Raw genomic sequence first — 112781 nt, forward strand, 5'->3', positions numbered from 1 at the left:
TTACAGCTGAAGAAACTAAGAACACTAATCCTCAGAGGATTCAGTTACTTGTAGAAAAATATTTTTTGTTCTGCACACTTGAATTAAACTTATTGCATCAAAGCAACTAAAAAATGTGTGCAAACGAGGAATCCGTTATTGTGTTCCACAGTAAGGAGGACCAAGAAGATCAAAGGAAAGAGGGTTGAATGTGAGAACTAACACAAAGCCCTAAGAACTTCAAGGTTTTATTGATGTGACATCTTCTGTTTGAAGAAAAATGAAATTTACATGATCAAAAACTTGCACAGATTTTCATAAACTGCAAAAACATTTATAAAACAATGAACCACAGCAGTATTAATGCCCTACAGATTTATTTAAAAATTTTAAAGTGTGTAGAAGGAGAGAAACAGGGCACTTTTAAATAAATTTAGGAGGAAGGGGCAAGTTGAAAACAAATCCTGATTTTTGTATATCAGTTGCAAAGTATTGTTAACCTTGTTAGCATATACAGCTGCAAGTGAATGTTTGTTTTTAAATGGTGTGGGTAGCTTTGCACTGAGCCAACTCTTCAAAAGTGAGGAAACAGTTGCTATGTCTCAATTTAAATAATGAAACTGCTGTTCTGTAACAGAATCAGTGGCATAATGAACAGAGCCTTGTAGAAGAGGGACCATCTGAAAATTGCAAGTGCAACATTAGACCAGTTCAAAGCATGATTCCAAACTTAACATAGCCTGGAAAAACTAGCTCCATCTCAAAACATTCGTTTGAGGTAAGGACTCATGCTATCGCTGTCCCACCACTCACTGAGTATGCATTTTCCATGTGCTCTTGAGTAAGATACCTGTGGCTAATAGAATTGTGGCCAGCAGTGGTTGTATGTGGCAACAGCTAGAGGAACAGACCTGCTGCTTTTCAATGTACTTTGAACTTCTGTTACTGAAATTCTACAATCCACTGTGAGCACTTTCATTTCCCCCACACAGGTGCAAAAACAGCAACCTTGATCCTATTTCATATGCAGAAATCAACCCAAAAGGCAAGTAATAAACGCATACATCATTCCATTCAATTATTCAGCAGTTTTGCAGACATACTGGAAAAAAACTAGCATTTGATATAAAAATTGTCTATGGAACAGTCTAACTTCATTTTTCCCCATGGATCATAATTCCACATGTGCGCCTAGACCTGTAGAAAAGAAAAAACATAGGATGAAAATCACATTTCCAGGTTGGGTTTGAGCTGTGTTTGCTTGTGTGAAACTGGCTTTACAAGCCCCAGGATTGTTCTCTCAGAACAGAATTACACAAATGAATCCCTTATGAATTGAAAGGATAGTCTGTACACAGTAATCCTGTTGACCTTTGTACTGAATTACATTTTTCTTCAATTGTTTAAAAATTAAGAGGTAGGCCCAAATTTATGAACCTTCACCCAGACTTAAGCCCTGTGCTTACATTAACGAACCCCCACCAAACACTTCTCTTCATATATGCTCTTGTTTTTTGTGGTCAAAGTGATGCTCAAATTTTAAATCTGCTCTCAAGTACATATTTGCAAAGTGCTAATGATAACTTGAAATGTACTGTATAAACTATATATTACTGCTATTCAAAATACATTCCAAAGCAAGTACAAGACGTATTGCAGATTGGCTTCACAAATTTAGTTAAAATGAAGAGAGATGAAGGCCTTTTTGACAGTGTTGAAAATGGTTTAGTCCTGCCTACATGAGCACTTAAGCCATTGTCTACACTGTGCAAGTGCACCTATTGCTGAAAACTGAGAATATGCCATGGTAGACGGAAGTCTGCGTTCAGCCAAACATCCCTCATAGTAAGGATGATTATTCAACTTCTGAAAAAATCCCATTCTGTTCAGTTCACAGAACTGAGAGGCACTTTGTTTAGCCTGGATTATGTTAAGGCATTTGTCAAGGAATGGGCCAATAAACTTCTCTTCTCATCTACAATGGACTCTTCCACTAAACCCAAATAAAAAGATAGTCACGCCAGCATGTGATGGCATAGTTATCTTTTGCATGGTCTGAGGTAATACATTTGTATTAGAATGGTCAAGCATGAACTATTTTTCAACACCTGGGAAGAAATTCACCAGAATACCCTCACAAACTATGTATTGGCACTGGGAGGGCAGCAAACTTTTAGTTTCAATAAACGCCATTTTTTTAAATGGGACACTCTACAATTTACCTTTTCTGTTTTGCAGTTTCATCCCATCTGTTGTAGTAAGGGTTCCTGATTCTTTCTCTTTCTGGAAATGACTGTATAGCTGTTTAATTTCTTGATCATAGTCCTGCCACTCTGGGACAATGCGCACAGCTGCCTGAAGCTTGGGCTCTTTGGTCATTGGATTATTACACTGCAAATGAAACAATTCATTTTTGAGACAGAGACCTTTGCATACATGCAGAAAAGATAAGTCTGTGTTCACTCAGGTATTTTCAAGCTTCAGATTTGTCTGACCTTAAAAGAAAACTGAATATGGGGAACACTGCCTACTGAACTAGAGTAGTTTTAATTCCATCATCATCAACGACCAACTGAAAGGAAAGCCGCTCTTGCTGCAGTATGTCTCACAGTTACTGGAGAGAGTACAGGCTAAAGTCTATTTCCCAACTCATGCTAAAATTGCTGCTGTGGTTAGCCATGAAATCAGTACAGGAAGAAGGGGAAAATCAATGCTTGCAAAATGCAAAAAGACAAAACTGCTAGTCAGTATGACATGGAGAATCTATGTAAGGTACATATATGGCCCTCATCACCATAGTATTTGACAGCCTGGCACAACACCCCTGGGAAGTGCTACTATCTCCATCTTCTGGGGTCAGTTCGTCATGCAAGCTATCTGCCATCTTCGCCTGTTCAAGACAGCACTATAATCCACCTGTTTGCCCTCTATAATGCAATCCATTACTTCCCTGGCTTTTTTTGGGGTCTCTTTCTTACCAGCCTCTCCCACCATAGCTTCATTAATCTTCGGCCTGTGTCTGAAGTAGTGCTTCCTGGATTTTGTCAGTCGCATCACAGACTGACTTCTAGCCTAATGGTTTCATTTCAAAATCTGTCCCTTTGTGTAACTCTTTAGTGCTCAGATACCCATAGGACCTCCCTAAAAGGCTGTTATGGCCAAGGAGGAGCTCCCAACATCTATAAAATGTCTAGAAATGGCCTGTGTCTGTTAGCCTCCCGCAGTCAAACTTCCCATTGCTTGCTTTCATGTGGCAGAGGTGTTTTTACCAAAAGATGGTGTGATAAATGAAAGGGGGGGAGGTAGCTCCCTTTTATGGACACTTAGCCAGCCAGTTAGCTATAAAGTCCCTTTTAGTGGCTGTTCTCTACTTGCTTTACCTATAAAGGATTAACAAGCCCATAGGTAAAAGGAAAGGGAGTGGGCACCTGACCAAAAGGACCATTGGGAGGGCTAGAACTTTTTTAAATTGGGGAAAAACTTCCTTTATCTGTGTGTTGTGGCTGTCCGGGAAAGAGGGGAACAGGGAGCAGTTATGCTCTGAGAAGCTTTAAGCCAGGTATGATCATAGATCATACACAGAACTACTTATTTGGAATCCCCAAATGTGTGAGTAGATCAGGAATGTTTAGAAAGATGCAATTAGGTTTATTTCTGTTTATTTCTTATGGCTAGTGGACTCCTCTGTGCTAACCCCACATACTTTTGTTTGCTTGTAACCTTTAAGTGAACCCCCAAGAAAGCTATTTTGGGTGCTTAATTTTTGGAATTACTCTTTTACAATCTAGCAAAAGCCTAAATTCCAGATGTATTTTCTTTTTTGTTTTAATAAAACGTACTTGTTTTAAGAACAGGATTGGATTTTTGGTGTCTGAAGAGGTTTGTGCATGCTGTTATTTTAGCTGATGGCAACAGCTGATTTCCTTTGTGGTTTTTTTCTCAGCTCTTCCCCAGAGGGCGGGGCTGAGGGTACCCCACAGGAAGGAATTCCCAAGTGTGCCTTTCTGGTTTCAAAAAGGGGTTTTGCATTTGGGTGATGGCAACGTTTACCTTGGGAGTATACAAGCCTGGAGTGACAAGTATTAATTTTTAAAAATCCTTGTGGGCCCCCACCTTTTGCACCCGAAGTGCCAGAGTGGGGAATGAGCCTTGACAGGTGAGTATCTGGCACCTTTTAAAAATAACCAGACAGCTCAGGGGGGGTGAAACTCTTCAGTCTGGGTGGGCAGCCTACCAAGGAGAAGGAAAACTCTGACCCACCTGCAATCCTCAGGTTAAATTTAGCCTGGCCCAACAGGTCTATGGAAAGAAGGTGGGAAGAGAGAGGGCATGTACTCAGTTCAACTGGGGAAAGGCCCCTCTCCCTGCTGTGTGTGACTCAGGGATGCAACCAATACATTTTGGTGAAAGGTGAATACATCAGCCCAAGTGATTTCTACTTTTTGGTCAGTTACCAAATGTCAGTTACTAATAGCTCTGTTTCACAACAATGCGCCAATGTATAAACTGATTTAAATCTACTTATGAGCCATCATGGCCTTACCAGATCAATAGTTTTTGCTCTCTTCTTTGAAGAATCATCACACCACGTCTCACACCAAAGCCACTCCTGGGGTAGTGATTTAATGGGCACCTGATGGATCATGTTGTTGGGCAAATCCTGTTTGAAGGACAACATTTATTAGCAGTATCTACAACAGTGAGAGGAAAAAATCATTTACCTTTAGAACTCCCAAGAGATGCCCTCTGAGAAATCCTAATCTGTAGAGCAAATTTTTTTTTATACCCAAGTAGAAAACCAGGGGTTTTCTAGTGAGTGAAAGATGAATTATAATGTTACCTAAACAAAAATCTATAAAAGTTAGATTATCTGGAGAAAACCAGAACCCCAGACTGTTTCAACAAACAAACAGTTACCAGTTTTAGAGTTCAGTATTCAAAAATTAAATTTCAGTTCACTTATTGTTTTGTGAAGTCAGCATATGTGAGGTTTTAACTCCATTTGATAACGGGATATGAATCCAGCTATCAAATGCTCATTGTCGCACTAAACTAGCTCAAATGGCTATTTTCTTAAGAGAGATTAACAAGAGATTCCTCTTGGTACTTGTACAGTTGTTTAGAAGACAGAGGAATGGTCCCATGGCACTATGACAGCAAAAATACTCTGTCCAACAGTCCCACTGACTAGTAACACTAATGGAAACATTGGTAATCTACACACAAGATTATTCTAATACAGTAACTCCTCGCTTAACGTTGTAGTTATGTTCCTGAAAAATGCTACTTTAAGCGAAAAGATGTTAAGCAAATCCAATTTCTCCATAAGAATTAATGTAAATGGCAGGGGGGTGTTAGGTTCCAGGGATATTTTATTCATCTGATAAAAGATATATACATACATATATATAATACACACACACACACACACACACAGTATAAGTTTTAAACAAACAATTGTATACTGTACACAGCAATGATGATTGTGAAGGTTGGTTGAGGTATTGAAGTCAGAGGGTGGAAGAAAGTGAGATATTTCTCAGGGAATGCGTTACTGCTAAATGATGAACTAGCACTCAGCTGAGCCCTCAAGGGTTAACATACTGTTGTTAATACAACGAGGAATCCTTGTGGCACCTTAGAGACTAACCAATTTATTTGGGCATAAGTTTTCATGGGCTAAAACCCACTTCATCAAATGCATGGAGTGAAAAATACAGTAAGGAGTATATATATATATTATAGCACATGAAAAGATGGGAGTTGCCTTACCAAGTGGGTGGTCAGTGCTAACGAGGCCAGGTCAATCAAGGTGGATGTCACCCATTCCCAACTTGACAAGAAGGTGTGAGTAACAACAGAGGGATGTTGTTAATGTAGCCTCACACCCTACAAGGCAGCAGGAATGGAGGGAAGGGAGACACCATGGCAGAGAGAGACAGAGACACATACCGTGTGAGAGAGAGACACGTTGCCCCTTTAAGTATGCTGACTCCACTCTAAGTACATTGCCTTTTTAGGTAGATCAGCAAGTTGAGACAGCAGCTGCTGCCAGCAAGCTCCCTCCATCCTGAGACCTGTCATGTCCACTCTCTGCTCTGTGGAAATGGGGTAAAGTAGCAGGGGACAGGAGGGGGGGGTAGGGGACACCCTGATATTAGCAGCTCCAAGGCAGAGGGCAGGAACAGCACACAGCAGCATGAGGAGGGACAGCTGAATTGCCAGCAATTGATAGCCTGCTGGACAGCTGCCGCACAGGGAACTTAGGGGAGTGGGGAGCTGATGGGGGGGCTGCTGGTCCACCCTGGTCCCAAGCCCCTGGCAGCTAGCTCCAATGGGCTGCTCTTTCTGCAAGCAGTGGACAAAGCAAGTGGTTGCCAAACGTTATAAGGGATCATTGCACAACTTTGAACAAGCATGTGCTCTAATTAATCAGCAAGGTAACACTGTTAACAGGGATGACTTTAAGTGAGGAGTTACTGTATTGTATAAAGCTCAGATGCATAAAGTCAATGCATTAATATACATACAGTTTAGCACATGGCACATTATAAATAAAGAAGAGTATTTGAAGATACATAAAGCTTTCTTTGGCCTATAACTAGGAAAACCAAGGTCGGACTGGACAGCTCAAGAAATTGGTAATGGGTTAGAGAGACTTTCACCTCCACAACCCTAATTCCAATCTGGTCAATGCTAGTAGTACACTCATTACGATCTAAAAACTTTTCATTGTCTTATAAAATATTAACTGAATTGGTGGTCTCAGGACACTTCCTAAGAGAAAGATGTCCATACCAAAGAAGCCTCCATAACACTTGGTATTGCCTTGTTGACTATCAACTGAGAGGCCAAGGAGTGAACAGACACTGAGATTTAGTTGTCAGACCCAGAGATGTGTCTTAAACTGAGAGCCACCTGGAGGCAGTGAGGAAACTTGAATTGTGTGATTGATTGTTTTTTTTTATAATGGAGGACTTCGGTGGGAAACCAAAGTTTTAAGAATCAACGCAGTCTCTGAAGTAGTAAAGCACTCAATACAGAATGACTACAGTGTTCCTCTTGGGGACTCTTTCATAATGCCATTTCATATCATTTTTTTGAAACCTTAGTAAAATCTCTACCAAATTTTGAAAAGCTAATAGTTAATGAAAATAATATTAAAGATTAAACACAACTGAGAAGAAGAAAAACACATGTAAAGCTAAAATAGTATTCTGCCTTGAACTCACCCCATGTCCAACTTCTATAGAACTCAGAAGCCAATGTACTGCATATGCTGCAGCATAATGGTAACACTCATTATTGCTGTTGAAAGTTGTCACTGTCTGACAAAGCCAAGGAAAGGTGTGGGATTCATTCAAGGCTTCAGAACAACATTGGCTTAAAACTACCATGTGTTAGGCAGTTAAGAAATAAAGCAAGCAAATGTCAACTCTGAATTAAGCATCAGATTACAGTGCAATCTTTAAACAGAGCTGCCTTAAGAAGAAAACATACGTGACCTTGATAGGAATTAAAGATAAGAGAGTCTTAAGTATCTGAAAGCTACCATCTAACTGAAAAAATTAAAAATCAAAGTACACACACCTGATCAAGGTTGGAAAGACTGTTAGGATCTTGACTCAGACCTTGATATTGTCCTCTTAGCCGGTCTCCAGCAGCTATCTTCCTAAACTTTTTCAGATCCACAACATATAGAGCACTAAACACAAATAACACAGTTGTTAATAACATGAAGCCTGACTGATGTATCCATTTACAAAATTCAAAAACAATGTAATCTTGGACCCTCCCAGACAAACTAGGTTGTGATGGATAAATTCAAAGATTCTTCAAAAACAGTATCTTAGTATTGCTGTCTCATTATCCATTTTTTCATTACCTTCAAAATTTAACCCAGATACATCTACTGGCAACTAACATCAGTTCAGTTAATCTGTAAAAGCTACAGCAAATGCTCTAGCCTAATACGTCAAGTGGAAATTCAGAGGCTGCCCAAGCTTACATGATGGAGCCCAGAAAAAGAAAGCATTGAGCAAACCCTCCAAACATATAGCAGACACAGATTTCATTGCATACACATGCACTTCAACCAAAGTTTGCCGGCAACAGTGGCAAGTGGTGTTTCACCTTTTCCACAAGTTGTTTTTTTTAATCCAAACAAGAGCCCTACAATCTATCTGGTAAAACTGAATCCTTCAGTACCTGATGTGATATTTTCTTCCAGCCAAGTGACTTGCCCAGTATCCTGACTTCCAGAACCTGTAGCCATCCATCTCTCTACGGCTTTCACAGAATGGAGTATAGCCATATGGTGCACCTTCCAAATTGAAGTCTCTTAACTCTTTGAGGTCTGTGCGCACAATCTAGCAAAGAGGAATGGAAATGTATTTTATTTAGCATGGACACAGACACTTCGAAAAGCTAGCATAGGGGGTTATTTTTGAGGTGTGGGTTAGGACTCCACAGTTGAAGTTGAATAAGCATTTACAGAAAAGGTTACTTATTACTGGTGCAGTCTACATTGTACTAGTGGACCAAGATAAAGTCCCTGCCCAAGCAAATCAGAATAGGATAATGCTCATTATCATTCTTCAAGTAACAGCGATATAAAGAATCCAAAATAGACTGTTATTAGAGTTATAAGCTATTAAAGGAGAATCTGATATCTAGGTCATGGTACCTACAAATAACTTAACTTAGGATAAGTCTACACTGCACTTAAAACCTGTGTCTGGCCCATGCCAGCTGACTCAGGCTCAGGCTGGAGCCTGGGCTGTCAGACCCAGAGAGATGGGATAGATCTAGTACATGGGCTCCAGCATGAGCCCAAACATCTACACTGCAATTGAACAGCCCCTTAAGCCCAAGCCTGAGTCAGCTGGCACAGGCCAGCTGCAAGTGTCTAATTGCAGTGTATACATACCCAGAGCCATCACTCTATATCTGACCTCTCAGTCCTCATCCTCAAAGGAAACCTGTACAACATTTTTAATAGATGAGTCTGGGAATTTAAAATCATAAGTTTGCTAAAAAAACAAGACTTAAAAAAGACACTGGTTTTGTGGTTTATTACAACAATTTGTACTACACCCTGCAGCCTGTTAACCCTCCATTTTCCTACAACTGCAGAGGCCTTAATTGCCCACTTTAAGTGATGCAAACTCCTGATGCTTAATCTGTTCCACCTTGTATCTAGTCTGCAGGGCCAGCTCTGGCTTTTTTGCCGCCCCAAGCGGGAAAAAAAGGGGGGGGGGCAGCCGAAGTGGCAAAGCAGGGGAAAAAACCCAACACTTTGCAGCCGGAGTGACAAAGGGGGTGTGTGTGTGTGAATAAAACAAAAAACAGCATGGCTGGAATGGCAAAGCTGGGGGGGGAGAAGACACAGCGTGGCTGGAGAGGCAAAACGGGGGGTGGGGGGGAAATAAAACAAAAAAGTTGTGGCTGGCAAAGTGGGGGGAAAAAACAAAAAAAATACCGCTACAGGGCAGCCAGAGCCAGGGAGCAGGGGGACTCCCTGTGTTGCAGAATGCACGCCTGGTCTAGTGGAGGGGAGGGGGAGGGAGCAGGGGGGAGAGAGAGAAGGGGGCGGCCAACGCTTCAGCGGGCCCGACCACTGCGCTCCCTGCCGGGAGGGCTCCGTGCCTCTCCAGTCGGTGGGGAGGGAAGGACACGGGCTGCCCTGCCACATTTGCTGCAGGGCGCTCCCTTCCTCTGCGCTGCCGCCCCCTACAGGGCAACCAGAGCAGGGGAAAAAAAAAAAGCGGCCGTGCCACCTTAGATTCGGGCAGAATGCTGCCCCGTAGAATCTGCCACCCCAAGTACGAGCTTGCTTGGCTGGTGCCTGGATCCAGCCCTGCTGGTTTGGCCACTCTGGTTACCTTCTCCAGACATAAGAAAGCTTGTCCCTTCCACCAACAGAAGTTGGTCCAATAAAAGGTATTACTTTGCCCACCTTGTCTCTTGACAAAGATAGACCCCTGGGGTGCTGTGATGGCTGCTTATCTTGCTAACAGGATTTGTGCTGTCCTCTTCTATTTGTTATATCCACATTTTCTAACTTTTGAGTGCTTTACTTTTCAACCTTCATAATGTTCTTTTAGCATAGGTGTTTTTGTATTTAACTCCATTTACTACATGTATGCTGACCTCGTAATTCCAGCCAATGACCCCAAAGCCATCAGGTAGCTTACCTGATCAGCATCCACAAACAGGAATTTATCAACCACCAGTGGGAACAACACATCCAGAAAAAGGATCTTGTAACCCCAGATAATGCGCTGTTTCTCTGTTTGCTGGTGAAGCCATCGGGGCCATTTGTATTGGACAAGCTCATACTGGAAATTGTATTTCTCTGCCATGTATGGAATGAACTCCTGGGGAGGGAAAAATTATTTGTCTTGACTGCATTTCTGGGTTTGTCCCATTATAGCGATACCAGGCAGAAGCAAAGACAATTTTAAAAAAGAAGAAAAGGTCCAAGAGACTTTGCAGCCTTTGGGTAAAGCACAATTTTTTTTTCTAGATGGGTTTTTTGTTCTAAGCAAATGTAAATGTAACTGCAAACAAACTGACTGCATAAAGTGGTCCCAACTTTGTGTGACAGTCACACCTCAGAAATGTAACTGTCAGAATGTGGTCTTTGAAATCCATCTAAACATCCTGGGATCCCTTCAGTCCCCACAGTTATGACACTGATCCAGGTGTGAAGGGTTTGATTTACAGGAAGAGATTACGTGAGTTTAATATGAAATACTGGAATAAACCTAAAAGGGAAAAAGGTAAGATAAACATCAGGAAAAGATTCCCAACAGCAAGATCCACTTGGCTGTGCAAGTTTCCCCAAGTGAAGTGGGAGAAGTCCTAACTCTTGAACAATTAATGTAAGCCCTGAAAAATGCTAATAAGTGTACATTAGAGAATAATCCTGGATCAGCAGATAACTGGGACTAGAGAACCTAAGAAATTTTCCGCTGCTAGCCCCCTCTAATTAATTTGATAATTGCAATCAAGTACTTCAGGGACTGCTGTATTTTAACATAAACCCAATACTCAAACAATATAATGGCACAAATTCGTGCCCAGTTTTTAATACCATTCAAGTCCAATAAATGATTTCGGTGACTAACTTTGGCTTTGCATTCCTCCCAAGATGTCACAATGCATCCCCTGAAAATATGTATTAGAAAAGAAAAAGTAACCAGAAGGTTTAATGATACTAAAATGATCCTAATTTAGGGAAAAGATGCTGGTTAAACCAAGATTGTTACTTGTCCAACAAATCCATGATGTGGAGTCTACACTGAGTGGGAAATAATCTATCTACTGCTGGCCACAGGTAGCATTTTACTTCCGCCCTGGAACAAGGGGGGAATGAGAGGCAGCACAGACTGTGAAGTCACGGCATCTAGCCCTTAGTTGATTTCTCTTTGTATAAACAGACTCTTCATTTACAATGAACTGTCAAACCAGATCAGACCCATGGCCCACCAAGGCCAGTGTTATGTCTGACAGTACCCAATGCCAGATAAATTGGAGGAAAGCATAAAACCGCTTTAGTAGACAGTCATGCATTAACATGCCCACAGATTATGTTTTTTCCTAGGCATTAAAGGTCGTCTCATCTCCTGAAGTATCAGGGTTGATGTGTCATATGTGTATATAGCCCATCTTATTCATATACATGTGTAATCCTTTTTTGAATCCTACTAAGCACTCTGCCTCTATAAATCGTTGCCATAGGTTAATTGTATTATGTAAAAAAAATTTCCATACTTTAGGTTTTTATTTGCTGCCTTCTGATTCCCCTTGTTCTTGGTTTAGTATGTGTGCACAACTGGCCTCCTTTATAGCCCTGTTGATTTTATATACATCTTTCATACCACCTATTCTCCTCTCAAAAATTAAAGGTCCTAATATTTTTAGTGTTTCTTCATATGGAACTTTTTCCATGCCTCTAATCATTGGCACTGCCTATCTCTGGGCTTTGTCTCTTTCTGCTCTGTCCTTACTCCCCTCCCTCCTACCTCACAGCTCATGCACAGCTTCCTCATGCAATTTAAAAAGAAGCCTCTATTTAACAGCCACACCTTTATCATGAACATTGCCATGCAAACCACAGGGAAAAGCAGTTCAAACTTAACAGAAGCAAAGGAATCCAAACAAAGATATGAAGAATTCTCTTACTCCAATTTGCAACTGTGTGCAACTCCTTCCTTATATACCCCCTTACAATGTTAACCCACTGTCAAACTGATCTTCACTTACAAAACCTTAATCAGAAGAATACGACTGCAACTATACTTCTTGTTTGTCAAAAGAAAGAAATATCAATAGATTATGCATAGCTTTTCATGTTGATTAGTATGAGACTCATCTACCTGTTCAAAGAACAGATATGTAAAAAAATGAGGTAAGAAGATGACAAATGTAATAACCTTTAGAAAAGATTTTCACTTTTATCTGTGAAAAATAAAAAGTAAAAGATTTAGTAACAAACCTTGAACATAGGTGACAAATAGTTCTTCAAGAACCAGAATTTCACTGGAGTCTTAGTGTGTTTCAGCACAGATAACATCATTATACTGTTAAAAGCAAAAAACAACAACATTTTTGTACATTTTCATCAACAGGAAAGACTCCCCCAATTGTAAAGACCACAGCGTTATCGCTAAGACAAAGTTCGTACAGCCCAGCTCCGCAGAAAGCTCTCAGCGTAACGGTTAGATTACAGATGGCTATTTTCCTACATTATTCTAGTGAATGCAGTTTGTGCCAGATTACTGACCTTTATGCACCAAAAAGAAAATATACAGCTGCAGCCTATTAAAATCAGCTTAAACACCTAAGAACACAATTTTTTTAAAAATACTGAGTAATTTATGCATGAATATACAAAGTGGGTCATTCTTTTATCCAATATACAGTAAATCAGATATTAGGACAGTGATCAACTACCCTGTTATCTATTAGATAAAGGCTTAAATCTATTTTAGCTATTTGTAGAGAGCAAAATAGCGTAAGTGTAGCCTGGCGAGCACCCCGCTCCAGAGAAAAAGGGGTTAAAACCAGCTCTGGGAAAGGGCTGCCCCAAGGAGCCAATCGGGGGCAGCCAGGTAGCCAATCCAGGCCCAGTAGGGCTGGTATAAAGAGGGCTGTGAGCTAGGAGGCAGGCAGTCTCACTCCAGTCTTGATGTGGGAAGGACTGGGCTGCCTGGGAGCACAGGCTACCTTCAATAGAGCAATGCTAGGGAAGAGGTAGGCTAAGCTGGGGAGCCCAGGCCTGGCAACCTCCCAGGCTGAGGCCTGACAGGAAGGCCTAAGGAGGTACTGAGGTCCAACTCCCTAGCAAATGATAAGTGGCCATTGCAGACTGCAGTTTGCCCCTGAGTAAAGGGGCTAGATGAGGACTGGCCGTGGGTCACTGAGGCAAGGTGGGCTCAGGGGAGTGGAGTTCCCTGGGTGAGAGGCAGCACCCCAAGATAAGGGCCACTGTGGTCCAGGAGGGACATGGGGCCTACAGGTGGGGGAGATAAAGGGACTGCAGAGGGGTAGGTAACAGAAGGCAAGACACCGGCCCATGGAGGGCACTCCAGGGCTGAGAGAGCTAATTCCTGGATGGTCAGAAGGAGGTGCCGTGCCGGTGAGTCGGCAGACCTACTACAGTAAGAATAAAAATAAAAAAGTCATAGAATAAGTATCTTGTGCTTTTAAAATCAACTTTTTCTCTCTGCCTTAAGGTTTGTTCTATGAATATTGGTTTATAGCAGTGGGAAACCTACAATGATACTGCATCTCAGTGACAACTACTTAACAAAGCTTGCCTTAACAGTTCATTTCCTGTAAACTGCATAAACAGAAACATTTATAAAATACACTAAAGTTTCCAGTTGCTTTAAATCTAATGGGAGTTTTACCACTGGATTTCACTTTTTTCAGTATTACCCTTAACATTAAGTAAGGCCTATGCCAAGTGAAATAGCCAGTGTTTAACAACTCTGCACCAAACTATTCATATGTAACATATCAGAGAGGTAGCCATGTTAGTCTGGATCTGTAAAAAGCGACAGAATCCTGTGGCACCTTATAGACTAACAGACGTATTGGAGCATAAGCTTTTGTGGGTGAATACCCACTTCGTCAGACGTAAGGTAATTTATGTAACATAAATTGTCAGATTATTTAAAATGAGATTTGTAGCTTCCAACTACTTTAAGTAGATAGCAATAGCAGTACATCTACCAACTGAGAAACAAAAATTACAGACTCTATACTAACCGGAGGAATCTTTCATACAGGTGTCCTGAAGCCACAGAGAATATATTAATCACATCATCTTTATCCTGTTTCATTTCGTCATTCTTCTGCCCACCTGTAAATCCCCTAAAATCAGGAAAAATATAGTCCTCATTAGAATACTTATACCTGTCTACAATGTCATGTAGAAAACAGCTTTCCCCCAAGCCAAATCTCTCACTTCCCAGTCTGGCAGGGGTCGAACGTGCTGCAGACACAATGTGCTCAGACCTGGGAGGGAAGGCATGCTTGGTGTTGTCAGCTGATTTATATTATTGATGGGCTCTGAAAAGAGTCCTGTTAATGAAACCTCTTCAGCCTTAAGGGGGCTGCCTGTGATGTAGGGCCTTTACAAAATGTACAATGATCCAGTGCACCAAGAAAGGCATTCTCTAACCTTTCATAGAAGGGAGAAGGAGAACACACACCTCTACTTCAATATAACACTGTCCTTGGGAGCCAAAAAATCTTACCGTGTTATAGGTGAAACCATGTTATATCAAACTTGCTTTGATCCACCAGAGTGCACAGCCCTGCGCCCCCCCCCCCCCAGCACTGCTTTACCACGTTATATCTGAATTCGTGTTATATCGGGTCGCGTTATATTGAGGTAGAGGTGTAGTTACAAAGCAATGCCCATCTTGTTCTGCACAGCTGAATAAAGTGGACTCTCAGGAATTACTGATAGCGTAGTTTTAAAAATTAAACCCTCAAACCCAGTACCATTTATAACAGAATGGCTATAGATTATTGGTACTTTAGGTCCCTCATTAAAATACCAGACAATCTTTCAGTTTCTAGACACTTGCGTGATTTTAGTGAACAGAGAACTGTTTTTACCACTTAAGAGACTCCCAAAATCCAGACTCATTCTCACTAGTTCCATCACTTAGTAAATCTTCATTCATCATGTCTAGTTTCTTCTGAACCTGCAAATGTATAACACTGCGTTAGCCAACAAATTTTATTAATAGCTGAGAAAATAGCTACAAGAAACTAAGCAGTCATCATCACTCTATGTTTTTGTTTATCCGTTTAAATAATGTCCATCTACATACAACTTAGGCCACATGCAGATACTTCTCAGAAGGGACAATAACTCAATTTTCACTAGTGAATTTTAACACAAAATCCAAACTAGTTCCAGAGGCCTTACGACTTTTGAGTTTAGAAGGCTAAAACTTATCAAAATGCATTTTTGTCCTCATCTTCGATGACGGAAACTGGAGAAAAAATTAACACTACTCTCTATATTGGCCAAAAGGAGTCAGCTAAGACATTAGGAGTGCAGCACCAGAGCTAAGCAACTTAATCACAGCAGATTTAATAGGCAAGAAGACCATATCGAAAAACCAGAGCCAAACAGAAATGCAAAATAGAAATTCTGGGAGGAAGAGAGGAGAAGGTTGTGCTGCAACCATCACCACCAATGGATTAATCTGGTTTCATTTTGTAGCTACACTTCCATCTGCTGTGTGCCCTCTGAGGGAGAGACAGTATCAGATAAGCACAGGTCTTTAATAATGTATGATAGCCAGTGGGTAAAAACATATTCATAATGGTAGTTACACTACTGGCTGGCTGGCTGGCTATTTATTTGTTACATAATCATTACTAGGAGTGGAGGAGAAAGCATATTAAACATGATTAAGGGATATATTTTTAAGATTTTGCACTCAGTTGAGACAGTAAAAAGTGAGCACAATTGAGTTGCTAATTTGCATGCAAATTAGAGCAACCATATGTCAAATCCCTCATTCTGCACATATAATCACTAATTACATGCACGACACACTAAATATATTTACGCCCTTTTTTATCAAGTGCTACTATAATACTGCTAGCACCGCACAGATACTCTTCCAAACTTAGCACCTCATTGATAAAATTCTCTTCCAATTTACATTCACACGATTGCTTCCTTTTCAATTTTATAATTCAACTCACTTTTCTTATATAATTGATATTGTGCTCTTGTATATTAATATTATTCTGCTGAGTGCTGGAAGTGAACAGTGTTTTATAAATAATTAAACTATTTATTATTACTATTTATAACCCAGGAGATAGGATAAATGGACCCCATGAATGAGATCGCACCCCTCCCACCGCCCAATGTACTGTTGGCATAAGACTTGAGAGGGACCTTCATACCAACAATGCAAACATCAAATAGGTAATATGTTCCAAGAGATAGGCTAGAGACTGGCTGTATGGAGACCTGGATTTTAATCTAAACTCTGCAATTCACCTGCCCTTCAATTTACACAATCACTTCCCCTCTCTCTGCCTCTGTTTCCCCTCTGTAAAACTGGGATAACGATACTTATACTTCTATGTAAAGTGCTTTAAGGTCTACAAATGAAATGCCTTGTTAGTGACCTGATCCACAGCCCACTGAAATCAATGGGAGTTGTCCTATTTACTTCAGTGAGTTTCTTCCATTGATTTCAATAGGCTTTGGATCAGGCCATATAAGACCTACGTATTGTTATAAACAGCTTAGTAACAGTATAGTGCCATCCCTCTCCCCCGAAAGTGCATACATCATCTAAGTATCTTGAGGCTTCCGTTTTATTTTGCGCACACTGCCTCTGGTGTAAGTTTATAGGAGGGATGATTAGTTCTTAAAAAACAAAACAAAACACCTTGTTCACTGCCATTGTCCATATCCTCAAACCAACCACCCTACTTCCAGAGGAGCTCTTGCAGTACAGTTTTCAAACTCACCTTCACTTTAATAATTTTGCTCTTGAAGTTGTTAAGAACAACAGTAACTTCATTGGCATCAGGTGGAGAATCTGTACCATCATGGCTAAAAATAATTAAAAAAAATTTAGCTTTGTAACCATCATCTCAGAACAGGGGCCATTTTGTTTCCTACTTCTTCTTCTTCATGAGCACTTTTCATAAAGATCTTTTTCATAACAGCCTTGTTCCCTCCCTGATTAAATCTTAACACCATAAAACATACAAACCTATCCAATAAATACAAAAGTGAACATACTCATACAAGATCACAAAGGGGATTTATTTGATTTAATCTCGTGGAACAAATAGTGCGTCTGGCAGGGCATGCAATTTTCATCTAACAATTAGTTGCTATTTGTAAAGGAACTGTTAGATCCATAGACACCAATATTGTGTGTGTCAAGTTCAAAATGTTCACAGGATCAAAACCAAAAAGATATCATATAGTTTCACCTGTAGATTCTATAGATGTCCTCAGACCTCCCCTTTCTGAGTTTCAAAACCCAAGCCCCAGGATTAGCTTTTAATTGGAAGTAGCCCTGTAAAGGAAAAAGGTGACATGCTGTTTTAACTGAAAACAGAAACTACTTTTGCTATTTTTTCCTAGCAGTATACAGTTCGACCATTTTAGATTTGTATATATTTGCTCATAAATCAGCTGATTAAAACGTCTTTAATCTTCAAAACACAGATAAGAACAGGAAAGGTTCTACCATTTCCAATGAAATTTCCCATTTCAAAGTAAGCAATACCCATGGAACAGGCAGAGTTTTTTCAAGTGGTTACTGTCGGAGCAGAAGCCAAACACAGACTTTCAGCCTGTTTTTCTGAAGAGATGACCCAGAATGTCTAACTTGTGGGCTTCCCTCAATGGGAGGAGAAAAAAAAAAAAATCTTTCAAGCCACCACCAGCTAACCACTGTAATGATCCATAAAAGATCCAGCTTCAGTACATGTTTGATTCATTCTGATGTTACACTGTTTGGGACTTTAACTAATGTTCTTTGAAGAGTCACTGCTAAAGCAGGAAGATTTAACATCCTACTCTTGGTGCAACACACCACTCTGGTACAACTTAAAAAAAAATACTATGCAGAACACATACATAAAAGTATGTTATTGCAACATCAAGTTTTAGATTTTAATTGCAGAAGAATCAGAAAATTAATTGTTAAGGTGACAAAATCTGATGAGGGTCTAAATATTTGTGCTGATGCCTCATATAAGCGCATGTTCTTTCATTCTGCCACCAAATGTGTAATTATGATTGCACAGTCAAAGAGATGCATGTGCAAGTATTTGGAGAAAGCGCACCACAGTCCAAGTTTCTGAAGTTAAGGAAAATGATGCAGTGTGCATGCTTAGTAGACCATTTCCAAATCCCTTCAGATTCAGTTGTTCAGAGACCAAACTTATAAGAAGGAAAAGACAGCAAAGTGAGGTAAGTCTATATCCATTAAAAAACAAACAAATGCAGCATGTAGTTCCCCGCCCCCCCCACATGGCTAATTAACAACTGTTTTACAAAAATCTGAGCCACTCCCCACCTGTGGGCATGCACAATCACAATACCCACTGCTCATCTTACAGCAACATTCTGGATGTTGTCAGCTAAAGAGGTGAGATTTGTGCAACACAGAAAGATCAACTGTGAAAATCTCGCTCCTTATTAATTCTTTCATCAGGCCTATATTCACCTTAGTAGACACTGAGGCTATTTCTACACTACCGCATATGTTAATATAAATCATGTCGCTCAGGGGTGTGAATAAGCCACCCCTGTGAGTGACATAAGTTACCTAAGTTGCGGTGTGGACAGCGCTATCGGTGGGAAAGCTGCTCCTGACAACACAGCTTGTTGGGGATGGATTAATGAAGACAATGGGAGAGCTATCCCTCATCCCTTTAGAGCTGCTACACTAGAGAGCTTGCAGCTGCACCACTGTAAGCTCTCTAGTGTAGCCATAGCCTCAGGGAATTACAGAAAAGACTTACAGTCTGGGAGCATATGTAATGCTGTGGACAAGTTAATGACAGGAAGCAAAGGGAGTGTCAGCTGATTTGTAAAAATAATAATAATAATAATAATAATAATAATAATCCTAATTTCAACGTGTCACCCTCTATGGTGTGGTATCGGAGGAACTCGCTGTCCCTCAGCTCCCAGCTTCAGGTCCTCCAGTTTATGAAAATTTTGGTAATACAGTGACATCGGAAATGTGTCAAGTTGGGTATCATATCAGGTTGGGTTTGTTTTTCCCACAAACACAGTGGTACCAAACATGACAAACCTATAACAATTATGTAGAAGTGTATTTGAGAAAACAGGGGGTTTTTTTAATCAATTTTTTAAAATAATATTTTTACACAGCAATGTCAAATATTCAGCCCTCGCAAATTTAAATTGTGGCCCTCAAGTGACAGTACTGTTTTGTCACTTCATGCTCAGAACATATTACCCGATTCATTTTTTTTTTAATGTTACAGATTACAATAAATAGAAGGAGTGTGGCAAAAAAACAGTTCAGTGGTATTGAGTATCAGCTTTGTTTATTATGCTGAAAGAATGGTGATGAGGCACCGGCTAGGATGTCAGCATCCAGCTAGAAGGTATCCAGCTGGAATCCATATCCAAACGGGATGTATATAGCTACATAACATAATTAAGTACAATCTCGCAGTAATTTATTACAAAATCCTTGTGTTTACTTTTGTCTTGATCATTTTTAGGCATCAGTGGGAAGACAAAGAGAGTGTCACCGTGGAAGACCCGGTTAAACATAATGCTTGGTGGCACCTTACATACTCTAGGGAGTGCACCCATAAACTGTATTTAGCAAGGTTGGAAAGGAAGTACTTCAAGCATCAGGAAAAAGTTGAAGAAGGTGGACCAAGTGACAGCTGTGGGCAAGGCTCACCTTACACTAGGTCCCATGGCATGCGTTTCAAGAAGAACCCCTGCTTTTTCTGCAGTAAGCCCGAAGGCATCCATCAAGCAGTTTCAACATGTGAGAAGTCATAATGAAGCTGTTGCCTTGCACTGATCAGTGGAATTTCTTTGTAGTTCCCAAGAGGAGGCTGACACTAAAATTATCCTGCATACTATCTACCCCAGAGAGAGGTGCTAATAAAGTCCAGGTTTGCATACAGGACACTAAAGTTCCAGTGCTCCTCTGAGATGCCATTCCAAACTTTTTTGCAATATTCTGTTTTTGTGCCTGCTGCTGGGCAACAGAATCACTGTATATCCCTCAGAGATGTGTTCCTACCACTAGGATCATTAAAAGCCACCACATTTCTAGGTTTCCACGCCCTCTCAGGGTCTGACACTACTGGAAGATTGGCTGGAAAGACCAGATTGTCTTTCTGGAAGGCACTGGATTTAGTCTCTGAAGACCACTCTCCTAGGAATCATAGAATATCAGGGTTGGAAGGGACCTCAGGAGGTCATCTAGTCCAACCCCCTGCTCAAAGCAGGACCAATCCCCAACTAAATCATCCCAAACAGGGCTTTGTCAAGCCTGACCTTAAAAACCTCTAAGGAAGGAGATTCTACCACCTCCCTAGGTAACCCATTCCAGTGCTTCACCACCCTCCAAGTGAAAAAGTTTTTCCCTAATATCTAACCTAAACCTCCCCCACTGCAACTTGAGATCATTACTCCTTGTCCTGTCATCTGCTACCACTGAGAACAGTCTAGATCCATCCTCTTTGGAACCCCCTTTCAGGTAGTTGAAAGCAGCTATCAAATCCCCCCTCATTCTTCTCTTCTGCAGACTAAATAATCCCATTTTCTGCAACCTCTCCTCATAAGCCATGTGCTCCAGCCCCCTAATCATTTTTGTTGCCCTCCACTGGACTCTTTCCTATTTTCCCACATCCTTCTTGTAGTGTGGGGCTCAAAACTGGACACAGTACTCCAGATGAGGCCTCACCAATGCCAAATAGAGGGGAATGATTGTCACGGAGTGTGGAGGGACACAAGGCCCTGCACCGCTAGCTTCCTGCGATTCACCATGACTCTCAGCCAGCCAGTAAAGCGGAAGGTTTATTTAGACAACAGGAACACAGTCCAAGACAGGTCTTGCAAACACGGACAATAGGATCCTCCCCAATTAGGTCCATCTTGGGGTCCCAGGGGCGCCACAGACCCACTGGGGGATCAGAGCCCCATCTGCGCTTCCCTCCATTACACCAGCCACCTCCAGAAACCCTCTCTCCCCCAGCCCTTGTTCAGTTTCCTGGGCAGAAGTGTCACCTGGCCTCTAATCCCTTCCTGGGTTCTCATGTGACATGCTCAGGTATCTTCCCTCTAGGCCCGTCTCCCATCCCCCAGTGCAGACCGTCCTTCCACGCCAACCCTCCCCACTCAGCATTCACAGACCACATTAAGAACAGTCCCAGTTCATCACAATGATCACGTCCCTCAATCTGCTGGCTATGCTCCTACTTATACAGCCCAAAATGCTGTTAGCCTTCTTCGCAACAATGGCACACTGTTGACTCATATCCAGCTTCTCGTCCACTATAACCCCTAGGTCCTTTTCTGCAGAACTGCTGCCTAGCCACTCGGTCCCTAGTCTGTAGCAGTGCATGGAATTCTTCTGTCCTAAGTGCAGGACTCTGCACTTGTCCTTGTAAAACCTCATCAGATTTCTTTTGGTCCAATCCTCTAATTTGTCTAGGTCCCTGTGTATCCTATCCCTACCCTCCAGCATATCTACCACTCCTCCCAGTTTAGTGTCATCTGCAAACTTGCTGAGGGTGCAATCCACGCCATCCTCCAGATCATTAATGAACATATTGAACAAAACCGGCCCCAGAAACAACCCTTGTGGGACTCCGCTTGATTCTGGCTTGCTCTGAAGGCGCTTGAAACAGCTGAGGTCGTTACTGGTGAGGTCACAAATGCACTGGAAGCATTCATATGTTGAGTTTACCATTTGAAGACCAACATTATGCTACTTACAGAGCTATGTTGATGGATGTTTTCCAAGAACCATACAAATGGAGAAAAACTGCCACCGACAAGGGGTACGTTTATACCTGCTATCAAGAGGGCAAATTATCAATCAGTGAATGGCTCTGGGATGATCGATCACATCCAAAACTACGCTTCCCTTATCACACCAGTGATACGTGAAATATCACACACTCCCAAATCAATCCTTCAGTTAAACAAATACTGGTGTATAAAGATCGGGTGCTCACCAGCCTGCAAACGTGTGGCCAGCAGCCTGCCTGGAGAAGTGCAAGTGTCTAGCAATGTTGTCCTAGACAGAGATGACACTGATGATGACTTAGATGAATAAATTTTCAGTCCTACATGTCAAGGGTAACATCCATAGGATGTCTATTTTTATGTAAGCAATGCATCCCTGTGTTGAAGTATAATTTTTAAGTTGTTTTAATTTTTAAGGTGTTAATGTTTAATTGTTAAGTATAATTTTTCTTGCATATATAGCTACATAACTGTTCTAGGTTTCTCCTCTTAGATACATTGTATTCATAGGTATCAGGCAAGAGTTCTTTCTTCCAACTTGACCCATTTCCGGTGATCTTGTATTGCCAATTTCCACCAACCAGAGGACCTGGATCTGGAAGTGGGGGGGGGGGGAGGGAAGGGCAGAGAGAGACACACCCACTCTGCAGAGGGTGACATCATTGAAATTATGATTCTATAGATTTTTACAGAACAAATGACATCTCTTCCCTTTCTATCACTCACTTGCCCACAGAATAAGATTTTACTACCTTGAACTCCCAGACTATAAAGGAGTGTACTATATTTCCTGTTTTTAAAATGGGAGAATAAACTGAGACAACTGTCAAGAAGGAACTACTTCCACTCCTGGGAACCATTTTAGCAAAGCTATGGAGGTCTGCTGACCTAAGACATTATGAGGGAATCCTAAAAAATGGATGGCTTCAAAGACCTCTCTGGACAAGGCTCAAGTTGGTGTTGAACATAGCCAGGACAGCATGATTAACTATCAACAAGGTCAATTTCAGATCAGCTCTCACTCCCCAGGTAGCCAATGGAAATAATAAAATCAGGTGAACAATCACGTTACTGTACTCTGAACAGAATGTGATGAAGAAGCCATGCTAGGAAGGAATTAAAATGACAGCTTCATGGGTGTGAGGATGCGAGTTGCTATTACAAGGTTATTTTGGAGACAAGGGCCAGCCTACACAAATTACACAACTGATTGGTTTTTCATGGGAAGAGTTTGTTCAACATGACGTCAATATGCTTAAGATGGCACACACCTGCAAGAGTCCTCTCAATAAGCTGGGATATGGAGGGACCAAGAGCATCATGATAACAACAACTGACAGCCCTCTCCAAAAGCAACACTTCTGCCTTGATGGTGTTAGGAATAAAGTGCTCTGACACATCTCACCAGCAACCTAATCCAACCATTCTTCCATAACTGCAACCAAACTTGCAAGATCCATTAGGGTGCAAGCAATATTCACATGTATTGTCAACATATTAAAAGGCAATCTGTACCTATTAATGATCTTGCCAATAGGCTTTGCATATATCATGAGCAACATAGAGGATAGAACCTTGAGGAACGTAGTTTGTTGCCTGTATGAAACCAGTCACTTACTAAATTGGCCATCACAATGGTATCAACAATGACAGGATTGGCTGAAGTTCCCAGTGTGAACTGGAGTCCTCGAGGTGGCTGTCCTGTAGTGATGTCATAACAGTGTCCTTCCAGAAGCAGATACTCCAATTCATATTCTGCAGCTACTCTATTATCCACCTGCCCAAAAAAAAAAAAAAAGAGCCATTGCTGCCATTTAGAAATAACTCAAACCAGTTATTCTGACTACATTTCCTAGTGGCTGGATTATGCTCTAAAATCTTTAACTCATTTTCTTATCGTTCAATTTTTGTTTTTAAATAAAAAAACTTTTTTATTTTGGTTCAGGGGATGGTGTTTTGGGTGGATAGTTATTAATTGGTATTAAAGTAATTCCTAAAGGCCCCAAAGGAGACCAGGACCCCACTGAGCTGGGCACTGTATTTATGCATAGTATGAGACAGTCCCTACCCTGAAGAACAAGACAAGAGAAAGGGTGGGAGAACAGAAGCATTTAGGGTTTGTCTACACTACCGTGCGGGGTCAATCTAAGATACACAACTCCAGCTATGTGAATAGCGTAGCTGAAGTCAACGTACTTAGATCTACTTACCGCAGTGTTTTAACTGCGGTAAATCAACACCTGACACTCTTCTGCTGACTCCGCTTGCGCTCCTCATTCTGGCAGGTAGTGTAGACAAGCCCTTAAAAATGGAGAATTTAGGCAGAGAGAGTTCAAGTGACCTGCCTGATGTCACACAGAAAGTCTGTGACAGGGCTAGAAGTGGAACCCAGATTTGCTGAGTTCTGTCCAGTCCAAGACCATCCTTCATTCCCAATTAATTTAAAACAAACAATAATTTAATCTTTATATACATAGACATATTTTCACAATGCCCACAGTATGCTAAGTGCTGTCTGAAAGAGACTGATGCAATCGGCTGCAAATAATGCAGGACAAATCTGCAGAGCAAAATTACCCACCCAGAGTTCTCAAGGCACCTCAATCCTAATCCTCTGCTATCTTGGTCTTAGACCTTCTCCTGAGGAGACCATCAATTGTGAAGAATGTTATGATATTTTGTGAGATGGTCCAACCTCCCTTTCTGCTCCAGAATGCTCAGTTTAATTGTTACTTTCAGTGATCTGCATCTCAGAGATCTCACACACAAAAACACTGCCAGTATTGTTTAATGATTTGGGATGATGATTAGATTAGATGATAGATGTCTCAGATACATTCAGAATCTTTCCATGTGTTCAGGCACAGAAAAGTAAAATACAATTGGTAAAAATAAATTTAGAGGTTTAAAATTTTTAGTATTGTCCCTTTCGTTGCCAATTTATAATTTAATTGTTTAAAACAATAAATTAACAGTGATACAAATACAGTTTGCTTTACAATTAGTACAGGATCATTGATGCTAGAGCCAACCATTGGCCTATGTAATGCATTGTACTGCATCTGGCACTGGGCTTTACCAGATACATTAGAGGGAGACAAAAATAAAGGTGACTTGGTAATAGGTTATAAAGATTTTCAGTCTGAATGTAATCTAGATTGGCAGTGGCCAAAAGTTATTACCAACTGTTGGCTTTTGAGTGGCCTATCTGAAGTTAGGGAGGAGTGATAGTTCAGTGGTTTGAGCACTGACCTACTAAACCCAGGGTTGTGAGTTCAATCCTTGAGAGAGCCATCATTTAGGGAGTTGGGGCAAAAATCTATCTGGGGACTAGTCCTGCTTTGGAGCAGGGGGTTGGACTAGATGATATCCTGAGGTCCCTGATATTCTATTCTAAGTGATTTTGGTGGTCTTGCTCCACTTTGCAGTGGACAGAAGTCCATATCACAAGAGCCACCCTCTCAGTTAGCACTACTATTACAATCTTAGCAGACAAAGCCAAGGACTGAATGGTTCTGGAGACTGAACTACCCTCTCACCTCTAGAGGTGGTTCCTCCAGGTCAGGGTTGAGGCACATTGGTGGGGAAGCTTGCACTGCCACTGCCCATGCCAAACCTGTTCTGTGGATAAATAGAGGACTTCAGCCTCCAGGGCACTCAATCTGGCATCTTGCACATACACTAGATACACACACAATTATTTTTTAAAATAAAATCTAATTGTTTCTCGTCACCAGTGCAATGGCTTAATCCAAGGGAGGGAAAATGGTACTTTCAGACTTACTCAGGCTTATCAGCTTGCACTCTGAAGCAAGAAAGAGATGTTCACCTTACATCACTTCGCAATTTCCTAAGCTTAGTGTAGGTGAGTGTGGTATACCTCATAATGCAGGTAATAAGAGGCAAACACTAGTATCTATGACCTGATTAGCTAATGTCAGTTATTAGACTAGCAAGTCAGAAAGTTGTGACTGTCAACAGTACTTGGTTTATTCACTCCATGCTGTAAAGCTTTTCTAAATGCCAACCAGTGACAGTACAGACAGATATACTTCCTTTATTTTACTATCAGCATTCTTGGATTAAACATGGAGTCCTCTTGATTTCACTTCTTTCCTTTTTTCTTTTTATTTCCCCCCCCTCCAGATTTTTCTGATAGCATATAAAATTTTAAAGGATCACCATCAAATTGAAAAATCCCCCTTCCATCTGAAAATAGTGGACCTATTATTATGACAACTAACTCCTCAGGTTACTATAAAGGAAAGATAAGAGAACATTTATTTTCCAGTTTCTTTTGTATTTTCTCAGTTTACCTATTTGGTGGTGGTGCATGCTCAACCCCAGCCCCTAAAAGTGGGTATCTACCAGTAAAAGTGACAGCAGAACTGAAAATGAACAGGGAGCAAACAGCAGGACAAGTGTGTGTTCAGAGAGAAAAGGAAGGGAGGTGGTGGGTGGGCCTGACCATTGCGGTGATAGTCTCAGGCCTACACAAAAAATCCCTTTAAACAAACAGGAGTTGAAAAACCCTTAAATTCTGAACAAATTATTTTTTTAAAAATTCAAGACACTACATGGAGCATTATCAGAAAAACTCATTCATTATATATATAAAAAACATTAAAAAAAAAGGATGGGGTCACATAATACCATTTCTTCTTTTCTAGTTCAGTACCATTTCTATGAAATGCTGTACACATGTGATGCAGTTTTTTCTGTGGAACCTGCAGTAAGCCTGGAATGGGTAAATGTGGCATTCCCCTCATCTGTCTAGAGCATTGCATTGTTTTGAGCTTCCAAATTCCAAAAGATGAGCCCCAGAAAAATCATATACAAGCACACTAAACAAATAGGAAATACTGAAGTCTCTTACCTCCTCTAAATAAATGTTATCAAGGTCATATGGAGTTCTGACAGACTCCACCATCCAGCTCTCAGGGGTGTTTAGGTTCAGAGTGAACAGTGGAGTCTGAGGCATATCCAAGAATTTGGCAATTGGACCAGGAGCAAAGTTGTCGTCTGCTGTGAAAGAAATCTCGGGCTCCAAAACGTAGCGATAAAAGCTGAAATTTCAAAAGGAAAATCCTAAAATATTTGTCTGCCATGTTTCATGCCTTTTAACTTTCACTGACAGTCATCTTTCCAAAGGATAGTCTCAGAGCCTCTGAAAGCCCATTACTGGACCTTTGTTCCCTTCTATATGTATGGGCTCTTTGCTTAAGAGATCACACTTAACATAGGTCAAATTTCATCTTGACTAATTAAATATTTTACTTTACCAGAAGGATCTAGACTCTCATTAAATTCTGAAGTGTCTTATTGAATAGCTACAATATCTTAATATTGCATTTGAACCACTATAGTTAAAGTCATAGCAGGGATTCCAGAGACTGAAGTGAGCAAATATGCTAAGACATACTGATTTTGATAAAGTTGTCATGGGGGAGGGAGGGGAGAGAGACTCTCATTCTACAGGCTAGTGGTTAGGACAGTGGGATACGAGAAATCCATGTTCAGGTCCCTGCTCTGTTCAATTCAGAGCGGTCAAAACTCTGCTCTGAATCAGGCAGAGCAGGGAACTGAATCTGGATCTCCCACATCCCATGCCAGTGCCGTACCCACCAGTTTCTAGACACAGGCAGACAGATATACACACCCCCTTCCTGAACTGAAAAGCTCATGTTTCGATCCCAAAGAGGACATTTCAGCACAACTCTGGTTTTGCAAAAACATTCAAAAGGGTTAGTTTTTATTCCATTGTGGAACGAAAACAAATTTTGAAACCTCCAAAGATGCCATGAAACAGAACTGTTGCCTTCAGGGGCCTTTTCTGACTTCAGAATTGCATGTTTATCTCCTGTAAATGATCCCCACAAATGTTTTAATGCTGTTGTTTACACTAAGGTGTTTTCCCCCAACATGGTATTTCTTACCTTTTCAGAGGCATGTCAGAAAGTTTGGACTGGCAGTTCATAAAAACTCTTAGATTCATGTTTATCAGTTGGTTCAAAACCTAAAAATATGAGAGAGACATATACCTTAAAATTCCTACTAGAGAGATGAGTACTGTTTTTGCAGATTAGGCCTTAGTGAGCATTTAACAATCTCCCTTCTCACCCTGCTTTCCACAAATTTTATTTGACTGAATTGGTGAAGGGAATTAGTTACCTGCTGTACCATGATTTTAAATAGGACTTTGGGGATATTCTAAGTAGTTGACGAGATGCGGACAGATTCTCCCTCAAAAATATTGTCTGTGGAACTGAACTTGTATAAAATGATCCAATAAAAAATTATTTGAGAGTGGCCTTACCCAGGGCTGGATTAACTCTCCTGTAAGCTCGGGGCTATTAGATTTTGTGGGGCCCCTATATACAAGTCTTTTTCCTAATTTAAAACAAAATCATCACAATTATGGCATCGAGGCTATTAATGCTATACTAAACTTGCCTTTTAAATTAACATAAAGTTGTTCTATGGTTAAATTTCAGTCTTAAAACATGCAGAATATAGTTAATTCAAAATAGCCTACTTCTTATCTTAGGGCAGCTGTTATATTAGTCTATTTCTGGGAGGAAGTTTGGGTGCAAGAGGGGGCTCCAGGCTGAGGCAGAGTGTTGGGGTGCAAGTGAGGGCTCTGGGAGGGAGTCTGGTGCAGGAGGCGATTCTGACCTAGGGCAGGGGCTTGGGGTGCAGGACAGGGTGCGAGGTGCAAGCTTCGTCCAGGAGGCGCTTACCACAGGTGGCTCCTGGCCAGCAGCACAGAAGGGCTCAGGCTCCCAGAAGTTGCTGGCTGCTGGCACGTCTCTGCATGCCCCTGGTGGGAGGGGCACAGTGTGTCTCCGCGCACTGCCCATGCCTCCAAGTGCCGCCCCCACAGCTCCCATTGGCTGGCTGCAGGGACAGTGCTGGGGGTAGGAGCAGCATGCTTAGCTGTCCCCCGCCAGGTGCCGCAGAGACATGCCAGCCGCTGGCCGTTTCCGGGATCGGTGTGGGGCCACAGAAGGCAGGCAGCCTGCCTGAGCCATGCTGCACCACTGGACTTTTAGTGGCCCAGAGATTGCAATCGACTGGCTGAGGCTCTAGGATCAACCAGCTGATCGCGATCAACAGGTTGGTGACCAGTGAATTGTATATAATTAGGGATTTATTTTTGCGGGGCCCCCCTTAGCCTGAGGCCCTGGACTGCAGTCCCTAAACCCCCTGCGTTTATCCAGCCCTGGCCTTACCATGCCTTTTTAATTATTTATTACATAGTATACCATAATTAGCATTTCACTGACATGCTGAAGTTAGTTATCTGATATAGTCTATCTGAATGAATCTCTCACAAATGTGAGATAAGAGTCTAATTTTATCCATGTCAAAACAGAAAAATACTGCAAAATATGGAGTCATCTAGGACTACATCTACACTAGTCTTCTTCTGGCGTAGCTATGTCAATCAGGGGCGTAAAGAGGGGTAATCCCTGAGTGACATAACTGTGCCAGCAGAAGACTGTAGTGCAGACACAGCTATTCAGGCAAAGCTGCACTTTTACCAGTGTAGTTGGTTTTGTTCATGGAGGATGGTTTTACTGTACCCATATAAAGCTCATCTTTGCCAGTCCACACTAGGGAGCACTTTGTATACCAGTATTGCTATATTAGTAGTGTAGACATAGCCTAAGGCAGGGGTCAGCAACCTGTGGCACGTGTACCAAGTGTGGCACGGAGCTGATATTTAGTGGCACTCTGCTGCCAGCAGAGGTCCCGGCCGCTGCCCCACTCAGCCTGCTGCTGGCCTGGATGGACGGAACCCCAAGCCAGCAGCAGGCTGAGCAGGGCTGGCAGCTGGGACCCTGCCTGGCGGGGGCCGGTGGACGGAACCGCAGACCGGCAGTGGGCTAAGCGGCTCAGCCCGGTGCCAGTCTGGGGTTCTGTCCACCGGCCCTTGCCAGCCAGGGTCCTGGCTGCTGGCCCCGCTCAGCCCGCTGCCAGTCTGGGGTTCCGTCCGCCGGCCCCTGTAAATGTAAAGTGTATTACTGGCACGCAAAACCTTAAATTACAGTAAATAAATGAAGACTTAGCACACCATTTTTCAAAGGTTGCCGACCCCTGGCCTAAGGCCTGGTCTACACTACAGAGTTTTGCCAGCATTGTTATTCATAGATTCAGAGATTCTAGGGCTGGAAGGAACCTTGAAAGGACATCGAGTCCAGTGCCCTGCCCTCATGGCAGGACCAAATATTGTTACATTGCCTAGGTGTGAGTCAAACTCTCTAGCTGACATAGCTATACTGACAAAAACCTCAGTGTAGATGAAACTGTGGTGACAGAAGAGTGCCTCTATCAGTTTAGCTAATGTTGTTTGGGCAACTGGTTTACTAAGCTAGCAAAACTCCTATGCTACATTGCCACTAGGCTCTGTAATATGGACATGCCCTAAGTTTTCGATGGTAGGCTTTCATGTGAAGATTGGTTTTAAAATATTAAAGAAATATCCTGGTGATCTAATTATTACCCCGTGTATTTTATTTCAACAATTCTATGCTTTGTATTTCTAGAGAACCTTCCAATCCATGAATTCAAAGCACTTTAATTTTGTAAAGTCCAGAGCCCTTCTGAGAAATTAATCATAACTCAAATAAACTAAGCCCCCCCTCTAGGGTGACCAGAGGTCCTGATTTTATAGGGACAGTCCTGATTTTTGGGTCTTTTTCTTATATAGGCTTCTATTACCCCCCACCCCGTCCCGATTTTTCACATTTGCTATCTGGTCACCTTACCCCCCATCCTCTCAGCCTTTCTTTCCAGTTTAACTAATAATCCCGCTACCTTGATTTTCAACTGTATTTATTTCATTTTGTCAAACGCAAGATGGGATTTCAAATAAGTAATAATTTTACTAACAAGAGATGTCAAGGAGTATCAGATGTTACATTCCAACATGCCTAACAAACACTATGCACCTCACATAATTGAAGAAGCTTTTCTCATACCAAGAACCTAATCTTGTCTCTCTCATGATACCCGTAAATTTCTCTAATGCTTTTTTACTGTACTGTAGGCCATTACGATTCCTAGCCACCATCCATTTAAGGGGAAAGAAACAATCCATAACTACAGAACAAACTATATTATAAAAAAGTTTTAAACTATTTTACTGTCTTTTAACTGTTGATTAATGCATTACAATGCTTTATATATACCATAAGTAATGGAGCAAGTCTTTGAGCATCTCTGGTCGCTGGATCAACAATAGCCACCACATCAAAGTAGGTCTCTCCCTCCTTTGGTCTCAATTTAACTGCACTAAACAAAAAGAAAAGAGGACAAAATCAAGAATTAAAAAAGCCATTTTAAACAAACAGATTTATGGATAAACAACAAACTCCTCTGCTTTTAGAATCCCAAATAATGTGGGCGGAAAACCCAGAAAATTCCTAATTCAGGAAGGTGCTTAATGGGACTACTCACACATACTTAAGTATACGGGTTTCAGAGTGGTAGCCATGTTAGTCTGTATCAGCAAAAACAACAAGTCGTCCTTGTGGTACCTTAGAGACTAACAAATTTAGTTATGCACGTACTTAAAATACATTCCTGAACTGGGGCCAAAGAGCCTAAATATCTGTACGTTGGATGGTGATGTATTAATTTTGATGGAATAAATTGGCCCAAAGAATCAAAGGTGTTAACATGACTGTCATGGTCCAACATTAAAACAATTTTAAATAAGGTTTGGGGTTTGGTATACAGAGACCTGATCCTGCTTAGTCCCATGACAAATACACCATTAAAAGTTTTTTAACCTTTAATAAAGATACAGAAGAGAAGGAAAAAACAGTTAGTCTACATTTCAAATACTTTTAAGTGAGCCTTCTGTCTTAACAATATCCCTTCTTCCCTTTCCCTCTAGTTGCAGAGTCTTCAGAAGGAAAAGCCTTTGTTTGACCATTTCTTAGACGGTACTAAAGATGGTAGTAAGTGTCCCTTTTGGGGGAAAGAGAAAAATTTAGCTAAAATAGGGTGGAGCTATTGTTTTTGCTGTTGCTATTGAAATCCTGGAACAATCTACCAAGGGTTGTGGAGGAATCTCCATCACTGACAATTTTCAAATAAAGACTGGATGTTTTTCTAAAAAGATCTGCTCTAAGAATAATTCTGGGGAAGCTCTCTGGGGCCTGTGTTATACAGAAGGTCAGATTAGATTATCACAATGGTCCTTTCTGGCCTTAGAATCTATGAAGAAGTCTGATCCCTTTTCCTAGATGACAAAAAACAAACATACAGGAGAGTGAAAGACAGAAAATGCAGACTCTATCGCTGGTGTTGACTTTCACTTGCAACTGCACTGCTGGAAAAGCACGTGGTCTTATTAGCCACTCTGAGACTGGGCAAACTTGTAGCTGCATTGGGCTGTTTAGGGCATTGCTTTAAACTGCCTCTTTGGCCACACAGTTTTACGATAGTGTTATAAAATATACTATCTTATGAGGAAGAAAAAGACACCGAGGTGGATTTTTTTATATATATATATTTTTTTTAGAGGTGGAAGGTGAAGGGAAGAAAGCAGGAACCAACATCTCAGAGCTGGTGGAGGTGACAATGTCATCTGGGTACCTTTCTTTGGCCCGGTCTGGTCAGGACATCTCTCCGGATCAAGATGACAAAGGCCCAATGGTGTTATGGTAGATCCCAGGACACAACAGGGGTGGCAGCCAGGATGGTAATGCTTGTTCCTCCCAGTCCACCCATCTCCCAGCCAGCAATTGTCAGAGAAGCTTCTGTTCATTTTTTTTTTAATCTTTTCTTTTAAGGGCCCCAAAAGAGAGTGATGAGCAGAATGGCCCAAACACTCATCATTTTTCCACCAGTTAGGTCTAGTTTCTGACTCAGCAATTTATGCCCACTGATTTCTGGCTCCACTCTTTTCTTGTTTACGAAGCATGATCTTAACACAGTCCTTGAGTTATATCCACACGCTTCTTTGTTTGTACTAATTCAGTCTGTCTCCCTCTTGCACCTTTTCTCTTCAATATTTATTGCTACAGATTGTGACATTTTATGAACTTTTATTCACTTTGTATAACTGAGCTTACAATTAGGGCAAATTTGTAAGCCCAATTATTATAACAGTGACTCAGTAGATAAGCGCACTAGCCATTTGCTCTTGCACTCAAACAATTTCTCCTTAAATGTTTTATTTTATTATGTTTTGTGAAACACAAAACTTCTCTGAAATATTACTGTGCCCGAGACTATTTTATTGCTATACCTATGTAGCAACAGAAAAATAAATCTGCATGGGATTTGCCATGATGATCATAATGACGATTCAAAGTTTAACGAGATATAGCGCTAATATACATCAAAGACAAGGAAGAAGAAATACATAGGTCAACAAATGTACTCTGAATTTAACATTGGCCCGATACCTGTATCTGTCTTCAAAAAATTGATATTCAATCCTTGCCTCTCCTTTTGGCTGAGCAGACAGAAGAGCATCCACCTTCATTACCAAGTCACTTGCACTGGAAGAGAGAAGGGTTTCAAGTACTTTGAAATATTTATGTATTTCTCCCAGTATTACTGAAGATTATATAAAAATAAGAGGCCCAGGTTCTAATCTCAGATGCATGGACTATATGTTTAACTCCTCTCAAAAACAACCCCTTCATTGTTAATGTATATGTGCAGTAGTGCAATTTTTGAGACAACAGTGTGAAAACAGATGGTGCAAACTTCTGAAATTAACCCAGAGTATAGGAGCTATTATCCTCCTTTCTCCCGTCACCCAAAGATCCCATGATTTCTCTGAGGTAACTCCGAAGATTTTTCTGAAGATCTAAGCACTCATAAGGCATGATCACCAGTGGACTCTCTCTGGAAAAAAAACCACTCCATTATGTACAAGAGGGGTTAATTGTTGAGCAATGCAAATCAGACTGCATTAGTAGTGACTGAATATGCTGCCTCCAGAGCTCTTCCTGCCTCTGCCAGACCAGTAAGAGATTAATTGAACCCAGCTCTCATAACTTTGCAGAGCACTCTTCCTGGGCAGCTCCAGAAGTTTTTTTTAAAAACTACAATTCTCTTTAGAGCACTGGTAAGCAATTCCATGCATCGAGCAAATTTGAATGCAACATGGTGCCATAGTTAACAAAGAAATTCACTGTTGACAATTACTTCCCTTTTATTATTCCCTGAATACTTAATCTAGTATTTTAAGTATCATTTATATTTTCCAGATTAAAGAAGAACACCTTTTGTAAACTCCAATTCTGTGACAACATAATAAATCTGAAGACTGAAACACTAAATAAAAAAAATTGGGTTGCATGGTATAGCAGTGCTAACTAGTGATGCCGTAATTAAGAATCTGTCAGCTTTTTCCATAATTAACTCCTAGTCTCATGGGTTTATAGTGACAATTGTGCAAGCCTTTCATAACAAAACTATATATCTGATGAAATCTGCTAAATTCTGGCATCTTTTCTAATCCAGAGCTCAGTCCAAAGCTGGGCCTGCATATGCTAGAAACTTGGCTCAGCTGTGCCCAAAATTCAGCACAAGTTCAAACTATGTCCTCCTTCCCTTCCCGTCCCTCCAGCCCCTTTCATGGAGCAGGCCTTAAGCATTCTCCCTTCCCTTCTACTGACTATGGGTATAAATGGCTCTATGGCACTGTTAATACTCACTCTATAGAACTGTGGTGTGCAAGGTCTCAGCACAATAGTGAATGTCTTTACACTTAAAAATCTGTTTGACTATGTTAAAAAATGCACACTGCTGGCTTTTAAAAGGTAGCAGGAGGTCACAGTAAAGCAAGGGTGAGTTTTGCAGGCTGTATAACCTAAATGAATGGGATACTCAAGAGATCCTACAAATTCAAACTGTAAATAGATGGCAGTGTACAGGAATCAGTGTCTTTTGGAAACTTGTATATGTTCCTTAGAACTTGAACATGGCTAGATTTTTAAAATACATTTTGCTGAACCCATAATAAGGATCTGTGTGTCTCTCCACCCTTTTGCCTCCTCAATTCATTTTTTCCTCCTGTGTCCCACCATGAAATGCTGATAAATTAAGAATGAAGTTTTAAAATAAGCTTATATGCTTATATAGTCACTGTAATTGACACAGAAATGTATTTTGGATCTATAATACTCAAATAAATATTTAAGGCTAATCAGCTAAACCCCAATATGGCCACAAAACAAATTCTTTGCAGCATCATGATAGCATGTTCTCTTTTCCATTTTCTTCCTCTTTCTCTGTTTGTAAGTAAGTATAGTAGTGATCCAACATCTGCATATACTGTAAAACCCAAGCACCCAGAAGCCCGTGGGTTAAAACACTTTCAAATCTAATCTTATATGGCCACCCCTCTCCGCACCCCCCAAAAAACCAAAAACAAATAAGTGTTGCCAGCCATTAGCATTATGTTGATGTGTGTAGAAATGTAAGAGATTTCATTCTAAACATAGGCCACAGTAGGGAGCAGCAACCATATTTTTCCCCATTTTAAAGGTTATTTTTCTCTTAATACATGGAGCTGTTCTGTAGTCAGGGTGAGCTAAAGCAGGGTTTTAACTGTACCTGGCTTGAAAGAAGAGTGAGTGCAGAGAGCACCTCTGTCTTTTCTTTTTTGGGGTGCCACCCTTATTCCTCTTCACATTTCTTCCCATTCTGCATGACTGTTGCTATACTAGCCCCTTTCCTCCAACTAAGAGACCACAGCCTGAACCCCATGACTAACAGAACAATGTTCTGCATCCATGCCATTAAGCTTGCTGTACAGAGGATTATTTTAATGATATAGACCAGTAGTTTTCAACTTTTTTCATATGCAGTCCCGTAAAAAAATTTAAATGAAGGTGCGTCCCCCTTTGAAAATCTTAGGCATAGTCTGCAAACCCCCAGAGTTCACTGGACCACAAGCTGAAAACCACTGATACAGACAGCATGTCTCTTGGTTTTCCAGTCACTTCAATAATTTATTTCTGGAGGAGAGTGTGTTGGCCCCGAAGGCCATCAAAGCTGATTCAACTCAATACAGCAACTTAAAATGTCTTTTTCCCCTTATTCCCTCTAAATATTTTATTATTGGCAAGATGAATACATGACTGTTTGTTTATAGTCTAGTGTGCACTTTATACAAAAGGAGACAACAATCTGCTTCCTTTCCCCTCTTCCCATTACAGAAGGCCATGTTACTGACTTGAGCCCTGCTTTAAACCAGTCCACTTAGTTCCTGTTCCTATTTACTTACAGATCTTCCTCTACTCCCAGCTGCTGAATATGGGATTTGATTTTCTGTCCTGATGTCTTTAGTATAATATTCTCTAGCAGGTGAAAATCATCCTGATTGAACAGCTCATTGTCTTCTAATGGGCCAATAATCTACAAAGAAAATGGAGTCAGACTTATTAAGTAAGTACTGTGCTGAAACAAAAGTCAAAGACATTTTAAAGACACATACTTTGGGCCCAATCCTGCAGGTGCCAAGTGCCCTTGAGTCATATTAATATCAATGGGAGTTGAAGATACTAATCACCTCTGAGAGGGTGCTCAGCAATGTGGAGGATCAGTCCTGTCGCTATATAAAATATATACTTTCTCAGCATCCACCGAGTACTTGGAGACTGAGATGCATCGTATTATGTAGATCAGACTCTTGAGAGTGCGATGGAATTCCAGACCAGAATCCCGCTGCTCAGCAAACATTATCAAATGCTCCAAAACATCTGTTAGTCTATAAGATGCCACAGGACTCTTTGCTGCTTTTACAGATCCAGACTAACATGGTTACCCCTCTGATACTTGACACTATCAAATCATATTTCTCAAACATCAGATATATTAGAGTTGCCCAGTGAATTCTTAATGACAGAAATAAAACACAATGTATGACTACATGACAGGGAATGTACAGAAACTTCTCACTTAATGTTGTAGTTATGTTCCTGAAAAATGCAGCTTTATGCGAAACGATGTTAAGCAAATCAAATTTCCCCATAAGAATTAATGTAAATGTGGGGGGGAGGGGTATTAGGTTCCAGGGATTTTTTTTTTTTTGCCAGACAAAGGACATTATATACATATACAGTATAAATTTTAAACAATTTTAAACGAACAGTTTAATATTGTACACAGCAATGAATGATTGTGAAGCTTGGTTGAGGTGGTGCAGTAAGAGGATGGAATATTTCCCAGGGAATGCCTTGCTGCTAAATGATGAACTAGCACTCAGCTGAGCCCTCAAGGGTTAATACGCTGTTGTTAAAGTAGCCTCACACTCTACAAGGCAGCATGGACTGAGTCAGGAGGGAGGAAACCCAATAGATGCAGGCCAGTAGCTGCAAACACTTCCCTGCAAAAACTGAACATGATGATGAGCCCACACTATCCAGCTGGGGCACACCACTCCCTCCTCCTGACAGCACATGCACAGGTGCTGACTTTCCAAAGCACTGGGGGGTGCATGCATAAGTGATAGAGAGAAACCTGCATTGCCCCTTTAAGTATGCTGACTCCATTTCAAGTATGTTGCCCTTTTAAGTAGATCAGACAGGAAGCACCAGCTTCCAGCAAGCTCCGTCCATTCCATCCCTGAGCCCTGTCCCCCTCCTCCACTTTGCGGGGTGGGGGTACGGAGTGGGGCACAGGAGCAGGGGACATCCTGATATCAGCAAATCTCTTTCCCTCCCCCAGCAAGCAGGAAGCTCCAGGGAGCAGTTCCAAGGCAGAGGGCAGGGCAGGAGCAGCACAGTAGTGGGGGGAGGGCCATCTGAACTGCTGCTGGGCAGCTGCCAAGCCACATACCTTACAGGGAATTTAGGGGAGCTGATGGGGGGACTGCTGGTCCTGCCTTGTTCTAATCCCCTCAAGGAGGGGTTGCTTTTCCAGATAATCCTGCAAACAGTGGACAAAGCAGGCAGCTGCCAAATGACGTTATAAGAGAGCATTGCACAACTTTAAACGAGTCTGTTCCCTAATAGATCAGCCACATAACCACCAGACAACGTTAAGAGAGGAGTTACTGTAGTTAGCACTGAAAAGAAAACAATGCTCAGTGGCACCTGTTTTGGGTTTGTTGTTATAGTTGTTTGAAGTCAGGAGAAAAAATAAAGTAAATTACTGTGGACAAAAGGGTTTCATTGTTTGGAGTGGAATTTTACAGTGAAATGATTTAAAAAGTTGAATAGCGGAAGGTGCTGGATGTGGAGCTCTGGGCACTGACAGTAGCAACACAACTTTGTCTCACTGCCTAATGAATCTGCCTCAGCCTTGAATTGGAATTAGTCTCTCTTAGGTAAGAGGCCCTTGTGCTTCAAGTTGTGCTAGTCACAACTTACATTTTTGTTACCTGGACATTTGTCCAGTTGAAACTGTATTGAGAGTAGCCACTATTTTCACACACAACAAAGAGCCATCAGATGGTAACAACCTTTGGCCACAGTCAACCTGGGCTGGATTTGAACCGGTGACCTAAAGAAGGAAGAGTCTGCATCTCATTCCTAGATCCCCATTGTCACTCAAGCCTTCCTTATTTGCTACATATTGAATATGCCTTTCTCCCCCTCTGGGAAGTGACCTCACCCTTCCATTGCTGATCACTGCCCTCTGTCCTTTCTGCAACTTAAGAACATCCCTGCAGTACATGGCATGAGACAGTATAAAATCCACTTTGGGGGATTCAAAGGCCTCTTTAAAAGTGTTGACATCCATACCCTGAAAGAAAAAAAGAAAACATATTCTCACTCAAATGAGAATCATAATAGAGACTCTGCATAAATGCCCTGTGATAGATGGACACTACTTGTTAAACTGTCTTACCAAGTTTTTACAAACCTCTTCACAGTTTGCTACACCTAGCCCACAAATCCTCTCTCTCTTTATTCCCTTTCTCCCATTCTCTGTTTGATTTAGACTTTAGACTTTAGGGTCAGAAGGGACCAATATGATCATCTAGTCTGACCTCCTGCACAAAGCAGGCCATAGAATCCTACCCATCCACTTCTATAACAAACCCCTAACCTATGTCTGAGTTATTGAAGTCTTCAAATTGTGGTTTGAAGACCTGAAGCTGCAGAGAATTCACCAGCAAGTGACCCATGCTCCACACTGCAGAGGAAGGCGAAAAACCTCCAGGGCCTCTGCCAATCTGCCCCGGAGGAAAATTCCTTCCCGACCCCAAATATGGCGATCAGCTAAACCCTGAGCATGTGGGCAAGACTCACCAGCCAGTTGATCCCTGGCCTCTTTCTGTCCTTTTCAAACAATCAATCTCACAACTTTTGATGTGAAAGCCTTATTGTCTGCCATTCCTCCTACTTGGAATAGTCATAATGAGTTTCTTTATTCTTAATGACTTGGTATCACTTTTTCAAGTTTAATTTGAAAACATTTTCTCCTTTTCCTGTACTTATTAAAGTGACACCATCAAACTGAAACACAGCTAATTTCGAAAAGTAACTCAGCAATAGTTTCAGGTACTATCCTGCCTGGAAGCCCCATTGCTAATTTTGCAGTTTCAGAATCACATTTTCTTATTCTTCTAATATTATCTCTCCCCATTTGTTGTTTGAAGAATTCATATGCACAGAAAATGGAAGCTGAATACACACAACAGGTTAACAAACGCAACAAGTAATTAAATTCAACAACAGTGGGCCTGTCATTCCTCAGTCCTTTTTGACCTTATAATAGGAGGGTTTAATTTTAACTATTGTTTTTTGTCTTGAATGTAATGATCTAAAGCATTTTTGGACACAATTTTTAAAAAAGAAAATCTAAATAGTGTTTTACTAGACTTGCATGGGAAAAGGTATTTTTTTAAAAATCAAGACCTCACTGGGTTTCAAAGCCATAAAAATAAAGTAAATAATCCTCTCTCTCAATTGTGAAACCACACTGAGTTTGGTGAAATTAATCCGCTAGGATAAGAATTAGAATTTTTGCGTGAGCATATTGCATCAAGAGTTACAACCTGCATTTACCCTACGAAATTCATCAGAAGAGCTAGCAAAGCATCCCACCACCGGTAAAAGCCATCACAAGTACTTACACCAACAGCAAATTCTGTGATGTCAGCTCCTGCCTCCAGTGCCTTTGCTGTCTCTTCTTTAGCCATTTTAGTGATGAAGTTCTTGGCGTTGTTTGACGTTTGTGTCTGTAAAGCTGCCCATATGGCTCTGGTGATGACTGTGTTCTTGCTGGTTGGATCTTCACTAGGGTTATTAATCATGCTAATTCGGACATGATTACTGGATTTCTGTGTTTTAATAAAGTGCTTGTTAGAATGCATTTAGAATTCTAGTCTGTTTTTAGATAAGTGGGATAAATCCATTATAATAAAAAGAAAAAGGAAACTGCTCTATATAGCCTAATGGGAAATATTGATTCCAAATCAGGTAGTCAGCAGCTCAAGGCTAACAGGACTAATGATAATGAGTGACTTTGAACTAACTTATTTATTATCTGGATAGCACCAGCATGCTTAGAATATTAGAGACAAGTACAAAGCCAAGATTCTTGCCACAAAGCGCTTACAATCCAAATACTAAATAAATCCCAAAGCACTGTGCAAAACAATTGCCATGTATATTGTGTGTCTGCTTTGTACTACTGCCTTGCTTTATACTGAAGTGTAGCCACTGCAGGAATGAAACCTGGCAATACTACATGACTATTTTGGACAAAAACATGAAAAAAATATATTTTCCACTCTTAAAGGATAATTTAGGTAGGTAGAATGAAATTACTAAAGCTGACATATACCCAGGATAAACAGGAGTTAACACTCTACTTTTACAACAAGCACTACAGGGTATTAATGAGCCCCAGGGGTCAAGACCTTAAAGCTGGCATATCAGGTAGAACCGCCCCTGCACCCCTGACACCCTTGTGTGGCACTGGTTTAAATACTGAGAGGGAACAGCACCCCCTATTCAATATCAACATCATTTCCCACAGCATCTGCTTTCTTTTAGAGAGTAATGATCCGGCTTGAGCATGACAAGATCTGACAAAATCCTAGCTTTTGGTGGCATGGCTGCAGAAATTCAAAGTACTTGCCAGACACTTGCAACTTATTTAGAAGCCAGAAAAATTAAACTTGCTAAAGAAAGAAAATTGGCCATGCTGTTTTATTAAGTGACACACAACTATGTAATATTAAATACAAAATCTAAGTTAATACAGAAACGGTATTGAGAGAGTAAGTGAACAGTAGTCAAGAAATTCTAAAGCATGATTCCCACCACAACTATAATAATTCTCCCCTCCTTGATTCCTGTTTGTATTCAATTACTATGTAGGGGTAACTAGAACCCTTACTGAAACTGGCAACGTGTCTGACTTAGTTAAAATTGTAAGTTTCTTAATATTTATGTTAAAGTGCTCAATTGTCACAATGCAGGAGCTGATTCTTTTTCTCACTCTTGAAAAAGAAAATTCAGTGACTTGCAGGGCAAGGTGTAAGGCTCTGCTGTTTACTCAGGCTTTTGCCTGAGGAGGGAATTGAAGAGAGACATTAAAATAGCACTCTGAACAGAGTTCTTATTTCTCAAGTGTGTTTTTTGTGGAGGGTACAGGTTAATGTCCCAGAGATTGAAAGGGACAAAGAAAAGAGAAAAAAAGAAAGTAATTACACAATACTGATGTTTATTTGAACGTGTAATTAATTTTGTGAGCAGGTACTGCATTGAAATACATCAGAATTATTTTGTCCAAAACACTGGATGAGAAAAATTCCTATGTTACAATCAGTGCAGATGAGAGAGACAAAGCAGAGGTTATGGTACAATGCTCACATGTATGCCCAAGTTAAAACACAACAGTGTCATTCTAATATTAGGTCTGTCAGCCTGAACTGTGTCTATTATTATTTGCATTAGGATAAGTGCCTACAGGCCACAATTGAGATTGGGTGCCCCATTGTGCTAGGCCCCATACAAAAACATATAGTAAGAGAGTGTCTCTACCACCAAAAAGCTCACAATATAGATAGAGAAGACAGAAAGAAGGTGGAAGGGAAATGTTGCAACAGCGAAGAGAAGTGAGTCCCAGTCCAGTGCTCTAGCCACTGAACCACACTGCCTCTCCTTTTAAATTGAAATGCTACCACCTACCTGATGTTTGATAGCATCATATAACAATTGTCTCCCAGAAGGTTTATCAAAATCTCCAACAATCCAAAAAGTAACTGGTCTAACAAAAGAATCATCTGTAGAAGAATAAAAATGCAACACTTGGGGGAAAAAGGCAGCTTCTGAATATTATCACATTGGCATTATAGCAAAAGCAAAAGCAAAGGGCCACAAGGAAAGATGCAGATGAAGTTAAACAGTGATACTTATATGTATCATGAAAAGTGGTATTACTATTAGATTAGGATTGATTTTCCTACTTAACAGATTGGAGGGACATGCATTATTATGCTTCTAAACTGAATTATTATTTTACTATTTGGTAAATTTAAAAATTATAAAGGAACCTACGAACCTGCAAGTAACCTATAATTCCTCACTAGGGTACAAACATGCTTTTTTCACCCTTCTTTAAGCGGTAGCTTACAGAATCAGTTTTGGACAAAGAGATATTATAAAGGAATAAAAACACATGCATCAGACAGTTTTTCGATTACCAGCAAGTTCTAGGCCAGCATTATACAGATATCAGAGTTTCCAAAGAACCTAAGCATATTAAAGTAATAACCCAAGAAAGAGAAAGTGCTAAAGTTTGAGTTACCATATATCTCCTTGGAGGACATTCCTGGACACAAGTAAAAAGGAAAGAGTGGAAGAAAAAGAAAATGTCATTATTAATTTCTATAACAAACTCTACAAGTAAAAAGGAGCTAGCTGTACGGCATAGTATATGCAGGGATCATGTTAATAAACCGCTAAAATTGAGATTAAATGAGCAAGCATTGTTTGCCAGTAACACTACATAAAGACTGGGTTTTGTTTTGTTTAAATGAGTGCAAAATATTATATCCAACAGAGACCCTACAACAGAATTGGAAGAAGGCACTGGAGCCAAAACTATTTTTGCAAGAAGCAGCATATTATGATCTAGATGTGGCCAGCTATTGCTTTTATGTCTCACTTAGGGTATGTCTACACAGCAGATGTAAGAGAATTCCCAGCTCAGTTGGACATACACGTGCTAGCTCTGCTCAAGTTAGAAGGCTAAAAATAGCAGTCTGAAAATGGGAGGCAGTTCAGTCTCACTGCCTGAGTATGCATCCAGGTCAGGTGGGATTGTACTCGTCGCTAGTCTGAGCCACCACCCATGCCCCCACTGCTATGCTGATGTTTGTAACAAGCCAACTCAAGCAGAGCTAGCACTTTCCTGTCTACCTGAACTGGGAATCACCCTCATAGCTGCTGTGTAGACAGCCTTAGCATGAGTTCAGTACCACTGCAGAGGGAAGAATACCAACTGGTGAGTGAGCAAAACCTAGGCTTTTTCACTATTTAGAAAAAGAAACATGCCACGTTATTCCATGTAATCAGATACTAGCTATCCAGTATCCTGAATAACTTCAGAGTCAGCAAGCCAAAAGCTGTAAATTAAGCAGGGGCAGCTCAAAAACAACATGCCTCCATAAGCAGGAGGAGTCCAGTTAGGTGCTGAGATCAGCAGACAACAGAAAAGTGGATACTAGGTGAAACTAAACATATCTAAAGAAATTTTAGCTGTGAAGGGGCAACTGATCCCCCAGCTAGTTAGTAAATATTCATGCTGCCATCCACTTTCCACGGAAATATCTGCTTCTGTGCTGACCTAGACTGTACACTACAATAGAAAAGGTACTTTCAAATGAGAGTTTGGAGATGTACTGTCTATTTTAAGTGCTACAAAGAAAAATAAGGAACAGCTCTAATTTGCTGCACATGAACAAATGGCTAAGCAGAGGACAGGGAGCACTGGAAACATTTACAGCAGTATAGGAAGGAGGCAATGCCTGGGGACAACGTCAGGAGAAACTCGAAAGAGTCACTTAAAGAATAACATGAGTAGTCTCAAAGATAGGAAGGAAAAAGAAAAAGAAAAAATCAAGTACTGGTGAGTCAGGAAGTTTAAATAGACAAGATGGGAACATATTCAGGACTGATTGAGTATGAACTTTTCAAGTCAGGGATCATATCTGTTTGTGTGTGTTTGTACATCATGTAACACAATGAGGTCCTAATCTTGACAGGGGCTTTTGAGTACAACTGTAAGATAAGTAATACAATATTTGACCATGCAGTTCATGCACAAAGTGCAAGAATTGCAAGATCAGACCAGATTAATGGTCAGTCTGATTACTGAGTAATTATGCAAACTTCTGAAGCTCAAGCAAGTATTGTTTAGCTTAGGTCACAAAGCAGAGGGTTCTGATCCCTTATACATTTTTATCTTAGGCAATGTAACTGCAGATTATCTTTTTTCATAAGGACATATGATCCTTTTCTATATTCATCTAGGCTCTTTGATTCAAAAATATCACATGGCAGTGAGATCCACTGGTTAATTGCCCTTCTAATGAGAGGAATGTTTTCACTTGGAATACCATGTTCAGTTCTGGTCAGCACATCTTCAAAATCTGACTTTAGTAGAGATAAGCATGCTCAGCACTTTGCAGGATTGGGCCTATGTTAGCATAAGTACACCAGAAATACCGTGCTGCTGTAAGAATAGTTTGGTGGTAGGAGACAATCAATCATAGATAAGGCTAAATTTTAGTCACGGTATTTTTCGTAAAACTCATGGACAGGTCATGGGAAGTAAATAAAAATGCATGGCCTGTGACGTACGTGTGTGTGTATGCATGCGTGTGTGTGTCTCTCTCTCTCTTGGGTGCTAGCCTGGGGGGCACTGCGGGTGCTCAGGGGCAGCCCGGGAACAGGCAGTGGCGCACGGCCTGGGACCCACGCTGGTGTGTGGGGGCCGGTGTTGGTGGGACTGGCAGACTCCCTACCTAGCTCCTTGTCTCACCAGAAGCGGAGACATCCCCTTCCCTCAGCTCCTGGGTGAAGGCATGGCCAGGCAACTCTGCACACTGCCTCTGCCTGCAGGAACCGCCCCTGTAGCTCCCACTGGCCATGGTTCCTGGCCAATGGGAGCTGCGGTGCCGGCGCTCAGGGTGAAAGCAGCATGCAGAGTTGCCTGGCCATGCTTCCACCTAGGAGCTGAGGGAGGAGGATGTCACCACTTCTGGGGAGCCCCCCGAGGTGAGCACTGCCCAGAGCCCTCACCTCATTCCGTGCCCCAACCGACATCCAAACTCCTGCTGCTGCAGGGGAGGAAGGGGAGGAGGAGGAGGAGGAGGTGGCACAGTGGCCTGAGACTGCCCCCTGGTATGACTGGCCAAGGGGCTGCCTGAGCCACTCAGGTGGCCCCCGGGCCAGGTGCACCAGCCGCTGCAGAAGTCACAGAGATCACAGAAAGTCACTGAATCCGTGACTTCCATGACAAACTTACAGCCTTAATCATAGAAAGTTACAGGTGGGTTCAGGAGGGACAGGAGAGAAAGACCCAGGGAAAAAGGAGGGTAAGTAGTTCTTTATATCTGAGAAGGATGTTAGTGACTGCTTCTCTTTGCCAAAGAGCTCAGTTACTATGGTGGCAAGGCCATACAGGAACCTAGAGAAACTGATGGACTCTAACAGAATCCACTAATTCACTGCCTAATCTTCTCCGAATCTGCACTCTGCCTTACTACTCCCACTTCATCTTTTACAGTCTCTTGGCTTTGCACCTATTGTGCTGCTACCGATGCCTGACAGTCTCCCATTTCCTGCCAACCCTCAACCTCTTTCTGCCTTCAGACCAGTTCTTACAAAAGGCTTTCCTTTGATGTCCTCCTCACCAGTTTTCTCCTTATTCTTCCTTCCCTGAAAAGATCCTCTCTTCAAATAAGATTGTTGTTCTGCCCTTAAGTGCTTGCAGTCTGTTTGTAAAGCTCTGACTAAGTAGAGTGTGTTATTAAAATTTACATCGCTGTACTGCGCCAGAGGTCCCAATTAGGATCAAGACTTAGTTGTATTAGGAGCTGCACAAACACAGAAGTAGATTTAAGTTTATATTTTATCATGATTATTACCTTTCTTTGTTAAGTAGGTCATACTATTGGCTACAGCAGCTGTTTTATCTTTGGAATTCAAGAAAGTAAATCTAGCATAATCATCCACAAAAAAGTTATCTGCAGGAAAAAGAGAAAATATTATAGGTGCAGAAACTGACGATACCATTAGAAGAAATATATCAACAACATTCACTGATATCTAAGCCACCCATTACCCTAATAGCTTGACGCTGGTTTTGTGTTTGATTTCTGCTGTTTATGGCTAATATATCAATGAATGTTACTGTTACAAGACACACCAAAACCAACGTATCATTTTCACGATGCAAAGTTCAACTGAAATCAGTAGTGCAAGGTCCCATTCAATTCAACTGCATCTCTGTTTAAAGAAATAGGTATTTAAATTCATTGCGTTACTACTCTCCAAACCATTCAAGTAAGATCACATATGTGTATCTGTAACTGTATTATTCTTCTAAGTAGTCTTTCTGCGTGGAGTGTAACTGCTTAATATTTTAATCATGCAAAGTTTCACTGAAATCTGTACCATAGCAAATCCTAAGTATTTCATCAATTTCTGTTCAAGTGGGGTTTAAGGACAGAGCAGCACTGACTGATGTGTCTCACACAGTACAGCTCTATTAGTCTTGGCTTTTGCTAGTGCTGTTAATGTCTCAGTTTCATGAGTCACTAAATTCCCCTAAAAAAGGTAGAAGCAAAAAAATAGAAAATGCATAACTACTATGAAAAATCTGACAGATATAAATGTTTATGCTGTTACTGGGCACAGCCTGACTCTCTTAGCACTAAGTGGGCTGGAATCTCTCCTCTTATACTATTGATGATAATACATTTTGACACTGTGTTCCACTGGGAAATTCCAATTCTTGTAAATGAATATTTATACAGATCGGGTTTATTGAGCTGAAAGTGTCCCTTACTCGTGGCAGTTAGATCTAGGTACTCTCGGTCAGACATCAAGATCCTTGAGTTGATTCTTGGAACAACATTAGGCTGGTTCATGATATATTCAACCACATCTTGATCACTGGACAATTCACCCTGAAGGAAAGAAGGAAGAAAAGCTGCTGCATAAGATACTGTTTTTACAAACATATTTTTATTAAACTGCTTGAAAACAAAGTAATCATGTGAATCAAGGTGGCTGGTGATCTTGCTTATAAGATTTTTTTTCTTTTTTTTTAGGGCGCTTGCTTGACTTCAGCTTTCAGAAAGCTAGGTCTCCCCTTGAAATCCCAGTTTAGAAACATCACATACCAAGTACACAGCTCTCTGGAACAGGCTGGTGGTTTCTAGGATTTTTTGCATTGTTATGGTTTCTAGGTCATCAGGATCCAGCTGCTCTTTTTGAAAAGGCATTCCATTAAACAGCACAATAGGTAGAGGTCCCACACCCGTCTGCTCATAGTACCCTCTGCCTTCCTGATATAAAAGGAAAGAACAAACATAAGTATATTATCTCATTACTGCATAGAAGAATTATGGCCTTCACTGTAACATACTCTAACTCCGCTGAAATCTATTCTGAACATTCTCCCAAATAGGGTAACATAAGCTTTACAACATATTCTGTATATATAATATTCAATCCAGAAAACATACGTTTATAATACCTCTTATATGGAAAACTCTTATCTAGCAATCAGAAGTTCAAAACAAAAAAAGATTAAGAGTACTGCTTTATATTATCAAAGAATAAAACAACTTGACAACCACTTGTTCCTTAAACCAGTACCAGGAATTTATGATTTATTGTGCATGTGAGTAGAAAAGGCACAATTTTAAAAGCTACGTATAAATGGTTACATATCTGCATTTGAGCCAAAATCTCATGTAGAATTAATGACAAGAAGAGAATGCACACTATGAAGTCCAAGTATAAATTAGTTCAACAGTGATGGCACATATGACATAATGCAAAGCCTTTTAAAAAACACTGTTCTTCACAATTCTATGAAAACACATTAGCGGGTATTTATTGTTACGACAAGTCTCTCCATTGCATGTAACCATCTTATGGTCCATTTTTATTATATTCAGTAATCTAAAAGCTAATTCAGTACTGTGAACTTAGAACCCCTCAATGCCAACTGGCAAGGCAGTTCTAAGAATATCTTGATCCTGATGTGTACATTCTGGTTCACAAATGAATATCACGTGTGGTCTTAAATGAAAGCCGGGGTCATGCTGGGCATTAATATTATTGTGAAACATATGTACAGATACTATGTAAGGAGCTATGCATATACATTGAAAATATGTGACTAAAGTCTGTATCAAGGTAGAGATGACAGGTTTTTGCCAAAAATATGGGGGCGGAATACTCACCTCTCTGTCAACATGTAAATTAAGCATTGTAAGATAACATAATAGAAACTCAATTTACATACAAAGTCAATGGAGGGATGTGAAATCAACAGAGAGGCAGCAGAGTGGACAATAATCTAGAAGGGGTTACCCTGACAGTGGGTTACAGACAAACTTTGGGAGATATAAAGTGAAGGCAAGGAAGACACGCCTTTATCCTGCACTTATGAAGTAATCAGAAGTGTGATTACATTCATAGATTCATAGACTCTAGGACTGGAAGGGACCTCGAGAGGTCATCGAGTCCAGTCCCCTGCCCTCATGGCAGGACCAAATATTGTCTAGACAATCCCTAATAGACATTTATCTAACCTACTCTTAAATATCTCCAAAGATGGAGATTCCACAACTTCCCTAGGCAATCTATTCCAGTGTTTAACTACACTGACAGTTAGAAACTTTTTCCTAATGTCCAACCTAAATCTCCCTTGCTGCAGTTTAAGCCCATTGCTTCTTGTTCTATCATTGGAGGCTAAGGTGAACAAGTTTTCTCCCTCCTCCTGATGACACCCTTTTAGATACCTGAAAACTGCTATCATGTCCCCTCTCAGTCTTCTCCTTTCCAAACTAAACAAACCCAATTCCTTCAGCCTTCCTTCATAGGTCATGTTCTCAAGACCTTTAATCATTCTTGTTGCTCTTCTCTGGACCCTCTCCAATTTCTCCACATCTTTCTTGAAATGCAGTGCCCAGAACTGGACACAATACTCCAGTTGAGGCCTGACCAGCGCAGAGTAAAGCGGAAGAATGACTTCTTGTGTCTTGTTTACAACACACCTGTTAATGCATCCCAGAATCACGTTTGCTTTTTTTGCAACCGTATCACACTGTTGACTCATATTAAGCTTGTGGTCTACTATGACCCCTAGATCTCTTTCTGCCATACTCCTTCCTAGACAGTCTCCTCCCATTCTGTATGTGTGAAACTGATTGTTCCTTCCTAAGTGGAGCACTTTGCATTTATCTTTATTGAACTTCATCCTGTTTACCTCAGACCATTTCTCCAATTTGTCCAGATCATTTTGAATTTTGACCCTGTCCTCCAAAGCAGTTGCAATCCCTCCCGGTTTGGTATCGTCCGCAAACTTAATAAGCGTACTTTCTATGCCAACATCTAAATTGTTGATGAAGATATTGAACAGAACCGGTCCCAAAACAGACCCCTGCGGAACTCCACTTGTTATACCTTTCCAGCAGGATTGGGAGCCATTAACAACTACTCTCTGAGTACGGTTATCCAGCCAGTTATGCACCCACCTTATAGTAGCCCCATCTAAATTGTACTTTCCTAGTTTATCTATAAGAATATCATGCGAGACCGTATCAAATGCCTTACTAAAGTCTAGGTATATCACATCCACTGCTTCTCCTTATCCACAAGGCTCGTTATCCTATCAAAGAATGCTATCAGATTAGTTTGACATGATTTGTTCTTTACAAATCCATGCTGGCTATTCCCTGTCACCTTACCACCTTCCAAGTGTTTGCAGATGATTTCTTTAATTACCTGCTCCATTATCTTCCCTGGCACAGAAGTTAAACTAACTGGTCTGTAGTTTCCTGGGTTGTTTTTATTTCCCTTTTTATAGATGGGCACTATATTTGCCCCCTTCCAGTCTTCTGGAATCTCCCCCGTCTCCCATGATTTCCCAAAGATAATAGCTAGAGGCTCAGATACCTATTCTAGGATGCATTTCATCAGGCCCGGGTGACTTGCAGGCATCTAACTTTTCTAAGTGATTTTTTACTTGCTCTTTTTTTATTTTATCTTCTAAACCTACCCTCTTCCTGTAAGCATTCACTATATTAGACATTCCTTCAGACTTCTCAGTGAAGACTGAAACAAAGAAGTCATTAAGCATTTCTGCCATTTCCAAGTCTCCCGTTACTGTTTCCCCCTCCTCACTGAGCAGTGGGCCTACCCTGTCCTTGGTCTTCCTCTTGCTTCTAATGTATTGATAAAAAGTCTTCTTGTTTCCCTTTATTCCCATAACTAGTTTGAGTTCATTTTGTGCCTTTGCCTTTCTAATCTTGCCTCTGCATTCCTGTGTTATTTGCCTATATTCATCCTTTGTAATCTGACCTAGTTTCCATTTTTTATATGACGCCTTTTTATTTTGTAGGTCACGCAAGATCTCGTGGTTAAGCCAAGGTGGTCTTTTGCCACATTTTCTATCTTTCCTAACCATCGGAATAGCTTGCTTTTGGGCCCTTAATAGTGTCCCTTTGAAAAACTGCCAACTCTCCTCAGTTGTTTTTCCCCTCAGTCTTGATTCCCATGGGACCTTACCTATCAGCTCTCTGAGCTTACCAAAATCTGCCTTCCTGAAATCCATTGTCTCTATTCTGCTGTACTCCCTTCTACCCTTCCTTAGAATTGCAAACTCTATGATTTCATGATCACTTTCACCCAAGCTTCCTTCTACTTTCAAATTCTCAACAAGTTCCTCCCTATTTGTTAAAATCAAGTCTAGAACAGCTTCCCCCCTAGTAGCTTTTTCAACTTTCTGAAATAAAAAGTTGTCTGCAATGCAGTCCAGGAACTTATTGGAGAGTCTGTGCCCCGCAGTGTTATTTTCCCAACATATATCTGGATAGTTGAAGTCCCCCATCACCACCAAATCTTGGGCTTTGGATGATTTTGTTAGTTGTTTGAAAAAAGCCTCATCCACCTCTTCCACCTGATTAGGTGGCCTGTAGTAGACTCCCAGCACGACATCATCCGTGTTTTTTACTCCTTTTAGCCTAACCCAGAGACTCTCAACACTTCCGTCTCCTATGTCCATCTCCACCTCAGTCCAAGTATGTACATTTTTAATATATTAGGCAACACCTCCTCCCTTTTTCCCCGTCTATCCTTCCTGAGCAAACTATACCCATCCACACGAACATTCCAGTCGTGTGTATTATCCCACCAAGTTTCAGTAATGCCGACAATGTCATAGTTGTATTTATTTATTAGCACTTCCCAGTTCTTCCTGCTTATTACCCATACTTCTTGCATTTGTATATAGGCATCTAAGATACTGGTTTGATCTTGCCTCCCAGGTTTGCCCTGACCCTCCTTCCTCACTGCCATTATAGCCCGTGCTCCCTCCTGTTTCCAACCCATCTCCCAGGTCTTGTTCCCCACTTACCTGTGGGGTTTGCTCACCTGTCCCCGTCGAACCTAGTTTAAAGCCCTCCTTACTAGGTTAGCATTCATTAAAGCAGGATCATAACCTGCCCTGGCTGAAATGTTGTGAAGGACATTTGGGGTGAGATAATCTTCTTTAGACAGTAGGTTAACCTGTTAAGTTAGTCTCTAGAAATCATGTTATGATTTTATTTTATATGTAACCCTTTTGTTTCTATTGTCCTTTCTCTGGTATCCTGAACCTTTGATAATAAACATATGTGATTTTCACTATAAATATATCTCAGTGTTGAGCTGAATCATTCAAGTTGGTGTGTACACTGTTCCCTTAAGGACAGCAGACCCAGTATTACTGTGAGTGTCTAGTGGATAAGAGGCTAGACACTTCAGGGGAATAGTTCTAAAGGGCTTGGGGACTGGGATGCACCTACTGTTAGCCTCCAAGGCAAAGTAAAGGCTGGCATAGCCCAGAAGAGATTGTTTGGGTGGCTAACAGGCTGGTGGTGTTAGGGGGCTGACACCCAGTTAGGTATAAGCAAGCATCCCTCTTACTGGAGCAAAATTAGTAACAAGATGACACTCAGTCCTGGGTACTCTGAGAACTGTCATGAGCTGTCACTGTCACCCTCCCAAAATAGGATCTTCTCTATGCAATACCCTCAGCATTACCAGATAGAGCCGATATTTACAAAAACCATTTTAGCGTTTCATCCCTTTTTAACAGGCTAATCAAGGTTAAAAGTTAGGACATCATATCCTTCGAGCAGATCTCGCAACTTTTAAGATTTGGCCACAATCTCTAGTATCAGGTAAAATCACTCGTAAGGATCCCTTCAGTATTTTCTCTCTCTCTCAACAAACCTTTCAGGCTCTAATGCTTTTGTACATAAAAGGGCTTTGTCTGAACATCCAAGTCCAGTAATTAAGTATCTTATGGCAGGGGAGGAAGTTCAATGGGTCAGGAGCACCTAGTCCAGTAGGGATACAAGAGCAGCCTGGTTTCATGCCCTAACCTGATTTAGCATCATCTCTGCACTCAAATTTCAGACAGCAACTTGGCAGGGCCTTCCTTTCCTTTACCATCTTCCCCCTCAATACTTCCACTTTAAGCCTCAGAACTTTCAAAGCACCATTCCAACCTGCCAAAAGAGGCATCCCAAATATGGAGATTAGCTGACACCATGTACTTGTTTTAGGGCAATCTTCCCAGCATGCAGCATGAATTAGTTGGGGTGAGCCATCAGAGCATGTTACAGGATGGGACAGGGGAAGAAATCTACCCACATTCCAGAATATAGGTTGAAGCAGCCTCCATGGTCCCAGTGTTCCCTGTCTGGGTAGAGGAAGAAAGCCTAGAGGATCTACATATCAGCAGAGCATCTCATTCTCACCCCAATTTCCAGAGTGACTGCACACAGGGAGGCCCCACCAGACCTGGGTTCCTCGGCATGCCAGGTCCCTCCTCAAATCTTGCCCCTCTACAGTGAAATAGCACAGTTTGATTGCCGAAAGGCTCTCTGCCTCAGCACAAGGCGGGGTGGGATTTGCCCTGTCAATATACTGGCTGAAATAATATTCAGTAAATGATATATTAAACAGTGAACTACCAGGATAACAATACTTTAATCTCTCAAAATTCTTACCTTCCTGTTTTGATCATAAACAGAATCAATCCCCAGAATGCTGTTCATTTCTACATAAGGATACTGCTTCTCGAGAACGCTAACCACATGTTCAACCTGCAGCTGATCTCCAGTTTTTACTTTGTTATATATCTGAGGAGGGGAGGCAAATTCAGATTTATAGCCATGACTGATTTTTCCCTCTCTTTTCCAACATAACATATCCGCTATATTCCAACTTCTAATATAGAACATTTATGGCAACTTAGTTATTATGTGTGATAACAGTCTATATACAAATACAAGCCAAATGATAAACATTGCCAGTCTTGAAAATTAGCCTGCTATGCCTCAGTATAAAAGAGCTCTTATGCTGAGAAGACTATTGCTATATTCTCTAACCTCAATATTGACCAGAATGGCAAACATTTCTTGTGATTCAAATGTTTTCAGAAAGATGTGCGGCAAAGCAAATCTCAAATTAAACAAATCAAAAGGGTTGCATGTTTTTCTGCAGAATAGTCCCTGGATTTTTGCTTACAGCCATGATCTAGGAGGCTGACATTCCCCTTGTGAATTAGGAACATCTTTATTTCACTTTTTTTAACATGCCAGATATTATTTCTTTGATTTCCAACTAATCAATAGTATATCAAAACAAATCGGAGGAAGAACAAAGCAAAGTTTTCAAGCCACTAGCAATTTAACTGAATTAAAAAATTGTGCCTCTTGTAACCATTTTAAGTTAAAATGATTGCACACTGTAAGCTGCAAGTGAAAATGAGTTTGCTTTTCTCATCCTAATACTCATCACAAAATTATCTGGCAGGATTGGCAGTCTCTACTAAAGACAAGTCCAGAACTACAATAGTAAGTGACAAAGCAGGCTAGGACTGAAATGCGTGGGCAGAATTAGGGAATGAGAGGTAAGGTGACACAGAAAACTTACACAGTGCTGTCAATTCTATTTGATCCTTGTTTTCATTATCAAAAGTTTTACCAACAAAATTTTAAAAGAGAAAAAGTGTTTGAAGTGCACTTCATCAGATACTAGAGATTCAGAGTTGCAGAAGTAATATAAATTTCTCTTATTACCTATTTTCCCATTAACACAGAGTATCTCTCATACATCAGATATTAAACATGCATTTATGAACACTTACAGATATAAGAGTCTGGAAGGCATAATTATTATCCACTTCTTGCGCAACATAATTAAATGCTCTAAGAAGGGCAACCCCAGCATCTTGTAGCCCATCAACGTCTTCTGAGTCATTAACCACGAAGACTAGACCAATCCTGTAAAGAAAACAATCCCAAAAAACATGAGCCTGTTATGCAAATAAAATCTTAGTGAAAATTTTATTTGCATAACAAATAATGCAGAATAGCCAATGATTATAAAGATCTTAAGCAGGAGTTCTTGCTAGGTATGTTAATAAGCAGATTTGAATAACTCTGGTTCATGGTCTCTACAAAACATTCCTTAGGGTTCACCCACTCAAATCCCTTCATGTCTTTTGAGACTGAGTTAATCATGTGTTGATCATTTTGCCCTCCTTTTTCCTACTGTTTCTTGCTTTCTCCATTTTCTTTTGTTCTGTTGGAGGGATTGGGCCACTTTTAACTGTTGAAAGTTTATACAACATCCCACATGGCTAATAATGAACACTTTGTAGTAATCATGAAAGCCACAAAACCTAAACTAATGCCCTCCCATAAAAATGTAGCATTACCTCAGTGGGATGTGGTTGCTGAAGAACATCTCCGCCACGTTAAGCAATTCTGCTGTACTCTCATGGGAAGGATCCACTATAAGAACCTTTGGGCAATTACAAAATAAAGGTTTTTACATGAGTTTGTTCCATTAAAAGCCCAGAACAGTGGTTCATGGTTAAGAGGACAGGTTTATTCATGTTTCACTGCAAAGGTATTATTGACATTTTACCCACCGTGGCAAGGGCTTGTCTACACTGGCAATTAACAGTGCTGCAACTTTCTGGCTCAAAACATGCCCCTGAGCGCAGCAAGTTGCAGCACTGTAAAGTGCCAGTGTAAACAGTGCCCCAGCGCTGGGAGCTACGCCCCTCACTGAAGTGGTTTTTAGAGCACTGCGTCACGACCACACAAAGCATGTGTGGCAGCGCTTTAGCATTGCCAGTGTAGACTAGCCCTAAGTGATTTCCCTAGGGTCACAAAGGAAGTTTATGGTAGAGCGGGGACCTGAAAGTGATTTTCCTGAGTGCCAGCCCAGTGTCATCCTCCAAGGTGTTCCAGATGAGTTTAACCTTTCACATGTGGCAAACTGATATTCCAATGACAAGGTCAAGAAACTTCAGTAGCCATCATCAAATATTAGCAGGTCATGAAACTGGCACTCACAGAACTTCACACTCACCCCATCAATAGAAAAGCATTGTTACGGTAATTAATAGATTTTCAGATCAGAAGGGATCATTATGATCATCTAGTCTAACTTCATGCATAATATACGCACTAGAATTTCACCCAGTGATTCTTGCATCTAATCTATAATTTTTGGCTGAGTTTGAGCTTCTCTCTTAGAAAAACACCCAGCCTCAGTTTAAAATGTTCAAGTCATTTCACCACCACCGAGAATTCGCCACACTTGTATGAAAGTAGTTCCAGTGCTTAAATTTCCCTCACTATTAAAAATGTGCATCTTATTTCTAGTCAGGTTATTACTTACAAAGTTGTGGAAGTTTTTTCTGATTTGTCTGATTACTCCAGGAAAGGTGGGGCGCAGCAGTTCCTGCACACTGGAAGGCCAGGAATTGTACCTGCTATCAACTTCAAGGTTGTTGATCCACTAAGAAAAAATAAATAATTGCTTGTTAAACTAATATAACTTGCAATTAGTTAAAGTGAGACATTTGAAATAACAGAAAAGGAAGATTGCGTTTAAGCATTCTAGTTTAATAAAACACCAATTGAATTTGATCTGTTAGAAGTTACATTATGAATCTGTTTTCCCCTCTGTTGCCATGTCTTCTATCATGCACAATTTCAGATTTTCACTCCTCTTAGCATTTCCATTTTTTCCTCTATAATGATGCAAGGCCTCATCCCAAAGACACGACAATGGGATGAACACAAATGTGAAAGAAAAAGCAATAAAAGTCCAGCCTGAGGGAAAGTAACAACAGAGAAGTGTTAAATGTTTTCGATCTATAGTTAATATTGCTCCATAGTGCTGCACAAAGCTGTGAATAGTATTTAGTATTTTAATGCTTTCTGATTCTAAAGACTACCTAATCAAAGGCTGGAAAGTCTTTACTACACGATGGTGTGTAACTCATTTCTCAGGTATTAAAATGAAGCTGTATCAACCCTGTGATTTTTGGGAGGCAGGTTTTTGAACAATCCATTTCTCATCACACTACTTTGTGATGCACAATCTATCTTTTTTCTAGTTTTTGTGGCTTGGTTGGTCTCCCATTTAAGTTCCTGCAACAAAAATCTTACTAAATATCCAGTGCCTCTAGTATTTCCCTTCACCTGTTTCTTATGCCTCTGTTCAATAACAGGAGCACCATCTTAAGAGTTATACAGCATTTCTTAGCTGGCCAGTCTCTGATACAACATTTATAGCTGGCCAGTCTCCCTCCACCAAATTTACATTTTCTTAGACAATCCAGTAATGTGAAGAAGCTAAGCACAGTACTCTCCAAGGAATTCCAAATAGTGTTTGTTTCCAAGAAGTTTGCTCTTTTATTGCTGAACATGGTCGAGATGTTACAGATCACAGAGTAATTAAATGCAGTTTAGACCACTTAATTTATTCAGGGGCTTGAAAGGGTTATAGATCTTTACAGCAGTAAACTGAAATTAATGTTAAATCACAAGGAATGCAACCAGCAATGACGCTATCCACCCAGAAAGAGAGGAAAGCTGTCTAAAATCATTCTCATCTTTCTGTCTAAAATCATTCTCATCAAATTTCTTACAACCTGAGGTAACCCTCAGAAATGAAATAAAATATTAACATCAGACAGTTGTCAACAGCAAGAAGAGCCAGGCTCACTATTTCATCATCTCATTTCTGCCCAGGAGTATTTTTTTAAACAATGCAGAGAGCCTGCTTTAGGCTGATCCACATATTCAGCAAAAAAAATTAAAATTACATATTTATACAGGGACAGCCCTGAGGTAAAGGTCAGGACACCCCAAATTTCTCAGCTAGGAGGCCAGAGTTAAGGGTAGGGACAAGAGGCACTGGGAATTGTAAGACTTCCTGGAAACATCTTAGAACACAAGAGAAGAGGAAATCAGGAACTGGCTGCTTGGAGCCAGAGCTGTCCCTTGGGTAGGGCGAATCGGGGTGACAACTCCAGGTCCCGTGCTTTGGTGGGGCCCCCCCGGGCCAGTGCGATTGTTCAGCACTGTCTGTCCTGGAAGAGATGAATCCCTCACTTCCGCCCCAGGCTTTGCGCTTTGAGGAGCCATGCAAGCCAGTGCAATTGGCCAGCGCGGTCAGTCACGGAAGAGATGAATCTGTCACTTCCACCCCAGGCCCTGCACCCCTCTAAGGATGGCCCTGCTTGGAGCAGCTGGAGAACTGCATAGCCATGCTGAAAGAAGCCACCTTCCCATCAAGGGGATTCTTCTAGAAACCATACATATAGTCTGTCCTAACCCTGAAAACAGTGGGAAATCAGTCTAGTTGTTTATAGCAGAAAGACAACTGTGCTCCTTCATGACCCTTCTGTTCTTAGTCACTGTGAATTCTAACTTGGTGAGCAAGAGAAGTACCATCTCACTGTTATGTTTCTGAAATACTGTCTTTAAAGATACTAAAGTTCACCTTTTAGATTGAAGAGGTAAGTCTTGGACTCCAACTTTGTCCTTATACTTAAACAATTGTATTACAGTATCTTGCTGGCAATCTAGATGCTTTTTCCAAAGTAAAGAATTCTCTTCTATATTGCTTTGCCATGTAACAGGTAAACATTTTTTCCAAAAAAAAATCATAAAATTTTCTTTTGCTCCTTTCTCCTGAAGGCCAAGTGTGTTCCTAATTTGATTCTCTAATTGCTATATCTAGTTAGAAAGCAATTTATTTTAAATTAAAGCAGTAGGTGATTCCATGCTGGATCCAATCTTTATTTTGCACAAGTCTGACTGGTCCAATCTTCTCATGCGCTTGTTTGCTTGTTTTTTTTTCCCCAGATTCACTAATTAGATTTTATTCAGTTGAATTTACTGTCCATAGAAATAACAACAAAGCTGGAGAACTGCACATAAAAAGGAGCATTGTATAATCTCTATTTATATCCTCCAACTAAGATGTCAAAGACAGTCCTGCTTTCAATTGTGCTGCTGTAGGCAAGTCTGATCAGAAGCTAGCTATCTTCTCAGTTACATGAGCTGTTTTTCAGGCATGAAAGTATTGCACTGGATTATTTGGGTTTAATTTCCCCCCACTTGCTATGCTCTACTGGATACCTTTTATTTTGTAGTTATAATTTCTTCCACAAGGCACAGTCACGAAGCCTCTGTCTATAGCTAACCCTGCAGCACTTCATCATCTCATCCTGCCCTATCCCCAGTATCTTATTCAAACCCTTTTTCCACACACACCCCTCTCATTCAAGGGCCTCCATAACCTCACTCCCACCTAATCTCTGCTATTACTTCCTCTCTTATCTTATCTCCTCAATCTCATTCTCCTTATTGCTCCCTTAATCTCATTTTCCCTTCTCAACTACGTTTTTCTTCATTTTGGGCTCTACAAGTTAAAGAGCTGCATACCACTTGTCTGCCCACACTCTCTCTCCCTTTAAACCCAATTCTTGAACACATGAATCCCTTCCCATATTAACTTTCTTACCAATTATGCTTTCTCACCTATCTACACTCCATTATTAGGTAACACGAGCTGCATACCTACAGTCTGTATCCTAAAGAGTTTACTATCTAATATATTTTGCCACATGTTGTCAATTAAATTGTAAATTCTTTGCAGTGCAGACTCTTATTCTGCATTCTATGAAGTTCTAGCTATTCATATAAATAAGACACATAGCACTTGTATGATATGCTAAAAAGGTCTATTGAAGTGCAACTAAAAGCCCCAGGCTCAAATATCATTTTTGCTGGACAGCCTGGCTCATAAGAAAATATACTCACTGAAATAGCAGGGCTTCTGATATCCACAGCATAGTCTGAATCTGATGGCTGGATGTTTAGCTTTAGAACATTATGCAAGGAAAGGCCCTCAATTCCTAAACTGTGAAGTCCCTCCATAACACGAGCTTCATTGCGCAACACGTCAAACAAGCTAGAAGGAATACAAATCATTCAATATCACACACGTATTAAGATACAACTATTGATTTGTTCTAGCCTAAACATTACCAGATTATATTAAGGTACAATCATCATTATAAGAGTCTACAAATATTTACATTAGCATCTCAGTAATTTCGAATTGCCTCAAGAGGATTTTCTCCCAGAAAAATTATTTAACTCCAGTGTTAAATAGCACTAGGAACACACACACACACACACACACACACTCAGACTGCCCCAATATGGCAGTTTTCAGATGGACATTTTTTTCAGGGATTTAACCTTTAAGAACTAATATTTCGCTCTTCTCTTAAGATGAGAGAGTGTGTGTGTGTGTGTGTGTGAGAGAGGGAGAGAGAGTGTGACAGATGCCTGATTGATAGCACTGTAGCCCAAAATTGTTTCAAAGAACAGGCTAAAGCAATGGGCAGCAGTAGAGTGACCACACAGAAAATGTGAAAAATCAGGACAGGAGGTGGGGGGTAGTAGGTGCCTATATAAGATAAAGTCCCAAATATCGGGACTGTCCCTATAAAATCAGGACATCTGGTCACCCTAGACAGCAGCAGGGAAGGGTTGCCCTTGAGCTGATTAAGATAAATTTTGCGTAGCTTAGCCTTTCTGCTGAAACTGCCAACAAGGATGTCAACTGTAATGTGGATGTTAGGAAATGAACTGTGATTATACTTTACTAACAACCAGCCATTAGAAGGGAATACTTTGTCACTAATGACCTGCACTAGCTTTAAAATACTAGCTAATGGCTGATTAAGAAATAATAAATTAACTAGAAAACTAGTGACGAGGTATCAACTATATGCAAAAGGAACTGTGCTCAGAGAATAATTTGTCTTTTGCTCACGCCCTGGTGTCAAGTATTGCAATATACAGAGAATTCAGCTAGAAATCTTGGGAAAACGGAAAAATCTTGGAAAACTTCAGTATATTCTCAGCAGGGTGCACCAGTGATGGTACAACAACTTTAACTCCATATTTCACTTGTTGAAGGGATAAGTATGACCTACCTTTATCATTATTGTATTTTAAAAAAATAATAATTTACATTTAGTCTTTAACTCTGCTGAATTTACAAGAAATATACACGTCTCCATAAACAAGCTTAATATCTATATACACATGCAGTAACACTTTAAAGATTCTAAACCAGAACAGTTTTTTAAAGAAATTATACACGTTCATACCTAAATATGTCCTGTGTGTCTAGATCAATGTGCAGTCCATTAATGAAAAAGGCGGAATCACCAGATTGTAATCCTAATGTTCCTTTGAAGTACTAAAGGGAAGTGTAACGAAGTCATTAGACAAATGCTACAAACTAAGTAAAAATCAATGTTAAACATAAAAAAACATACATAGCATTGATTCTGTAGTGTTTCAAATCTATTAATGTCCCTGCATTTATATATTAACTCCACTAAATTCACCATATTAGTTCTCCATAGCAGCTTTTGGGTATTTCTACACTATGGGATTATTCCGATTTTAAAGAAAACGGTTTTTGGAAACAGACTGTATAAAGTTGAGTGCACACAGCCACACTAAGCACATTAATTCGGCGGTGTGCGTCCATATACCAAGGCTAGCGCCGATTTCCGGAGCGTTGCACTGTGGGTAGCTATCCCATAGTTCCCGCAGTATCCCCCACGCATTGGAATTCCAGGTTGCATGATGAGGCAAAAACAGTATTGCAGGAGATTCTGGGTAAATGTCGTCACTCAATCCTCCCTCCGTGAAAGCAACGGCAGATAATCATTTCGCGCCCTTTTCCCTGGATTGCCCGGGCAGACACCATAGCACGACAACCATGGAGCCCGTTCAGCCTTTTTTCACTGTCACCGTATGTCTACTGGATGTTGCTAACAGATACGGTACTGCAGCGCTACACAGCAGCATCCCCTTGCCTTTTGCAAGTTAGCAAAGATGGTTACCAGCCAGTCTGCTGCTTTGCAAGTTGACAATGACAGTTACCAGTTATACTGTACCGTCTGCTGCTATCATGGGTGCTCCTGGCCGGCCTCAGTGAGGTCGGCCGGGCGTGCATGGACAAAAATGGGAATGAGTCCCCAGGTCGTTCCCTCCTTTAAGTTTTGTCTAAAGGAAGAGTCAGTCCTGCCTAGAATATCAGGCAAGCCTACTAAAGAACCAGAGGGGCAAACGGCTGCTTCAGGTCAGATCCCCAGACATCCCACAGAAATGATGAGCTGCATGCCATTGTAGGGGATGCCCCTGCAACAACGCCACTCGTTGCTTCCCTCCTCCCCCACCCAGCCCTCCTGGGCTACCGTGGCAGTTATCTCCCCATTTGTGTGATGAAGTTATAAAGAACGCATGAATTTGAAACAACACTGACTTTATTGCCTCTGCAAGCAGAGATCAAAGGGGGGAGGGGAGGGCAGCCTCTAGCTGCTATGATATTCCAGGCAGGACTGAATCTCCATTAGACAAAGCTTAAAGAAGGCGATGACATATACCCTGAACCATCCGTGACAATGTTTTTGACCCTTCAGGCTTTGGGAACTCAGCCAAGAATTCAAACGGTTTTCGGAGAGTGCAGGAACTGTGAGATAGCTACAGTTGTCAGTCGCCTCTCCCTCCGTGAGCATCCATTTCATTCTTTGGCTTTCTGGTGCGCTTGTCTCAGCTCCTTAAGTTTCAGCACTGTGTTGAGTCCCTATTGTGGCCTCTGTCCATCATAGCCTTGGAGATTTTTTTCAAATGTTTTGGCATTTCGTCTATTGGAACAGAGATCTGATAGAACAGATTCATCTCCCCATACAGAGATCAGATTCAGTGTCTCCCGTATGGTCCATGCTGGAGCTCTTTTTTGATTCTGGGACTGCATGGTCACCTGTGCTGATCAGCGCTCTATGCTGGACAAACAGAAAATGAAATTCAAAAGTTTGCAGGGCTTTTTCTGTCCACCTGGCCAGTGCATCCGAGTTCAGATTGCTGTCCAGAGCAGTCACAACGGTGCACTGTGGGATAGGCCCCGGAGGCCAATACCATCGAATTGCAGCCACACTAACCCTAATTTGAAATAGCAATACCGATTTCAGCGCTACTCCCCTCGTTGGGGAGGAGTACAGATATCGATATTACGAGCCCTTTATATTGAAATAAAGGGCTTCTTTGTATGGATGGGTGCAGCGTTAATTCGGTTTAATGCTGCTAAATTTGAAATAAATTTGTAGTGTAGACCAGGCCTAAGGGTGACTTTGAATACAGCATACATGGTTTAAGTTAAATCAACTACACATAGCTTGGAGGAGAAATAGTTATGGGAGAACATGACAGCCACTTACAAGTATTTGATAGGTCGGAATGTGTTATGTAAAAGGGTAAACAACACTTCCTCATTCACTCCATCATATCCCCACTTAGTTGTCTCTTCTTAAATGAAAGATGTTCTTAATCTCTCCTCATATGGAAGCTGTTCCACACCCCTAATCATTTTGCTGCCCTTTTCTGCCCTTTTTTCAATTCTAATATATCTTTTTGAGATGGGGCAACCAGAACTGCATATAGTATTAAAGATGTGGGCATGCCAGGGATTTATATGGTAGCATTATGATATTTTCTGTCTTTTTATCTATCCCTTTCCTAAATGATTCCTAACATCGTTTGCTTTTTTGATTGGTGGTGCACATTGAGCTGATGTTTTCAGAGAGCTATCCACAATGACACCAAGATCTTTCTTGAGTGGTAACAGCTAGTATAGACCCCATCATTTTGTATGTATAGCTGGGTTTATATATTCCAATGTGCACTACTTTGCATTTATCAACACTGAATTTCATCTGCCATTTTGTAACTCTTTGCAATCAGCTGTGAACTTTACTATCTTGAGTAAGTTCATATTGTCTGCAAACTTTGCCACCTCCTTTTCCAGATCATTTATGAATATGGCGAAAAACACTAGCCTCAGTACAAATCCTTGGGGAACTCTGCTATTTAGCTCTTTCCACTGTGAAAACTGACCATTTATTCCTACACTTTGTTTCCTTTTTTTTTAAACCATTACAAATCTCTGAGAGGACTTTCCCTCTTATCCCAGGACTGCTTACTTTGCTTAAAAGCCTTTGGTGAGGAACCTCATGAAAGGCCTTCTGAAAGTCCACGTACACTATATCCACTGGTTCACACTTGTCCACATGCTAGTTGATTCCTTAAAAAATTCTAATGGATTGGTGAGGCATGATTTCCCTTTACAAAAGCTGTGTTGACTCTTCCCCAACATATCACATTCATTTATGTATCTGATAATTCTGTTCTTTACTAAAGTTTCAAATAATTTGCCTGGTACTGAAATTAGGCTTACCAGGCTATAACTGTCAGAATCACCTCTGGAGACTTTTTAAAAAATTGGCATCTCATTAGCTATCCTCCAGTCATCTGGTACAAAGGCTGATTTAAGTGGTTACATACCATAATGGGAATATGCAGAAGGCTTAAGTAAGCTTCCTGGCAACTCTGTACTGCCAGAGTGGCTCAAAGCAGCTGGAATGTACTGAGTAACTGGGTCTATAAATCTGAGCAGTTGCTGCTCATATTTTAATTCTAGAAATAGCCATCTACAAGCCTGTATTCTTCCTACAAACATGGAGCTAGCATGAAATTCAGATCTTACACAGAAAGATACTATCGCTTTGTTTTTATTTGATTACTGCTTCAAACCTGTATCTTCTACTCTATCTGAACAGTCATAACGGGTACATTTTCAGTGTATTGTACAACTCCTGCCACTGTTAATTGGTGCGGTTTGCCTAATTCCCAATGCACTGCATCAGAGCCACTTACCTATTATTTTCTTACATCAAACACTGGCACACTGGAGCCTATTTAGAAGTGCAGATGACAAAACACATACACAAGACCATACACTGGTATTAAACTACTGGCAAATGAACAAAAACTACAAACTCCTGTTCAGCCTCAAAATAATCATATCAATAATCAAGCAATCATTTACTGCACTGAGGCCCAAAATCTCCTTCTCCGCTCAGTAACAAAAGTGAAAGTCAAGAGTTGCACAGGCACATAAAGTGCTTCTGCATAAATGAGATCAGGAGGTACTTCCCTATCCAGAAATGATGTTTCTAATTGTCAGTTCAACCTGGGGATTTGACAATCAGGCAGAGTCCTTGTTGCCTTTTATATCATTTCCCAACAAAGCTCTATTAAAGGCTCCCTATTTTCTACTCCCTAAATCCTATCTTTCCTAAAGGCCACACTTCACCAACAACTCAAACATCTTTTGAATATAATCCAGAAATATGCCTAAGCAATTTTTGTATCTAAACTTCTGATGGCTTATCTTCAACTGTTCTTTACATCTTGGGAGAAACTCAGATGATTACCAAAACATATAAAGCCAGAAACTCAGCCTCAACTTCCATTCAAATGAGACCTACTTCCTTAAAAAAATCTCACAATTAACCAGGATGACTTATTGACCAAGGGCACTGACAAGGGGATACAGAGCTTTCCCTTGCTGTCACTTTGGTCAAATCCAATTCAGGTCAATGGTGACTGAAAGTAGTATATGTGTTCAAGGGTATACATGAGTTAATTAGTTAATTGTTTCAGTCCTGTTCCTAGTGGACAATCAATCACCACAAAAGTCACTACCAAAATTGACACTTGTTGGCAGTCTTAGTAGAGAGGCTAAGGACTGAAGTGGCATGGAGACCAAGTTACCACTGCTCCCGTGGATGTAATCCCTAGTTTATAGAATAACATTGAGACACTTCACCGGAGCACTGTAGGAAAGTTTGCTTGTGCTATATCAATTCCAGGAATGAAAAGAGCACTTCTTTCTACAGAGCTGTCAACTCAGCACCTCTATCAAACTTAAATTAATTTTACAAAGACAAACAAGTACAGTTAGAAGATCTTCTGAGTTCAGATTATTGTATTCTTAAATCATGGACTTAATATCCTTAATGTACATGAGGATTAAATGACAAGCATTGACAAGCAGACACTCTTCACCATTGGGAACACCTCTTATGGATCTGTGTAGAAAAGAGCCTGATACCATCTTGGACATCCCACAATCTTGCTCTCTCTTTATTTTAAGGCATCCTGGCCAAATATTTTCATACATGGGTAAGCAAAGTTAGGCTTCTTCATTCATATTTGAAATGCCAGACACTTTTATTCTGTACCCTAATATAGATTTAGGAACCTATGTACTCAAGTACAAAAATTTTGGCTTCTACTTCCCAGCACCAAAAAATAAAAAGTTGACATTTTTTAAAGGTTATTTCAAAGCTTAAAGCTATGTGAAGTGTATGAATGTACTGAATAATTTTCTATAAGCATTACCTTTTGGTTTTCTTCAATTTCTGTCCTAAGTTCCGAGGAAACAACTGTTTTCGTTATTGCTCTAAGGAAACAAAACATCATATGTGATGGATGCTGCCAGTCCTCTTTCCCACATCCCCCATCTTGTGACCCCACTTTGCATTCTTTGTCTGAAATATATCTGTAAGCTCCTCAGGGCAGGAATCTGGTATTATCTGCAACAGGAAGCACTTAACACATATTTGGGCACCATTAAAGTAATAAGAAGACAGACCAAGTAACAGCTTTCAGAACTCACTCTTCTATCCAATGCTATCCTGACACCCTTACCCCAGGCAGCAACTACCACTTAAAAGACTAAACTCCAACTCTGGAATGTACCAAGCCTTAAATTCAACACAGGAAGTCATAGTAAAGTGAGTGCTACCACCATTTCTCTACTCCAGCATTTTAAATTTTAATTGGTGAATAGGGACCTTCTCTAGTATAAACTCATTTGTACACAAGAAGAACTTGTAAGAGGCAATTAAGGATTATTTTAGCGTAGCAACTTTAAGCTTCATAGTGTGGTAATTAAGAGTCAGAACACTGCACACCTGATCCTTGCCAGAAAGCCATAGGTGCTGGAACTAGGGGTGCGGGTGGGGGAGGAGGGTGTGGTACAGCACCCTCTGGCATGAAGTAGTTTCCATCACATACAAGGTTTACAGTTTGGTTCAATGTCTCTCAGCACCTCCACTATAAAAATTGTTCTGGCTCCCCTGCTTTCAGCAGAACAGCAAAGATTTCATCAACGGAATCCAAGAACCTGTGAAACTTTTCATATTAAAAACACAGACTCAAAACAATGGTGGAGTCAGCCAACATTTAATGGCTAAGTTAAAAGGCAGTTCGTGAATGTCAATACAAAGCTAAGGATATATAGCAGATGTGTACATGTACGTAATTGAATGTCTGAAAATCTCCCTTTCTGACATGGTTTGGATTTTGCTAGTTCTCAGACTGTTATCTCTTTAGTATCTACCTCTATGTCAGTACAGGGACCAACATGATGAGGCCCCAATTCTGATCAAAGTTTATGAGCACTACCATAACACAAATATTAGATTACATACAAAAAGCTATATTAAAAGAACGTTAAAATTGAAAAATCAAATACGCAAAAGTTGGGAAATGTAACTTTTATTCAGCTTCCTTGTGAGTATGCAATAGTCTTGACCACATTATATGGGAAGCCTGTGACAGGGCCAGGAATAGAATCCAGTTCTCTGGGATCCCAATCCAATGCCTTAAACACAAAAGAACATGAATTCCCTTCTTGCAGCCCTCTGCCTCATTCCTTGCCCATTCTGTGAATGGAACAAATAGCATATGAGAATATAATCAAGTCTGCACCATGTGCATACAGGGAGACTGAATTAAGACATACCTCTACCTCAGGAGCCAAAATATGTGCTGGGGGGAGGGGAAGAGGGTATGAGACTTTGTTCAGTAATACTTGCTGTGAAGTGCACAAAATTATTAACACCAGACAATGGAAGAGACAAGACTAGAACACATGGCCTCCTTATGGTGCCCAGCATACCTCCCACTACATCAAAGGGGCAGCAGTAGCTGCTGTATCATTCCTGCCATCCAAATTAGAAAAGTTTTCAAAATAAATCCTTCTCCAAATTAGCCAGGGAAACCAAGCTAGCAACATTGTTTAAACACATTTCCAATCACAGCCATGGATGTTGTCTGTCTCCAGATTTTCATGGAACTGTATAATTGACAAGAACTGAGCAAACACCCATCCTCTGACACCACGTGTGCCTCCTTAACCACCCTGCCAATTACCAAGGCACCTCTCCTGGACCATAATGCGAATTGGTGTAAAAAAAATAAATCTAATGTGCATTTGAGGACCACAAGTGAGATCACAATATGAAAAAGGCTTGAAGAGCACAGAAATCATGCAGGTAACAGTGTTAGCGTTCCAGTGATTAACTCCAGCTTCTACTGAAGGACAACTTCGTACACTCATCTAACTTCATGCTAAAGATCTTTACTAGGGACATGCTCTCACATGTAAGACTTGTACTTGTTTACTTTCAGCTACAGTGAGCCTCAAGAAACATTTAACAGGCCTACTTCAGCTTTAATCATGTTGAAGAGAGGAGAAAATATGGTTAGGAAAGTTGTTATATTCTGCACTGAATTACCTGGCCTTTGTAGGAAAGTTCTGACTGAGGTCTTTCATGACCATCAAAGCATCCACAGTGGGAGCAGCCAGGATGCGAGCAGCGGTTTGAAAACTTAGATCTAAAAATGAGAATAGTTAAGTCAAGGATCGTAAACTAAACATAGTAATGCATTTAGTGGAAAACCAACTTAATTCATACAATTGCCATCTTCACGTCACACAAGGACTTGGGATACAAACATTTCAGAGGATGATCTGTTACGTGTGGAAATCTTCAAAGCTTAAATTTTCTGTCTGTCCCTATTAGGTGCTCACTTTGGTCTTCTTTCTGATCTATAGCCTTTAGTAGCCAACCTTGTGTAAATGGTTTCCTGAAACTGAAAGCCTGTATTGTCTCTGCAGACAGCGCCAAGAATTCTAGTTCACCACAGATATGAGGAGCCTTGGCTGGCTCTGGCTAAATAAATCTACTTTGGGGTCTAGGTGCTTGCTTCATGGATATAGGACCCCTACAAAAAGGCCTTACAATGACATGATTTAAGTAGATATTTAATTGAATATTTCTCATTATCATTTTGCTGTAACTTTCTGAAATAGTTAATGATTTCAGTTCTTCTCCAGGAGCATTAGTAGAGCAGGTTCTGTGCAACTAGAATATTGTACATGCAATAGCCATAACTATTTCTTTTTCAGGGGCCGTCAGCATCCCTCTCACAGGGCTGTTTAACAAACTACAACTATTCTTGGGACTGAAACACAGAGCAGAATATGGAAAGCTTTTGAAATATGGATTGAACAATGAAAAGTTCACTCGATGTCTTTTGCAGGAACTCTAAATTAGTTTATATTTTGCGGCAGCAGAAGAAAGGAAAAATGGTGACTATAAAGAAAAAAAACTGAGTTGAAAAGCCCGGGAAACATTTATGCTACGATAACAAGGTGTTTGCATTTGGCTGCATTGGTGGTATTTTTATTTATTTTTCTCTTTTTTAAACTTAAAACTATTGACTTGGTAACTTTTACAATATGACAGCACCATAAATATACAGGATTTCTGCTGACCACAATGAAAACTGAGAGCAGTGCTAAGAAACTGGCAGGATTGGAGTCCTACATTCACTCCTTCCTATGAGTTATCTATATTCCTCCATAGAAAAGAGACTATAATGGGAATTGAGGGTACTTCATTCACATCACATAGGAATGAGCCCTTAGGCCCCAATCCTGCAAACACTATGGACATACTTAATTCTACCTATGGGAGTAGTCCCATTGTAGACAGTAGGATTACTTACATTAGTAAAGTTAAATAAATGCCTAAGCAGTGGCAGCATCAGGGCCTTCAAGGGTCAAGTTGTCCAAGGTGAAGGCAAAGAAACATAGGTGCTGGAACTAGAGGTGCTGCCACATCCTCTGGCTTGAAAGGGTTTCCATCATATACAGGGTTTACAGTTTGGCTCTCAGCACCCCTACTATAAAAATTGTTCCAGCACCCCTGCCTCAGGATCAACATCATCTTGAGTTTAGTCCTTCAGTGGCTTGGAGAAAACAGAACCTTCTGAGGTAGGTTGGGGCCATGACAAAACATATAATTCAATTTTTCTCACTTTCTTTTCTATACTTTGCAGGTACTATAAGCTGGCACCCTACACTTTCAGAAGATATGCCAGGGTACTGAACATCAAGAGTGTTTGAGTACCAACAATGTAGTCATTGTGTAGAAGGAAAACTTTATGGATCCCTTGGTTCAGTGGTCTCCAACCTCTTCTGGGTGGCGAGCTCCGGACGACGACCCACCGAGGACCATGGCTGGTGGACAAGCATCCACCGAAATGCCGCTGAGAAGCAGCAACGTCAAGAGGCATCGGCGCCGAAATGCCACTGAAAATCAGCGGCATTTCGGCAGTGACGCCTCTTGGCGACTCCGCTTTTCAGCGGCATTTCAACGGATGCTTGTCTGCCAGCCAGTACGCAGGCGCACATAGATGCCCCGGCGGGCGCCATGCTGCCCGCGGACACCACGTTTGGGACCACTGCCTTAGTTGGTATGGAAACTTACTAAAACTATTTCTATTACTACTTCCCAAGAAGGTTTAGATTGAAAGCTACTGGACAGTCTAGGAATTTAGTTAAGGTCTCCCTTGAGAATACCCTCCTATAAGCAAATATCACTTTCAAGGAGAGACCATGCAAGGGACATATTTCTACCTAAATTTAATTTCAGTACAACTAGGAAGAAGCTTTTCCACATATAAAATTACCTTGTAACTGCCATACTTTTAAAGGTGCCATTTCATTGGTACTTTCAATAAGATGCTTTCTAAGCTCCTTCAGTTCTTCCTTCAAGTCAGGATGCAACTGCCTGAAAGAAAAAAAAAACAGACCTTCCTTAGTGCCAGATCAGCAAAACTGTAGTTAATCCAAAGAAATTAGCACACCAAAAATGTCTGCATCTGCTATTACACATAGTTTCTGCTCTCTTATGGCCTTTAGGCTATTTAAGTGCATTGCTAAAATTCTTCAACTTTAACTGCCTACATAGGTTTGGGGTTTATTTAGTTATTTTTGCAAAAACAAAGAAAGTGCTGTGCCATGCTACAACAGATTTTTACCAAAAGAATGTCTTACCTTAGCTTTCCAAAGAGAAATCCTTGCACTTCATCAATAGGGTCATTTTCACCTATCATTGTAGCATTCACCTCCATACCTATAAATACAAAGCAACTATACTATTATAGCACTATTCAGATGGTAGTTTCTTACATATATTCTTTGGTTAGTTTTACATAATAGCAGTAAAAAGTGATGATGAATACTTACTTTGAGATCTACAAATGAGTGATGTGTACTTTACAAAAAGTGGCTAAACAGTGTCATCTCCATATTTTACAGACGGGGCAAACGTGGACAACTGAGGAGTGACAGCCCATGGTCATAGGGCAAGTCACTGTGAATACTGGAAATAGAAGCCAGTTCTTGTGACACCCAGCCCCATGATCAGTTCACTGGACCACAGCTGCCATGCCTATCTAGCAAACATTAAAAAATTAAACCAGCTAAAAACAGGATGCTGTATTTGCCACCAAATACAAGAAACAGAGGTGCAGAAGTGAATCTGAAAATTATACTCCTCTTCCCAAGGGATGTTAAGAACTCCAATGGAGAGCACAGCCTTTGTGTTAACTGTAGAGATGACTCAGCAATAGTAGGAAGAAAAGAGGGGTTGGATCAAAAAAGGAAAAATAGAGGAATAGTGGAATTCGCTAGGGTAGGAAGATTTTTCAGTGTAACATAGATATGTCAACGTTACAACATACTCTATTATTTATTATTAATGAAAAATAATGTGTATATATTGACTAACGCAAAAGGATCTTCCCATCGACTCAGTTTTATCCAGAATGAGGGCGTTTTCTTACAAAGAAAGAAAGAAAGAAAGAGTTTCCCTCCTGTGTGGTTGTGAAAACAGCTTCTATTCCATAAACCAATACACAAAGTCTTGCTGAAGTTGTAATGATACATTAATGAAATAACTCACACATTAATGCAATAATAATAAAAGCTTCCTAATTTGAAATTAATCGGATGCTCCAATATGCAAATTATTCTCAAAATGATAATTAACGAGAAATTTAGGCTAAAAAAAGGCATTTGAATAAAGTCTCCTCAATCTCGAATAATGTGAGGGATAATTTTTGTACACTGCAAAGCATTTTACTGTAAGAGTCTCACAGAGAATATTGACAAAGTAAAGAGTAACGAACACCAGAGTTACCAACTGACCCATCAACCACATACTTCATTTGGAACCAAAAGTACACAATCAGGCAGCAGCAGAGACCAAACAAAAGAAGATGACGGTGGGAGTATGGCAAATATAGCAGAGTCCTGTGTTAAATGTAAACTACTCAAAAAGTAAAGGGGAAGCTTAAAAGAAGATGTGACAAGGTAGGGAAACTGATTCTGTGTTTATTTCATTTAAATTAAGCTGGCTAAAAGCAGCATTTTTCTTCTGCGTAGTGAAGTTTTAAAGTTGTATTATGTCAATGTTCAGTTGTAAACATTGGAAAGAACAACCATAATGTTTTGTTCACAGTTATGAACATTTCAGAGTTAAGAACAACCTCCATTCTTGAGGTGTTCGTTAAGACTATGGTTCTACTGTATTTAGAAAAAGGTCACCCTGCACACTCTAAAACATCTTGCATGAAGTGTAAGTTTTGTTCTACTCAATAATGATCTACATTTACTTTGGATGAAAGGAAATGTATTTAAATACACTATGGGTACGTCTACACTACGGGATTATTCCGATTTTACATAAACCGGTTTTATAAAACAGATTGTATAAAGTTGAGTGCATGCGTCCACACTAAGCACATTAATTTGGCGGTGTGCGTCCATGGTCCGAGGCTAACGTCGATTTCTGGAGTGTTGCACTGTGGGTAGCTATCCATAACTATCCCATAGTTCCCGCAGTCTCCCTCGCCTCTTAGAATTCTGGGTTGAGAGCCCAGTGGCTGATGGGGCAAAAATCATTGTCGTGCATGTTCTGGGTAAATGTCGTCAGTCATTCCTTCCTCCGGGAAAGCAATGGCAGACAATCATTTCACGCCCTTTTTCCCTGGATTGCCCTGGCAGACGCCATAGCACGGCAACTATGGAGCCCGTTCGGCTTCTTTTTTTTTTTTTTTTTTTTTTTTTTTTTTTTTTTAACAGTCACCGTATGTGTACTTGATGCCACGGACAGAGGCGATACTCCAACGCTACACAGCAGCATTAATTTGCTTTTGCATGAAAGCAGAGATGGTTACCAGTCGTTCTGTACCGTCTGCTGCCAGTGTAATTTGGCAATGAGATGACGGTTATATCCTTCTGTGCTGTCTGCTGCTATCATGGGTGCCCCTGGCTGAGATCGGCCGGGGGCGCAAAAGCAAAACTGGGAATGACTCCCCGAGTCAATCTCTCCTTTATGGTTTCTAAAAAAAAGTGAGTCAGTCCTGCCTAGAATATGGGGCAAATGTACTAGAGAAGCAGTGTATCAGAGAGTACAGCTCCTCTGTGTCAGATCCTGCAGAAATGATGAGCTACATGCCATTCACGGGGGGTGCCCCTGCAACAACCCCACCCATTGCTTCCCTCCTCCCCCAACCTTCCTGGGCTACCATGGCAGTGTCCCCCACATTTGTATCATGAAGTAATAAAGAATGCAGGAATAAGAAACACTGAGTTTTTAGTGACATAAAATGAGGGGGAGGCAGCCTCCTGGTGCTATGATAGTCCAGGCAGGACATTAAGCAGTGTGGGGGAGAGCAGCCCAGCATCCCACTGCTATGATAGTCCAGGCAGCACAGAATCTCTTCTTTTCACATGAAAGGGAGGGGGCTGATTGAAGCTCAGCCCCCAGTTGCTATGATGAAGACAGTTACCAGCCGTTCTGTACCATCTACTGGGAATGACCGGGAGTCATTCCTATTTTCACCCAGGCGCCCCTGGCCAGCCTCACCTAAAGCCAGCCAGGAGCACTCACGGGTTGATAAGAAGGATGGTTACCAGTTCTACTGCACCGTCTGCCACCGGGGAAGGGAGACAAGCGTATACTTCTCTTCACTGCTGCAGCATCGCATCTACCAGCAGCATTTAGTAGACATAGGGTGACACTGAAAGAAGTCAAGAAATGATTTCTTTCCCTTTTCTTTCACGTGGGGAGTAAATTGACGAGCTATTCCCTAAACCACGCCGGACAATGTGTTTGAACCTACAGGCATTGGGAGCTCAGCCAAGAATGCAAATACTTTTCGGAGACTGCTGGGGACTGTGGGATAGCTGGAGTCCTCAGTACCCCCTCCCTCCCTCCATGAGCGTCCATTTGAGTCTCTGGCTTCCCGTTATGCTTGTCACGCAGCACTGTGTAGCCTGTAGATTTTTTTTTTCAAACGCTTTGGCATTTCGTCTTCTGTAACGGAGCTGTGATAGAACAGATTTGTCTCCCCATACAGCAATCAGATTCAGTATCTCCCGTACGGTCCATGCTGGAGCTCTTTTTGGATTTGGGACTGCATTGCCACCTGTGCTGATCAGAGCTCCACGCTGGGCAAACAGTAAATGAAAATCAAAATTTCGCGGGGCTTTTCCTGTTTACCTGGCCACTGCATCCGAGCTGAGATTGCTGTCTAGAGCAGTCACAGTGGTGCACTGTGGGATACCGCTCGGAGGCCAATACCGGCGATTTGCGGCCACACTAACCCTAATCCGATATGGTAATACTGATTTTAGCGCTACTCCTCTCGTCGGGGAGGAGTACAGAAACCGATTTAAAGAGCCCTTTATATCGATATAAAGGGCCTCGTAGTGTGGAAGGGTACAGCGTTAAATCGGTTTAACGCTGCTAAAATCGGTTTAAACGAGTAGTGTAGACCAGGCCTATGGCTACTGCTATCTTTCTACTGAGTTTACCACCTGTAGCGGGGTAGTTACCCATTCCTGCCCTCTAGGGCTTGAAACAGCCCAGGAGAGGGCTGTGGCTGGGGCAAGAAGCCTGAGCTGATTGGGGAAAATAGGCTCAGCTGTGGCAATGCCCCAATCAGTCCCAGCTGGCCCCTATAAGAGGCTGTGAGCCAGAAGCCCAGTCAGTCTCTGTCTGCTTGTAGAGGGAGAAGGGCCTGGCTGCAGGGACTTAAGCAAGACACCCAGATTGGGAGCAGGGCTGGGGAAGGGCCAGAGGAGCTGGGAGCTCCAGCCTGGAAAGCCCCAGGCTGCAGGCCTGACTATAGGCCAAACAGGTGTAGGGTTGCAATGGGGCAGTCCATGGGCAGGCAGAGGCAGCAGGTCTGAACCTCTTTGCCTGTGATGAGTGGCTTATATTGCAGTCTGCCCCAGTGAACAGGGGCTAGATGCAGACTGGACAGTAGCCAAGACTGAGGTGAAGTGGGGATAGTGGGTGGGGGTTCCCCTGGGAAGGGGAGACCCAGAACTGTAGGTGGACTGCCAGGGGGCAGCACCCAGTTAAAGGGGCACCGGGTTCCTGGGAGGGATAGGGAAGCCAGCAGTGGTGGTGAGACACTGGCCTGAAGAGGGTGCTCTGGAGGCTGGATGCTAATTCCTGAGGACAACCAGCAGGAGCTGCTGCCAGGTGAGTCTGCGCCCGGTTACACTGCCATATAGGCTGAAACAGTATCATAGTTAGTTTATATGTGATCAAGTCAATGTTAATATTTTAAAACAGATTAGAAGAGCAGGACTTGCTTTTGATAGAAGCTATTTCTTTTTAAAAATCCAGAAGTATATGATGTCTGCTAAATGGACACAAAGAAAAAATTGTTAAATGCATGTAAAATACATATATACCCATGAACTCAACTAATATGCAGTTTAGCCAGTCTGTATCAGATTTCCAGAAATGGGGATTGCCCCTATTCTTGCTCCAGAGATGGTAGGAGGGGGAAAACTAATTTTAAATATTTTAGTCTCCATCTCCCTGTATGGCTTGGAACGCTGATGGAGGAACCATACTATTCTCTGGAGAGGGGAAGGAAAAAGTAATGCCTTGGTGGTGAACAATAGTAATCATCCTAATTAAAGAATGGCATCAATATGCTCAGAGTAAACCTGCCCCCAAAATTAGAGGATGACGACACCACGGAGAGTAGGAAGGAAGAGATTGTGGCTCTTCAGAGCTCAGGCAGGGAAGAAGAGCACCGTCTCCTGCTCTCAGGGAGAAACTATTCATGTGAAAAAAATATGAAACCACATTATTATAACTCAAATTATTTGTATATACAATTCTTATTTTAAGTAGGAATTTACCTTTCACCTGGGTATCATCCTTGGCCTTATATTCTGTGCTTTTAATAGCCAGTTCCACACCATAGCCTGACAGGTAGACTTTTTCTTTACTTGGATTCTGGAAGAAAAGGTTAAAAAACCAAACCAACAGCACATAGCATGTTGTTGTATGGATATACAACACACTAAGATAGTGTTTCCCATAGCAAAATAGCTTGTATTGCCACATATTTAAAGCGGTTAGAGTTACAGAGCATGAATGTCTGTCATTTTAGCATTCAGACACAACTTGCACAGTATAAAATACATAAGTAGCCGCCCCAGGATGAATTATTTTGCAGGAGTACAACATAACTGTTTAATGTCTTATTCCTACTAGGCTCTTTGCAGTTAGTCTAGCTGAAGAGGAGGACAAAGAATCACAGGAAAGAGCAGATCACACTAGGGCTGGTGAATGGTCCTGTGATGGAATTCCTGACTGTGTCCAAAACAAAGCTTGTGAATACTGAATAGACCCAAACAAAAAAATGATGCTGCATAAGCCAGTATTGGAACCAACTTTAGATGGATACATTTCTTTAATCAAAATGAACAGCAGGGAAAAAAGTGCTTCTTTTTTGCTGAGAAGCAAGGGAATGAAAATACTCCAGCCTCCAGCATTCACTGAATGGTAAAAATAAATCAAACCAATTAACACTTCAGGACAGGAGATCATATATTTGTTTCATGATTTTTAAGATGACACCTCTGAGCAATTCATAAGTCTTAACAGCATATTCTAATCAAATGGCTATTCTAACCAAGGTCCAGAATTAAGCATTTTATGCAAATAATGGGAACTGTGTCACATGAAATTGTGTTCTTTTTGAAAAGAAGAGGGTGGTATACATCCTTATTCGTTTTGCTATGTCTCACCGAAAGTACAAATATCACTAAAGCTGAGCCAATTGATGCCTTTTCACATATAGCAAATTTGGCTGTCAGCCCAAGTACTACATTCATGGTTTTTTATCAACACTATCACACCATCAGGAATAGAAACGAAACAGTTCAAAACTCTTGTAAGCCACTAACATGTACAGTTAAACATCCGTTCTACAACTATTCCTTTTGAGCTCCAGTATAGAAAGTAAATTGAGGGTGTCTCCCCTTCCCCCCCCCGCCCAGATTGATGGGATGGAGGGAGAACCAAAGCAGATCACAGTAGGACTGGTGAATGGTTCAGCAATTGAATTCAATCCTATTCCAAATAAAAGGAATAGCCTCCATTTGGAAAATACCTCTCACTCTTTACCCACCTAGCTTATGCTACAAATGTTTTGTGCTTCACCACACCCATGCAAATACTGGATAATAAAAGGAACTCTCTCAGACATTTAAATGATGCAAGTAATTTTCACAATTTGATTGTATACATGTCAGAATACAGAAATGCAGTCTGAATATTCCGTTTAATGCAAAGAAAATATTCCTATAACAGGAAATATGGGCCCAGATTTTTCAAAACAGATGCCTAAAATCACAGGTGCCTACAGCCAGATTCACACCACTCATTTAAGTATCTAAGTGTTGATGTCGGAGCCTCACCTTAGGCATCCATTTTTTAAAGTCTTAGCAAGAAGTTCTTCCTAATTCCAAACAAATTGGTTCAAAATAGTATCAGTACTTACAGCAACATAGTGTCTGAGGATGTAAGTGATGTCTCCTGCGCTGGCTTTCGAAACAAGCAGATTGTGGAATTTGGAAAACTCCTCAGTGCCAATCTCAGCATACAGTATGACAACAGGACTTTCTGGGTTTGAGAGGGGGAATCTGTGATCTCCTCTGAACAAAAATGGCTTCAGCCTAAGAACAAACATCAAGAATGTGGTGGTTTTAACATACACTTGAAAGAGGAAACTGAGCAAGATGCATCCAAATCTCTTTTCCCTCCCTGTGTAACTGTCAGGTGTTTCTTCACCAAGGACAAGGTCTCAGACTATTGCTATTCATTATTAAGCTTGTCAGTCATTCGTCTGTGGTGGCAAAACTTTGATAAAATGGAAAGAGGGCTCCAAAGGTTTAACCATAAAACTGGATGGGTGAAGGTTGGAAAGCACCTAACCATGATCCTTATATAAATGAGCAACAACTTGCTTAATGTTTTCAATAAACTCTATTGGGGCATAAGTCTTATATCTAAAATAAAATAAGCTAAACACAACAGACATTAAGGAGACATTGCCAGCCTCCTATAGGTTTAGTTTTCCTGTTCTGTATTCTTGTGTATTTTTTCCTCCTTTTCAAATCTTGCCCAATATAAGGTTCAAAATATTCCCAAATGGGATTTACCAACAGAATGCATCTGCAGTGCATGAACCAGAAGTAAAAGATGCCAACCTTTATATTTACAATAAATCAAGCTGCAAAACAGAGAGGAATCTGAAGGCAAATTGTAGTAGATTATATTTTGTAAAGTCTCTCACTTCAGTTTTGTTACCAGGATTTACTGCCAATTTCAACTTAATTATTTCCTTCATAATCCTGTTAGTTATGATGGAAAACTTAAGATTACTATTGTGTGTCATTTTAATTAATAATATCTGAATGAAAATCTGAGACGCAGGTATTTGTCAGCATAAGACCTTAGTTTTTGTTGTCCTAAATTTAAAACGTGCAACACTTACAACAGAACCACTCTCAGAAATGGTTTGTAAGCATTCTGCTGTCCAGAATTTTACTGTCCACAGAAAATAATATGGTAGCACTGACTCTAGTATTTATAGTACAAATATCTAAATTTCAAGTATTTTACATGTTCAAAGGATTAGTGTCTTACTATACTAACACATCAATGACCTAGGAACACATGAACCACATCTAGATTCTGGAGTGGTTGGAGAGTTCATGGTCCTCCACAGTTAGCAGAGACAAGTTGCAGCGTAGGGCTTACTAAATGTGGAAACTTTCTGTCAAGGCAGTTCTCTAGTTGCTGCTTAAAGCATGGCTCTTTGTGTTTGTCCTCATACTACACAGATGTGACCACTGGTATGCATCTACTCCACTATCCTTCCTCCAACACAGTCAGCACCATAGTGAAGAGGAAGATATGAACCCTCATAATGGATAGTTATGCAGTCAGGATTACCTGGGGGAAGTTTCTACCTAACCTCAGGCAGTTTTTGTCCAAAACATTATCTCATACATTTTTTTGTACTGTCAGCAATCTACTCCACAATCGATTAATCTGGAGCAACATTCAGGCAGACCCTGTGTAGTAACATTGTGCAGTCCAACCACGTTCCCTTTAAGACAAATTCGGTCCAGCAATCCAAATAAAGAATCCTCTGTTTATTATACCCAAATCCTGTTCCTTCTCTCATGAGGGACACTATACCTTTTATACTCATTAATTTAACTGTGGCTCTTCTGATTATTCATATTAAATGAATAATTACTGTTTTTAATCCTAAAATGCTTGCCCCCAATAATATCCAGCAGCAGCAAATTCCAAAGATTAATAATAATGTTAAACAGTCAACTGTCACATGGGAGTGGGAAAGCAGCTGACTCCAATTAAGCAGTCCTCTCAGAGGCTACTGGGAGTGGGAGGGGTCTGGCCCTATATAAATCAGGCCCAGCTCATTCCAAGGAGAAAGATGAAAGAAGCAACTCTCAAGAAGATGGAGGAGGAAGGAGAAAGGAAAAAGTCTGGAGCGGGAGCCACCTTGGGATAACAATTCTGAGTTTAGGGAGAATGAAGCACCAACTGCAGCCTACCTCCCTAGAAAACTTGGACTCTCTCTAGAGGTAAGAGAACTATGGGGAAACAGCACTAAAAGCTTTCAATGTAGATGAGGATAAAATAAAACTTTTATAAAAAAAAAGTGGATTACTACAACATTTTCTCTGGCTCTATATTCCCTCCCCCCCTTACATACCTCCTTCCTCCACTCCCCCTTTTTCTGTGGTGGTTATATCATCCTGGTCCACCAGAAATAGCTTGGTGACAAATGCATTTTGGAGGAGTGGGAGAGGAACTACCAGTTTCAGATGTGTGCCCTTTTATTTTTGATGAGTTTCCCTTTGCTCTTATTTTAAGAAAAAGAGAAACAGGAGCATCTGACTGACCTCTTCTTAACCATTCATTAACTTTTATATCTTTATTATGTCAGCTCTTCCTTTTAAAAAAAAATGGCAACAAACTCTTTACATGGACACATTTCTAAGAATTACTGCTGCTCTTCTACAGACCTTTTTCTACTTCTTCTAGTTCCTTTTGGAACATCCTTGCTTTATGGTACAATTTTTGAGAGTGAGAAAGATAAGAGACAATCATTCCTGACTGGCTTGACACCAAAGAATAAATTGCAAATGTGTGTTTACTACTCTGCCTCAGAAAGGGCAAATACAGACTGGAAACAGAGTATGCAGAAAGTAGGAATTCAATAAAATTTCCCCCCCCCTTAATAAGTCTAACAAAGCTACAGTTTGGGCTAGATCTTGTATAAAAAGACTACCTTTCTGAAGCTGTTTGTAAAAGGATTTCAAGGGTGTCAAATTCACAAGTCTTCTTCCCATGCACAGCAAAAAATGAGTTACAACCCACTGGTGGAGGTTCGTCTGCTGCTATCTGTATTAAAACATCTGTGTTACAATATAGCTTGTAACATTTTCTTAGACCAAAAATAATAGAAATCACTACATTAAATTACAAAACGAAACTGAAAATAGGACTTTTAGGCAATAATAATACTGGGCTGCCAATCAAGGAGCTCAAGGTGATGTACAACTCCAATTATTAATGTAATTCAAAGCTACCTGCTACACAAACAAATGTTCTCTTTATTTTTTTAACACTGAATTTTCACAAATGGTATGGTTTGCAGAGGGTATTTACAATGATAGGGCTTTTTTCCCCAACTTCAAAATTGTTTTATTTTACATATGTAACTACACAGCACATTTTATGCACACCAGGAAATTCCTTATGCTTAAGCACCAAAAAGTCACTCTCTCTAAACAGAACATATCAAATAATTCAAGATAAAAGGAAAACCTCCTCAGAAAAGAACACAAGTCTGCTATTACTAAAATAAAGTACATTACAGAATGGTGCATATTTTATAACAAACTCTAAAATGTACTAGGTTTGTAAAATAAAGGTGCAAAGAATACAATTTCCATTAAAGGATTCTGATAACTCCATTTCCACGTGCATGGGGATAATATCTTTAGAGTCCCATAACAGAACTACTGAAGAACTAGTAAGTTTATGATGTCACAGATGCCATGGAAATGAAACCTGATTAACTACACAAATAGAAAAACTCTTTGATTAAGCAACAGAGAGTCTTATGGCACCTTTAAGACTAACACCCACAAAAGCTTATGCTCCAATACATCTGTTAGTCTTAAAGGTGCCACAGGACTCTGCTCCTTTCTACAGATCCAGACTAACACAGCTACCCCTCTGATACTCTTTGATTAAGGTTGCTAAGAGGTAACTACACACTCATCTATCCCTTTACTTACAAAGCCCAAATACTTAAAAAGGAATTAGATGCCAAAATCAAAAGAAAAAACAAACCAAAAAAGCCCCCTGGGTCACAGTTAAGTTTGTGTTGCGATAAAAATACACATTCTATATACTTGAGAATGAGTATTGTAAGAGATGTATCTTTGAGGCCTTGCAGAGAGACTTCTGGCAAAAAGCAAAACTTTTACTTTAGAAATATTAATGTAAATTAAGCAGCAATTTTTTTAGAAAGTTAAGCCATCTGAAAGAAGCTAAACAAGGTACAAACCCCCTTTCCCCCTCTTCAGGTCTCCATTAATCTTGCATCAAAATATTTAAAGTCATTTAATTACTTTCAAACCTCAAAATAACTTTGTTTTTCAAAACAAGCTAGGGTTTGACTATGACATGGAATGGAGGCCTTTATTAGTTTGAAAACAAGTGTCAAACTACTTCATCATTTTCATTATCTGAGCCACAAACTTAATATCTGTAGGTAGCTGAGGTAGCTACTTCCTTCCTGGATCCTATGAAACTGTCATTGGATGGCTTCCGTTGCTTTGTACTAACCTGCTGAAAGGCTTGAATCGTAGCAGAATAGGAACGTAAAGACAGGGAAAACTTCAACAAGTTCTGCTGCAGTGGTGACAGATTCTGGCAGGCTGCTTTCAGCATTGCATGGTAAGAGGAATAATTAGTACCTGCAAAGCCAGAGCACAAGCAATTAACTTCCATGTGAGACTATGGCAGAAGAGGGCCATTTAACTGTAAATCATGGGTTTTCACAATAATCTATACTATGAAAAGTGCTGGGGACCATTATGTAGTTAAAACCTGAAATAATAAGGGCCAATCTCATTAAACAATATGAAGCATTACTCCTGTTTTTGTTAAGAGCCTAGTTCTACAGTTGGATCTCCACTAAGTTCCATGTAACTTTAGATGCAACTGCAGGATCAGGGCCTAAACATGAGGAGTGTGGGAATATAGTTAAAAGTTGCTAGCTACTTACTATTTAAAAAATTACTTTTCCCAATAAACACAAGCAAAGAGAATACACCTCTACTCTGATATAACGCTGTCCTCAGGAGCCAAAAAATCTTACCCATTATAGATGAAACTGCATTGTATCAAACTTGCTTTGATTCGCCGGAGTGTGCAGCCCCCCACCCCCCCGAACACTGCTTTACCGCATTATATTCAAATGTGCGTTATTGGGTCGCATTATATCGGTGTAGAGGTGTATTTACAGTATTTTCTTGTCATGGCACAACCTGACAGATCAGTTTTAGCACAAACTGGCTTTAATCAACTGGCTGTTTGATTACCCTGTTCAGGTCACAGTTCCCATCACAATCTAAGTTATATAGATAGAGTTTATGTTCCATTTTTCTGTGATTGCATACACTGTAAAACATTTTGCTTATTTTTCATCTATGCTGATTAATATCAAGCAAGGAAAAGGATTTACAGAATCTTACCACCATGATCTGATGATCTAATATCTTGACTGGCTTCCACAAAAGTCCAGAATTTCTCTTGACCTTCTTCTGCTAAAAATTCACTGAACAGAGAGGGGGAGGGGGAAATCTTCAGGAGAACTTATTTTATGATATTTATCTCAAATTACAGTGCTTTATGAAACTGTTAGCTTTTACAGCACATTTAATCCCTAGCATAAGTCTACCCACACAAGAAAAACAAACATCATTACTAGAAAAGAAGCTAGAAATAGCAGGAATGCTGCAAGTAAGGTTGGCTGATGAAACTGTGTAAAGCAGTGATTCTCAACCAGGGTGTATGCATACCCCTGGGGGTAGGTACTCAACTCATCTCTTTCAGTGTTTCTCAGCCTGGGGGCTACAGAATGAGTTTAGGGGGACTGCAAGTGCAGGGTTGGCATTAGGGGGTGGCAAGCAGGGCAAATGTACAGGGCCCCACACCATAGAGGACCCTGTAAAGCTAAGTTAAACTCTTCAGCCACCATCTGGGGCTTGGGCTTCAGACAAGGTTCACAAGTTAAAAACATGCTCAAGTATCACACTGAAATGTAAATACAGTATTTATATTCCAATCGACTTTATAATTATGATAAAAAGTGAGTCAGCAATTTTTCAGTAATGGTGTCCTGTGACATTTTGTATTTTTATGTCTGATTTTTCTAAGTGAGCACTTTTTAAGTAAGGTGAAACTTGGGCTAACATCCTTGCACCGTTTCCTTCATCTTTTTTTATATCAAAATGCACTTGAATTAAACCCAACCTGTTAATCATTCAGCACATAATGTATGACACCTTTAATTCATTTACAGTAGAGACTGTATAGGTATACGAGCATATTTTCAAATCAGAACTACATGAGAATACATGGCATAGCTTCACTGCTCAGATGGGGAGGCAGGTGCTCTCTGGACACATTTGAGGCTGAATGCTACAGTTGGCAAGAGCCCAGAAATCAGAGGTACTGACAAGAGGGCTGCCTCAACTGGCTGGAGCTCTCTAATGATGAAGTGGGAAACAGTGCAGGGATGGATAATCTAGCTAGAAGAGCAGCAGTGGGAGTGATGTGGCATGGGGTACTGATGTTGTTCCCCTCTACTGTATACCAGCCTGTTAACATAGGCACAGGAAAAATGGGACATGAGAGGAGAACTGTGCATCAAATCCACAATACGGCGGGGCAGGGGGGACTGAATAAACAGTTCTAGACACAGCACATTAGTGCTTAATCTAGTTGCTAAGGTATGCTGACAAATACCATTTAATACTCTTCTAGGATTTACTATATTGTGTGTGTGATTTAGCCCACAAGCTAGCATTTTTATTCTTCTACGTTTCAGAGTTGTGAATTACAACTAACAGCCTGTATGCTTACCTTGCTTCCAGTAACAAAGGGGTTGACAACCACTTTGTAGTCAGGGACGTTGTCACTGCTTTAGAATCTGCCTTTGCTAGAGAAGAACTGAACCAGATTCCAAGAAGTGCAATAAAAATTCCCATTTTATAGAAAATGCCTACAAGGGGAAAAAAAAAATAAAGCAAGTTTGTCTCTGAAACATTAAATTTATAATGTTGGGGATTGTACAGAGTTCTAGTCTACCTAAAATTTAAAATTAAATGGCCAGAATTATGCAGGAAATCAGACTAGATCATAATACTCCCTCCTGGGCTTAAAATCCAAGAATTAAAGAATATTAGGAGACAAGAATTGTAAGATTAGATGCCTCCGCTGCAGTCAAAACTAAAACCATAGGAACACAAGGGCATGAGAACCATTTTTTTGCACATTTATTTCTAGATTCAAAGGTCAGAAGAGACCACTGGGATCACCTAGTCTGACCACCTGCATAAAATAGGCTACTGAACCTTCCCCAAAATAATTGCTGTTTGCACTACAGCAGGGTTCTCAAACGTGCTATAAAAATTCCATGGGCCACAACAACTGTTTATCTGCATGTAAAAGCCAGGCTGACATTCGGTGGTAGCAAGCAGGGCAACTGGCTAGGGCCCCACACAGCTAAGCTTCTCAGACTTCAGCTTGAGGCCTAGCTGGCAGGGCTCGGAGCACTGGGGCTTTGGCTTTCTGCCCTGGGCCCCAATGAGTCTATTGCTGGCCCTGCTTGGCGGACCCTCTGAAAACTGTTCACAGTTCCCCAGGGGTCTCAGACCCCTGGTTGAGAACTGCTGAACTACGACATATGTTTTAGAAACACTTCCAATCTTGATTTAAAAATTGTCAGTGATGGCAAATCCACCACAACTCTTGATAGATTGTTCCAGTGGTTAATTATCTTCAGTGCTAGAAACTTATGCTTCATTTCCTGTATAAATTTTGTCTAGCTCTAACTTCAAGCCACTGGATTTTGTTAGACTTCTGTCTGCTAGATTGAAGAGCCAAGTATTAAATTCCTCTTTCCCCATGTAGCTACTTATAGCCTGATCAGTTGATCCTTTAACTCTTTGTCTGTTTAGCTTGAGACTGTCACCATAAGGTATGTTTTCCAATCTTTAATCTTTCTTGTGGCTCTTCTTTGAACCCTCTCCAATTTAAAATCCTTCTTTAACTGTGGACAGCACAACTGGACATAGTATTCCAGTAGTTGTCATTACCAGGGCCAAATAGAAACTCAGCTTAACCTCCCTACCCTACTCAAGATTCCTGTTTATGCATCCAAGGACTACCTTAGCCCTTCTGGCTATAGTGTCTCACTGGAGGATCGTGGTGGATATTCATCTGCACATGGACTCCAAGTCTTTTCAGAGTCTCTATTTCCCAGAATAGAATCCCCCATCCTGTGAGTCAGAGCTACATTCTTTGTTCCTAGATGTATACATTTACATTTGGCCATATTAAAATGCACTGATTGTTTGCATCGAGAATACCAAGAGATCCAGAATGCTCTCAGATCTGTCCTCTTCATTATTTGCCACGCCCACCCACATCTGTGTAATCTACAAACTTCATCAGCGATATGTATGTTCTCCATGAGCTGGAAGAAATGTCAAATACCCTAAGGCCAAGTAATGACCCCTGCAGGACCCCACTATATACACAGCTGCTTCATGAGGATTCCCATTTACAATTACATTTGGAGACCTATCAGCCAGTTTTTAATCCATTTTTTGTGTACCATGTTTTGTATGCCAAGTAAAATGTCTTATGGGAGTCTAGGTATATTACATAAACATATTACCTTTATCAACCAGTTGAAATCTCATCAAATGCACAAAAAATAGTTTGATAGGCTCTATCTTCCATAAACCCGTGCTGATTGGCATTAATTGTATTACCCACTCTCATTCTTTGAGTCATGTATCAGCTCTAAATTTTTGCTACCCTCACATACAGTGTGCCCTACTACTAAGTTCCTGACTATTTATGGTGATTAAAAATCCCATACCCATTTCATAACTGTAGAGATTTATTGATAGTGGCCTGACCAAAGTCAGACTCTAGGGCAGGGGTAGGCAACCTATGGCACAGGTGCTGAAGGCAGCAAGCAAGCTGATTTACAGTGGCACTCATACTGCCTGGGTCACGGCCACCAGTCCAGGGGGCTCTGCATTTTAATTTAGTTTTAAATGAAGCTTCTTAAATATTTTTAAAACCTTATTTACTTTACATACAACAATAGTTTAGTTATATATTATAGACTTAGAGAAAGAGATCTTCTGAAAACGTTAAAATGTATTACTGGCACGCAAAACCTTAAATTAGAGTGAATAAATGAAGACTCGGCACACCACTTCTGAAAGGTTGCCAACCCCGGCTCTAGGATGATGGAAGCCAGATTAGATTAAATAGAAGGCCTTGCAGGTTCAGTTGGATTCAGTGGGTCCCTTCACTCAGGGATACTCTTTCCAAGGAGTCAAGAACCCTCAATTTGCTCTAGAGACTGACTTAAGGATGAGAGTCTTATGGACAAATAAACTAGGGACCCTAATGGAAGGCCGTGCTACAGTTGCCAAGACATGTGTCATGGACATGATGCCATTATATCCTCTTTTCCTCCCCATTTATTCACCATGTCGCAGCTAATGTTAACTTTCTTTTCCAAGATGACTAGGCCTTACCTCAAGTCTCAAATTCTTTGTCTCATTCTTCAGAAGCTCAAACTTCTAGGGCTCATTTACTAAACGCGACATGGGACCACCCCAACGCTGCTTACATCTTGGCTCTCACTCCTCTCCTCCTTTTGCAAATTTTAAATTTTGTTTTAATTAAAATGTGCCCACCCATAACTCTGGGCACATTACACTCCACCCACCTCTCAGAATGTCATTTCTGCATCTTTTTCATGCTGCTGTCTGCCAGTAACAGCTTTCCTTTTCCACTATGCCAAACCAGCTCACTCTGCTCTTTTAAAGTCACTTTTTTCCAGCTAACATTCCACAAATAACTAACCTCCCTCTGCTCTTACTTTATGTGATCTTTAACTTTGGTTAAATTAAAAGAAATAAACCCTTAGAATAAATGTGTCCTGCTCAACTGCATAATCACCGTATATGTTGCCCCTGGGAAATAGCCAAGTTGGCAGCATGTGAGATTGCTGCAGCACTTCACTTTGGGCTTTCTCCTCCCACACTGTAAACAGTCAACACTGTTGTTTAACCCCCTACTTTCATGGACTTTAACAGAAGCTGAGGATTCTCAATGTCTCACATGATGGGCCCTTCCTATCCCAAACCATTGCATACTGTTGCAGTGTACTGTTAAACAGATCTCATTCCAGTGATGACTGTGTGGAAACAATGCTTAAAATCTCAGTAAGGTCAACTCCTCCTTCCAAAGTCAATTTTAGTTCTGTGAAGTTTATTGTGTGGGAATCTTTTGAGTAGAACCTTGTATTTTAAGGTTTCATTTACTGCATATGTACAATTAAAGATCTCATGCCATTTGTTTTTTGGTCAGGTAGAGGCCTGCCCTCCTTTTCTTGAAATAAACATCCCTATCCCTCATCCCAGACCTCTTACTATAGTTTTGATATGTAACAGAAAAATAAACTATGTTCTGTCTAGTGAATATGTTGGCACGGCAGGAGACAAACTGTTATGGACAAAACAACCCCTGCTGTGGAGATGCACTACATGGCTAATAATAATTAAGACAATGCATGAACTATTCTGGTCAAAGGCTGACAGTAGAACTCCTAGGAAACCAATCAATCTGGTCAGAAATATGGGGGGTGGCCTGAGAACGATGAAGGGGCTGAGCTCCATGAATATGGTAACAGCATGAATGACTGAGACACAGACCATGTCATGGTCTCTGTGAGATAACTGAAAGGAGAATAGGCTAACCTCAGACACTAAAGTAGGTGTTTGTATCATTTTTAAATCTTCTTACTCTACTCTTTAATGCATAAATAGATAGCTTTATTAAAAACAACTGAACTGTACTGGAAATTCAACTTCCTCCTTAGAGAAAGCAGCAAAGAATCCTGTGGCACCTTATAGACTAACAGACGTTTTGGAGCATGAGCTTTCGTGGGTGAATACCCACTTCTTCAGATGCATGTGCATCTGAAGAAGTGGGTATTCACCCACAAAAGCTCATGCTCCAAAACGTCTGTTAGTCTATAAGGTGCCACAGGATTCTTTACTGCTTTTACAGATCCAGACTAACACAGCTACCCCTCTGTTCCTTAGAGAAAGATGCAAGCAGATACCCCATACCCAAGAGTCCTGTCAAGTTACAGAGGTCTGTGAACCTATGCACTATACTCTGGAATCTGTCTAGAAATCAGATCATCACAGGATTACACTCCCAGGAAAGGCTAATAGCCCCTCCCCCTGGGCAGCAAGTTAAAGACCAAAAGAAGGAACCGAGGTATTTCTTTAGAATTAATAACTAATAAGAGACTTATTCAAGGTTATGGGAACCCTAAAACATTGACAATACAAAGTAAGTCTCAGCAGCATTTAAATCAGTTCAGCAAGAGCTCAACCTGCCCCTTGCACAGACTGCTTTCCACACCTTCATGTAGGAAGCACAACCTCAAACAGATGTCTTTTGCAGCATGGCCTGAAGGTCACCAAATTCCAACTATTTTGGACTAAGGATCATTGATGTTATAGGTCTATATAGAACCCAGTTGGGGAAATCTTTATTAATGTGAATAAGCACATTAGTAAAATGGGCTGCTATTTATAGTCTGTTTTAGAATCTGTGGGAATGAAAAACAATATACACAAGTCAAATACGAACTGTGTGTGAAGCAAAATCTGGCATGGGAGAGTTTGTTCCTGTGAAGTCCACATTCTTAAGCATAGACCTGGCAGGATGTCAGCAGATTCCTCTCAAACCCTCATTCTGCAGCTTAGATAGAACACATTGGGCTAATATCAGGTATGCCATAGAGAGTTGGTGTTATGACCTATTCCTGAACACACTGCAAGAATAGCAAAGGCTGGGAGATAGCTGCAAGAGGCATCCTATAGAAGAACCAGGAGAAATTGACAGACACTGACACATAACAAAAGCTGCAAAATAAAAAGGGTATCCACATACAGGTATGTCACAATCACTCAAGGATACTGTTTAATTAGATATCATGTATTTGCTACTGTACACTTTCTCCATAACTTGTAGCTAGACTCCATGTATCCTGAGGCACAGCTGATGGGAAGAACGGGCTAGGAACCATCAGACTCCCTCATAACTGCTATTAAGCCTTCACAGTTTAGTCAAGACAACACAAACCCAGGTTTCTTTTCTGCATTGGACATCCATCACCACAGCTCCTCATTAAGTCTAGTAGAAACGGAGATCTGGATATTCACTTCAGTGACTGTATTTGTGTAAGTTCCAAAGGCACTAGTGAGACCACAAACCTAATAAATGAGGTGTCTGACTAGAACCACTACTTTGAACACAAATTATTTGCTTTAACAGGATGGAGATCCCGTCTAACAAATAACCTAGCACTTTTGAGCTCTAGATCCTAAAGAGTTTTACAAAAGTAAGCATCTCCATTTTGCAAATATTAAAACAGACGTTAAGTGACTTGTGCAAAGTCACACAATGAGCCACTGACAGTGTTGGAATTAGGACCCAGATGTTCTGACTCCTAGTCTAGTATCCAAATTTGTTTCCACACAGTGCATTTTAAAATCAAATATAAATGACCCGTGCTCCTCCTGTAAATCCTATTTTTTCCTTAATAATAAATGGGGAGATTTTCATACAGAAAGAGAAGGGAGATGCGTAACTCCAAATGAAAGTCAGTTGGAGTTAGATTGCTCAGCTCCTAGTGTGCGTTTGAAAATCTCCCCCAAATTGTTTCAAATATGTGAATAAAAAACAGGACAGCATTAGCATGGTTTGGAAACTAATATATTTCCACAGAAGCTAAAAATCTGTAACCACGTTAACAGTGTCATTGTACAAAATTGCCACTACAGGAAACTATGCTCTTTAGTTCATGTATCGTAACAGTAGCATAAAGGGCTGTTGGGGTGCAGAGCTACTCCCTCCCATAATGTGTTTTCTACACTACTGGGAATTTGTTCAAACAGGAATGAACTGTGATGTAATGCAATGCATGACTCACTGCAACCCCCTGAGCCCTAAGCCACGCTAGTATCATGTAGCACTTCACATCCTCTATATGCAAACAGACACGGCTTGCACAGGTAATGCTCTCCCATTACAGCACAGTCCTTGTGCCAGACTCTTTGCTGGAGGGGCCCACTGATGCCAAGCTGAACAACAACAAGCACAACATTTGACAAACAACACAGAAAATGGTCAGCGGGAACCTGCGAGGTGTGAACCAGGCAAAGCCTGCCCCCCACAACTCCAGTCCATGCAGAAGGGCTGCAGGGACACAAGAGCTGTGACCTGTCAAACATCATGCTCCACCACAGACCTGCCCCGCCTCAGACACTGCCTCGGGTCTCCCTCCCGTGCCAAAGCTGGATCCCCTCTCCACGGGAACAGCAGGCTCCCCCTGTTTATCACCCCGGTCTCCAGAGAGAAGGAGCTGCCCCATATGGCCAGCGACAGCCTGAGGGACACGGACCGGCCGGCTCCGGGGGCGCCGAGGGGCCGCTTGTCCCAGTGCGAGACCCGCACTCCAGTGAAGGGCGCGAGCGCTGCCTAAAGCACCTGCTGTGCGAACGTCCCAAAGCCACAAGCCCCTGCGGTTACTGCACCTGTGAGCGGCCGCCACGCTCCCTTCCGGCTCCGGCCGCTGCCGCTTCTCCGGGTAGGTTCCTTCCGGGCAGCCTGCTTCCGCTTCCGCCCTGAGGCCGGACACATGGAGGAACGACTGCCATAGAGAGGAAGGGACCAGCGCTAGGGAGCAGCTAGAGCGTCGCCCGACAGCCATCTTGACTGTGACCAAGGGAAGGTGCTGCTCCTCCTAGCCTGAGCCAGTGACTGCGCGGGAGTCCAGACCACGAGGGAGGGAAGGAGTCTAGGAATGTTCAGGAAAACTGCTCCAAACGGAGACTCTCTGCCTGGACATGCCCCCCGAGTCCCACCCCAAAATGAGGGAGGCTTCGCCCTCCACCCCGCTTAAGTCAGCTCAGCTTGTGGCCAGCAGCGGCCCCCTCAAGTGTGCTGCCCTATGAGCCGCACTGTTGGAGTTGTCTAGTTTAGGTGCTCAGTTTAGACCCCTATAGTACAGCACAGCCTGCTTTGCTGAGCCGTGCCCCTCACAACTGCATGGGAACTTCATGGGAGCCCCGGTTGCACAGCATTTCTGAATATCAGGCAATAGGTGTCTAAAGATGGGCACTGAAATTAATATTTCTGAAAGTTTGCTCAGTGGGAATTTAGAGTGGCAGCCGTGTTAGTCTGTATCCGTAAAAAGAACAGGAGAACTTGTGGCACATTAGAAACTAACAAATTTATTTGAGCATAAGCTTTCGGGGCTACAGCTCACTTCTTCAGATGTACAGAATGGAGCACACAGGAGAGTCTTCCTGTTGGTAGGCATACTTCCACCTTTTTATTCTCTGTATGTATAAATATCTCCTGTCTGTGTGTTCCATTCTATGCATCCAAAGACGTGAGCTGTAGCCCAGGAAAGCTTATGCTGAAATAAAATTGTTAGTCTCTAAGGTGCCATAAGAACTCCTGTTCTTTTTAGGTGGGAATTGACACCCACATAACTGTGCCGCCTCAGAGCTCGGGGAGGGGGCTAATGGCAGCAAGCTGTTTTTTGGTGGGTTTTTTTTGGGGGGGTGGGGTTAGCTCAGTGGTTTGAGCATTGGCCTGCTAAACCCAGGGTTGTGAGCTCAATCCTTGAGGGGGCAATTTAGGGATCCAGGGCAAAAATCAGTACTTGGTCCTGCTAGTGAAGGCAGGGAGCTGGACTCAATGACCTTTCAGGGTCCCTTCCAGTTCTAGGAGATAGGTATATCTCAAATTATGAAATGTGTAACAGCAAAGCTAGGTGTGGGATTATAGAGCTCTTGAGATCTGCATTACTATGTATTCCTGTAAACTGCCTGTTGCTCCTGTAAATCCTATTTCTTCATTAATAATAAATGGGAAGATTTTTCAAACAAAGAGGAGGGAGATGCCAGATCCCAGAAATTGAAGAGCCTTTTAGTGTTTTTCAGATGCATTAGCAGAAACATGAGGCCAGAAAGGATATTATCCAGGCCCAGATGGAAGTGAGCTGGACTGTATGCAGGTAAAAGCCAACAACAGCAGGGCTAAACAGCCACCTAAGCAGACTTTGCAACAGAACAGGCTAAAGCCGAACTTGCCCACGCTCAGATCAAATACACCAGAGTAACAGAAGTCTTGAATAGCAGCCATACAGGATATATCGGGCCCCAATGCAGATGCTACTGTCCAGATTACTATTGCTGAGGACTCAGTAGCTATCCAGCAAATAGTGAATAGCAAGGACCCAAAATCCACCCAGCCTGATAGAGGCTCAGCAGTTTAGGGGAAAAACTCAACAATCAACATCCTCAGTAGCACCACAGAATTAGTGGTAGAAGTGCCTATATTGTCACTAAAACATATTCTAAGTAATCACTACTCTGCTGGACCCCAGAGACCTTCCCACCACAGGAGCAGCCACCTCTGCCCCTCAAACCCTAGCCTGGTTCCCATCCCAATCTCTAAAAAACCAAACTATTTAAGACCCTTCAGAGTGCCCCCCAACCTTCTAGACACTCCTCCACTCCTCCAACATTCCCATATTATTGGGCTGAGACTCAGGAGAACTGGGTTCTATTCCTGGCTCTGCCACTGGCCTGCTGAGTGACCTTGGGCAAGTCACTTCATCTCTATGGGTATGTCTACACTACGGGATTATTCTGATTTTACAGAAACCATTTTTTTAAAACATTGTATAAAGTCAAGTGCACGCAGCCACACTAAGCATATTAATTCGGCGATGTGCGTCCATGTACTGAGGCTAGCATCGATTTCCGGAGCGTTGCACTGTGAGTAGCTATCCCATAGCTATCTCATAGTTCCCGCAGTCTCCCCTGCCCATTGGAATTCTGGGTTGAGATCCCAATGCATGATGGGGTGAAAACAGTGTCACGGGTGATTCTGGGTAAATGTCGTCACTCAATCCTTCCTCCGTGAAAGCAACGGCAGATAATCATTTCGCGCTCTTTTTCCCTGGATTGCCCTCGCAGATGCCATAGCATGGCAACCATGGAGCCCGTTTAGTCTTTTGTCACTGTCACCATATCTGTACTGGATGCTGCTGACAGATGCGGTACTGCAGTGCTACACAGCAGCATTCATTCGCCTTTGCAAGGTAGCAGACACGGTTACCAGCCCTATATCACCATCTGCAATTGGAAATTGGCGATGACTGTCATCAATCCTTTTGTACCGTCTGCAATTGGCGATGGTGGTTATCAATCCTTTTGTACCGTCTGCTGCTGTCATGGGTGCTCCTGGCTGGCCTCGCTGAGGTCGGCTGGGGGCGCATGGATAAAAATGAGTGACTCCCCAGGTCATTCCCTTCTTTATGTTTTGTCTAAAAATAGAATCAGTCCTGCCTAGAATATGGGGCAAGTCTACTAGAGAACCAGCAAGCACAGCCGCTCCGGGTCAGAGCCCCAGATATCCCGCAGAAATTATGAGCTGCATGCCATTCTAGGGGATGCCCCTGCAACAACCCCACCTGTTGCTTCCCTCCTCTCACACCCCTCCTGGGCTACTGTGGCAGTTATCCCCCCATTTGTGTGATGAAGTAATAAAGAATGCAAGAATAAGAAACACTGACTTTTTAGTGAGATAAAATGAGGGGGAGGCAGCCTCCCGCTGCTATGATAGTCCAGGCAGTATAGAATCTTTGTTAGACATGAAGGGGGGTGGGGAGTGAGGATCTCAGCCTCCCACTGCTATGATAGTCCAGGCAGTACAGAATCTTCATTAGATATGAAAGAGGTCAGGGGGTGAGGCACTCAGCCTCCAGTTGCTATGATGAGGACGGTTTTCAATCCTTTTGTACTGTCTGCTGGGAATGACAGGGAGTCATTCCCATTTTTGCCCAGGTGCCCCCAGCCGACCTCACCGTGGCCAGACAGGCGCACTCACAGGATGATGAGGATGGTTTCCAAGCCTTTTGTACTGTCTGCCATCAGGAAAGGAAGGGGAGGGGATGCTGCTGTTCAGCGCTGCAGCACCACATCTACCAACAGCATGCAGTAGACATACAGTGACATTGAAAAAAGGTGAGAAACGATTTTTTTCCTTTTTCTTTCATGGGGTGGGAGGGGGGTAAATTGACAAGATATACCCTAAACCACCTGGGACAATGTTTTTGACCCTTCAGGCATTGGGAGCTCAGCCAAGAATGCAAATGTTTTTCAGAGACTGCAGGGATTGTGGGATAGCTGGAGTCCTCAGTCCCCCCTCCCTGAGCATCCATTTGATTTTTTGGCTTTCCATTACACCTGTCACGCAGCACTGTGTTGAGTCCCTGCTGTGACCTCTGCGTGGAGATTTTTTTCAAATGCTTTGGCATTTTATCTTCTGGAGCGGAGCTCTGATAGAACAGATTTGTCTCCCTATAAAGTGATCAGATCCAGTATCTCCTGTACAGTCCATGCTGATCAGCTCTCCACGCTGGGCAAACAGGAAATGAAATTCAAAAGTTCCCGGGGCTTTTCCTGTCTACTTGGCCAGTGCATCCAACTCCAGATTGCTGTCCAGAGCGGTCACAGTGATGCACTGTGGGATAGCTCGCGGTCGCCAATGCCGTTGAAATGCAACCACACTAACCCTAATCCGAAATGGCAATACTGATTTGAGCGCTACTCCCCTCGTCAGGGAGGAATACAGACATCAATATTAAGAGCCCTTTATATTGAAATAAAGGGCTTTGTTGTGTGGACGGGTGCAGGATTAATTTGGTTTAACGCTGCTAAATTCGGTATAACCGCATAGTGTAGACCAGGCCTATGCCTCAATTTCCTCATCTGTAAAATGTACATAAGGACACTGACTACTTTGAGGTATACTGATGAAAAGAGCCAAAGTCCTATTATGTATTAGCTGCATCCCCATCCCCTCCAAACCCAACCTAGCAAACTCCCATTCCTACAGCCATCCCCTATACACGCTATTGCAAAGTAGTTCACATTTCTCTGTTGAGTCCTAAAGGGTTTGTATAGTAGAATTACGGATTATGCAGGGATGATTGTTTTATTGAAATGCTATTTTGTTTATATCAACTTTTACAAATGTTACTAAGGATATGAAAAATAACTGTTTGAGCAGCTGTTTACAGCTTGGTATCTGCCGGACAGAAATAAGAGCTCAAGTAAGGTATGAGCCTATAGCCCCTGTGCCAATCAAGGAAGTCTCGTGCAGCTATGGGAACCCGTGCGACCCACCGCACAGGCCAAAGCTCCAGTGCCAGGCACAGGTCTGCAACGCTCAAGAAGGTTCAGCGATACAGGGAGCCCGTCTCTAGCCTCTCTCCACCTCCACGAAATGCACATCTCGCGAGATCACCTCATTACCACTCTGGATCCAAATTATATTTCCGTCCGGCCCCGCGCCGCCACTGTCTTGGCCAATCAGTGCGCAAAAGCAGGCCCCGCCTTCTTCCGCATTCTAGCAGGGTTGTCTCTGCGGCCCTCGCTTTGAACTACTTTTCCCAGAAGCCTCTTCTACGTCTCCGTTTCAGCCTATCCCTGCGCAGACTGGGCGGGATACGCCAATGTGGGCGGGACCAACCGAAGCCAATCAGGTGGAGGGTGGCTGCGGCGGTGGAAGGAGAGCTTGGGTCTGAGCATCGCTGGCAGCGGGAGAAACGGATCCGCAAGCGGCTGCGCCAGGCCCCATCGCGCGCGGGGCAGCAGGTAGGCCAGCTCAGAGACAGCTCGGCCGAGCAGCCGAAAAGGGGTTTCGGAGCCGGACTCCGGGCGACCGCAGCGGACCCGGCGGCAGAGGATCGTGGGAGGCTGAAAGGAGACCCGGCTGCGGTTTCTCGGGGACCAAGAGCCGCTTCCCCCGGGGGTGTTAGCGGGGAGCTACCCCGTTTGTTTTTAGCTGCCCCGCGGCTGCAAACGGCTTGTCAGTGGCCGCTGCGCTTTATTGCTTGTGAACATCCGGGCTTTGCGCGTCCCTCACAGCAATAGGGGCGTTATCTGGCTCCCTATTGGTCCGTAGGTTCTTATCCCATTGGCTAGCTCTCTCGTGAGGTCATCAGTAGAACGGGCTCCCGATTGGTTGAGGGTACTAGCCTTTAACTGCGTTTAATTGGCTCATGGCCCAGCGTGACCCTAGATTGGCGCAGGACTAGTGATGTCGTCTGCTCTACTCCATCCAATCAGCGGAGGCTCGAGTAGCCGGTTTATCGCGGGGTCCCTGATATGAAGGCTCCCCGGCCCTTCGCGCAGGGCTGGTCCCCGCTGCAGGCCGGAGGGTGCCTGGGGACTCCCCCTCTCGGGGCTGGGTAAAGCAGCTGTTCCGAGCTGCTGCTGCACAGCCACGGGGTCACGCTTGCTGTCCTGTGTATAGAGCGCTGCCCGCGTTCCCCGGGAAGTGCCCCTGTGAGAAACACCCCTCTGCGCTCCCAAATCTGGTCTCTCTCATCCACATCCCAGCTGAACTCCGCGCTCCCGGGGATCGGACTGTGGAAGTGTCGGGCACTGTCCAGCTTCCATTCCTAAACGAGAACGTGTCTGCTTTCAAACCAGATTTTTTTTTCATTAAAATTCATGGTCATTCTTCTATGGGGCCGTGTTACAAATTGTCACCTCAGACCCTGGATGACATGGGAGGGATCAAATCTCATCAGCGTCAGCTCTAGCATTGTACGTTGAATATACTGCTAGAACTATGTTGCTTTAAAATATTCTTCATGTTGTGCAGGTGGAAATGAGTTCTCAGCAGTTTTCTCGTTCTGGAGCCCCTCCTGCAGGACTAGGACAAGCTCCACCCCCAATGTCCACCAGTGGATCTACAGGGCTGATAAACCCAACAACCACAGGTAAGACATCTATTGGAGTTTCATTCTTCCTAACAAGCAGCTTTATTTTGAGGAATTTTGAGACAATTTTCAGCATGCTCAGAAGTATTGTATTGAGGTGATTGTGGATATTTAAACACATCAAGGACAGACATGACTCAGACTTTGATATAATTAGGTATATTAATTTGAAGAATTGTAAGAAGCTCTTCTTCCATACGTCAAGTGTCATACTGGATCAGTGTGGGCTGGGAATGTGCAAGTTGCCTTAGGAAAACAATGTTAGCAAAAACATTTTGACCACAAGTCCCTGTTTAGAAATTATCTAAAAAGTAAATTCTAGTTGGTGTAGGACATACTAGTTGAGTTCTCCGTTGGGGAGGAGAGAACTGCAAAGAAATCACAGATAGGTTGGAACTATAAGGAGCGGCTTCAGAGCAAACCACACAGAAGTAAACATGGACCATGATCACGTATAAATAGAACTGTATGATTAACTGATGTATTAAAGGGACACTGTCAGAAAGCGGATTAAAAAAAAACAATTGATTTGTCAATGTTCCTTTAATTATTTGCTAAATGAGACTATATGTCTGATAGTTTTCAAACCCACTTTAGAAGTACCTGTTAGTGTTTCATTATCTCCATAACTTTTGACTGGTGTTTGATGTCTTAGGTCCCAATTCTGCAATGAGGTCTGTGCTACCAGATGCCTGCCTCGACCTGGAGCTCATTGCAGGATCAGGGCCTGAGTAGTGAGTTACCACATTACTGATGCCTCCAGCAGTAAGTCAGTCTGATCTTGTAGAGTAAAATGGAAGGAAGTATGTATTTAGTATTCAAATACATAATTATGGTAGGAGATTCTGAGAGTTGTACAGTAAATATAAAACAAATTCTACTTAGGTTTTGATTGCCTAATAATAACTAATGTTTAAATACAGTTTACAACTGAGCTTCCCGTGCTCTTATGAATTTATGAGATGGAAATAAGACAGAAATTCCAATTTTAGTCTAATTATCACTGTTGTGGCAGCTTTTGTGCTTTGATTGTTGTAGTTTTTTACTTTGACCCTTTATTTTTATTTTTAATTAGATAGAGTGGTTGGACAATCTTGCGTTTAGTGAAGTCTTTAATAAAAAATTACATAAGAACATAAGAACGGCCGTACCAAGTCAAACCAAAGGTCCATCTAGCCCAGTATCTGTCTACCGACAGTGGCCAATGCCAGGTGCCCCAGAGGGAGTGAACCTAACAGGCAATGATCAAGTGATCTCTCTCCTGCCATCCATTTCCATCCCCTGACAAACAGAGGCTAGGGACACCATTCCTTACCCATCCTGACTAATAACCATTTATGGACTTAACCACCATGAATTTATCCAGTTCTCTTTTAAACGCTGTTATAGTCCTAGCCTTCACAACCTCCTCGGTTAAGGAGTTCCACAAGTTAACTGTGCGCTGCATGGAGAAGAACTTCCTTTTATTTTTTTAAACCTGTTGCCTATTAATTACATTGAATCCATGCCTTAGTCATTTGCCTGATGATCTTGATCAGTTTATTTTGTTCATTTAAATTTAATTATTCACTTTAAAGAGAAGTTACAGTGAGAGGTTTATTTTAAGAAGGATGATTGTGCCTTGAGAGTGACTTGGGTTAGACCATGATGTGTGGGGATAATCCTTAGGGCTCTAAGAGGAATGCAGAGCATGCTTTGCAGGAGGATTGATGACATTCTGGAGACGTTTGTTTTTCAAGCAGGTTTTTCATAATGACATTCAGTGAATGTCTCTTGTTCTGGAGGTTTTAAACAAACTGCCTTTATATGTGTGCATCTGACATTCCATTTCTGGGCTTGTGGACAAGAGTGCATACTTCTTACCCATTTTTATCCTCTTCTTTATAGTTCCTTTTTTCTTTCCTCAGCAGTGAGTGATGAATCTAATCGAGAGTCAGAAATTGCTCCCAGAGAGCACATGGGTCCTGGTGGCTCTCTACAATCTCGTGAAGAGAAACAGGAACCAGTGGTTGTTCGGCCATACCCACAGGTTCAGATGTTGGCACAGCACCATACGGTCCAATCTGGTGCTGCAGTTACAGTGACAGCTCCGCCGGCACATTTGACCCCAGCAGTGCCACTTTCCTTTTCAGAGGGACTTATGAAGGTAATGAGGTGGATCATGACTGAGTTGATAGTGCAAATAAGCCACTAGAGGAGTTAATACTTTCCAAGTTCAGTCAAACAGCTCTTGACTAATTTCAATTGTATTTCATTTACCTCCTCTTGACTAAAATGTTCTTTTCTATAAATTGCTTTATTTATTCAGCTGTTTTCCGTGCTCTTCTTCTGTCAATATGTGCCTCTTCAGTATGGTACCCCTACTCCAGATGGCAGATTGGGAACCTTGCAGCCCTTAGGCCACATTTTGTGACCTTTCCACTTACTTTATTTCCTAGATTAAGGATGATCTAAGTCAATTTTACAACCCCCCTATTCATTCCTGGAAGAGGGAGGAAAGAATGTCAGTGAGATACTCACTTGTGTATATAAATAGAGCATTAAAATGAAGTTATGGAGAATCATGCAAAAACTAGGCAATTCCTACAGCTGGGCAGAATCATTTTTGTGAAGATGAGGTTAAAAAGACACAAGACAGAGACCTTTGTAAGGGGTGGTTGTAACTTGAGCAATGGTTGATTACAGCCGTTTTCTCTTTTTTCCATCTAAACCTTAACAAAACATGATCTAAGATCTAATTGGCAGAAGAGGAGTTGTGCAGAAAATCTAAAGGCTAAGAAGGGAAGAGAAAAGGGAGATTAAAAGTTTTTTTAAAAAGTAAATCAGGATACTAATGTCTGTCTTGTTTGGCTTTTTGTCTGTATTTGTGATATTTGTTTGTGTATCTAGACACTCTGGGAGATATGATCGGGGTTCTGTTGTGCTAAGTAATGTCCTCAGTGAGACACCACCTTAGCCAAAAGAGTTGCTTCCTTCCAGTTTTTCTCAGCTGAAAGGGACCCATGCTTTTTCCCTGCCTGCCAAAACACATATATCCTGTTAGCGCTATTGATGCAAACCTCGCCAGGCTGTGATTTTTGAAGAGAGGTCTCTACTTCCTCATATTGAATTGTCACTATTTTTCTTGTTTCTTGCAGCCTCCTATGAAGCCCACCATGCCCAGCCGGCCTATTGCTCCTGCTCCACCCTCTACAATGTCAGCTCCTACCAAGGTTCCTGGGCAGGTTACTGTAACCATGGAAAGCAGTATCCCACAAGCCTCAGCTATTCCTGTGGCAACAATCAGTGGACAACAGGTTTCCTTTTTCCCTACCTTGCTATTTACTGAAGTGGGATGTTGGTTGAAAGTTCCTCTGTCCAGAAACCATCAGTAGAGCAGGGAGATCTTGAGAGGGGGATGAACTAGTCCATCATTTCTCCCCAAAGTATTAGTAACCACTAAGAGAGTGTGGAGATGGGAGCAGACTCCCCATAAGAAAAATGCAGCTGAGTAGGGAGATGAAGCACGGGCCATAGGGCCTCACCCCATTAAAACCCTAGGCAAATGGTGGGCAGCCTGCGGCCCATCAGGGTAATCCACTGGCAGGCTGCCAGTTTGTTTACATTTGCATGGTTGGCCGCAGTTTGCTGTTCCTGGCCAATGGGAGCTGCGAGAATCAGCGGCCAGCATGTCCCTGCGGCCCACACCACAGCTCCCATTGTCCGGGAATAGCGAACTGCGGCCACTGGGAGCTGTGAGCAGCCGTGCAAATGTAAACAAATTGACGGCCCGCCAGTGGATTACCCTGATAGGCCGCAGGTTGCCCACCACTGCCCTAGGCAGATGATGGTTGCATCTCCATTGGTCCGTCTAATAAGCTGGGGCCAGATAAATCTGAAGAAATCTGATTTAGGCCCATTCTTCAGAACAAAGCACAATCCCTTCTTCTGCAAAGGTGAAGCTATCATTTTACTCTTTTAGAAAGATACTAGTTTTAGTTTTGAGACTCTATTTGACAGAACATATAAGGTGGTAGCATACTGACCTGCAAGCAGACTGAAATAATGAGCATTTTCTTAAACTCTTTCACTGTTGCTGCTCTACCAACGGACATGCTAGTGTAAACGGATGCTGTTTGTTTGTTTGATCACCTTGTTGTCTAGCTCTACTCAGAGCAAGTCCAGTTGATGTATTGGTAAGCAACTGGTTTATACAAGTTCTGCTTTTTGTAGCCCCACCAGTGCTGTCCCACACCAGACCAATAGTGAAGAACTTCTGAAAGCTCTGAGCGTAGGCAAGGCTTTGATGTGAATGCCTGCCAAGGAGTTAATGCCAAAGCACACTCCTGATTCTTGCATTTCAAAACTCGTTTACCAGAAACAATACTCAGCTCTACCAAGTGAAATACCATTAGGTTAACGTAATGTAATGTGTGGTACCTACTAAACTTTATTTGTAACTGATTAGCAAATACTGTTCATGAATTTTTAGGGTAGGTGTTTCTAACTACTAGGGAATCACATCAATTACTTATTTTTAAGTGACGTTCCTAAATATGTCTGGAAAGGCAGTTATAAGTGAAATATGAGGAGTTAATTTAATATGTTGCAGTTCTTCTCAGTCTCCCATATTTCTGTTAATTCTGCTGAATGGTTTGATATGAACTGTCTAAAGAGATCGCCAGATGCAGAAATGCCACCTGCCCAATCGAAATGGGACAGTGACTTGGAGGGAAAGAGAAATTGGTAACTGACATATACTTGCCTGAGTAGATGTGTGTTTGAGAGTTTCCACTGAAAATGGAAGGAGGCTGCAGCTTCATCCTGCAGAAATGTTCGTCTGTACCCCCCTCTCATTTTTAATACCTCTGCATACTAGTGTATTTCCACAAAATTGTTAAATGTGATTTGTTGCTGCATTTGACCTTTTAATGTGGGCAGTTACCTGTGATCTTTCTCTCTGGGCAACATTTCTTATGGAATCCTCTTTTTTTTTTCTTTTTTTTTTTTTCTCCCTGCAGGGACATCCCAGTAACTTGCACCATATCATGGCAACAAATGTTCAGATGTCTATCATCCGAAGTAGTGCTCCTGGCCCCCCTTTACACATTGGAGCTTCTCACTTACCTCGAGGTGAAGTCAATGCGAGCTGTAAAAATGGCTCTTTTTCTCACTTGCTCAAGAAGGCTGCATCTACACTAGTTTCTTTTTTCCCTTAAAGTTTCCCACTATTGTTAATTTGGGTATCACTCTAGCAGTAAGAATGCTAAAGTAGACAGGGCTCCAGGTTGCTGCTGGCATTTTAAGTGTTATGTTTTCTAAAACTGCCTAGTGCAGGTGTACATGGTGGTATCAGCACCATCTTCTATTTGAACACTGTGCTGGCAGAACAGTGGTGTACTTTAGAAAACATGGCCTAGTTTAGGGAAGTCTATTGTGCAAAATGTCACAATTTATTCACTGCTCGCTCCTGGTTGCTTACTATGCCTTGCAGTCTGTCTCCTATCCATCCGCCACAATATCATTCCTATTCTGTAGTTAGGTGTATTACTGTGTCAAGTGGTGCACATTCAGACTTGTGTCTGAGACAATTGTTTGTTCTAGCTTTGTAGGTTTTTGTCTCTTCTCTCATGATTTTGGCTATTGTGGTTTATTTAGCCTCTCTTTCTGTAGCTTGTAAAGCAGAACATCCGTCACTTTAAGAGGAGAGACCAGGTCAGCTAGCATGATTGCTATTTGAGGGATAATTTAAGTCTTTCAGGCTTCTGATAGCAGGCTTATCTTTAAGGTCTATTAATTGGGCTTCCAGTCTTAGGTAAAATCAGATTGATACAAAAAAACACCTACCAAATTTTTGCTTCCATGTCCCTCTTCTCTGTACTTACACGGAGCATTGGTATGTTTAGATCACAATATTATGCAGTTGCTCAAGAAAGAAATCTAAAATTTTTAAGCTAATTTAAAAAAAAAATACTGCTCTATACTCTTAATAGTGATTTTCGTTCACAAATAGGTATAAAGCTCTAAAGAGCGTGCACTCTGGGCGTACTGCACTTTCAGTGATCCTATATTTGTGTATGCAATATGTTGTGTGTGCAAAAGTGTACTTCGCTAAAGTATTTGGGAAAGAGCGTGTAGCTGTATTTGCAGTCTTTTACAGACCATATGGAAGAATTTGCATGTGTCCATTTTTGTCATTGTTTTTTGAGCATTTAATTTGTGTCTATTTGAGCCTTTTGGGGAACCCACTTTAACATCAATTGCTCTTTGTATTTTCACTTAATACTTATTTTATTTTCAGTCTGTCTGTTTCCAATATCTTGTTCATATTTTCTTCCTGTTAAATTACTCACTCTAGGTAATATTGAGTGAAATCTGCAGAAATTGTATGTTTCCCTTCAAATTATTTGACTGCATACTATTTGGAGTGAATTATTATGTTTGTGATCCTCTTGCAAACACAAACAGTTGATTTTTCTATGAACTAAAATTGCTGTTGACATGCTTGAGGTTTTGGGTGATTAAATTGTTTTTCTGATTCTAGTTTTCACACTGTAGATGTCTGATAATTTTGGTACAGCAAACAGTAGACAGATTACTGAACTGATGCCATGCATTTTGCTGTGGTGTTTTTAAAAATAGCTTCCATTTATTGTGCATCCATCTTTCCTCTGTTCTTCAGCAGATGGAGATAGGTTAACAGAATTGCTCGGTCACTTTTTACACACTCATTTAATATGCAAACTATTTCAGTTACTCCTACTCACTTATTTCAATAGTTTGCAATTGAAAAAGATCAGATTTATGAAATAACATTATTAAATGTAAGAAGTTGGAAAAGGTCCAACAAAGCAGATTAGGATTTTTTGGCCTTTATTGCTAATTACAAAAAAAACCCTTCTCTATCCCTTGAGTATCATTATTCTTAACCATAATTTCGAAGTTGCATCACTAGAATGAAAACTAAAAGTATAAAATAAGAACATAGGAATGGCCATAGTGGCTCAGACCAGTGGTCCATCTAGCCCAGTATCCTGTTTTCCAACAAAAGCAGCAAAGAATCCTGTGGCACCTTATAGACTAACAGACGTTTTGGAGCATGAGCTTTCGTGAGTGAATACCCACTTTGTCAGATGTGGCTGGTGCCTGATGCTCTAGAACAGGGCAATTATCAAGTGATCCCTTTCCTGTCATCTAGACCCAGCTTCTGTCAGTCAGAGGCTTGGGCACACCCAGAGCATGGAGTTGCATCCCTGACCATCTTGGCTAATTGCCATTGATGGACCTATCCTCCATCAATTTACCTAGTTCTTTTTTTAAATCAGTCCTCATTTTGGCTTTCACAGCATCCCCAGCAATGAGTTCCACAGGCTGTGCGTTATGTGAAGAAGTACTTTCTTATATTTCTTTAAATCTGCTGCCTATTAATTTAATTGAGCCACCCTTGGTTCTCGTGTTATATGAAGAAGTAAAAACATTTCCTTTTTTACTTTCTGCACACCATTAATGATTTTATAGACCTCTATCATATCCCCCCTTAGTTGTCTCTTTTCTAAAATGAACAATCCGAGTTTTTAATCTCTCTTCATATGGAAGCTATTCCATACCTCTGATCATTTTTGTTGCCCTTCTCTATACTTTTTCCAATTCTAATTTATCTTTTTTGAGATCAGGTGACCAGAACCGCATACTGTATTCAAGGTATGAGCATACTATGGATTTATATAGTGGTATTATGATATTTTCTGTCTCATTATCTCTGTTTCCTAATGTTTCCTAACATCCTGTTAGCTTTTTTGACTGCGGTTGTATATTGAGCAAATGTTTTCAGAGAACTATCCACAATAACTCCAAAATCTTTCTTGAGTCTTAACAGCTAATTTAGATCTCATTGTTTTGTGTGTATAGTTGGGATTATGTTTTCCAGTGTGCATTATTGTGGATTTATCTGCACTGAATTTCATCTGCCATTTTGTTGCCCAGTCACCCAGTTTTGTGAGATCCCTTTGTAACTCTTAGTAAAGTCCACAGCTGATCTCTATCTTGAGTAATTTTATATCATCTGCAAACTTTGCCACCTCACTGTTTACCCCTTTTTCCAGATCATTTATGAATATATTGAACAGCACAGGTCCCAGTACAAATCCTTGGGAAATTCTGCCTTTTATCTCTCTCCGCTGTGAAAACTGACTATTTATTCCTATCCTTTGTTTCCTGTCTTTTGACCAGTTACTCATCCATGAGAGAACCTTCACTCTTATCCCATGTCTGCTTACTTTGCTTAAGAGCCTTTGGTAAGGAACCTTGTCAAAGGCTTTCTGAAAGTCCAAGTATATTCTGTCCATTGGATCGCTCTTGTCCACATGTTTGTTAACCCCCTGCCCCCTCAAATAATTCTAATAGATCGGTGAGGCATGATTTCCCTTTACAAAAGACCAATTTGCCTGGTACTGAAATTTCACTCACCAGCCTGTAATTGCCAGGATTGCCTCTGGAGCCTTTTTTTAAAATTGGCATTACATCTGGTACAGAGGCTGATTTAATCAGTAGGTTACATACCACAATTAGTAATTCTGTAATGTCATATGAGTCCTTCAGAACTCTTGGGTGAATACTATCTGGTACTGGTGACTTATTACTTCTTAATGTATCAATTGGTTATTCCATAACCTCCTCTATTGACACCTCCATCTGGGACAGTTCTCAGATTTATCACCTAAGAAGAAGGGCTAAGGTGTGGGAATCTCCTTTGCATCCTCTGCAGTGAAAACCAATGCAAGGAATTCATTTAGCTTCTCCTCAATGGCCTTGTCTTCCTTGTGTGCTTTTTTTAGCACTTCAGTTGTCCAGTGGCTCCACTGATTGTTTGGCATGTTTCCTGCTTCTGACGTACTTGAAAAAAAAAATTTGCTGTTAGTTTTTGTGTCTTCTAGTCTGCTAGTTGCTTTTCAAATTCCTTTTCAGCCTGCCTAACTGGACATTTTAATTTTGCTTGCCAGAGTTTATGCTGCTTTCTGTTGTCTTCAGTAGGATTTGACATCAAATTTTTAAAGGATGTCTTTTTGTCTCTAACCCCCTCTTTACTCTGTTTAGCCGTGGTGACTTTTTTCCCTCTCCTCTTACTATTTTTTTATTTTTCTTCACTTAGGGTATACATATAGTTTGAGCCTCTACTGTGGTGTTTTTAAAGTTTGTTTGTGACTGTTCCTTTTATTTCTGTTTAACTAGCTTTCTCATATTTGTGTAGTTCCCCTTTTTGAAGTTAAATGCTAGTGAGGTGGGGTTCTTTGGTGTTCCCCCCCACAGGGATATTAAATTAAATTTATATTATGGTCGCTATTACTGAGCGGTACAGTTACAATCACTTCTTGTCACTTAGGACAAGATCAAGAATTGCTTCTCCCCTTGTGGGTTCCAGAACTAGCTCTTCCAAGAAGCAGTCATTAGTAGTGTCTAGAAATTATATCTCTGTATCTTGTTGTGAGGTGACATGTACCCAGTCAGTATGGGAATAGTTGAAATTCCCCATTATTTTTTAGTTTTCTGTTTTTGTAGCCTTTTTAATCTCCCTGAGCATTTCACAATCACTGTCATCATCTTGTTCACGTGGTCAGTAGTGTATTCTTAGTGCTATTCTCTTACTATTCAAGCATGCAGTTTCTATCCATAGAGATTCTAGGTTTGTTTAACATTTTTCTATATTTGACTCTAAGCTTTCTTTCACATGTAGTGCCCTCCCCCAGCAGTATAACCTACTCTGTCTTTCCTGAATATTTTATTCCCTAGGTATTACTGTGTCCTATTGATTGTCATTGTTTCACCAATTTTCTGTGATGCCTGTTAAATCAATATTCTCATTTAATACCAGTCACTAAAGTTCACCCATCTTAGTATTTAAACTTCTAGCATCTGTATACGAGCACTTACAAAATTTGTCATTATTTAGTTGTCTGCCTTCAGGTGATATAAATGAATGAGACTTTTTTTCATTTGACTGTTTCTCTTCAGTTCCTGTTTATAGTTTATCAACTTCTGCCTTCTCTTCTTTACTAGGATATAGACACTCCCCTTTAATAAACCCACTAGGGATGTCTCTGTTTGAACCATGTGCTCCTCCACGCTGTTGTCTTTCTCCCAGCCCTTAGTTTAAAAACTCCTCTACAACCTTCTTAATTTTACATGCCTCTCTGTATATTGGTAAGTCAGTCATTTTGATACATTTTGCAATAGCACATGTGATTTGTTCTTCAGGTGCGGCAGCGGCTGCTGTGATGTCCAGCTCTAAAGTAACCACAGTTCTGAGGCCAGCTTCACAGTTGCCAAATGCAGCTACAGCTCAGCCAGCTGTTCAGCACATCATTCATCAACCAATCCAGGCAAGCGGCAATCATGCTGTATTGCAGACATTCTATTACTGTTCATTCAGAGATCTTCCTGGCTTTTAGGAGGAATCCACCCAGAACATAACATTAGCATCCTTTATGTACTGGACTGTTGGCATTGGCAACCATCGCTTCTGTTTTTATTATTTAGACATCCCAGCCTTATGAAGCTGGTATTGGCAGCACTATGCAGAAAGCTTTACAGGCTTTTTTGTAGGCTAACTATGAGCTGGAGATTAATCAGTTTGTAGACAGTTTAAAGGTCTGTAAACTCTGGAGAAGTCTTCATTCTGAATATGCTTGAAAACTTTATTTAAGTCCAAAAAGACCTGGCTTGAGTTTGTGCTCTTACTTTATACTCAAACTTTAAATCAGTTTGATGGGGATGATATAAATCTAATAGTGGACCAGGAAATATATATATTTAAAATGAGATGGTGCATGCTCATGTGTATGTCTGATTCCACATAATGTTGTGCATATTTTTATAGTTATGTCCAAATGTAACCACATTTGCATAACTGTCTATAGTATAGATTATGTTTGGTAGTTTTTTAATTTTTTTTTAATAATGGAAATATCCTATCTCCTAGAACTGGAATGGACCTTGAAAGGTCATAGAGACCAGCCCCCTGCCTTCACTAGTAGGACCAAGTACTGATTTTTGCCCCAGATCCCTAAGTGGCCCCCTCAAGGATTGAACTCACAACCCGGGGTTTAGCAGGCCAATGCTCAAACCACTGAGCTATCCCTCCCTCCCTCCCTTAGTCATGAATGGAATGCATCAAAATAAAATAAAAAACAAAACAAAATAAAAAACATATTTTCTAATAGCATATGGAAGCTCTGAATCATTGGAACAGTTTCCGTACATATCTGATCTTTTAACTGCTTTTGATCATCAAATACCTCTGATGCTTCTGCTCTGAAAACCAGGCCAGCGCTTCTTAGGAGCTCACAAAAGAGTTTTATAGACTGGGTACCAAGGCTGGCTTTAGGCCAATTCAGCCAATTCCCTTGAATCAGGCCCCACACCTAAGAGGGCCCCGTGCCCAAGCCCTGGTCCGGCAAACCAGCAAGAGCCAGTGCGCCACACTGCTGTGGCCCGGCTTCCCCAGGGGGCAATTTAAAGGGCCTGGGGCTACCAGCAGGGGTTGGAGCCCCAGGCCCTTTAAATTGCCACCAGAGCCCCACTGCTGGAGCCCTGGGGTAGGGCTGTGGGGCTCTGTGGGCTATTTAAAAAGTCCGGGGCTCCCGTTGCTTCTACCGCCCCGGAGCCCCACCGCTTCCCCAGGACTCCCTCGGCTATTTAAAGGGCCGGGGCAGTAGAAGCAGGGGAGCCCTGGGCCCTTTAAATAGTCCCTGAGCCCCAGGGACCCTGGTGGGGGAGGAAGGAGAAGGGGGTACTCACCGTACAGGGTGGGTTGTACCCCCGTACCTGCACCCCCTGCCCAGCCGGCAGCCAGCTCCTGCTGCACCCCCTGCCCTGCTGGCAGCCAGCTCCTGTCTGCAGCCAGCCCCGCACCCCCTGCCCTGCCCACAGCTAGCCCGTCTCCAGCCAGCTCCGCACCCCCTGCCTGCATCCAGCCCATCTCCAGCCAGCCCCTGCCGCACCCTCTGCCCTGCCCGCACCGGCCCTGCACCCCTTGTTCTGCTTGCACCAGCCCTGCACTCCCTGCCCTGTCTCCAGCCAACCCCTTGCCACACCTGAAGCCAGCCAGTCCCGCACTCTTCTGTCTCTAGCCCTGCCAACCCATGCCGCACCCCCCTGCGGCCCTGCCTTAAACCAGCCAGCCCAGCCCCCACACCCCTGTCTCCAGCCAGCCTGTGCAGGCAGGACAAGCCCCACTCCTTGTCCTGCCTGCAGCCATACCCTACCTCTAGTCAGCCCCTGCCCTGCCTCCAGCCAGCCCCATGTCCACTGGTGCCCTGCAGTTCCCAGGGCAGTAACCCTGCACACCTGCTTCAGTGAGGGGGGCAGGGAGCAGCTGGGACCCACACATATGCACACCCTAGGGTGACCAGACAGCAGGTGTGAAAAACCAGTACGGGGTAGGGGATAATAGGATCCTATATAAGAAAAAGACCCAAAAATCGAGACTGTCCCTATAAAATCAGGACATCTGGTCACCCTAGCACATGCCCAGGGAATGGCGGGGACCCACACAAGTGAAACAGAGCTCATTTCTAGTTCAGGCCCATCTTTTTGAAAAAGAACTTTAGGTAAGGTTAACATACATCTGTATTTTCCCGAACATGTCAGGCTTTTTGGTTCTTAAATGGCCACCCGGGAGGAAAATATGGACATATGGTAACCCTGTTGGTACAAAAAATAAATACTGGGTACATCCCTGAAATCAGAACTTTTTATAGGGAACCGGTTGCTAACTTATGAAAGGCATTTTTTTAAAATTTTTTTTACATTTTTTTTTTTAAGTCATCCCTGCTGGGACCCCGCCGAAAACGTTCAAATTGGGCCCTGCACTTCCTAAAGCCGGCCCTGCTGGGAACATCTCTACTTCCCAGTATTTTATACTGAGATCTAGGAAATTTGGCTTTATCAAAGTATTTCCCAGCTACTTTCTCAATTGCATCATTGTGACTTACTTTTATTATTCTGTTATCTTTACAGTCTCGTCCTCCTGTGACGACATCAAGCACTATCCCTCCTGCTGTAATAGCAACAGTCTCTGCCACAAGAGCTCAGTCTCCAGTTATTACTACAACAGCAGCACATGCTACAGAATCAACCCTGAGGTAAACACATAAGGAAAGTGTCTTGAGGAGCCCCAAGATTCCTGACATTCACATAGCATGAAAGGGAATAGAGAAGGCTGATACCCCGTGAATGTCAGAAATACTATATAGGAGTTGAAGATTTCTCTGCTGAGGTCCAATTGATACAGCACATGAGTGTGTCAGGAGACATGGGTTCTTTGCTCTGCCAATGACTTGTTGTGTGACTTTAGGCACATCACTTAAGCTTTGTCTGAGTGGGTTCATCTGTAGGACAAGGGAAAGTAATGCTTACCCATTGTGTGAAATGCTTGCAGCTCTGTGAAGGAAAAACACTGTAACTGCTAAATATTGTTTTCTGTTCCCAGAGAGAAAAACAGCTAAACAGGAACTCAGGAACTTAACAGGAACTTGACCAATTTGTTTCCCAAGGAATTGGGTTTACTGGTCTGCCATGGCAGCACCTGGCTAATTCAGTCCCATCCTCTTCTAGCAGAAGTTGATGTAGAAAATGGCATATGAGTGTTGGAATATTCAAAATATCTCAGGGTATGGGGAGGAATAGAAATTGAAATTAGCTTGTTTTGCTCATGTTGGTATCTAGATACTGAAGAATCTGTGTGTTCCCACCTGTGGAAGACACAGAATAAGAATTATACAGCAGGCACTTCTGCATATTCTGTCACTGTGTTAACATGGATTTGATAGTAGTGTAGCCCTCAAAGAGAAGACAAGTGGAGTCTGATGTCCCTGCTTGCCAGTATCGGGAGAGCCAGTAATCCTTGTTTAGCTGTCTGGATACTAAATAAAGATTACTTCCCTGAACGTCCTTTCTCTTTTCCCAGTCGGCCCACTCTGTCTATCCAGCAGCACCCACCTTCTGCAGCTATTAGTATTCAGCGCCCTGCGCAGCCGCGGGACACGGCAACTCGGATCACACTGCCATCTCACCCAGCCATAGGAACACCAAAACAGCAGCTCCACACCATGGCTCAGGTAAATCCCATGAGATGAGATCAGTGTAGTTTCTTCCACAGTTCAGGCTGTGAGAAAGTTGGGATTTTTTGGGTCAAAAGTTATGGACACAGTTGTGTTTTGGTGTGGTCAGTGCAAGTGGTGTATGGGCAAGGGGCAGGTATTTGTGTGGGTGGTCAGCTGTGGGGGGAAAGGGTGCATGTTGGGAGAAAATCATGGCCCACAATTGTTTTTCATAGCCTTATCCCATATTTTTTTCTTACTTTGAACCACAACATTTTGATGACCCAGAGTAAGTGATGAACAGGGTTCAAAGTTAGGCTTGAAACCTGGTGTCCTGTTCTCTTAGGAATAGCTGCAATATGATTGTAAAGCAAATAAAATGTAAAATGTATCTACATTTATCTTGATATGAAACTTCCTTTTCTCTAGAAAACCATTTTTAGTACCGGTACTCCGGTGGCGGCAGCAACAGTGGCACCCATTTTGGCAACCAATACTATTGCTTCAGCAACCACGGCCGGTGAGTATTCACAGCTCAGTAGTGGGACCATCATGTCTCCAGAACGTCTTCGTTCTGCAAACAGTCATCAGAGATCCTGTCCCTAGTTAGGATGTGAATTGTTTTTGTTGAGGGGGGGGTATAGGGGGCAGGGAATGCGTGGATAGAAAATTCCTGGTGCTTGTTCTCTAATTCTCTCTATGTGTTTAGGATATGGATATTAGGGTGATGTAGCTGTATAGAAATATATAGTGTCACTCTCTGTCTTTCAGGTTCTGTGTCTCATACCCAAGCTCCTACAAGTACAATTGTCACCATGACAATGCCCTCCCACTCTTCCCATGCCACTGCTGTGACCACCTCAAACATCCCAGTTGGTGAGTGATTTCAGCTTCGGATGGAATAGGTGTAATTCAGTTGACATCTCTTTACACCTACATCCAGGATGGTCTGGGGCATCTATGTATTACTAGCACATTAAACAAGAGAAATAACAAAAAAATCAATCCAAATTGGGAGAGACAAACAAGTAGATTTGATAAGCCCTAATATATTTTTTAATGGTGCAGGGAGAGTTCTGGAAGCACTTGGTTAGTCTAATTAACTATTGGCCTCCTAACGTGCATCTTTATTCCAAACAAACTTGACCCTCCTGGAACTTCATACCATGTAGTATGATGTATTGAGGATATGTCTACTAAGGGATATAAATGTGTCTTCCTTAGTGAAGGAGTAAGTTCTCCTTCAATGTTGCTAGAAGTTTTAGCTGGAGCCTAGTTGCATCTGACTGTGTTTTGAGAGTAGGACACTTAGTCCAGTTTATCTCCTCACTCACTGTCTTAGCATCTAGATGTGAAATATGGCTGAGACATCTGTTTCCAACAGTGTTACTCAGAAGCTCTTAAAATTGTTGGTGCTGACTAA

General features: G+C 41.5%; 2 protein-coding genes across 13 annotated transcripts in view; one reads left to right on the forward strand and one right to left on the reverse strand.

Moving 5' to 3' along the window:
* Window positions 1-209: 209 nt before the first annotated feature.
* Window positions 210-91079, reverse strand: UGGT1 (UDP-glucose glycoprotein glucosyltransferase 1). Of its 3 annotated transcripts, none has more exons than XM_030574783.1 (41): window positions 91009-91079; window positions 84227-84365; window positions 82834-82916; window positions 81923-82053; window positions 80355-80467; window positions 77526-77700; window positions 75877-75973; window positions 70699-70777; window positions 70332-70432; window positions 68090-68189; window positions 65907-65967; window positions 60761-60852; window positions 59397-59547; window positions 55957-56076; window positions 54983-55068; window positions 54410-54545; window positions 53268-53399; window positions 47379-47543; window positions 47042-47162; window positions 46119-46217; window positions 42773-42796; window positions 42154-42248; window positions 40089-40295; window positions 38621-38752; window positions 36291-36421; window positions 33454-33549; window positions 31225-31327; window positions 27967-28046; window positions 26907-27096; window positions 23649-23807; window positions 17482-17567; window positions 17008-17092; window positions 15118-15206; window positions 14260-14364; window positions 12482-12566; window positions 10176-10358; window positions 8188-8348; window positions 7570-7684; window positions 4523-4639; window positions 2202-2370; window positions 210-1176 (listed from the first exon to the last, which is right to left on the reverse strand). In XM_030574783.1, the coding sequence occupies exons 2-41, from the start codon at window positions 84349-84351 to the stop codon at window positions 1151-1153; spliced, it is 4605 nt and encodes a 1534-aa protein (XP_030430643.1). In that variant the 5' UTR covers window positions 84352-84365; window positions 91009-91079; the 3' UTR covers window positions 210-1150. The 3 variants fall into 3 exon arrangements, with proteins under 3 accessions (XP_030430643.1, XP_030430644.1, XP_030430645.1); XM_030574784.1 differs by having other exon boundaries at window positions 90962-91039; XM_030574785.1 differs by lacking the exon at window positions 42773-42796.
* Window positions 91080-95454: 4375 nt separating this feature from the next.
* The window catches only part of SAP130 (Sin3A associated protein 130), a 33964-nt gene continuing 16637 nt past the window's right edge, over window positions 95455-112781 (forward strand). For 2 of the 10 annotated variants that reach the window (XM_030574847.1, XM_030574854.1), the window contains exons 1-10: window positions 95456-96150; window positions 97166-97283; window positions 99191-99429; window positions 100421-100579; window positions 102284-102395; window positions 107514-107638; window positions 110277-110401; window positions 111226-111376; window positions 111788-111878; window positions 112130-112234. In XM_030574847.1, coding sequence (XP_030430707.1) covers window positions 95659-96150; window positions 97166-97283; window positions 99191-99429; window positions 100421-100579; window positions 102284-102395; window positions 107514-107638; window positions 110277-110401; window positions 111226-111376; window positions 111788-111878; window positions 112130-112234 — 1717 coding nt within the window. In that variant the 5' untranslated portion in view covers window positions 95456-95658. Of the gene's footprint in view, window positions 96151-96622; window positions 96747-97165; window positions 97284-97938; window positions 98049-99190; window positions 99430-100420; window positions 100580-102283; window positions 102396-107513; window positions 107639-110276; window positions 110402-111225; window positions 111377-111787; window positions 111879-112129; window positions 112235-112781 lie in introns of those variants that run through there. The other 8 variants (XM_030574849.1, XM_030574848.1, XM_030574846.1 and 5 more) reach the window with 8 other exon arrangements.

The sequence above is a fragment of the Gopherus evgoodei genome, chromosome 9 (genome assembly GCF_007399415.2).
Source record: "Gopherus evgoodei ecotype Sinaloan lineage chromosome 9, rGopEvg1_v1.p, whole genome shotgun sequence".
NCBI classification, from domain to species: domain Eukaryota; kingdom Metazoa; phylum Chordata; order Testudines; family Testudinidae; genus Gopherus; species Gopherus evgoodei.

Bases quoted from the DNA above. Each gene is read 5' to 3' on its own strand.
- UGGT1 (XM_030574783.1), bottom strand. From the start codon at position 84,351: ATGGGAATTTTTATTGCACTTCTTGGAATCTGGTTCAGTTCTTCTCTA. The intron at 59,548-60,760 runs GTATGAACGTGT...TATTCCTTCTAG, and splicing joins GACACACAGGACATATTTAG to CTTGTTTGACGTGTTGCGCA. The intron at 38,753-40,088 runs GTAAGTACTTGT...TTTTTCTTTCAG, and splicing joins TCACAGAATTTGCTGTTGGT to GGTATGGATGTCAACACTTT.